The following is a 144,179-nucleotide window of genomic DNA, read 5'->3' on the forward strand; positions in this document are numbered from 1 at the left end:
AGGTGGTGATTGTTGGAAGGTTATTAGAAATTTGTTGGTAGATGTTGAGTCAAAGCATGTTTAAAAAAGTCTAAAGTACTCGAAAAACATACAGTGTTGTAAACCAATGTTATTTTTTAAAATTTTATTATTATTATGTTTTTAATGGATATGACCTGGGCTAGAGCGATAGCACAGCAGGTAGGGTGTTTGCCTTGCACGTGGCCGACCCAGGTTCAATTCCTCCATCCCTCTAGGAAGCCCGGCAAGCTACCGAGAGAATCCCGCCCGCACTGCAGAGCCTGGCAAGCTACCCGTGGCACATTGATATGCCAAAAACAGTAACAACAAGTTTCGCAATGGAGACTTTACTGGTGCCTGCTCCAGCAAATCGATGAGCAACGGGATGATAGTGACAGTGACAACGAGTATGACCGCTGATTTTCAAGAAGCTTATTGTCAATAAAATTTGCCAACTTTTCAAATGAACATAGGTTTTGGTACACTGAGAGCATAGAACACTGATAGGTCAGTCAAACACAAGATTCTTGAAGCTTCTCTGGAAATATGTTGCTGGAGAAGCACAATTTATCAAGTATGAATTTAACTCACACAAATGTTGGAGATCAAACAGAAGAGAAAAAGTGTCACATGAACTATATTAGATCATTTAATTTATTAAAAAATCTATAGCATTTGAAAATAAAGTTGAAGGGGCCAGACCCATAGTGCAATGAGTAAGGGTTTGCCTTGCACGTGACCAGGGTTCGATCCCCAGCACCCCATATGGTACCCTGAGTGCCTCCAAGAGTGACCCATCAGTGCAGAGCCAGGAGCAAGCTTTGAGCACTGCTATGTGTGCCCCCTGCCCTCAAGACAAACAAACAAACAAAAAACTTAGTGGTGGGAAATGTGCACTGGTGAAGGGATGGATGTTGGAACAGTATATAACTGAAATCCAGTCATGAACAACTTTGTAAGTGTGTATCTCACTGTGGTTCAATTAAAAATAAATAAATAAAACTATCTTTATGTTTTCCAGCTTGAAATAAAAATATATATGTATATATATATATGTATATATACATATGTGTGTGTGAGTGTATACCTAATTGGGCTGGATCAATAGCATAGCGGGTAGGGTGCTTGCCTTGCACGCAGCCGACCCAGCTTTGATTCCTCTGCTCCTCTCAGAGAGGCCGGCAAGCTACCAAGAGTATCCTGCCTGCGAGGTAGAGCCTGGCAAGCTCCCCGTGGCATATTCGATATGCCAAAAACAGTAACAACAAGTCTCACAATGGAGACGTTACTGGTGCCCGCTTGAGCAAATTGATGAGCAATGGGATGACAGTGACAGTGACAGTACTTAATCAACCCTTGGGTCTTTTAAAATTCAAATGTCAGCTTTTCAGGAATATAGAAAGCCAAGAGGGAAAGTCCCGGGTCTCCCAGAGCTGAAGGCGAAGCAGAGCTGGGAAGGCCGAGAGAGCGGAGTTGACAGGGGCCACAGCACAGATAGCAAGATGGCAGGTCACACAGCACCCACTTTGCAGTTTTTAACTATTGGAAAATGGTTGTCGTTTTGTTTTTGAAAATTTGGGGGCACATCCGGCTGTGTTTGGGCTTACTCCTGGCTCTGTACTTGGGCATCCCTTGGCTCACGCGACTATATGGCACTGGGAATTGAATCCAGGTCTGCCATAGGCAGGGCAAGCACCGTATCCACTGTACTACAATTTTCTCCACCCACACCCCCAGGTCCCTATTCTCTACACTTGACAAAGAACCACAATAGAACGTAATTTCAGGCTGCCCCAACAAGAAGCATCATACAAATCTCATCATAAAAGTGTTCGTTGCGATTCAGTGTGGAAATAATGGCCATCTTTCATGAAAGTCTGGAAAAGAAAAGAATGTATAATAGTAGGGGACTAGTCTATTTTTCTTCTCAAAATACTTCATTTCTTGTTTAGAAAATTAAGATAAAACACATTTACAAAATAGGAGAAAAAAACTAAATGAGAAAATCCTGAGACTTTAAAAAGATGTTTATTAAAGAGCCATGGTTTGCAAAGTCACTGATTGTTGCATTTCAGGCATGTAATAATTCATCAGTGTCAACTTCCCTCCACCCATGTTCCCAGTTTCTCGCCCCCAGTCCCCACTGCACCTCTCCTCCCCCGCTGTTCAACTTGACATTCACATTACAAAGTTCCAGTGATTGTCACTTAGATCTCATGTTTTCAGTTCTGCTGAGTCTGTACTTTTGGTATATGGTCTTACCTTCACCCATATCACTGGCACAGCTGAAGTTCTGATGCCTATTTACCTGTTACTTCTCATTCTCTTCTTCGCCCCTTGATTTCTTCCCTCCTCTCTCCTTCTATTTTCTGAACACTGGAGCCAAGGGTCATCTAAGCATCCCCTTTTACTACAACACATTTAAGAGAAACTCGCAGGGCCAGAGAGATATTACAATGAGTGAGAAACTTGCCTTGCAACCAAGGCCTGTCCTGGTACTGCATATGGTCCCCGGATGCCCACCAAGTTGTTCCTGAGCACAGCCAGGAGTGGTCCAATCCCTTCACACCTCAAAGAGTAACTGGAAAAGTTTCACACATTCTGTGGTTTCAGAATGTGTCAAGTGATACTGGGAGAATGGTTAGAAATGTAATTATTATAAATTTTGAGAATCCTCAGTGCCAGCTTGTAATTGTTAAGAAAGACATGCCCACTTATTTTTACCAATAACATGTTTGTTCCTACAAATGCCATCAAAATATCAATTTTATGAAATAATAATTGGATATTTAGTTTGAAGATCAAAAAAGCACAAAATGAAAAATATAAAAAGAAAAATTTAGAATCTCTGTCTTTATTCTAGCACCTCATTAAATGACATCTGTGGCAAAAACAATGTTATATATTTATAATACTCTGTTTTCTTCCCACCTGGGCACACAGATCTCTCTTTCGACCTTCCTCCTCCTCATAAGTAGGTCCTTATAAGTGTGTTTTTCCCATACAATCTAAAAAATTAGATTATATGTATTATATTTATATATAAATTATATGTCTTGTATGTACATATACACTGATTCTATATAACATACTTTAGAAACGGCCATGTGATTCTCTGTTCTCCTCTACTTCTGCTTTCCTGGTATTACATATCTTCAAACCCTCAGGAATAGTAGACTCAAAATATTTGTAGATCATAGCATTCAGAATTGTCATTTTCTGAATGATTTCTTGGAGCAGAAAGCTCATTGCCTTCCTGCGTCAACTGAGAAATACATAAGAAATACAAATTTTACCTTAATAAACCCTGAAGTTTGACACTTGTTTCTCACTGAAGTTCATCTTGGTATGCATCTGAAGCCATATCTTCTCACTTTAGTCTGACTATTATATGCCTGATATGACATCATTTCCAATAGATTAGTCTGATGAGACTAGCAGTGCTCTAGCCAGTCGAGAATTTCTAGTGTAAAAAAAAAAAACTAATCAAAAGTTAGTTTAAATTTAAAAAAAAACTACAATTCCTGGCTTAGGCCTTATTATATTTCTAGCTCCTCAAATCTTACCTAAATAAAAATTTTACAGTCCACTTATAAATTGGTTATTATCTTAATTTTATGGATGATCATTATAAGGCATAGAGACATTATATAACTTAACCAGTCTGTCACATATTGATTCGATCATCCTAGAATTTAAATATCATTTACACAATATCATTTACTCCAAAGCACTTCAAAATGGATTGTAAAGGGAACAGTGATCTCTTAATATTTCTTTAGACCCCACGTCCTGAACCTCAGTTTCATGGCCTGCTTTATCCTGCTTCTAGGATTATACTTTGATCTTCTTCAAATGAGAAGGTATTTGGCTCTATGGAAAAGTGTGTAAGTAGCTCCCACTGATGTTTGAGATAGCTGACTTTACAGAAATGCTCAAGAGTTGCTATTTTCATGAGAAAAGAACTGACAGCCTTGAAAAGGGTATAAAGTCTCATAACCTAAAAATACTGTCACACACAAAGATCAAAAACTCAACTAGGGGGGCTGGAGAGATAGCACAGCGGGTAGGGCGTTTGCCTTGCACGCGGCCGACCCGGGTTCAAATCCCAGCATCCCATATGGTCCCCTGAGAACGGCCAGGGGTAATTCCTGAGTGCAGAGCTAGGAGTAACCCCTGTGCATCGCCAGGTGTGACCCAAAAAGCAAAAAAAAAAAAAAAAAAAAAAACCTCAACTAGGTGAATACTATATCTTGTCCCTTTATTTCTTGGAGTTGAAAATGAAACTATTCTCTTTACTCTTCATGATTGTACTAGAAAATGTAAATAAACCAAAAAAAATAAAGGTTTTGGTCAAGAAAATATGTGAAATGACATTTTGTTTGTTTGGGCCACACCTGCTGGTGCTCAGGGCACGATCCTGGATCAATACTCAGGAGTCACGCCTGGTGACACTCAGAGACCAGGTGACCTTCCAGTATTGAATCTGGATTGGCCATATGAAAGGCAAGTACGTCACCCGCTGTACTATCACTCTAACACCACAGAAAATATGTGAAATGTAAGGAACTAGGCAGACTGGTTTAAATGGAAATACAAAACTCATCTGAGTCACAAAGATTCAGAACTGTTGTGACTTCACTTTTTAAGTTTCTTTTTTGTTTTTTTAAATAGGATTTTTCTCTTTTTGTTTCTAGATGAAAACTAAAAAAAGATAGCATATATTAAACAAGCTTTAAAAAAACACAAACTATCATCCAATATCATTGATGAACATTGTTGCAAAATACTCAACAAAATCTTGCAAATAAAATGTAGTGACACTTCAAGAGAATGATTCATGATATCAAAATAGGATTCGTCCTACGGACATAAGGATGGTTTCCCATACTCAAATATACAAATCAGCCAATACAACACAAACACAAAAGAATGATATAAAAGATCAACAAGAAAGATAAAAATCACTTGATCATGTTAATAAATGCTAAAAAGGCTTTTAACACAATTCAGTACCCATTCATGATTTTAAAAGCCATTCAACATCAAGAAAAAATGGACCCGTATCGTCACAGTAAGTGCCATATATTACAGTGTTCACATTCACTGCTTAGTGAATAGTTTTCAGAACTCTGGGCAGAGTAATTGGGCAAGAAGGCAAATTTGAAAACCAAAAACAATTCAATAGGAGAATGTGAAACCATCATTCTTTGCATATAACAAGATGGTGCAGTATACAAACTATAAGACTCACCCCCAAACTTCCAGATATATTTAATGAGTATAATGATAGCACAGCGGTTGGGCTTTCGCCTTCCATGCAGCCGACCCGAGTTTGATTCCTCCGTCCCTCTCGGAGAGCCTGGCAAGCTACCTGTGCATATTGGATATGCCAAAAACAGTAACAATAAGTCTCTCAATGAGAGACATTACTGGTGCCCGCTCGAACAAACAGCGTATCAGGTTGCAAAAACAGAACCTCTCCAAATTTTGTATTTCTATGCACAGTGAGTCAGAAGAGAAATTAAGGTTATAATTCTAATAACAATAATAAAAGCAATTCTGGGGCCAAAGAGATAGCACAGCAGGCTGATGAGCAAGATATTTGCAAGCAAGAAACTCCTGTTCAACCTCCACAACACAAGGTACTCCACGAGTCCCGCCAGGAATGAACCAGAGTTGACTTGACAGCAAAAGGAAAAAAAAATTATAAAAATAAACAAGTCTAGACAAGAACTGTTTGGAACCTAATATATCCAATAGAAAGGGTCTTGGGAAACAGTCTATCCACAAATTCACCACAAAGAGTAAACGGAGTCTGGTAAATGCAGTGTGATTAGATACAACTGAGATGCTTACTCAGGGGAAAAAAATCAATCTCAGAGAAACATAATAGAACCCAGAGTTTCAATAGTATGCAATCCACAATCCAGTAGAATACATAAAATACACAAAAGTAGAACAGATGTTTAATTCTAGAATCTACAGAATATTGAATAGAGCTGTCTTCTAAATAAATTTCCCAAAAGGGGCGTATTAAAGTCTAAGTGGGCATCTAACCTGAAGCACACAAAGTTAATACTTAAAACTGAACACAGCCTCAGTGAGGGGCTGGGTTGATAGTTTAAGGGTAAGGTACTTGCCTTGCTGCTGTGGAACCGAGGCACAGAGCAGTGACAAGTCCAGAGCCCAGACAGGTCCGATTTCCTGTCCTCAAACAACAGCCGCAAACTCTCAGTGATGTGATACATTTATTATTCAACCAAGTACAATCCAGAATGAGATGATTGTTATGGGCATAAAATTACTTTCAGAGTTATGAACAAAATATTTCCAAGGTTTTGACTTAGAATAAATTCAAGTAATATAGCAAATTCAATTTAGGATAAATGTCCAGAGAAACATACCTAGTCAGGATACTCAAAAGCCACAGGACTTAAAACCAAAAGTAACCTCTTAAAAGGGGCATAAGCGTAGACTGCAAATAAAACGAAGTTGAAAACAAATTAACGGCTGGTATCACAGAGAAACACGGAGGCCCAAAAGACAGATGAATGACATCTTAAAAGGACCCAAGGGAAAATGACTCTCCTCCCAGAATTCTAAGTAGTCTTCAAAAAGGTGACATTTTCCAACAACTGAAGCTGAGAAAAAACATTAACATTATTTAAAACAACAACAACAACAACAACAACAACAACAACAAAATGTTAATTCTGCAGCTTGATGTGCTTTGGTATCTTGGAAGTGTAGAAACTAACAGTAAGCGTCAAATATAGTAGATATAGGAAATGATTGTCCTAATTTATTTTAAAAATAAACCAATTAACAAAATGGTGCTGTTTTGATGAGGGTGGTGCTCCCAAGCAGTGCCCAGAGACATCCTGGTACTACTCTCATGAAACCAGGTTCAATATTGGCTGGTGATGCTGGGGACCAGTAGGCCTCACTTGTTGGCACTGAATACATGTGGCACAAGGAGTCTAGCTTGGGTTCCTATGCATGCAGGACTTGTGTCCCCAACTACTAAGCTGTGCACCTATCCCTACAGAAAGTACACTCACCTGGCAGTGCTCAGGGGCTACGGAGGGCTCTATGCTCAGGGGATGCTGTCAGCAGTGCTCGGGTGGCCGTGAGGGGTGAGGTCTGGTGGGAATTGAAGTAGCAACAGCTCTTTTAGCCCTGTACTATCTCTTTGTCCAGTAATTACATTTTCAGTTAAAATTGCATCATGTCTTTATTTTTACAATGTCTTTAAAAGAAAAGTATGCACTGTAATGCTGTAGCACTGTCATCTCATTGTTCATTGATTTGCTCAAATGGGCACCAGTAACGTGTCCATTGTGATACTTGTTACTGGTTTTGGCATATCGAATACACCACAGGTAGCTTGCCAGGCTCTGCCGTGTGAGAAGAAAAGTATATGACAATAAAATATAAAAGATGGGTGGGGCGGATAATAGATAATGGATTCACACAGTTATCAGGTTATGTTTGTGATCTATCGATGGAAATAATTGCATGTGGTAACTGAAACCCTGTGAATTCCAACTCTGAAAAGCTGTGGTTGGGGAAAAAATGAAGATAGAGTGATATGGGTGCAGAAGAGGATGTCTCTTAAACAATAATACGTGACATTTTGTAAAGATTGGGAATATTTTGTTGTTTGTTTTGGGGCCACACTCAGGATTAATCCTAGCCCTGTGCACAAGAATCACTCCTGGTGGGACTCAGAGGACCCACCAAATGGAGTGCAGAAAATTGAACCCAAGTCAGGAGTCTGAAAGGCAAGTGACCTACCCGCTGTATCCCACTGGTCTCACTATTGAGATTTTTGACAATTTAAAGACACATACTACTAATTTAGAATAAGCACTAATAAAACAATTCAAATATATATGTATATACGAACTGGAGCAAAAGCACAGCGGGTAGGACATTTGCCTTGCATGCAGTTGACCTGGGTTTGATTCCTCTGTCCCTCTTAGAGAGCCTGGCAAGCTACCGATAGTATCCGGCCCGCATGGCAGAGCCTCGCAAGCTACCCATAGTGTATTCAATACGCCAAAAACAGTAACAAGTCTCACAATGGAGACATTACTGGTGCCTGCTAGAGCAAATCGATGAACAATGGACGACAGTTCTACAGTGCTACATATGTGTAGCACTACTATATATGTAGCACTAATATATATATATATATATATATATAAATATATAACCAGGCATTAGAAGAATAAAATTGGTTGGCTTCACATTTTTGATCTAATGAAATGAAAATGGGTAGGTGAAATATAAAAAAATATAGGGAGTAAAAGATAAGTGCATAGGAAAATGTTAGACATAAACATGCACATCAATATAACTACAATAAATGTAAATGGAGTAAACATTCCAATAAGAAACGAAAGCATTCCGTACTGGCTGAAAGGCAAACTCAACCGTATTGCCTATAAGAGACAGAATAAAATATAATGACACAGATAGCTTAAAAGCAAGAGTGTGGTAATCGATCTAGTAGAAAAATAAACATAAGAAAACTTTCAGCCAAAATAGAATTCAAAACAGAGTACCAGTAACAGAGGTAGAAAAAAGCATTTCATAATGATAAGAGTGGATTCATCAGGAAGTCATAGCAATTTTAGATTCTAAATTCTAAAAGCCTAATAATAGAGCTTCAAAATACATGTAGGGAGAATTAACATAACTAAAGGGAAAAATAAACACTGCATAAGCATAATTGGAGATTTAACACCTGTCTTTCAGCAAGTGATAGAATATGTTAAACACATTAGTAAGGATATAGAGGATAATTGACATTTATAGAACACTACCTGAAAAAATTGCATAATACACATTCTTTTCAAATACGTTGGGAATAGTCATTGAGATAAGCCATATGCTGAGTTATAAAATAAGTCTTAATTTTTTGAAAAGTTTGAAATCTTATATAGTATATACTCTAACAATTGCATTAAAAGTCAATAACAATATGCTGCTTAAAATTCTGATTCTTGGAAACTAAATAGTCAATTTAAAAAATGATTAAATAAGGACTCAGAAAAGTAAAAAAAAAATTCTAGCACTAATTGAAAGATACATAAAAAAATTTATGAGATCTCAGTAAAATAGTCCTTAGAGAAAATTTTCTAGCTTTAAGTGCTTTTATTGCCAATAATACAAGTTTAAATCAATTATCTTGGTTTCTAACTTGAGGACATTTTTAAAAAGCAAAAAATCTAGTAAACAGAAAAATCAAAGAAACAAAAAAGAAGAGTGAAGTCAAAGATATAGAAAACCATTAAGAAAATATTGACAGAGCCAACAGCTGATTTTCTAAAGAGATTGGTGTTTGAGTCTCATAAAAACTTTTATTTTGAGGGAGAAATACAATTCCTTGAGGAAATTAATCTGGTACTATATTTTCACTTAGTAACTGCACACAGTTTACAAATCTGTTATTCTACTCTTAAATTACAAACTGGAGAAGCAATTGCAAATCTGCATCAAAAAAACTCACAGAAGACTGTTGACCACCCATTTGTTGTAAAACAAACCTAGAAATTGTTGAAAAGTCCTATAGAATAGGATAGATTGGTGTAGATGAAACAATTTGCTTTGCATTTCTGAGATCCCAGGTTTCATCATCCACCAAGTCACACCTTCCAGCTCCCCACAGCACCCTAAGGGTAGATGTAAAGGTGGTGACACAGGTGCCATGCTTGACTATTGTGAGGACAGCTTTGGTGGAATCACACAGATTCCTTAGATTGATATTCAAATCATTTAAAGTCACTCTTCTAAAGTGTTTTAAACAAAACTAATCCCAATTAACTGATCTAGAACAAATCCACAAAAACTGTGAGTGATGTGTCTTTGATCTATTAAGTAACCAATTCCAGTGTGAGAACTACTTTGTATAAATCAACTTTTAAAAAATTAAGACAAAGGATCGAATGCATATGAAATATTTGTTATTTTTTAAATATATTCAATGGATCACTGTATCACTAGTCATCCCACTCATCATCGATTTGCTCAAGCGGGCTCCAGTAACGTCTCCATTCGTCCCTGTCATGTGCTAGTGTAGCCCAATGGCACCTGCTTGCTCTAGAAACCATTCATTCGGGGTATTGACAAAGTCTGACCATCTCATAGGTGGGTGGCCACGAGTTCTTTTGACTTTTCGTGGAATCCATTCGGCAACAGCTGTAGTCCAGCAGTCATCCCAAATTGCATTATGTGTCCAGTCCATCTGATTTTTGATGCCTCAGCAAATGAGACAGCATCCCAATTTTGGGCATTATGGTTTGCAATCGATGGAGGTTGGAACTTCAGATTCATTTTCTCACTTGAGGGAAACGTGATATTCCAAACATAGCTCTTTCGATTCCTCTTTGGGAGACCCGAATAGCATTCTTATCCTGTTTTTGTAGGGCTCAGGTCTCTGAGGTGTATGATAGTGCAATTTGTGAGGTTAGTGCACTTTGTTAGTACTCAATGAATAAGTACTCATCATTCAATGTATATCAAACATTTTTGACTATCATAATTTCGAGAAATGATCCAAGTCTGTTCATCCAAGTTTTTAGTTTATGGATGCTTGTTTAGAAGTAGGATGTTAACATGTAGAATTATTAGATTTTCATTTGAATAGCATTTATAAAAATGTTAACTGAATGTCAAGATTGCCATGGCAAAGAAATAAGCATATTCATCACATACATTTGGCTCTTTTAATTTTACATTAAGCCACTGACCTCTCTTCAATGTTACTGAGAGATTTTATTTGATGCCTTACTAGTTTGTCTTCATAATTTCTTTTAATATACATTTATGCCTATGGGGAAATTTCAAATTATATATGTTCAAGTACTGAGCATGAATTAAAAAATAAATAATTGTGGCTTGATAAATATGACATTTTCCTGCTCTAAAACTAGAAATATTAAGTGGTAAGCGTACTACAGGGGTTTTAATTATTTTGAAAGATTACTTTGCAATGGTGATATGCATATAGAATAAGTTGATTACTGTGCACTTTGTAGATTAATAAACTGCTTGTAATTTGTTGGTCAAGCAATCCTATAAGGATATGTTCATAAAATTCACTGGCAGCGATTCACTCATGTCCTTTTCTAATTTTATATTCTCACTCTAGATAGAACTCTGTTATTTATTCCTGGGATCCTGGAGATGATCCCATAGCAAAAGTGACTGCCTTGCAAATTTGAGACCATGAGTTTAATCATTTTTTTCTTTTAAGAAGTTTTATTGGATCCTTGATGCAAAATTCTACTTCACAGAGTGGGAAGAAAGGTCTGCAAAATTTAAGTCTAAGAAGGCAATTCTCAGAATGACCACCAACTGGGAGCTCTTTGGCACTACTGCAGAAACGTGGGAAGATGCCGTCCTGACAACATTGATGACGACGAGGAATACGGTCAACTGGTTCAGCACCTCCATGTCCGTGCGAAGAATGCCGAGAGTGGGAAAGCCACAAACAGACGCCTGTCTTTGGAAACTCTCGAGCTCATTCGTCAATGTGGTTTGGCGAGAGCCTTAGGCAACCACAAGCTAACGCCCGAGCTCGCAAAGCTGTGCAGAGATGCAATAAAGGAAGACCTCAAAGAGAGAAGAGCAGCAGTGTTGGCCAGTACAGCAGAAGCCGGGAAAAGTATTTGCAACGCTTGCCTGTCCTTCACCAACTACAAGACCAAGATGACTGCCCTCCGACGGCCAGATGGATCTATCACAACCTCCAGAAAGGCAATAGAGAGGATTATTCACGACTTCTACTCGTATCTCTTTGACAGCCACGTCCACCTGCCCACATACCAAATTCTGCAGGATGGATATGTCGTTCCCAACGTTCTTCCTTCTGAAATCCGACACCCATTTCGCTGGTAAAGACGTGAACAGCACCTGGTCCGGACAAGGTCAGACCCGAACACCTGAAGAATCTGCTGCCAATATTCATCAATACACTGGCCCAACTCTTCACACGCTACCTGTCTGAATGCAAGGTTCCGCCCCAGTGGAAAACCAGTAGGACCGTTCTTTTGTACCAGAAGGGAGACATCCATGACATCGGCAACTATCGCCCAATCTGCCTGCTGTCTGTCATCTACAAGCTGTTCACTTGAGTCATCCTGAATAGAATAGGAGGAACACTAGACGAAGGACAACCATGCGAGCAAGCTGGGTTCCGAAGGGGATTCAGCACGATAGACCATATCCACACAGTGACCAAACTCATTGAAGTTTCGTGAGAGTTCAAGATGCTGCTCTGTCTAACGTTCATCGACTTAAAGAAGGCCTTCGATTCTGTTGAGACTGAGGCGGTCATCGAAGCCCTGGCAAAAGAGGGCGTTCAAACTCAGTATATCAAAATCCTTTGCTAGCTGTATTGTGGATTCACCACCAGGAACTCACCATTCTACAAGGAAGTGATCATTGATGTAAAGAGTTCGGCATTGTTCGGCAGGGTGATATCATTTCACCAAAAATCTTCAGTGTCACCCTTGAGAATGTCATGCGACGACTGAAATGGGAAGGAATGGGAGAGAAGATTGACACTTGGCAACTACACCTCTGTTTCGCTGATAACATTGTTCTCATAACGTCAAACATTAGCCAAGCGGCACAAATGTGACACAGGGACAAATGGTGATGTTACTGGCGTCCACTCGAACAAATCGAGTATCAACAGGATGACAAGCGATACAAGTGATATTGGATCACTGTGAGATAGTTACAAACTTGCATGGTTATGTTTCAGTCACACAATGCTCGAGCACCATCCCTCCACCAGTGCTCATTTTCCACCACCATTGTTCCCAGTGTCCCACCTGCTTCCCACACCCCACCCCACTCCCTGCCTCTGTGGCAGGTTATCATCCTTCTGACTCTCTAATTTTGGGCATTATGGTTTGCAATACAGATACTACCGTGTTTGGTCCTTTATCTACTTTCAGCACACATCTCCTATCCCGGGCGTCCCCTCCAATCATCATTTACTTCGTGGTTCCTTCTCCATCCCAACTGCCTTCTCCCCCAGGACATGTGGTCGGCCTCCTACATGAGCTTAATCCTTGATGCTGCCTAGATGCACTGAGCATGGCCCAGCAGGTCACCTCCGATGCCCACACTAGTGGGCAATCTCCAGTGCAATGTAGCCAGGTGTGTATGCGTGAGCACTGTGACTAAAAAGGTACGTGCATCACAATCGGGACTGTCATCCCTTGCTTTGCTTGTGAGAGCAACAGCAATCCCCAGTGAGCATTACAACCAGAATGTGTGGAAGCACCTCAAGGAAGAAGGATTTGACCCTGCAGTGAGATTCAAGGCATGAGAACACCACAGCTGGATGTACTGTCTATGGCGAGAACCACAACCAATAGTGTACGATCCCCGTGATCACAACAACTTTGACGATAAAATAAATATGAAGTATAGTCCTAAGAATGTGTAGCACAGTATTTGCTATTAAATGTTTAACCAGATACTAAGGTGTGAGTTCCAAAAATTTGAATGTATGCTTCAAACATCTGGAGATATCCATATGGTAGATATACAGCTGTGTTTATTTCAATGATTACTTATTTACATGCATATAATACATTTATTTAAATGTATCCTCTTATATATGTGAGAATATTGAAACAAATGCATTTTTACTTACTTGAAGCCATCGAAAATAATTCAAATAAATAACTCACCACTTTTATTTTAATATTAGTTATGTAATGTAATTATTAATATACTTTTAAATTCTAAAACCAAATATTTTTAAAAGATAAAAGAGAGATAATGGCAGATATGAGTCATACAATGAAGAAATTTTTGTATAATTTTGAGAATTGGAAAATTCTTAGGTTTGTGGCAATAAAATCATTTGCAATAGGTGTTTCTTTTAGATTAAAAATTTTATCACGCTGTAGTTGACATTTTAACTATCAAAACATCCTATCCCTCCCTTATTTCTTCCCTCCTTTTTTTCTTGCCTTCATTTCTTCCCTTGTATCTGACAAGATAAACATTTTTGTGCATTGTCTAATATAAAAGAAAGAAAACTTAAAATTAGGCACAAAAATCTGGTTAGGAATTTTTAGATAATCTCATTCACTTTGCCTTTATTTCTGGAAGAGGAACTAAAAATCAGCAAATGGTTTAGAGACCAGAATATAAGACTATATTTTGTAATCAATTCCTGGCCCTGGAAATCATAAGAGACTTCAGAGAAACTTCTAGGTAATCTATAAATTTGTCTTAGTTATTATGAGTTATAATTATTTTTCTAAAGACTTGAAAAATGGTTTGGTCTTCAGCAAACTGACTCGTACTTGAGGAGGAAAAAACTTAAAATTGGAAGTTGTGCACTTTTAAAAAGAATTTTAATTTTCACTCACTCCATGAAAATAATGCCTGAAAGCACCTTTTACTAGTTTAATGATGAATAAATGTAACCTCAGAATCTCAGTTTTATTTGCCATAGGTCGGGTAGTAACATCTTATGGACGTTGTAAGACTTGCAGAAGGTATAAATTACTTAACTGTCAAATGTTCGCTAAATAACAGCCAATAAATTCGTTTCATTCCCATTTAATAGCTGACACTGGACATACCTTCGAGTCATACTTGTTGATCACATTTCAGAATTGACCTTTCTGAAACGGATTCATTTCTCGTTAAAACCTTCAGACAGACAGACAGAATACCGCTTAAACTCCATTGTTCTCATTGACATCTAGGGATGCTACCAGAAGACAATGTATGTATCAATAGTGGGCGTCTTGAATGTTAAAGATAACAATATTAAGATAATATTAGATATGTTAAGGATAGTGATATTACAGATACAGATAATGATATTACAGATACAGAATATTACAGATAATGCGTTTTATTGATTAAAAAAAAAGAGCAGCGGTCCTTATTTGTAACTCCCACCGGACAGGCTGCGTTTTGGGACAGGTATCAGCGGCCAGTCGCAGCGTCCAAGGATGCGAGGCACCTGGGTCCGCGCGTGTGCCGCGGAGAGGGGGAGAGACCGACCAATGGCAGTGCAGCGCGCGGCCAGGCCCCGCCCCGTTCCCGCGAGGCCCCGCCCCTCCCCGGGCCGCCCACTGGTAGCCGCGGGAGTGCCGCTGCCTCGTCCCGCCCCTGCCTTTGAGTGACAGCACCGTGGACAGCACCGTTCCCAGCAGGACAAGAAGTTGGCGGGCCCTTTTCTTGGCTGCGCTGAGGTGTGTGTGTGTGAGTCCGGCAGGGGCGAGGGGACTGGACATGGGGGCCCGGGTGTGATCGTCGCGGGCCAAGCGTTTTCGGGGACGCTCAGTTCCGCCCCCTGGCCGCGCCGAGGGACGCTTGGCCCGGGAGCCCGGGCATCCCAGTCGGCCCCTCGAGGCTTCCAGGACCAATCCCCGTGCCGAGGCAGCTCGCCGGGCCGCGGGTGCGAGCCCCGAGGGGGTGTGCCCGCCCGCGTCCCGCACGGTGCCTGGCTTCCCGCCCTGCCTGCGTGTCCGGCGCGGGCCGCGGGCCCTTAGCAACCGTAGCCCCGCCTACCGACCCCCCGGCTGCCGATAGGCCCCATGCGCTGTCAGTCAAGTCGCGGCCTTGCCTTTTCCCCCCAGTGCAACGCTCCAGGCTTCCTAGTGGGTGCCCCTCCCACCCCGCGCCCCACACTTTGCGTCCCCTACTTTGCGTCCCCTCTCCGGGGTGTGGGGAGGAGAGCAGATGCCTGCGCACGTTTCCCCGGTGGGGGTGGGGGGTGCGGGGATGGAGGGGCGGGGTGTCCCTTCCGGGCTGCCCAAACCCCGGAGATGCTGGTCCAGAGGGACGTGGCAGGAAGGGGCAGGGGATGCGGACTGCAGGCTGCCCAGTGCCCTCTCTCCTGGAGTTCGCTGGGCTTCCTCGGCCTTCAAGGCGGTTCTCTCAAGGCCTTCCTTCCTTCCCAGCTCATGTGAAAGGGGGGCCGTCCCAGGGTGCCCCCAAAGCCAGCGCACGCCCCTGGCCTGCATCGTGCCCTTGCCCAGTGGCTAATTGCACAGGGCGACTCCGGGTCAGCCGTCCCCAGCGTCCTCCTTGCCCCGAGCCCTTGAGCCCCAGTGATGCAGCAGGGCAAAACCTTCCAAGCGAAGCCCCAAGGAGCTTCACTTTGACTTCCTGAGGTCGGCCCCATCCCGGAGAGGGAAACTCGTCCTGCTGGTTAACTGTGGGAGAACCTTGCCCTGGAAGCCAGGGAGATGGGCAGGGTTCTGTTTGCCCGCCTGGGTCAATAATCCTCAGAACTGGTTCTGCCTCTGTAAAGTGAGGCCACTGATCTGCAAAATGTAAGGAGGGCTCACTGAAGCTGAAGGTATTCAAGCAGTGAGCTTCCTGGGTGTCAGGTGTGACTGATACACTTGAGTCTTTGTCTGTAGGATCTGAGTTTGGACGCACAATTAAGAGCAGAGAGCTTTTAGAGTTTTCCTTTTTTTTTTGGTGACAGTTCCTCCCGGTAGCTAGGTCTGTCACACCATCCTGCCTCCGTTTATCCAGACGCCTTCCACCACGACCAGTCATCTCTGAATGTCGGCATCCAGCCCAGCATTTTCCACTGGTTTCTGCCATTCTGTTTCAGAGCCTGAATTTGCGTTGGTTTTGTTTGTTTACTTGCTTTGTTTCTTTATGTTCCACAAATGACTAAAATCATATGGTATTTGTTGTTTTCCTCAAACTTATTTCCTTCGGTGCAATTCCCTTAAGGTATATCCATGTTGTCTGTCCAGATGGCCGGATTTCACCCTTTTTTCTAGCTGAGTATAATTCCACTGTGTATATATCCTACGTCTTTATCCAGTTTTTAAATTTATTTATTTTTTTCTTGGACACCGGGCTGTTTCTCTTTGCTGTTGTGAATAGTGCCGCTATATATTGGGGTGCGTATCTTTTTGAGTTAATGTTTTCATGTTCTAATAAATACTCAGAAATAAAATTGAATCGTTTTTGACAGTTTTTTTTTTAATTATTTTTAAAACAGTTTGGTTTTATTAAAAAAGCGACTTTGTTTTCCTTCTATTGGGTCTGTGCCCGTTACATTCTCACAGCAGTGCGCCAGGGTCAGACTGTGAAGGGGCAGATCTGGGTGGGCGGTGTGCAGGACCTGCCTGGTCTCCAGCCCTGCATTTGGGTCTTTCATTTATTGATTTTTAAAAAGTCTTTCATTTATGATGTATTTGTGCATCTTGAGCTATGTTTTTATTACACCTGGAATGAATCCCACTTAATTGTGATATATAATTTTTTGATAGATTGTTGAATTTTGTTTGGAAAAATTTGTTGGGAATTTTTGCAATGTTGTTGTCAAAGATATGACCTTTTGACCTGTAATTTCCTTCCTTTCTACTTCCTTCCTTCCTTCCTTCCTTCCTTCCTTCCTTCCTTCCTTCCTTCCTTCCTTCCTTCCTTCCTTCCTTCCCTCCCTCCCTCCCTCCCTCCCTCCTTCCTTCCTTCCTTCCTTCCTTCCTTCCTTCCTTCCTTCCTTCCTTCCTTCCTTCCTTCCTTCCTTCCTTCCTTCCATCCTTCCTTCCTTTCCTCCTTTTCTTCCTCCCTCCCTTCCTTTTCTTCTTCCTTCCTCTCTCCCTTCCTCCCTCCCTCCCTCACTCCCTCCCTCTTAATACTGAGCTCATAATCTGAATTAGGAAACTTTTCTCCATTTTGATTTTATAAAAACATTTGAGAAAGATGCCCGTAGATCTTTGGATGTATGTTCGAATTCACCAGAGGAAATATCTGGTCCTCAACTTGGTTTCTTGGAGGTTTTCGATAGACCTTTTATTTTCTTGTGAATTGGTTCTTGCGGTGAGTGGGTCTGAGTTCTCAGTCTGGGCCTTTTTCTGAGCTTTCCTGTGCCCACTTCCTTCTGGCCCTCAAAGCAGGAGTTCCAGAGGCCTCTGCTCTGCTGGATTAGAGGTTTTCGGTGCAGTGCTGGCTATCAGACACACCTCTTCCCCAGCTCCCCAGAGGAAAATTCTGCATGTTAGATCTCAGTTCTAGATTGAGCCTCATTGCCCCTAGGTTGGCGCCTCTCCTTTGGTGAGACTATATCTTGTTTTTCTCTCTATTGGGTTGGTAGTTTTAAATTTTTTGTTGTAGAGATTGTATTATTCAGGATGTATTTCTGGACAGATTAATTATTAATTCATATTTAGTTACAGATTTGTTGTAATCATGGGAGGAGGTAAACACAAGTTCTCTCTAGTCTATCATCTTCTTCATGTATCGTCTACCTTGTAATTTCTTCTTTTGTCCTTGGGACATTAATAAATGAGGAAAACTCTACTCATTTATCTGTTATTCATTATTTGTTGATTTTGATTAGGTAGCCCTCGAGTATCTTGGGTGGCATTTTTTCCCCCCCTGATATGACTGTTTTTATGTCCCCCACCCCGAGTATGCACCTGCCTGAAAGGATGGGGAGTGTTGATTTCCTAAATTAGTGGTGAATCCGTGTTGCAGCACTCTGAGAAACCAGCCATGCCAGGGACTCCTTAGGAAGAGACGCAGTCTGAAGTGTATGTGGACCTTAGCTAAAGAATACTTGTTTTCAGTGTTTCTTGGGAGATCAGAAAAGTATTCTTTCCTGTCTCAGCCAATAAAGTGCCCGAATAACATATCCGGAGCTTTATAGCTAGGAGCAAAGTTTGATTCTCTTTCTTCCTTCCTGTGCCTTTATCATAGTTTAACTTGGTTCACAGTCTTCGGACACTATCTCTTAGCATCTAACAAACTACCAGTATTCAATAAATGCCTCCTGTCTTTCAGAGCCACGAAAGCTGTATTTTATTCCAAATGCATTTTTTAATCATTCTTTTAGGGCATATTTGTATATTTAAAAAAGTGAAAAGAGCAATTATTGCCAAACATAGAAGAATGTTCGCTTGTATTTTTGAGGTAAAACTTAAACTCTCTCTCCTGTCAGAGTACATTTTAGAAAAACAAAAGCTGATTACATTTTAGTACATGCTAAAGACTCTTAGAATTTTTCTTCACCTAAGTGAATGATCATTTATAACTTTCTAATTTCTGTGGCTGAAACATATTGTGGTTAATTCTGCAGTTGCTCTTTTTCCTATTTCCACATTCAGAAAGAAGACTGTAATAGAGTTATTACCTTTGCTCAGATTCCTTTATCAAAGAAAGCAGATGACGTTATTCGCTGTGATCTCTAGATAAGTAAAAAATCTGCAGACAAAATAGGTTGCCTGATAATAAATGTAAAAGTGTATAGGGGCACCTGACTTTTCTTTATATAATTTTCTTCCAGATGTCATTTATTTGACTTTACTTTTCTTATTCACAGCACTTTATTTCTGGTGGAGGAATTGAAATAAAGACAAATGAGTAGAAGAAAGCTTTCCAGTGAAATTAGAGTTTTTAGGGGATCAATACATAATAGCTAAGGCCTTCTCTTAAATTTATAAGCAGGCATATAGTGTATGCTTTGTTATTATCCTTTCGTACTGCTTTCGTAACAAATACTGCCTTGTTATTAAAGAACTGATTTAGGATAGTACTTCAAGTGGGAATCCAAAAAATAAAAGCTAGTTCTTGCTTTCTGTTTCTTGCTCTGTTCACTTTATCAGAGTCTGGACTGTAGTCCAGGTGAGTGAAAATTTCAGTTTGCAGAAAAGATACATTTTCTCAGAATTACTGTTCTTCATGGTTCACAGAACAGAGGGAAATATAAGAGAGCAAACCTTGAGTTTTTACAGATTTATAATAGATTAGTAGTACTACTGGTGTAATAGAGAACAATAGGTTTCAGCCAGGAATCAGATAGATCTGTTGAGAAACAGGGAGTATAGAGTGGATCTGAGATCTGCTCTGTTGTTGTATTGCTGTTGCTTTCATGTGGGTGATACTTTTGGGCAGTGTGTGTGTGTCTGTGTGTGTGTGCGCACGTGTGTGTGTTTGTCTTTCTGTCTTAAAATTCACTTGTCTTAAAAGAAGGTGAAAGTGACATTTGAGAGCCTAAAGTTTTAGGGCTGGTAAATACTGTGTCGCATAGAGAGTTACCATCTTTTTTTGCTCAGTTGCTTAGTGCCTCATTGAGAACAATGGTGCCAATGTGAGTTGGTCCATTCAGACTTGAGGGTGCCCCGATATCTCTCAAGGATTCATTTATACGTAGCAGTGTTTGGGTGCTTTGCAGATCAAGCTCTAAGTGTGACGGTCTGAGTAAATCCATTCTTAGTATAGGCTTTTATAGGATGGAAATTTTGTTTCCCAAATAACTAAGATAATTTGATGCAACTTTTATTGCATGATTGTCTCTGATATCCTCATCACACCTATCACCGAACCGGTCACAATCCTAGAGCTATATCTTTTTACACCTATCACAGATGATTAATTCTTCCTTTTCTTTTTTGTTTTTGGATCAATCTTGGCGGTGCTCAGTGGTCGCTCCTAGGGCTGTTGGGGTACCACGCAATGCCAGGGATACAACCTGGGGCTCCTTCATGTAAAGCATTTGATTCAGCTATTTGAACCATCTCTCTGCCCCCCCAAGTTCTTTCATGGTAGAAATATAAGTATTTTTATAAATATGAGTTATCTTTTAAATGGTAGGTATATAGACAGGTGTTTTCATGAACATAAAAGATTATTTCTTGTTTCACCTTTTTTTGGAGGGAGTTTTAGCCACACCTGGTGTTGCTCAGGGCTTACTCCTGGCTCTGTGCTCAGAGATCACTTCTGGTAGTGCTCAGGGGACCATCTGCTTGCCTGAGAACGAAGCAGTGTCGATTGTGTGCAAGGCAAGCACAGTTCAACTCTGCTACTTTCCTCTGGCTGTTAGTTCACCTCTAGAGTTTTCAATGCTCTGGCTGTTAGTTCACCTCTAGAGTTTTCAATGTTAAATGATAATAAAACAAATATATATGCTCCAGGATAAATACTCTGTATTTGAATATCACTTGGCAACCTATAATATTAAATTAATAAAAACTAGCTGGTACATTTAGGATGAAGAATGAAGTTTATTATGTGAATATTTAATTTCTGAGGAAAAGACTTCTTTCTTGGATCATCAGATAGAAACATCACATAAATTCGTGACTCTTCTCTGTTTTGTAGTAACATAAAAGTTACTGAAATAGGAGAACCGCAGCAGGAATAAAGTAGCTTAGTTCTTTATTATATTATGAAAATAGTTGCAAAAATAGTAGACCAAATAGATTAACGACTTAACAAAATGCATAGGAAAGTTTGTATATTCAACTGTTTCTGGATCTATAATAATAAATTATATGCGTATCTGAGACAAAGTCCTAATTATGCATTACAGTTTTACTTCAGCAATAGATATATTAGTTGTACGTTTTATAACATTTCCAGAAATCAAGTTTCTTATCAGTGATAGAAAGGGTTGTAAAGGTACAATTTCCTATCATTTTTCTGGTTAATATGCTCGAGTATCATAACATTTTTCTTATCACAGTGATTCAGAGCAGTGATTCTCTGGGTAGAAGCATATCGGGTTTTTAATATGGGAAGGTGTACATTTAAAGGGATGTTCCTGTTTCTGATTACAATTATAATTATTTTTTCCTTGTGATGGTGGTGAGGAACAGTTCGGGTTACACCCTGCAGTGCTCGGGGTTTAATCCTGACTCTGCACAGGGACCTCTGTGCCATATCTCAGGAGCTTGAAGATGTACCAGTGACTATGTAGAAAGAATTTTAAGTCTAAGAAGAACTTTTTGGAAATCCTCTGACATGTAACAGATATAAAAGTACATGACCTCCATGGTTAGGAGAATTTCATTAAAAATATCATTTAGTAGCAGCAGGAAATCATTAAGGTAGAACAGTGACAAAAGATGACTGAAAGCATGTGAACTACTTTTATTTAATATTTTTGTGGTAATGTGATACTTTAGAGTTAATGTTTTAAAACAATACAAATCCCGTATCTTAGATTTTTGTAATTCAGAATTCTGACATTTTTCCTTGTGCTAAACTACATTCCTTTAGGGAGGTTCTGGCAGATAATTCCTAGTCTTTACTAGCTTCTAAAGATCTCCACATTGCATGGCTTTCTTCATCCAACTTCACACTGAAACATTGCATCTCTGACTCTTCTGAAATCACGTTTCTCTCAACCATAGTTAGGAAAAGTTACCGATTTTTAAAATCCACCTGAATTATCCAGGATAATTTTCTCATTTCCAGATTATTTATTTAATACATTAACAAAGTTCATTTGCCATGTAAGGTAACATTTACAGATTCTAGGAATTAGAATGTCGATCTTTGTAGGGCCTTGCAATTCTGCACACAATCACATTAAAACCAATTCTGGGCAGTAAAGAGAAAAATTGCTGGGGAAGATAAATCAATGTGAAGAATAGATCTCAAAAATTTGTCCAGCTAGGGGCTGGAGCAATAGCACAGTGGGTAGGGCGTTTGCCTGGCATGTGGCCAACCCGGGTTCGATTCCCAGCATCCCGTATGGTCTCCTGAGCACCGCCAGGGGTAATTCCTGAGTGCAGAGCTAGGAGTAACCCCTGTGCATCGCCGAATATCACTGTATCACTATTGTCCCATTGTTCATTGATTTACTCGAGCGGGCACCAGTAACTTCTATTGTGAGATTTGTTACTGTTTTTGCCATATCGAATATGCCACAGGGAGCTTGCCAGGCTCTGCCTTGTGGGATGCCATGTTTCGCCGGGTGTGACCCAAAAAGAAAAAAAAGTTTGTCCTAATATAATAATATTAGTTATTATTGACTAATAAAATGATTGTACATTTAGAGTGAAGAAGGAAGTCCTCTAAATGACTATGTGGAGTTTCTGAAAAAGAAGTTAAAATATAGGTTGTTTCTAAAGAAAAGGCTGTAGTCTGTGGGGAAAAAAATAAAATAAGGAGGGCCTGGAGCGATAGCACAGCGGGTAGGGCGTTTGCTTTGCACTCGGCCGACCCGGGTTCAATTCCCAGCATCCCATATGGTCCCCTGAGCACCGCCAGGAGTCATTCCTGAGTGCATGAGCCAGGAGTGACCCCTGTGACCCAAAAATTAAATAAAAAAATAAACTATTTAAAAAAAATAAAAAAATAAAATAAGGAGCTGGAAGTCAATATTTAGATCTGAAGAAAATCCACGAATATAAACATGACTTTTACTTCATGTAAGACACAACAAGCATGATACCAAAGAAACATTCACATTATAATGAGAAAGAAGGAAATATAGAGAGTCAGTCCTGGGGTGGGGATGAGAGATACAGAGGAAAATGGGAAAGGAAAGAATTACATTACTGTCACTGTAGCACTGTAGTCCCCTTGCTCATCGATTTGCTTTAGACCAGTAACGTCTCCATTGTGAGACTCATTGTTACTGTTTTTGGCATTTTGAATATGCCAGGGGAGCTTGCCAGGCTCTGCCATGCAGTGGAGATACTCTCAGTAGCTTGCCAGGCTCTTCGAGAGGGACAGAGGAATTGAACCTGGGTCAGCCGTGTGCAAGGCAAATGCCCAACTTTCTGTGCCATCGCTCCAGCCCTATGTAGGAGAGAAAAATTGATCTTTCCAAATGCTGTCTTTGGCACACAGAGTTTGCCCTCTCACAGAGTAGGTGCAGAGGGCAGGATGGAGGCTGCCCTGGGTGGAGATGCTTACCTGTCCGTCTCTCCCACGTTGCTCTAGCTCTGTGTCGTGAATGCCCAGTCTCCTTATCAGAACTTCCATACTCTTACTCCGCTCTGCTTTTCTTTTCTCTTATCCCTCTCCCGCCTTCCCCTTTTAGCAGTTACCCTCTGCTCCAGGTGGGCTTACCTAAAGATGGACTCCTGGAAGTTACTTGGATTTAGTTTTTAATTTTTGTTTTGGGGCCATACCCAGGTGATTCTCCTGGCTTACTCTCGGCTTGTGCTCAGGCGTCAGTCTCCGTCATGCTCAGGGGGTCCTGTGTGGTGCCAGGGCAAGGGAGGGGCTAGGGGCAGTGTGCATGGTAGGTGCTTTACTGTTTTTCTGATCCAGTTACTCACTTTTTATGAGTCTTTCCCATGTACACGGCGGCACTGCAAGAGGTACCTGCAGATGTGTGTGGTTAATGCATTTGTTCTCACTGTGAGATGCTTATTTGATCATCTGCCAAGCCTCCAAAGAACCTAAAGGATGCTTTTCTTCTTGTACTCTGTCTTGATTATCAAGAAACAAATTCTAGACTGGCTTCAGACATTTTTATGTTAGAAGAAACAGCACTATTTTAAAATTAAAACATTTTCCTGTTGTGCAGTTTGTATTTCTTGTGCGATGGCAGCACGTAATGGCTCCTGAGGGACTCTCAGCTATTTTCGGTGTGCCTTTTGGGGAAACAGACCGACAAACAAACAAAACCTCAGAATCAAGACATAGAACAGTTCACTATAAAAGCTACACCGTGACTACCAAAGCCATCGTATAGAAGACAAACCCAGGGTATTGAAATGGGCCGCTGTCCCCAAATTAGGAGTTGAATTCGGTGTCAGAGACCAGAAAAGCTGTTGTGGTTATGTGAGAAGGTCCCTCACATCTTTCCCTGAGTGAAGGGACCAGAACCCTAGTCAGAAATCTTTCTTTGTTGTCACATTGGAAGTGTGTGTGCCTCCTAGGGTCCAGCCCGAGTGAATTTTTATTTTGTTTTATTAAAGCACCGTGTTGTGCAGAGTTCTTCAAGGGAGTTGTGGACATGCAATGTTCCAGAAGCAATCCCACCACCAGTGTCAAAGTCCCTTCACCAGTGTCCCCAGGCGCCACCTCTCCTGCCTCTCCCACCCCCAGACTGCCATCTTCACAGGAATCTTTTCATCTTTGCTTTTAAAGAGTTTGGTTTCAAAGGGTTTTAAACCCCTTTTTCAGTTTGGGTCTCATGACTTCAGTGTTGATGGTTTGGATATTTAACTCTCTCCTTCCTTGATGCTGACCGTGTACCTGAATCCCTTTGATCCCTGTCTTCCCTCCCCCCTCCTTAGCCTCCTCCCCCCAAGCCCTATAATCTGTTTGTCTCTTCTCCCCCTCCCATTTGCTTTCTTTCCTTCTTTTTCCTATGCTGCAGGGCCAAGGGTGAACTGGGCATTCCCCCTTTAAATCATTGCACTCCTTCATTCTTCATCATCCTGTTATTCTGAGTGCTACATGTCAGTGATACCCCAGTCAGTGATACAAGATATCCTTGTTCTGGCTTACTTCATTTAACATGATATCTTCCAGTGCATTGCATGATTTTATCCTTCCTGACAGCTGAGTAATATTCCATTGTGCATCTGTATGTCTTCGAGACCCACTCACCTGTTATTAGATATCTAGGTCGACTCCAAATCTTAGCTGTTGCACTGAGTGCTGCAAGGAATAAGGGTGTGCATATGTCCCTTTGAATGAATCTTTTACATTTTTTGATTCCCCTGGTACTTACCAGTCTGTAACCCACCCTTCCTAAAATGTGCTCCCTGGTTCTCCTTATAGAAAACCTTTCTTGAGACCATGTAGACGAGATGGCTTTGAGGACTTGAATCCATCTTCTAATCTTGTCTGTCCCTGCCCCCAAGCTCTTTCTCTCCACCTGTCACTTTGTCTCATTTCACTGTCCTCCTATGTTGGTGGAGCTGAACCTTCACAATTACAATACAACCTAAATGTAACACAGATTCCTTGAATAAAGGAATAGCCTTAAATAATTTTTTAAAAATATCTTTGATATTCATGGCCAGTGTTAAAGTACTGCTTATATGAAATATGCAATGTAAAAATTAATTTGCTAACAGCAATCTAAATTTAAATAAGATTTCATTATCTTCTCATTTTTTAAAAAATGCCAACAATGAAGACTCGTGATTCAAAAGTTGAAGCAGATTTTAAAAATATGCCTAAGTCATTGATATACAAACTCTTACCCATTGCCAAAATTATAATTTTATTATTTATAAGTAAAATTTCAATGTAATGAGATCCATGTTTTTTAGATGTATTTATTTCTTCTTGGCATTATAGTGATATACAATACTGCTATTGATAGGGTTACATATCAGTTAATCAGCAAATATTATTTTGGCATATATTGATGGCTGAATTTTACAAAGGAAGTGACACTCAAAGCAAGTTTTCTCTATTCAGGGTAGATAAGACTGGGATTAAGGTGACATCAAGGCAAGGTGAATATGTTTTTGAAGCCACTAAGGATGCTATTAGGATCATATATATGGGAAATAAAAGAAGTTTAGAAGTTTAAGAAAATAGTGGACCTGAATTGAGGCGATAAAGACCTGCTTGATTAGACTGAAAGGCTTTTCTGTGCCAGGCAAGTCAGTTTTTAGTTTGCAATCAATGAAGATCCATTTTAGATTGTTGAGGACAATAGTAACCTGATCAGATTAGTATTTTAGAAAATGATTCTTAAACTTTTTAAATGCAACACAGTCTAATAGACATTTTTTTTTTGCCTCTTTGCTGAACTTTACTGGGAAAAAATCCCTAGGGTAGTTATATTTAAATTAGCTTTGAGAGTTAAAGCCCTCAAATCAAGTATTTGCATTTGTAGTAAAAACAGATTTTTGCCTTAATTCCGCATTTATTCCTTTGTACCCCAAACATATAAAAACTCTGACAGAGCAAATGGCAGAAATAGGAAGGAGATGGGTCCTTCCACCTCTCCAGATATATTTCATTTTTTATTTTCATAAAAATGAAAAAAATATATTTTAATTGTTGTGAAAGTAATACCTAATAATTTAAAATATATTAAATTCAGAAACTTCCCTAATAGTCTTTAATTCCATAATACTATCTTCAGAAATGAAAAATTGCCTTAAGTTATACCTATTTATGTTGTATTTGTAGCATCAAATATTTTTCCTTGAGGAAAAAATATATAAAGAAATCACTGCTAACCTTAGAAAGTAATGTGAACAGACTATGAAATAAGAAAATCATTATGCATTTTCAGATGATTAAAAAGTTACCTCTAGGGTAAAAAGATAATACATCTGGCCTCTCTTGAATATGTAAAAGTGCTTTAAAATCAAATGCAGTGTATATGTTTGCATACTGCCACCACTCTTTTATATAGCTTGTAAAACATTATGAGAATTTGAGGTGAACATGTTTTATTTAAATATTTTTAAAAGTATTTAAATTAATGCTTGTAATTTCTAAAAAATTAACACATTTATTTTGAAAATCTGTGTAGAATTTAAAATCACCTCTCATTTTAAGCCTTTAGATATATAATAGTGTTCAAGGTAGTATTGTATGTCTTACAATAACAAATACAGGCATATTATAATACTATGATTATGTTATTTATAATATTTATATTTACAATAATTATAACACAGGAGTGCTAATTCCTGGCTCTGTGCCCAGTCATGTCTTTTCACATTTTTGGCCGTGTCCTTTGGAGCACAAAAGTTGTTTTTTTTTTTTTTAAATGCTTTGATAAATTTTGATCTACTTTAAAAAAATTGTTGATGCTTTTGGTATCATAATCTATGAAATCCAAGGTTATAAAGCTTTTGGTAAATTTTCAGGTTTTGGGCCACACTTGGCTGTGCTTAGTGCTTATTTCTGGTGCTGCACTCAGAATCATTCAGGCCTTGGGTGGGGGGTGCCGTATGGAGTGTTGGGGATCACATCTGGGTCAGTGCGTGCCAGGCGCTGCCCTGCCCTCTCTACAGTCCCTCTAGCCCCAAGGTTGTAGCTTAAATCCTGTATATTCTTGTAAGCATTTGGTAAATGCAGCCTATAGTGCTGTCATTTGCAGTCATTTTTGTATGGGATAGAAACTTGACTCTTTCGTAGTAACCTTTTTCCTCAGCACTGTTCTAACAGTCACGGTTTCATATTGTAACTTGACCTGAATCCTGATCATTGCTTTCCAGGGGTGGGCGTGGGGGAGTTTCCCAAGGGCTACTCGAGGCGCTGCTTCGCCCAGCTGTTGGACCAGATGGTTGGATGCTCGAGCCTGGAGATTCAGTGCTGCTTGGAGCCAGCGGTTGGGGGCCCCCGAGCCATCGCAGAGTGCTCAGGGGGGCCCCAGGACTACACTCAGTGGTGCCTGAAAGCCCCTGTGGCACTAGGGATTAGAGATGAGTTCTTGTGCATCTTACACATATTTTATGGACTTTGGAAGCTGCGCTTAATGATAATGATTAGAATTAGTAAAATTTGTATTTTTTAATACTTGGTGATAAATTTTGGGCTGGCATTAGTATTAGAAATTAGCGTGGGATGATTTAATTTGACATTCTTTTTTATGTGAGAACAATCACAGTGAAAATCTAAATATAACTGGAGTGCCTCATACTAACAGGAAAGTAGATACTCAGTAACTACTCACTAGACAGAAACAAATACATAATTCATAATGTGATTTTTAAAAATTGTTATTTTCATTGTTGTTTTATTGGACATGTAGAAAGTAAAATGTACTGAAAAGTTGGTGGTTGGATAAACAACAATTATTTTTACTATTATACAAGTTTTGTAAAAAAAGGAAATTCTAGTCACTTACTTTATGTTCCTATTTGAATTGCAAATACTGTGGAATATTCTCTCACTATATTTAAAATTATCACCGTAATGAACTATAATGAAATTGTGATCTGCAAAATAAAAAAATTACCACTTAATACAGTGGAAAAGGGGTCTGTCTGAACTTAAATTCGGAATACATTCAATCAAGTAAACTTAACAGGCTTCTCTATTGTAAGGCTTATTTTAGAATTTTCTAAGAAAATTGGCCTTGTGAAAACGGGGCAAGTATGCAGTGTTTTACAAGTTTGTTTTATCATACAAGCTTAATTGGATGGAACTTACAGCAGATTTAGTAAAGGGAGAAACACTCTTTGGGATGTACTTCCTCGGGGATTTTATTTAGTGGACAATTAGGGACCTGGAGCTCATCCATTTAATAGTTCTATATATCCTGTTTTGAATTTCAGTAAGAAAAAAGAGCAACCAAGAACATTATATTGGTATCTGGAACTGCAGGTTGCCAAGAATGCGAGCACCGCTTCCTCCGTGAAGCTCTTGCCTTGGAAGCGTCTTCCCCTTGGCAGGCCTCCGGAGTTCAGACTTGGCAGCAGCCAGGACACGGCACAAGGTGCGTTTGTTTGAGTAACATTTGGCAAAAGGTGTTTTGACTTGTGGTTTGTTTCAATCACTTTCTTTCTTGTTTTGGTTTGTTTGCGTCTGGCAGTGAACTGAGTTTGAGTCTAGTTCTTTCTTATGTTAGGCGGTATTGCAACGGGGAAACAGCTATGCGGGTGTTTATTTTGTGATACTTGAGCAAATCATAGTAAAGGAAACATGGGACAGAGAGCCACAGGGCTCTAAGGACATGTCATTCGTTTCTTATCTCATTCTTAAGCATTGTTTAAGAGTTGCAGCCTTAGATACTCCATTTCTCTTGGTGTTCGAAATATTAATACATTGGTATTTTACTGTATTTTAGCTCTTCTTCTTCATCATCATCTTCTTTCTCCTCCTCTTCCTCATTCCTCCTACTTTTTTTGTTGTTGTTCTTCTTCATCATCTTCTTCTTCTTCTTCTTCTTCTTCTTCTTCTTCTTCTTCTTCTTCTTCTTCTTCTTCTTCTTCTTCTTCTTCTTCTTCTTCTTCTTCTTCTCCTCCTCCTTCCTCTTCCTCCTCCTCCTCCTTCTCCCCATCCTCCTCCTCCTCCTCTTCCTCTTCCTCCTCCTCCTCCTCTTAATTCTTTCTTCTTTGTTCTTTTCTTTTTCTATTTTTTTGCCACCATTGACAATACTCAGGGCTTGCGCCTAGCTCTGTGCTTTCACTCCTAGCAGGGCTCAGTACTCCTGCTGTGCTCTCTTTCCAGTCCGTGTTTTGGTAATCATATATATTGGATATACTCAGTGCCCCTGTAATAAAAGATTTAGTACTCATAAATATTAGGTATAAAACATTAGTTTAATTTTTTTTGATTAGCTTATTCTTCTGCTTCACAGATATTGTGGGGAGAGAAAAATATGTCATAAAAATGCTGACTATGGCACTAGATTCTGTCTTTGAATGACTGTTTTCTACTAAGAATTCTTTAATAGCTCCCCATTTCACTGTGATTAAAGTTAAGCTGTTTAACCTGGCCTGTATGTGTCTGTGAGCCCCGGCCCACTGCTAGCTCTCCAAACACACCCTAGTTCCGTATTTGCTCAGCCGTGCTAGCTTCGGCATCCATTTTCAAACTTTACCTTCTGAGAGTTTTCACATTGTTCCCTCTGTTGGATTGTTCTTCTTTTAGGTCTTTAATATATACAAGGACACTTTTGCTGGAATTGTTTGTTAAAAAGTCGTTTAGGTCACTGTGATACTGATCCTCATTGAAGTACCCTTGCTATGTATTTTCTACTTAGCATTTGTCACTACCTTATAACACAGAATCTAAAACTGTATTCAACTGTCATATAGTTACCCTTTATGAGAACATTAGTCCTTGTAAGGGCAGGTTTTTGTTTGCTTTATCCTTAGCAACTAGAGTAGTTCCTGGCCCAGGTTGAATGAATAATGGAATTGTCAGGACTTGCCGTCAGCTAGGCCCTGTTGGGGATAAACAGGGATGAAATCCATCCTGACCTCAGAGGTAGAGTGGGAAGTGGGAAGGACGATCACGGCTCCCCTCTTTTACACAGTTGTGTTAGGATTAGAGTATACGAGAATCCTCATCACTTAGAGAAGCACTATTTGACTCAGACTGTGTTGGCTTCATGAACGTTTCAAAAGAAACCTCTTTATAAAAAGTCACAATCACCCCCGTCTATGCTGTGGGAACCAATAATCCCAAGCCAGTGTGCTAACCGCAGTGTCTGCCTCTCGTGCAGTCTGCCCTTCTCGGGTGGTTTGGTCTGAACTGCAGGGGGGAGCTCAGACATGGAGGGCTGTACTTGTGACCCCTGCAATAGTGGGGAAAGAGTCGCAGTGACATTTAGACATTCATTGCACAAAGCCAATTGTTTAATTTAATTTCATTATTTAAATGTTACCTTTACTGGGCAGAGTTTTAGGTCACATGATGCAGTGCTCGGGTGGTAGTTGTGGGGGACCATGTACAGAGCTGGGGTACCTGCAGGCAAGGCAAAGGCCTTAACTCCGGTGCTATCTGCCTTGCTGGCCCAAATTGATTTTCACTCTTATAATTTTTTGTTTTTACTTTTCGTTTTTTGGGTTTCAGGGCCACACTCAGTAGTGCTCAGGACTTACTCCTAACTCAAGAATTACTCCTGTGCCAGCTTTCCAACCCGGGTCACCTTCCCCGTGGAACTCTCTCTCTCTGGCTCCAACCTGCTGAATTTAAATGTAGGACCACAAAGTATAATGCTGCCTGCTATTCACATGGAAAGAAAAATTGAAAAATATATGAATAATCTTCACTGCATCACTGTCATCCCGTTGCTTATCAATTTGCTCGAGCGGGCACCAGTAACATCTCCATTATGAGACTTGTTGTTACTGTTTTTGGCATGCCGAATACGCCATGGGTAGCTTGCCAGGCTCTGCCGTGCGGGCGGGATACTCTCTGTAGCTTGCCGGGCTCTCCAAAAGGGACGGAGGAATCAAACCCGGGTCGGCCGCATGCAAGGCGAATGCCCTACCCACTGTGCTATCGCTCAGCCTGTGAATAGAGACTGTCTTAGAGACAGTCATTTATTTCTGCCTTAAAGGTGTATCACATAGGGACTGGGGAGATAATACATTGGGCAGATTGATTTGCATACAGTTGACCTGGGTTCAATTCCTGGCATCTCTATGGTTCTTTGAACCCTGCCAAGAGTTACCCCTGAACTCAGAGCTAGGAGACAGCCTCAACTGAGCACAGATGGGTGGTGCTCCAAAACAAACAAAAAAAAAGAAAGGAAAAGAAGGAATAAAGAATAGAAGATATTTTCAGTGAAATGAAGACCATGGTCAAAAGCATCTGTTATGTTAATTTTAAAGTACTGTATAATTTAAAGCCATCGGAGTGTGTGTGTATGTGTGAGTGTGTGTCTGTGTGTGTGTGTAAAGATTGGTTTAGAGATTAGAGGAAAAATAGGGGTTAGATGGTACTATAAACTTTGAAATTAGAGTTCTATCTTAAAGAGATATTGGGAAACCTTGAATGATCTGTTTCAGAATTTCTTGGTCGGACTTAATTTGTGAGCGTGTTTTGGAAACAGTGTTGGAAGGCAGAATGGAGTAGAGGAAGACCTGAGACACCAGAGCCAATAATAATGCTAAGGACAGACGTGATGGTGATACCCTGGATGAAAGAAGTGAGAGAGATGGGAGTGAACAGGGTGAAAAAGGTGAGGAAGGAATGTCACGGCTTGAAGGCCTGGAAGAAATCTGGGCAAGAAACATTCCGTTCGTCACACTGATATTTAAATACTGATACGTGCGTTATCTGTGCCTGAGCAAATTGGTAGAGATGTTGAAGTTATGTATGCATTAGTGCGTGTGCCTAAGAGAATGAAAAGAAGCTTCTGATATGAATGATCTAAGTTTTCTCTGTGACTTGGGAAAACAGAGTCACGTGCCAAGAGGAAAATGGTGTGGAGAAAGGCCTTGGGTGAGCTCTGCACGCTGGCTGGCGGCGAAGGAAGAGCCTGCTGGTTCGGGCAGGACAGATGTCGGGCAACTGCAATACCACTGAGAAAAATTAGAGCCATAGTACAGATTGTAGCAGCCTTGAGAAGTGTAGTATTTTTCAAAACTTGTTTAGAATCCAGTGGTAATTTCTAAATATAGACATTTTAAATGAATTTTGCATGTGCTTTTTCCATTAGAAAAGTTCATAGAACATAATCTGTCCTCTCTATCTTTTAGTGAATGTGATAATAAAGTACTACCCCTTATATTTTTAAAAAAGGAATAGTCTATGAAAGTAGTTTTTCAGTGCCTTTAGGAATTACCAAGTTCTTGAAATTATAGACTTCTAAATACAGTAAGTATGCTGTTATAGTAAACTTTAATTTTTAAAAAGGAAATATAGAAAATATTAGAATGGTTACATTTTTTTATGATTTTCTTAAAAATTTTGCAAGTGATTTTGTGGGTTGCTAATTAAAAAAAATCCCAACTATTCTAAAATGGTGTTTCTTGTTGGTCATTATATCTTAAGCCCAAAGTTATTTAAATATTGGGATGTTAAATTAATTATTGCAAATTAAACACTGAGGTTAGATTACAGAACCAGTTTTATAAAACTTTAGACTTTTGCTCTCTAGAAGGAATCAGATTGACCTACTTTATTTATATATGGAAGAAATAAGAAAAGTCAGGTGGGCAGTGTGTAAGTAGGAATTTCAAAATCCCATCAAGATTACAGCTCCTGAGTACAGAGAATGTATAGGTTGAACTGCTGACCTGAAAAAAATACTTTTCTTACACTTAAAAAAATTTGTGACTTCAGAAAAAGAAAAGTAACTTGTGCTTCAATTTTATTGTTGCTACCCAGAAGCCTCCTAGTGGAACAGGGATATCCGTCTGTATCTCTGTCGATTGTGTTGTTTTCGGGGAGAGGGCTGCCTGGCAATACTCAGGGCTTTCTCCTCAGTCTGTCCTGGGGGGCCACATGCAGGGGTGTGTGTGTGGGGGGGGTAATTAAATGGGGTTGGGCCACATGCAAGGCAACTAACTTAACACTGCCCTGTACTATTTCTCTGGCTCAAGGAAATATTTTTACTGCTGATCGTAAGCACATACCATGACCATATAATAACTCTATTAAGCGTTTCCTTGCCAAGGACTAGCCCCAGGTGGATAGGCCTGAAGCAGGATTAAGGAGAGCTGAGAGGATTAAGAAAAGAGAAATAAGAGGGAAAAAGCTTGGGTCAGGTCCTCCAAGCTTAGAATTTACTGTTTAGAACCTGGAACAGAAAGAGGAGAATGTTCTTTGCTCAAATGCCGCCTCTCTTCGATGTTCACATATCTCAGAGTCTTAAGTAATGGTGGTCATCCTTTTTCTAAAAGAGCTTTCCAACAGGGTGTTTTCTAAGGAGGGAGGGGGACAGGTAGGGGCAGCTTCTGTGCTTCTGTATCTCCCGACCCCAGCATCCCTTCCTTTGTTGTTGTTGTTGTCTAGGCCCCAACATTTTCCAGTGCTATTTACACTTTCAAAGTTATCCAGTGACTTTTTTTTTTTTTTTTGGCCACACTTGGTGGTACTCAGGGCTCCTCCTGACTCTGTGCTCAGGAGTCACTTCCGATGGTGCTCCGGGGACCATATGGGGTGCTGGGGATTGGGCTCAGGTCTGTGGCATGCAGAGCACATGCCCTAGCCGACTGTGCTAATGCTCTGGGCCCCGTTATCTAGGTGCTTTTGATGAAGACATTGGAACTTACGCTAGAAGAGCAAATAATAGAAAACATCACTTGTATCACTTGTCTTCCCATTGATCTTTGATTTGCTCGAGCGGGCGCCAGTAACGTCTCCATTTGTCCCTGTTGCGTGCTAGTGTAGCCCAATGATATCTGCTCACTTCAGGAACAGGAAGTGCCTCAAATTGTTCATTCAGGGTTTTGACGAAGAAATCTGACCATCTCATTGGTGGGCGGCCACGCGGTCTTTTGATGTCCCATGGAATTCAGTCAGTAACAGCTCTAGTCCAGTGGTCATCCGCATAGAAAACATATATTATTATAATTAGGCTATTGCAGATTTAGTATGGTCTGGGATCACTCTTATCCTCCAAAACCTTAAATATAAGGAAGCTCATTGAGTTTTTAATTGAATATGCATTGTTACCTGCTTTTGTCGAAGATAGTATTTGAACGATGTGGCATTGCACCACATAAGTAACTTATTAAACAACCTTGGTTTTATAAAATTAATGATAATTATCCACGACAGAGCCCGGCAAGCTACCTGTGATATTCGATATGCCAGAAATAGTAACAACAAGTCTCATAATGGAGAGGTTACAGGTGCCCGCTCGAGCAAACTGATGAACAGCGGGATGACAATGACAGTGACAGTGATTGATAATTATTGAGAATGGCAACGTGGGCAATACTGTGTTCCATACTTTCTATTGCTATAGGCCACAAGGTCCGGAAGTGCTCCCATGGCAACGGAATTCCTTTGGAAGTAAAAAATCACCTAGCCCTAAGGCCATGAGACCCCACCTAGTGGATACAGGACCTAAGATCTGTTAAGATCTTTCCCTGGAGTTAGCCAGGACCAGAGGAGGATGGACCCACCCTCCAAGAGAAGCTCCGGTAGGAAAAATAGTCAAGAAAATGAGTTTCAAAGAAGACCATCGCATCCAGTTAGCTAAGAGTCCGTCTTTAGGGTGGTTGCCAAGAAGGGGTAGAGTTGGGATTATTTGATGGCACTATACACTTGTGGAGAGAAATCAGACAATAGTAGACTAAATTTCATTTTGAAAAGTCTTGAATTTTTAAATAATAGTAAGTATCTAAATTAAAATAATTTTTGGTGCAACATGAATGAGCTAATTGCTTGTAATGCTTACATCAAATCATGAAATGAATAAAATATTGATTGTTGTGACACGTTTGTTTGAAATAATAAATTCCAGATTTGATATCATTGGTTGTTACTTTGAAGATATCTCCTCTTTTTTTATATACTAAAGGCAAAGCATTTCAAGTAAGCAATCATATGTCATTAGTCCTTCATAAAAACTTTAACTTTTTAAAAGTTTTAAAAGAGTCTCTTGCCCGAATGCCTGGCTGTCTTTCCCGGGGCCCCTCGGAGGGGATGGGCTCCAGCTTCCCTCCCCACCCCAAGCAGAGCTCCCGGCGGCCAAAGACCACCGGAACCTAGCTACAGCCATGCTGGAGGCCCCTCTTCACACGTTCAGACAGGCCTCATGCATGAAGGTACCGGCAGAGGAACCAGGTGTGTGTAATCCCATCAACGGCCAACATCCAGAGAGACTTAAAAGCAAGCTCTCAGAAGCGATATCTTGTAGCGTACTTCTCCCTCTGGGAGAAACTGGCAATCTTCTGAGAGTTTCCTGCCCACATGGGACAGCCTCCTAAGCTTCCCATGGTGTATTCATATGCAAAATCCAGCAACAAGCTGGATCTCATTCCCCTGACCCTGAAGAGCCCCCAGTGCAACATCCTTAGGAGGACCCAGTTGAGATGGACTTCTAAGATCTCAGGGAAAGGACGAAATGAGATGTTACTGAGCCTGCCCAAGAAATCGGTGATTAACGGGATTTCGTGATTCGTGATTTTTTGTTAATACTGATTTAGGTGGTGCATGACTGAAATAGAATGAAAATGAATAAAAATATTTTAAGATAGATTTTCATATAAAAGATTTATTTAGCTACATTCCTAGGTTCTAGCACTTATAGAAATCAGTGCTCATAATTAAAGATTTAACTTTATTCTTGGTTTTCAATACATAGGTTGTTTTTTAATGTATGTGTGAGTAAAAGAGGAGAGAATAGATATAAGGATGCCTTTTCCCCAGTAGTTTTACTGAGTACTAGCTTTGGAGCTCATGGAATTGACTAAACACACACACACACATACACACACACACACACACACACACGTACGTATGAAATATTTTCACTAGATTTACGTTAGCTGTGTCTGTTGGCACAATATGTGTATGTCTTCTGCTTTTTCTCAACTGGCCTCAGTGTTACTATAATGGATATTCCCTGATGTTAGAGTGTCTTGGATGCCCTCGGAAGTATTGTTTGGTAGACCATCTTGCATTAATTCTTTCTTCTAAATGCTTTAAGGAGTTAAATAATGAATGTGGTTTATGGACTTGATTATTAAAGTAGTAATGATGTGGTACAGTGAAAAATTAAAATGTTCCATCACAAGGTCATTAACAAAGAATGAAAAAATAATTAAGGGCAAAGAAGAAGGAAGGTTTTAAGATAAAATTCAAACTCCAGCATAGGGAGACTACTGTATTCGAAGAGGCATAGGAAAGATTGTTGCAGAGGATAGGATCTTTATTAAAAGAAAAATCCAGTTCTGTTACTAACTAGAGTTTTGTACTGAAAGAGATAACATTCAAGTCTCTTGAATTGGCTCTAAAAAGTTTTGGAAGAAGTAGAGGTAACAGAAGTGACAAATGTAGTTTAAAAATAGATCATAGGAGAATATGGTGCATTAAGTACAGTGTAGTCCAATCAAAGATTCTGATAATGGCCAGAAATGTGAAAAAAAGTTAAAAACTACTTTAAAAAAATCAGGTAGTTTATTCATCTACCAAGAATATTTACTTTTGTAAAATGTTTTCTGATCTGAGCTAAACAGGACAAGTTAAAAAGCAGAGGCTCGGAGAAATTCATAGCTTTTTTACTACGTTTCATTTTAAATGCCTTGTATGAAAGAGATTGTCCTGGTTTATGATTTTCATATTTTTTCTTTTAGAAAGAGGCAGATGGCATGAAAACTGGACTCCCTTATTTAAAGGGAATGTTGATATTTATAACCAAGCTTATCTCCAGCAAGATTTTTTTTTTTTGCAGCTGTTCCAGGTTGGAAAAAAAATATTATATTAAAACCCTGGCTTGTTTTTCCTTCCATATTTGGGGGGGATGTATTCAGAATGTGAAAAAGTGATGTTTGATTTTAAACATGAATGCGATGTAAACTGTGATTTTTTGCTTCTATATGTGAATTTTCTGTTTGTATGCTGTGATGATATTACTCTTTTTGTTTCACTGATCTATTTCCTAGATATATCACACTTGGGAAATAATTTACTCATCATTTCATATCATCAAAGTATTCTAGGAAATGTAGTAGATTTTTCATTGAGAGTTAGCCAATGCTGTTAAACCACTGATTTTTTTTTGTTCTAATAATTTTGTCTTTTTTTTCCTATGATATATTTTTCTTTTGCCAGGAATTTTATTTTTGGTATTTCTCATAGCTATTTCTATAAGTTTTTCTTCTATTTTTTCTATTATTTATTTCTATATTTAATTATGAATGCTACTATTTTTCTGTAGGCATATATTAGAAACTTCCTTTAATAATTCAATTGAAAATTATACTTTATATCCTAAACTTTATGCGTGGACCTATCTCTTTGGGCACATGTTAACTCTAGAATGCATATCTATGTCTGTGTACTCGTATAATCATTATACACATATGTTTTGTGTACATATCTTTATGTACACAGGAATTTTATGTAGGAAATTTTTTGCAATTTTATGTATAGGAAATTTTATGCATATAATATTTTGTAGTGTATTGATCTATTGAGAATGAGTGATAATTGATTTGTGTGGTGGTTTCTTACATAGCTTGCTTGTAATTTATTACAGCAAGCCCCACTAAGCCATAGAGATTGGCTTCTGAATATAACATACTATGCAAATTATAATGACCTGAATATATTATTTTTTAATGATTAAAACCAAAGTTTTATTTAGACATTTTTATTGCCTCCCCTAACCCCCCACCTCCCAGAATTAACAGTTTTACTACTTTCATGTAAAGGACCCTAGCTTATTGCTTATGTCTTTGCAGATGATTTCATTATCTCTGAGAGATTTCTGATTGTTTTCTGACTAACCCTTTAAACTGCAATATTCATTTCACAAAATAAAGTATCAGTTTCTCTCTTTAATCATGAAGAACATGAATACCTTTTAGTATATTTTATCAGTTCAGTTTGTTACCCATGTTTTACTCTTCCTGTACTTCCTGTATAATTTATAATGATTTTTCACAGTTAAAAGTGTCAAGTGAGAATATGGAAACTCATTTTTGGTGCATTACATTTGTCTATATTCTTGTAAAAAGGACTTTTCACTTCACTCTAGTTCATTGCACAAATGCCATTATTTCCTTGCATGCATGCTAGCCTGATATGGGTTTAGTATGAATGTAAATGGGATTCTGAAAATTAAAAAACAAATTGGCATGGAACAGTCAAAACGGTCAGTATTCTGTTAGTTTGTAGGCTCACCATGTACAAAGCAACTGGCATGAAAACGTGTAAATAAAAATCTTATACCTTGAGCCAGGGAGAGATCCTTTAGTCACCTGAATGCATTCCTTGCCTCTGGTATTTTTGGGTTCAGTCCCAGAACCACATGGTCCCTGAGCACTGTTGAACAGAGCTCCATGTGCCTTTCTATTCCTGTGGGTTGCTACCACCGCCTGTTTCCAGGGAAAAGCAGTATTACTGAGCATTAAGAACTATGTTGTGTGGGGCTTGTCTAGATTGATTTCTGCTTCTGCAGATGGGAGGCTCAAAGTATGTGTTTCTCAAATGTTGAGAGAAGAATAAAGATGGAATGGCGTTTCTCCATTCGGTACCTTACATTCCTGAATGGTAAATTCAGAAATGAAGAGCTTGGAGAGAGAGGAATAAAATATATTCACAGACATGATGTGAATGAAGGAGGTGCTGTTTAGTCGTATTATGAAACTAACAGTATACTGAAAAAAATTAACTAAGATATATTTAGAAACTGGATTGAAATAGTTGAATTTTTTTAGAAAGAATTTATGTATTTCTTATGGTTGTAGACTTTCATGATGAGTATCAATGATCATTATTCTATTACCTCATACAGAAAAGCAGCAAACTGGGGCTGGAGCAGTAGCACAGTGGGGAAGGTGTTTGCCTTGCACGCGACCGAACCGGGTTCGATTCCCAGCGTCCCATATGGTCCCCTGAGCACCGCCAGGGGTAATTCCTGAATGAAGAGCCAGGAGTAACCCCTGTGCATCGCCGGGTGTGACCCAAAACAAAACAAAACAAAAAGCAGCAAACTAATGATAATCATTCTCAGAAATAGACTTCAGATTCAACAGATCAAATGTTTGGTTGCCCGAAAGAGAACTTGATTAGCACTATTCTAAATTGATCAGAAAGAAAGGCAAAAAACTGAAACAGTTTTGAATTTAGTAATGCCACTAAACAGTAGGAAAAAATGAACTCTGCTGGCTAGTGAGACCCCAGCCTTGCCTTACATGAGGGTGACCTAACTTTGATACCTGTCACCCCAGATGGTCCCAGAGTACTGCCAGGAGTGATCTCTGAACAGAGAGGCAGGAGTAATCCCTGGCATGATATATGGTCCCCTGAGCACTGTTAGGAGTGATGCTTGAGCACAGAGCCATGAGTATGCCCTAAACCCTGTGGGTGGAGGCTAATGCCTGTCTTCCCCAAAGAGTCGAGTTTTAAAATCTGAATTTCTTTAATAATTATTTTTGAGTCCAGTTTTATTCTACATCTGTGTTTCTGAGCTGATTTTTGCAAGTCTGTTTTGTAAGAAATGTATATTTGATCTTTATTTTCAAATATTTTGAGAGGTAGTTTTCAGTGTCTGATCTTGCTGTACATACAGTAATATGTGCTGAATATTTAGTCATGTTCTTTTATTTCCAAATGCTCTTTGTACTTGATTTTGCCTAGTTCTATTATGAGTTTGCTCCCACATTCTTATTTTTCAGCCATATTTCATCTGTGTTTATAATCTTACCATTTTATGTCTCTGTTTTAAATTTCATTTTTTATTGCTTTTAACTTATCACTCCTTGCGATTTGATAGGCTTTATATAAGGAAGTGTAAATTGAATTTTCTAGAATTCTCTTTTCTTGTTATATATTTTCATTCGTCTACTCCAATATTTGATAGCTATTAGTAGAGCTTAATTCTATATTTTTCTAACATTTCTTTAAAATATAATTTACATGTAGCAATATGTGCATAGTGTAGCAGTGTAGATAACTATGAATTTTCACCAAATGAACACTTATGTAACCAGAACCCCAATAATTTCTGTATATTTTTTAGTTGGAGTATTTTAATCTCCATATTGCGTGACATTGATGGAATTTCAAGACCTTAATTTCTGTTCCCTAGTCATTTCACATGTATTTTTTCAAATTTTCATTTAATAGCGTTCTTTTATTGTTGATATTGTGAAACTAAGTGTTCTTAAAGAGGTCAACTATTAAATAGCATTTGACACATTTTAAAAATGGAATGCCTTATTAAAGATTTTTTGCACTTAATACAATCTATATTGGGATATAATGGGATGAGATGTAAAACCTGTACAAAATAATATTTATGTTTTCTCATTTATATTTTGATTATTATCTAAAATATTTATGTATCAATTATTATAGATATATTTAAATACTCACTTTAGTATCATCCCCCCATTTTGTTTCTATATTTGTTCCCATATAGTAAGTAGAGTTATATCAATAACCACTGGCTTCTTCCCATTGTGTTACTACATTGTTTTCTCAATTTTAAAGCTCAATACTCTTTATTGTTTCTTTAGTAGTAGAATTGAATGGTTTTGTAAATCTGTAATTTCCTTTATTATCAATATAATTTTAATACTACAATCAGTTAGAGAACTACAAGTCTGAGAAATTCTTAGTTCTACTTTCTGCAGGCCTGGTGATATACAATACTGTTAATGATAGAGTTTCAGTCATGTTCTTCTGCCCATGTCTCCAGCTTCGCTCTGCACCTCACCACATTGGCAAACTCATTTAAAAAAAAAAACTTGAATTGCTATAGTTTGGGTCACATGTTTACAAAAATACGATGGCTATGGTTTTGCTGTACACAGTTACTTCTTCGCCTCTGAATTCCCTAACAGTCCTTACAATCTCATTATGTCACACCCAGTCTAGCTCATCATATCTCCATCCACCACCCTGCTTCCATAGAATTTTCAGTTCCATAACCCAGGCCAAAGATTAATTACCACTTGATACATTTCTCCTATGTCTTAGAGGAATTCTTATGTTAGTAAAGTGGTAACAACATAATCTCTTTGGACTTCATATAATAATTGAATGCAAATTCTAAAAGCTTGTATGCATACTACTTTTTAAAAATTTCAGTTAAGTTTTGTTTTTGCTTCTTTATTAAAAATTTAGAGGAGTTGGAGCCATAGTGCAGCAGGTGGGTTTTTGCCTTGCACGCAGCTGACCTGGGCTTGATCCCCTGCATCCCATATAGTCCCATACGGTCACCCTGCTGAGCACCGCCAGGAGTGATTCCTGAGTGCAGAGCCAGGAATAACCCCTGAGCGTCGTTCAGTTGTTCATTGATTTGCTCGAGCAGGCACCAGTAAGATCTCCATTGTGAGACTTGTTACTGTTTTTGGCATATCAAATATGCCATGGGTAGCTTGCCAGGCTCTGCCGTGTGGGCGGGATACTTTCGGTAGCTGGAATCCAACCCGGGTCAGCCACGTGTAAGGCAAATGCTCTACCGCTGTGCTACCGAGGCTTGTCTGAAAGTAGTGAGTGGTCGCAAGGTCAACCTAAAGTCAGCCTGCAGTAAACTATAAACTAAACTCCTGGACCCAAAACAAACAAACAAACAAAAATTCAATAAAAAATATTTTATTTAAAAATTTTTGCTCTCATATAAAAAAATTTTATCTAAAATTTTGATTTAGATGTATAATATTGGTGAAGTCAGGGTTTTAGGCATAAAACATAAAACATCACCACACAGCACACTCTCCACGAGAGTGTCAGCTTCTTTCCACCATTGCCCCATTGCAGTGCACCCCACCCGGACTGTCTCCCCTACACACACACACACACACACACACACACACACACACACACACACACACACACACACACACACACAATGATGCACTTAATACTAAATGCAGTTCTCAGTGTCTGTTGCCTTGGGTGTTTGTTGTCTCTTTGCGATGTTTCTTTATCTCACATGTGAGGGAGATCACTCTGTGCCTGTGCTCCTCCTCACTAACTTCACTCAGTCCATATCTCCAGATCCATCCACATGCAGGCCAGTTGCATGATTTCATCTTTGCTTATAGCTAAGTCGTGTTCCATTGTGTATATGTGCCATACATCATAATCTCATTGGACTCTATATAATACATTGACTTAGTGCAGTTCCTAAGAAGTTGTATGGTAACTTGTTTTTAAACTAAGCTGTCTTTATAGAATTTTTTGTTTTGGTTTGGATTTTTTAATTAAGCAATGTGTCGATTGCTTATTTCTTGCTATGTGCTCAGGGATCATTGCTGGCGGGGCTTGGGACATCTTACTGGGTGCTGGGGACTGAACCCAGCTTGGTTGTGTGAAGGCAAATGACCCACCCCCTGTACTTTTCTCTCCAACCCAAAGTTAGCTTTATGAATGACTATGTATGACTATACAGAATTATGTAAGTACTAGGAACAAAACCATAAAGAGCAATCTTATAGTGGCCTCTGGCATGTTTTCCCTTATATGCTTAAGTTATATTTACTTAAGTATCCTTAATGGGTTTTAAGAGATCTGCTTAAAAATTATGTAGCACTAATATTAGTCGCTATTCAGGTATCCCAAAGAGGAATCGAAAGAGCCATGCTTGGAACATCACTTTTCACTTGTGAGAGAAAGGATTCAGAGTTCCGATTTACATCAACAATCAAGAATCAGGGACGCTGTCTCCTTTGCCAAGATGTCAAAAATCAGATGGGCCAGACACGTAATGCGATTCAGAGACGACCATTGGACTAGAGCTGTTACTGACTGGATTCCATGGGACGTTAAAAGAGAATGTGGCCGCCCACTTGTCAAAACCCTGAATGAACAGTTTGAGACTCTTTGTGTTCCTAGAATGAGCAGATGCCATTGGGCTACACTGGCATGCGACAGGGACGAATGGAGATGTTACTGGCGCCTGTTCGAGCAAATTGAAGGTCAATGGGATGACAAGTGATATAAGTGATTCAATATTAGACCTATCCTAATATACAAAAATGTATTTCCGTGCCTGAAAGTTATCTTAGCCTAGGACATTTGTTTGTGTTTGCTAGGTTTATAAGTGTGAAATACATTTAGGAATTATAGGAGAGAAATGTTATGACTTTGTCAGGCTTATCTAGTCATACTGAGAGGCTTTGGGGAAACTTTCTTTTGTACTCTGGTCTGGAATGCTCCCTACTTTGCATACTTTTTGCATAGGAGTATTTGATACTCCAGAGATGGCTCAAAGTGTGGTCTTGCTTTGCACGTGAAACCCCAGACTTTGTCCCATAACAATGGAGGGACTCTAAGCTTGGAACCAGGAGTGGTCTCCAGAATGTGGCCTAAAGCAATGAAAAAGAAGGCAGGGAATGTTCTTTGAAAAGTCTTGATTTGCTAAAGTAGAACTTTCCTTTTCACTTTATGGTTCCCAAAGCAGGGGGGAGGAAAGGAAGGGGAGGGAAACAGAGAGAGAGAGAGAGAGAGAGAGAGAGAGAGAGAGAGAGAGAGAGAGAGAGAGAGAGAGGGAGAGAGGGAGGGAGAGGGGGAGAAAGAGAGACAGAGAGAGGGAGGAAGGGAGAGAGATTATTTGTTGTTTGCTCTAAATGTACTTTAGCAACTTTTCTTGGATGCTTTTGATTTACTTGGAAGCCTTATATAGTACATACATACTACACCCTTAAGTAATTAATAATTAGCATTAGTTATGCTTGGCATTAAAGTATGTCAGAGAAATTCAGTGAATTACCTTTATACTTTGCAGTTGGAAAATTAGTGAGAATCACTGTTTTTAAAGTGGTGAATTGATATGCATATGCATAATTTCACAATATAGTTCATAAGTGTTGGAAAATTGGTGTATGACATTTATTTCATAACTGAACCACAATTTAAGAATCTTAAGTATTAACTTTTTCTTCCTAAATATTTTAGAAAAATTGAACATAGTAAATTTACATTGCTAGAGCAGCATTTTGCAAACAAAAATGTAGAAAGGATAAAACTGTAGTAAATTGGATGGGAAATTGATCAGATTTCATTCACACCAATACATATTCCCTAATTCCATCCACTGAGAAAATAGGCACATAGAATTATTCCAGTGTAATCAGTGTATCTTGTTCCCAAATTTTGGTTTCAAGATAATAGAACTCACTGAAAGGGAATTGGACTTCTTGCAGAAATGTCACTGTCATTTCAAGGACAAGAACAGGGAACGTTTAAGGTGATGGTCTGCTAGTAGTAAATAAACTTCTTGAAAGATCTAGCACATAGAAAAATAGGACAATTTGAGCATCAAAATAAAGAAATTATTTGAGTGAATCTAATTTGTTGAGTAAAATGGTAATTTATGAAAGCTAAAAATCACAGAAATGAATGAATATAGGACACTTTTTCAAATGGTGGAATTAAAGCTTGTAAATGTAGCAGCAATAATGAAATGAGAAAATACTGCTCAGCATCTAGAGAGATAGCATAGTGGTAGGTCACTGGTCTGGCCCTGGGTTCAATCCCAGACACCCATGTGGTACTCTAAACCCTCTGTGTAGTTGTAGGAGTAAGCCCTGTGGCACCAAAACACAACAACAAAATTACTATTTGGCTACTCTTTTTTTTTTTAAATTTATTTAATTTTATTGAATCACCATGTGGAAAGTTACAAAGCTTTCAGGCTGAAGTCTCAGTTACACAATGCTCGAACACCCATCCCTTCACCAGTGCACATATTCCACCACCAAGAACCCCAGTAAACCTCCCCCCCACCCCTACCCCACCCCCCTCTTTGAGCATAATTAATTTCACCAAGAAAGATCAAGAAATGTGAAACTAGGGCTGGAGAAATAGCACAGTGGGTAGGGCATTTGCCTTGCACGCAGCCGACCCGGGTTCGATTCCCAGCATCCCATATGTTGCCAGGAGTAACCCCTGTGCATCGCCGGGTGTGACCCAAAAAGCAAAAAAAAAAAAAAAAAGTGAAACTAGAAGCTGCACATTTGATGAAGGACGGGGCTGTTTTTGTAGTTCAGAATCCCTCCATACCACATACTTATTTAATTGCAAACAACAAAGGCTAAATGCACAGTGGGAAAATCAGGTAGGCATCACTTTAATTATGTTCCTCACTTGTGAAAAGCAATTCAGTAAGAAAAGCAGGACATTGCTCAGTATCTCTAGTGTTCCTCTCAGTGTAGTTTTAAAACAAATGAGGTAGAAAAGAGGAAAACTAAGCCAGTTATAGAGCGAAATAAGAAATGTGACTTTGTCACGGTTGCTTAGAGTGATTCTAATGTATGATTGAATAAATTGGGGCTAGAGCTATAGATTCTTTTTATATATTCTATGTCTATCTGACAAAACATTTTTTAATGTGACAAAACTGGCTTTCATTGCTAAGTGGAAGCGGAATATCCTTATTTAGTATGATTTGGTGTTATTTGGGGGGTCTGGGAATGCTCCTAAGTATTTTCATGTTCTAAATTAGTGGTAATGGCGCTCCTAGATCCAAAAATAATTAAATAAGAGTGTTTTACTTTTACAAGCAGGGAAAACATGTAGCAATTAGTGAAAATGTTTGTGTGTGCATCAATAAAACAGTTTGCAGGATTGAAATGCTCAAAAGCATGGAATGAGGCTCGGATATTGTTAAAAAGCAGCTTATATAGTGAGAAAGCTGTGGTTGCTCTTTATAATAGCTTTATGCAATAATGATTTATTCCCCCTTAAATGACAAAGAATTGGTCAATAGTTCCCTCATTCCAACTTGTAGAAGCAGTTTAAATCTTGGTCATTATTTCCAGAGTCCTATGCAAGAAATCACCCTGCTCAATTTAGCCTTGCAAATTAACAATTTTTGCATGACTAAAGAGGTTTGATCTGATTAGGGAACTTTCCAGGCTCCTTTTCCTTTTTTTTTTTTTTCTTAATTGAACATATATATCTCCAAGAGAACACAGAACCCTATGAAAGCACATATGGATGAAGTGTGGGGGAAAGCAGTTTTCACAGCAGAGGGAGAAAAGTGCTGGAGAAAGACAAGAAGGAATGCAGATAGAGAGTCTGGCGCATGCTCACTGGGAAACCTGTGGCTTCGTGACCAGTGGACTCAGAAGCGTCCCATGTTAACAGATTTCATAAAAAAAGAATGGCTTGTTCTGTAGCAAATAGTTTGTTCCATGGCGAATAGTCTGCTCCTGCTCTTAGGATGTTCTTGGAGGCCGATGTCAAAATACTCGTTTCTCTCCTGGAATGAAGGTAATCTAAGAGAAGACTTGCCATTCTTTCTTTGACCTGCAACACTAGGAATGAGTACATATTTTTTCTTCAAATTTTTAAATTTATTTTTAAGAAGTAAAAGATTTCTTTCCAGTACTATATAAAGTTAACTTTTGCACCTGATATTTAAATCACTAACAGCAATCTCATGATGGTACAGAAATGAAACAGATAAAGACACTATCATTAACTTTATCCTGCTTTTCCAGCTTAGCAGAACTAAAAAGAAGTTAACAGCAATACTCATTATTTGCAGAAGAAAAAGCCAAGACAAATGGTCTCGAGTTTAATCACACAATGAATAAAGTCCTTGTTATTGTGTTTATATTTGCTAAAGCACTGATCTCTACAAATAGGAATTGATGGCAGATTTTAGATTTACTTCTAAAGGCATCGTAATTTAGGTCAAATAGAAACTCTGCTATTAGAGCAGAGTTGAGGACTATGTTATGTAGCTCAAACCAGAGAGAAAGTAGAAAAAAAGACTACTTATCACAAAAGTCCTTTTATTACTTATAGACTCTAGAGTTTCAAGTCAGAGTGCTGGTATTCTTAAATTCAATATTAGTATTAATATTTAAATGTAACAATTGAATTTGCAATATGCTTGATGTCTGGAGAAGATTCAGTGAATGAAAAGTATTTTCAAAGGTGGCCATTTACTATAAACATCCTGTCTACTTCTCACCTTCCAATGCGGATTATCTTTTAGGAATGACTAAACTTTTGGAGCTCCAGGGAGTTGTTGGTTATCTCTGTGGCCTTTCTAGTTGGGGGTGGAGTATATCCCAGTTGGTAAGGACAGCCCTTGGCTTATATATTGGCCTGCAGGCACGGGGCAGCCTTTCTCAACAGTGCCCTGGTTTGGATGGAAAAGAAAATCACCTTATCCTAGGTTTCTGTTGACAGAATGTTCTTTTATTCTGAAGCTAAAATATGTCTTTTAGCCAATTGGTCATCTTTTGTCCTACTGCCAAATGCTTACTCCTTTCAGTTACTATCCTTTTAAATCGGTTTTCCAGGAATCTGGGCTTCTAATTCACCAAACTTGACGTAAAACAAAGGCTTCATGAAATGCCATGTGCAAAATCCGAAAAGTTAGACAAGTAACACTGGAAACACGTAGGTCAGAGTTCTGTCTTACAGAACGAGTGAGGACATTCACTCCCCAAATTTCAAATGTCAGGGCTGGAGCGATAGCATAGCGGGTAGGGCATTTGTCTTGCACGTGGTCGACCCGTGTTCAATTCCTCTGATACTGAGAGTATCTCACCTGCACAGCAGAGCCTGGCAAGCTACCCGTGGCATATTCGATATGCCAAAAACAATAACAACAAGCCTCACAATGGAGATGATACTGGTGCCTGCTCGAGCAAATCAGTGAGCAACGGGATGACAGTGATACAGTGATACAGTCAAAAGCTACCATGTTTGGGGAGCTACAATCACATGAACTAAATCAGGGCAGGGGAGCTAGTGCGATCAGTAGAACACACCCCTAGTTTTTGTGAGGCCCCAGCCTACCGCCCAGGCGTGCCGGCTTCCCATGTACCTGAGTGTGAACCTAGCATCCCCAGGTACCGTGGCCTTGTCACTGCACCTACCAGGCCTGTTTACTGGAACAGCAGCCCTGCACCTTGTCTCCTACTCAAGAATAAAAGCAAGAAAAATCTATATTTGATCTGTATCGAACATATGGGCTGGAGTGATAGCATAGTGGGTAGGACATTTGCCTTGCATGCAGCCGACCCAGGTTTGATTCCTCCACCCCTCTCGGAGAGCCTGGCAAGCTACTGAGAGTATTTCACCCATACGGCAGAGCCTGGCAAGCTACTGAGAGTATTTCACCCATACGGCAGAGCCTGGCAAGCTACCTGTGGCATATTCGATATGCCAAAAACAGTAACAAATCTCACAACGGAGTCATTACTGGTGCCCGCTCGAGCAAATCAATGAGCAATGGGATAACAGTGACAGTGATTGAACATATGTATTAGACATTTCCAGCCAAATGCATTTTTAACATGCGGGCTAAATGTAAAAAAAAACAAACCCACAATTTTTTTTTAATTTTTAATAAAATTTTATTAATTTGCCATTACTTTATAAATGTTTTTTTATTAGTTTATTTTTAATTAGAGAGTCATCGTGAGGGTACAGTTACAGATCCATACATCTTTGTGCTCATGTTTCCCCCATACAAAGTTCGATAACCCATCCCTTCACCAGTGCCCATTCTCCACCACAAGTAAACCCAACATCCCTCCCCCCTCCCCAGTCCCGTCTCCCCCCACCCCACCCTGCCACTGTGGCAGGGAATTCTCTTTTGTTCTTTCTTTCTGATTAGGTCAAACCCACAATTTTGATAGTCAACCTTTGATCTCAGTGACATGGAAATTTTAATTCTAAAAATATTAGCGTATATATCTGTAGAGTAAGAGAAATTCATACTTAAAACTTGTGACAGAATAGATGAAATCTGATTGTCTAAGAATCGCCGAGAGAAGAATAGATGTTTTCTGAAATATTTGCATCTAGAGCTGGTTGTTTTCCTTCATCCTCTAACCACCAGTTTTGGGTACCATCTGGACAAAACAAAGGGTTTTTCAGGATACAATAATTAGTACAATCTTTGTTTTCATAAAACTCCATTTATGTAACTCAGCTTACAGGGATTTAAGCATCGAGAAAGCAAGGTTCGTGCCGTTTGTATCTGTAAGCGTGTTTCCTTCGCTCTGTCTCATCAGGAGAAACATTCTGTCCATGTGGGCAGGGTGGACGCAAAACTTCTCTTTCTCTCAGATTCCCTGAAGCCAAACTTACCCTTGCTGTTTCCGATGTTCCATTATTCAGTGAACTCTAATGCAAGTGTACCGCTGGCTTTTCTCCTGGGCTTATGCCAGACTCGATGTCTTTGCTCTTCTACATGATTCCTTCTTAAATTATTATTGTGCAATAGCAAGAACTTAGACTTCTCTTGCGGTTGCTTGACACTCTATTATTGTCATTTTTATTTTGTTTTTTGTTTTTTTTCTTCAATTTTTTGAGGGGGTGGGGCCTGCTTCCAGCCGTGCTCGGGTGCTGCTCCTGACAGTGTTTAGGGGTTTTCTCCGGTGGCATTCAGGGACAAAGCAAGCGGTGCTGAGGACCAAACCCAGGCTCCTGCATCCAAAATGCTCAGCTTCCTCAATGGTCCCTCTGGCACCAAAGAGTATTGGAATCATTCAAAATAAATAAATAAATAAAAGTACACTTTCCGTAAGCTAACCTTTTTGTGAAAGAGTCTATTTTGTATCATTAAGAACTTTACAAAAGACTGCTCTGTCATGGGTCGATCCTGGCCGACCTCCTTTTGCAAATATGGTAATGTAACAAAGCACGTTTCCATTTTGCTGAATTTAAACCCTTCTGAACGGGTGTACTGATCATTTTTCTGCTAAGGAAGATGGTTATTCCATAAAAATTCTCTCCTTCCCAGAATCAAAGGGCCTCTCTTTTTGATATTTGTGCAAAGTTGTGAATTTTTTTTTTTTAAAAAAGTAATTTAAAAACAATGGGCTCTCGCTAATGTGGCACCCTCCCCCGTGATGAGGGTTGTTGATGGTACATGAAAGGCAGCTTTTTGTCTATTCTGGGCAGTATAAATTTAATGTGTTGTTTTCAAGTATGTCATGTGTCCAGATGCCTCAACAATCTGTGCATTAAAAAGGCATTAAAATAAAAGTAAGTAAAATATTTGTGGGTATTTTTTCGTGGGGGCCAGTGAATTATGACAATTATATTTGGATTGACTACTTCTAATAAGTTTTATGGAAAACAAGTTCATCATTTTCTTATAGCAATTATAAACATTTTATCGTGTCAGTTTATAATAGTGTTACCTATTTCTGATACCATCTGTCAGATCCAGTATTTTGCCAAGAATGGTTCACAAACCACCTGAGTTTGAAAGCCCTGGCAGGAAGTCAGTTCTTAAAGTACAGCTTCCGTGGCCCTTCCTGGCTTGGAAGAAAAGACTAAATCCAATCCTGGGGCTCTGTCTTTCGGTTATCTCTAGGGTTTAAAGCAGCAGCATTCTTGGACTGGTGCGGGTCTTTGGTACAGAAGTTTGAAAACCACTGGTCGGCCACCTTGGTTACTCTTGCCATTGTGTGGACCTGCATCATTGTTATGTCATAGATTGCCTTTGAAACACGCGTGCGCACGCACACACACACACAAAGAGTGTAATATGTAGTATATAAAAATTAGTAAATAAAGTAACTGAGAAACATATATGTATATATGAATATACATATATTTGTACATATATCTGTAAAGGTACATATTTACATATGTATATGTGTTATTTTTAAACTACCAAAACCTTCTAATCTTGTGTCTCATTTTATTATTTCATTACAGAGTATCCTTTTATGGTTTCCTGTTGGATCCAGAAAATAGAATTTTGATGACTCATTGAAAAGCTCCCATGTTTGTGGGCCTGAGTGATAGTGCAGTGGGTAGGGCATTGGCCTAGCATGCAGCCCACCCGGGTTCCGCCCTCAGCACCTCTGTAGGGTCTGCCAAGCTCGCCAGGTGTGATCCCTGAGCACAGAGCCAGGAGTAAACCCTGAGCATCTCCTGGTGTGGCCTCCAAACAAAAAAAACAATCAAAAAGGCTTCCACCTCTGGAGCCTTCCCTCACTTAGGCATCTTCCAACTGTCGATTCAGAGGATCTTACAGTTCTGCTCCAGCCCCCTCTCTGTGACCAGCAGTATTTCTCAGAATGCTCTACACAGGACAGTGAGGAGTTACTTAAAGAGAAAAGCAGTGCTCCCAGATGCTAAAGATCGTAGCAGTCATCCAGGAAGGCTGAAACCAAGAACACGGGGCTCTGCTCCTTCAGATTCTGATGGGCTGGGTCCAAGAGGGGGGTCAGGAACCTGACAGACGCTGACTCCAAGGGTCTCGTAACTCTCTGAGTCATTGTGTCTCATTTCACCACTGAGATCTGAAATTTTCCCAGGAAAACCTCAGATCCTGCCCACTGACCTTGCCTAGACTGGACTTGCTCATGTGAGGTTCTTGGTGCAGCTGTGAGATGGGCGAGCTCCAGATGCGACACAGCCTTGTTGCCTTTATTCGGTGCTCATTTGATGGGTTGCTAAACACTTAAGTCAATTTTTCTGTTGTGGTTGGTTCATTATTTTCCACGGACCAGATTCCCTTTCCTATTTATTTTTTTTCTCTCTCCTTGAATCCCATCTGTTCCCCAGCACTTCATTGATGATGGCTTTCCCTCTTGACATTCATTGAAAACCAGTTCTTGTCATAAACATCATTTGCCCGAACCCTTGTTCAGTGGAGACTGTCCTTTCTTTTTAATTCTCTCCGTGCCCAAAAATCAGAAGCTACTTTCTGATCATTTACTTTTCATGCGTATAAAGACAGATCAGACAAGATATCCCAGCTCTGTTATGGTTCTTTTTATTTGACTAGGGTCTGGGAGACCTCTCCCAAAGGAGACTGTCTGCGGACACCTAACTCATCCCTTAGTCTTCCTGACTCACAGGTGGCTCTTTCTGCTCTCCTGACGCCTTCACTCTTCACTTGTATGCTTCATGTTCTATACTCATGTTTCATTCCCTGGCTTATTTGCCACATTATTTCCTGTCATTCAGTCACCTTGGATCATATAACCTGTGCAATATTAACGTTAACAGTAATTTCCAGACTTTGTTAGAGCTTCTAGTTCTGTTTCCCTCGACGTTTTTGTTTCTACCTTATCCAAATGTTTAAAATAAATAAATGAATAAAGCCCATCTTTCTGCCTAAGTCTAAACCTTTGTTGTCTTTCCTTCTGTTTATAGCATTAGACTCCAAGGCACACAGCCACATTTTTATAGTGTCTTAAACTTCTTTGCCCCTTTCCTTTCTGTGATGGTTGTCTGGGAAAGCCAAGTCGTTACATAATTTGAATATTTACTCTTTCCTTATGCCAGCACCAAACAATTGAGCCATCGTAAAAATGCATAATATTTTATATTTTAAGTCATGTGGTTGAATGCTACATGAATTTATGATAATCAAATTTATTTGAGCTCAGTGGTTCTTACTCATTTTTCCCCTGGGCAAGTTATTTTTTTTCTCCCACAGAATAAATTTAGTGTCTGAACTTAAATCTCCAAATTTTGTACCTCCCATTTCACTCTCAGAATGTGATTCTTGCCTCCTATGTCACAATGATAGTTGAATAACCAGCTGGAACTCTGTTTTGGGCCAACAAAAATAAGATTTTAGATGTACTTATACCCTAATTTTACCTTCATGCTGTTAAAATAAAAAGGGAGTCTGCTGTAATTGTGTTTTCAAGTTACACTTAATTTATCCATTCCTGTGCATTTATAAATCCCAATAATTCTTAATTTCCTTTCTTATTCTTCCCTGTTCACTATATATCTTCCATATAACCAACTAAAGTTCTATCTTTGTTATCAAGTCTGTAAATAAAATGAAAGAAAGCAACAATAACTATCTCTCAATCTTAGTTTTTCTCTACTTACTCTTCATTATTTCTTTTTGCTTAATGTGTAATAAATTTACCTGTAATTTTTTTTATCTCTCTTTCCCCTCAGCTATTATTATTCAGTTGTGTTTAGGAGGTGAGTGTTTAAGTGTGAGTACCAGGGAAAGTGTATATAGATCATGGAAATAAAATTATTCACTACTAGTATTACTGCATAATAAACATTTGAATATTTGTGACAAGTACCATTTGCCATGTTATGTTTCAAATTGTAGTAGTAGTAGATATTACTATTAAGGGAGTGCCTCCTGCATTTCAGGTGCTTTGTGTTACTTTAATCCTCAAACTACCAACTACAGCAATATATTAACCCTAATGTATTATAATATAGCACTGCAGATAGGGTGTTTGCCTTGCATGCGGCTGACCCGGGTTCGATTCCTCCGTCCCTCTTGGAGAGCCTGGCAAGCTACCCAGAGTATCCCGCTCACACAGCAGAGTCTGGCAAGCTACCTGTGGTGTATAATATATGCCAAGAACAGTAATAAGAAGTCTCACAATGGAGACATTACTGGTGCCTGCTCAATCAAATCGATGAACAATGGGATGACAGTGCTACAGTGCTCCGAGGGAAAGTGCTCCCAGGGAAAGAACAATGGATCATGTAACATGATGTTACAAAGATGCGTGCACTGATGAAAGCACATTTGATTGAGGGCCAGAGGGTGTGTAATTTCTTTTGCTCTGCACATGAATATTTATAAACAAAAATTATAAATATAAAAATATAAAATTGTAATATTCATATACTTTTAGTGTATTTCAGGTTTTTAAAAAATTTTGTGGTACTTTTATACCCTTTAACGTTTCTTCTCTTGCTAAGTTTTGAGTTAGTAAAGCAGGTACAAACGTCTCTGAACAGGGTTGTTTTTTGTGCGTGACTCTCTGCCTTTGTCTCTGTTAGGTAGATACCTAGGGGTGGCACTGGCCGGTAAGCAGGTGCCGGGCTTCTGAGTGCTTGTGTGATTTTTACAGGACCGCCAGCGATGCTTGAGAATTTCTCTTCACAACCTGCCAGTGCTTTAGAAAGGAAACCTTCCTTAGATTTCTCATATCTCAGTTCTAATGGTATTTTGTGTTCTGATGATGATTATTAGCATTGTGAACTTTGTCATGTATTTGTACATAATATATAGATGTGAAATTTCTTTTCAAAGGTATTTGATTCACACTTTTGTTTTGTTAATTGTTATTTCTCTTTACGTTCTGAATCTGTTTTCTTTCCTTGGGTGCAGGTATTCTGACTTCCTGCCTCACCCCCTCCCAGTCCTCCTTTCTTCCCCTCCCCTCTCCTCCCTTCCTTTCTTCCTCCTGTCCTTTCCCTCTCCTCTGCTCCTCTCCCCCCTGAGCCCTCCTTGCCCTTTTTTCCTCCTCTTCTCCTTTCTACACACCCTCTCTCTGTTCCTCTTCCCTATAAATCCACTCAGATTCTCCCTAAGGTCAGTCCCCTTTCCTGGTGATCTCACCATCTTCTCACTCTCTCTCTTACCCAGAAATTCTTCTCTATGCTAAAACACAAAGCCCAGATCCACGTGGAGATGGGCACTGACTTCCTTTCCCACCCAGAGGCCTCGTCTCAGGCTGCAGTGAAGATTCCGGGGGTAGCGACCAGCAGTCTGAGTGAGGGTCTAAGGTGCCCGAGCTCAGGAGAGCTGGTGGGTCTGTTCACGCAGCCAAACCCTGACCTCCACAAGCACCAGTGCCACCAGCCACAGCGTCACACGGGCAAAATGACCCCCTGCATATCTTTCTCCTCTCACTCTCCCGCCCCCGTTATCTTCTGGTAGCCCCATTTCTAAGAGTTATTTTTTGTTCTTTTTTGCCACTTCACTTGCTTTGTGTATATGCCCCTATGAGTGAAGCCATCTGGTAATTGTCTTTCTCTTCTGACCATTTTGCATAGAATGATGCCCATAAGCTCTCTCCTTGTTGTCTTGGAAGGTGCGGCAACCTTCTTCAGTAGTTAATCGTGTTTCACTCACTCTGTATGGTGCTGGAATGTGAAAGTAGTTGCTCTGTACAGTGATGTCAGCTCTGTTATGCCTGCCTTTGGCTCTGTTCCTGCCTTTAAGTACCTTACTCTAGACAGCCACAAAGAATCTGTAGCACTGTAACACTGTAGCTCTGTCGTCCCATTGTTCATCAATTTACTCCAATGGGCACCAGTAATGTCTCCATTGTGAGACTTATTGTTACTGGTTTTGGCATATCGAATACGCCACAGGGAGCTTGCCAGGCTCTGCCATGCGGGCGGGATACTCTCGGTAGCTTGCTGGGCTCTCCGAGAGGGATGGAGGAATCAAACCCGGGTCGTCCACGTGTAAGGCAAACGCCCTATCTGCAGTGCTATTGCTTTAGTCTGAAAGAATCTTTATTTGCCTTAATATATTACATGAGTTTCTTTTATGCATAAATACAGATGGATCCTGGGTTTTTAAACTATTATTATTTCTATCCATACAGCCTCCCTATCTTTTGATTGGTGTGGGTTTCTATGATTTAAATTTAGGGTGATTTTTGATAACGTAGAGATTGATTACTTAGTGTCATAGTATCTTATTTTCTGATTGTTTTGTATTTCTGCTGTTTCTTTTTTTCACCCCAAGTTTCTAGCTGCCATATTCTTTGATTGTTTTCCCCGGTGATGCTCTTAATTTCTTCACTTTTTCTTCTAAGCGTTCTGGTGCAAATTTTTGTTCTGTGTTGGTCATGAGGTTTGACTCTAGAAAATCTATGTGTCTAAGGGAATTATTTTATTTGTTATTGGATCTCTGTGAGATACACAGTTACAGAGTTATTCATGATTGGATTTCAGTGAAACCATGTTCCAACACCCGTCCCCTCACCGGTATACATTTCCCATCCCAGTTTCCCTCCCTCCACCCCCCAAATTCCCCCATCACTATCTGCCTCTATGGAAGGCATTTTTTCTTCCTCCCTTCCTCCCTCCCTCCCTCCCTCCCTTCCTTCCTTCCTTCCTTCCTTCCTTCCTTCCTTCCTTCCTTCCTTCCTTCCTTCTCTTTCTTTCTTTCTTTCTTTCTTTCTTTCTTTCTTTCTTTCTTTCTTTCTTTCTTTCTTTCTTTCTTTCTTTCTTTCTCCTCCTCCTCCTCCTCCTCCTCCTCTCCTCCTCCTCCTCCTCCTCTCCTCCTCCTCCTCTCCTCCTCCTCCTCCTCCTCCTCTCTCTTTCAGATAATTATTTTTTGTGTGTTATTATCAGCTTCTCTTTAAACTAAACAGAGTTCATCCCATTCTTCCTCCCATTTGAAGTTTTTTGTCTCATTTTAATCTTATCTGTTTCTAATTTTTCATTACTCTTTATAACCAAACTCAAGATTTTATGTTCTTTTTGTTTGTTTGCTGCAAAGGAACTTTCAACATTTCTTACATTGTAGTCTGATGCTGATAAACTCCATTAACTTTATTAGTAAGAGGAAGCTTCTATTTTTCTATCATAATGATAATTACAGTGTAGAGTATTCTTGGCTGGAAGTTTTTATCTTTTAGAATTATGTACATGTTATTTTGTTTTCTTGTTGTAGACTTCCAACTGAGAAATTTGTTAATAGCTTGCTTTTTTATGTTACATACCATTTTCTTTTTAGCAGCCAGTATTTTTCTTTTGAAAGTTAAATAATGGTGTCTTATTTTTATCTTTTAAATTTAAAATTTTTTCATTGACTTTTGATTAATTACAATGTTATGGAATTTTAGGGATTTAACTTCATATTTCTCTCTACAGGTGTTACTAAAGTTCCATTACCATATTCCACTAAAAAGACCACATTTGCAATTTCAAATTTGGGTGATACAAATTTGACTTTTGGATCAGGAAGTCCTCAGTATTTCTCTCTCTCTCTCTCTCTCTCTCTCTCTCTCTCTCTCTCTGTTTCTTTTTTACTAGACTCTTTGCTGCCTTCTTCACTTTCTGTTTTACCTGTAATATTTTTCTCATACTGAATTCTGATAGGTATCTGAGTCTTTACTGAATTTTATCTTCACTTTCACTTATTCTGCAAGATTGAGCCTGTTATGCTTTTCATGAAGGCTTAAATTTTGTCCTTTATGCTTTTTCATATACATCTTTTGATTTTTTTTCTTTTTAATGTTTGGGCCACTCCTGGTGGTACTCAGGATACTTTTGGCTCTCTGCTCTGGGAACATTCAGGGGACCAAACTTGGTGCCAGGGATCAAGCTCACTCTATCACTCAAGCCTCCGTCTTTTTATTATCTTTTTCTAGCTTCAGTCTCTTTGGTAAGAACTCCTTCCAGTCCTATAATTCGTTTCTTATTTGATTATTGTTTCATTTTATGTTAGTGTACTGTTGATCTCTCTCCCGCTCCCTCCCTCCGCCCCCTCTCTGAAGGAGACTTGGCAGTTGCAGTGACCCCTGGGGTACTCAGTGCTGGGAGTCAGACTGGGGTCAGCAGTATGCAAGGCAGTTTGCCTTACTTCCTGTACTATCTCTCCAACCCCAGCTTTTATTTTCTTTATAATTGTTATTTAAAATTCATTGACTCAGATTTCATGTCGCTCTCTGAGTTATTTTCTCATTGTGTCATAATAACCTTCCTCACTTTGCATTGGCTTTGCTTTTCCGGTGCGCACCATGGGACTCGAGGCTTGGACTCTACTTTGTTTCTTACGACATTTGGGTATAAGGTGGATGTGGGCTGGTCTGTCTGCGGGTTCTTTAGTCTCTCCGTGGATGGATAATGAGAAATCCTCCTTTGCTCTTTCCTTGTGCCAACCCTTTTCTCTCTCTGAGCTCAGTAGGCATTCTGTGGTTGTCACTTCCGCTGGAGTGCTCTAGTGGTAGACCAAACTGGATTTCTGATACAGGTGTGAGGGGGTCTCAGTCTTGGAAAAGCTTCCAGGTATGCTTCTGCAGGGCCTGAGCTCTTGGGTGTGTTTCTGCTGCTAAGGTGCTGGCGTGGGTGCTTCTGAGTCCCAGGTGAGGAAGGAGTGGAGGAGGCTTTGCCTGTATCAGGTCTGGTGCAGTCCCCGGGACCCTTGTCTGTCTGTAACCCTTACCTTGGCAGTCTGCCCTCCTCTGTGAAGTAGTCTTCCAGTGCCCTAGAAACTTCTGTGCTCTAAAAACCCAGGCCATGCTCCCTGCTGGCCAGACTCAGAACAATACGGCCACGGCGAGGCCCCTGCTAGGCTGGGGAGTGAGAGAATTTGAGCATTTCAAAATATTGCTGATGCCCAAGGGAAAGAGATAAAGTTGTTTAGCCTCAGCATTTTCTTTGGGAAACTTTAAAAGCATATGGGGAGGTATTGGGCTGGAGCGATAGCAGAGCAGGTAGGGAGGGCATTTGCCTTGCATGAGGCCGACCCACGTTTGATTCCTCTGTCCCTCTCGGAGAGCCTGGCAAGCTACTGGGAATATCCCACCCACATGGCAGAGCCTGGCAAGCTACCCACGGTGTATTCAGTGTGCCAAAAACAGTAACAAGTCTCACAATGGAGACGTTACTGGTGCCCGCTCGAGCAAATCGATGAGCAACAGGATGACAGTGACAGTGACAGGGGAGTTATTGGCTAAAGAAGACTGGATCCAGGTACTCACTGCCTGCACCTGTGGCCAACATTCGAGTCACGGGCAGCACCCAGGCGCGGACGGCAAACATGTCCTCCTGTCTCTGGGCCGGGAGCCCCCACAGCCTGCCCCGCGGTGCTGTGCCCGGTTCTCAGCGGCCCAGTCTACATCGATAAGGCGAGGCTGCAGCACCGGCTTCCCTGCCGCCCTCCTGAGCATCAGAGGGCCTTGGCCGCTTATTTTCCAAAACAAGGGTGTTTGGTTGGTCAGACATTCGCTCTTATAAACTGCCATGAGCACAGGTAGTATTTGGTTGATTTCTGTTAATTTTGGAAGGGAGTTCCCTCCTTCCCCGCCCCCCCCCCCAAAAAAAAGACCTATTTCTCCAAGATCTGTGGACTTGGATAATTTTTTTTTTAATTATGGATCTTTTATTCTAGAAAATTAGCCATCACTTGAATGCTTTAGGTATACCAATTCCATGAATAAATTTGAGTTTTTAGAATGTTGCTCTGAAAATTATGAATTCACCTTAAAAACATAGACATATATCTTCTATATTTACTGCTTTATAGATGTCGCATGATATTATGTTTTCATAATTGGCTTTTTGATCCAGTTGTAATCAAGTATCTTTCCTGCCTTTATACCAGTTCATGTTTAAGTAAGGATATTTCTTTCTTTTTATTTTCTTTCTTTCCTTTTTTTGGGGCCACACCTAGCTGTGCTTGGGTCTTACTCCTCGCTTTGTGCTCAGGGTTGAACTGGTGGGCTTGGGGCCATTTGGGCTGCTGGGGACCGAATCCAGGTCAGCCAGGTCCAAAGCAAGCACCCTAGTTTCACTCCAGTCCAGGGTCTTTATTTTAAGCCTTAAGAACCAAGATAAATTCTTCCCCTGTGGTCATGGGTTGAATTTTTTAATAACCTGTGTTTTGATCTATATTTAAATGTCACAGTCTGCATTGGATGCTTTTTCTGGAAGCAGAGACATATGCGAAGACTTCACGTTTCTTATTTCTTTACTTGTTCTTTCTGGATTTCATAAAAAAAAGATCTAAATGAGCAGTAAAAAACTCATTTGGAATGTGATTACATTTATTAAAAAAAAATCTGCCTTTGTTTGTTTTTAAAGGTCATGTATTATGCTTAAAAGATGTGTGTGGCAGGATTGCCGCGCAGATCTTAAGTTTGGAAAGAAGTCTAAAAACAAAAACATTATCTTTAATCTTAAAGTTGTAAATAATGTAAAGTCTTAATTAAAATGTTTTTGAATAATTTTAATATGCAATTTAAGTATTGAAAAATTAGCATTTTCTTCCTTAAATATGGATCACGTTTCAAGCATGTTAAAACTTCTGTGATGATTTAATTTGAAATTATTCCTACAGCAAAATTCATAAATAATAAATATTAACTTATTAATCCATATTTTAGAGTTTAGCTGATCTCAGAGCAAGTTAGTTCCTCAGGGAATGCGGCGTTCTTTATAAAAGAAGGTGATGAGATGTAATCTCCAAGGAATTAAATTGTGAAAACAATCTTGATATTGTACATACTAATATAAATCTGTTATTCCCTTTCCACATCTATCACAACACATTTTAAATTGTGGCTGATCTCGTATGCAAATAGCTGTCTTATTAGAAATTGCGACTGTACTTGCTTCTGTCTCTCTGGGTTTCTTGGGAGTTTGCTAGCTAACCATGAAAGCAGTTGAAATGAATGATGATCACGGCAAGGCTTTGAAGAACAAAGAAAAGTCAGAACGTTTTAGAGGTTCTAGACATGAGACTCTGACAGTTTGCACCTACCACATTAATGGGTCACTGTACATCATTCAAAATGACCTCAGTGTGTTTATTAAGAAAGTGAAATATTTACCACCATCTCACGCTTGTTGAAGTTAATAAACATTAATAAAATTGAGTCATTTGTGTATGTATGTGTATTATAGGCTTTTTTTCTTCTTTCCTGTCTCAACTTTTGGTAAAATGTTATTTTCCTCACAGAGTAAACTAATTTCAAAGGTAATAAATTTTATACTTTTAAATTTTAATTAAGGATTAGGATTATTACTCACTAAAATAATTGGCGGAAAGTTTTTAAACTATACTCTTTAATGCATCTCCCATGTTGAATCTCTTTTTCAGTTCCTGAATTTCTGAATATATACCTGTATACGTATGTGTAATGCATGTCCGTATAAACCGTCTCATTTTATATAGGGATGTCCTACCACTTGGGCTATCGCTCCTACTATACCAAATATGATATATATATATATATATATATATATATAAATTTAGATTTAGCATTTTTGGTATAGTAGGAGCGATAGCACAGGGGGTAGGACATTTGCCTTGCACCCAGCCTACTGGGTTTGATCCCTCCATCCCTCTCAAACAGCCTGACAAGCTACCGAGAGTATCCCGCCCACATGGCAGAGCCTGGCAGGCTACCCATGGCATATTCAATATGCCAAAAACAGTAACAACAAGTCTCACAATAGAGATGTTATTGGTACCCGCTCAAGCAAATCGATGAGATGAACAACAGGACAACAGTGCTATTAGTTAAATTAAATTATATTATTTTACTTTGTTTGCTTTTGGTTTGGGGGCTACACCCAGTAGGATTCAGAGCTTATTCCTGGCTGGTACTCAGGGATCACTCTTGGTAGTTCCATATGTAGTGCTCAGATTTGAATGGGGTTGACTGTGGACAAGACAAGTGTCTTAATCCCTATACTATTTCTGACATCCCTAAGTTATACTTTAGAAAAAGTAAATCCAGTTTACTTTGTGGAAAAGATAGTCTCAATGAAGTCTTACTTTAAATTTGCTATAGGTAGCAAATTATTTAAATACAAGTCTCCAAAGTACTGTCTTTGTTTGTATGATGGTTTTGATGAGCAAGAAGGAATTTGTGGAAGTGTTGTGAATGGACATTTTGGTAACATGCATTAATAATTTAATTTATAAGAATTAGGCCTATCCTTGAAGGCATAGGACAAAACTAAGTTGTGAAGGAAATGACATTTATCCATTTAGACTGAGTTCTCTTCTGAAATGAAGTGATGCCTTTCCTCGACCTGCACAATCAAGATTAAAATCTCTTAAATCTTCAATTAGTAAATGTAAAGCATTATGCAAATTGACAGCTATGCAGATTATGCTGTTGTAATAGCAATTATTCTGAACTGTAGCAGGTAAGATTTAGGATTAGGTAATATTTTGATTTCTCTCTGATATTTCAAGGATGTTAGACCGACCAGGTAAAGACTTGAACTTTTTGACATTTGCCTTTCTGTATTTTTAAATAATAAAGTATTGTATTTGGCAATTATTTTATTCCTGGTGCCAAGAATAGAATTGGGGTCCACCACCTGCAAGGCAAGTACCTTAACCGCTCTATCTCTTGAGCCCCTTAGCATAGTCCTGTTGTGTGATCAAATATATGGAGAGGAAATACAATTTTATCTGAAAACATTTTAAAGGAATTGACATTTTAGAACTTTAGGGCATTCTTAAGGAAAATTTTAGACTAGCCATACACTCTGTAGCCTGTCCTGCTGTTGTGGTTGGGGGGTCATGCCCCAAAGTGCTCAGGACTTCCTCCTGGGGGTACCTGGGAACCGTGGGGTGGGTGCCGGGGATGAACCCCAGGTCAGTCACGTGCAAGGCATACTCCTTACCTGCTCTGTGACCTCTCCAGGCCCCTAAACTCTGTCATCTTTATTGTATTCATTCTCCTGCCACTCTGGAGTCATTTCTATTTTAGCCAGCTGAATGAACACATAAACAGGTTTTTTTTATGGATTAATGTAGAAGTTATAATAATTTCCTTACTCAGATTCCATGAGTGGGTGTTGAGTCACGTGCCCTTACCTTGTATACTAATAAATGAGAAAGTAGCCAAGTTTGACAGGGGGTGGGTGTGATGGGAAAGGGTAGGGAAATATGAATTTTAGTGCACAGCAAAGATTGTTTTTTCCTGATTTGCCTTTTTTTTTTTCTTTCTGGGTCACACAAGGCATTGCACAGGGGATATTCCTGTCTCATGCATTCAGGAATCACTCCTGGCAGTGCTCGGGAGGACCATATGGGATGCTGGCAATCGAACCCGGGTCGGCTGTGTGCAAGGCAAATGCCTTACTTGTGCTATAAACATTCGCACCCCTTTCCACTCTGCTCCCCTAAATGGGAGAGTCTAAAACATTTCTCTGTGAGGATCCGGCATCTAACAACTTCACTTCTGCATGCACCCCTCAAGGGGAAGTCTGTGAAGTGACCTCTTCTTCCCCACTTTCCCCAAACTGCTGATGAATAAGGCGGGGCCGGGGCCCAGAGGTAGTACAGGGGTTAAGGGGCTCACCTTCCAGGTCCCCTGAGCACTGCCAGGAGTGATCCTGGAGTGCGGAGCCGGCAGTCAGGCCAGAGCAAGGCCAGGTGTGGCCCCCAAACAAAACGAAACAAAAAATAAACAAATGCTGGTGAGGTAGAGCATCCGTGGTTGCTGTCTGCAGTGAACGTCCCCCCTCAGATGGGGAGCGTCCGGATAGCAGCCCCCCTGGTAGGCAGGGGAAACTCCCGCACAGGCCCGTCCTACTGACAGTGGTGACTATTTTTTGCTCAGGTACTTACTGTGGTCTTGGAAAGAAGTCCCCTTGTCCATTGCTCTCCACGGCTCTTTCTGGCGAGTCCTTCCTGGCCACGCCTGCAGTGGGCATCTTACATCTACAGCCTTTCTTTGCTGGCGCCTCTCTGCTGGTTTCACTCGAGAGGCATAAGGATTGGGTTTTCTTCCCAGACATTTTTAGACCAAGTGTCTGGTTTTCTTGTTAATCCATTTTCCTCCAATTTTAGTAATCTTACCATTTCTAGCTAGATCCCCGTGCCAGTAAGCTCAGTGCACTTTCTTAGACATAGTTTCAAAAATTTTTTTCTTTCTCTCTTTCCCTCTTTGTTTCTTTCTTCTCTTTCTCTTCCTCCTTTTCTCCCTCTAATTCTCTCCCTCTCTCCCTCTCTTTCTTTCTTTCTTTCTTTCTTTCTTTCTCTTTCTTTCTTTCTTTCTTTCTTTCTTTCTTTCTTTCTTTCTTTCTTTCTTTCTTTCTTTCTCTCTCTCTCTTTCTTCCTTCCTTCCTTCCTTCCTTCCTTCCTTCCTTCCTTCTTTCTTTCTTTCTTTCTTTCTTTCTTTCTTTCTTTCTTTCTTTCTTTCTTTCTTTCTTTCTTTCTTTCTTTCTTTCTTTCTTTCTCTCTTTCTTTCTCTCTTTCTTTCTCTCTTTCTTTCTTTCTTTCTTTCTCTTTCTTCTCTCTTTCCATCCTTCTTTCTTTTCTCCCTCCCTTCCTTCCTTCCTTCCTTCCTTCCTTCCTTCCTTCCTTCCTTCCTTCCTTCCTTCCTTCCTTCCTTCCTTCCTTCCTTCCTTCTTTCCTTCCTTCCTCTTTCTCTCTTTGTTTTTTGTTCTCCCTCTCCCTCCCCCCTTCCTTGCCTCTCTCCCCCCATCCCTCCATCCCTCCTCCCTCCTTCCCTTCCTTCCTGTACCTCTCTCTCTACCTAATAGTGACTGTTCCCATTTATCAGAAATCACTGGCTACCTACAGTTGGGACAGAATATCCACAGTTGCTACAATGCAAATTGGACTGGAGGTCATCATGTCAAGTTATAAATAAGAAGGAGAACAAATATAGAATGGTCTCGGTTATCTATGGGACAGAGAGAGTCAAAACAAAGGAGAAAACAGCATTGAAAAATGACAGACTGGGCCTTGGGTTCCATTACTTATTCATGAACTCTGGGGGAGTGGGTAGGGTAGTGGTGTGGGGCTGAAGGTCAGGTCAGAGGTGACATAAAGGCCATGGGGGATGGTGGCTCTGTGCAGTGACTTTGCACCTCAGTGTTGTGAAGCTGCTTCCATAACCATGTTAACTAAACTAATGAAAACTTGAAAAAAGAAAAACAAAAGGACCTTCCTTAGCCCTCTTGGTTTCTTTAATCCTCTAGAGCTTTGGATGGGCTTTGTACTGCATAGCCTTTTTAGCTTCTGTTCACTCTTTCCCTTTGCTGTGTTTTTGTTTCGTTTTGTTCCATTTTTGAACTCTTGGAAGCAAGCATTTCCAGTCGTGCTAGCCCCCAAGGTATGGGCTCCGTTCCCTTCTATTTTTGCTTGTGAAGTAGCCAACTCTTCGTTGAGTTATCTTTATCTTGTCACTTTTCACTTTTCACTAACGCATCTTTATCTTGTCACTTTTCACTTGAAGCCATGAAAAAGGACAATGTCCAGGCACCACTCTGGTTACCATAAATAGATCCACCATTATTCAGAGGCCCAGTCACAGTAAAATGTGTTTCTTCACTGGAATACTCTGGCTGTAACCAATGTAGAGTCCATCCCTCTTTCGAAGGCTTACCCACTAGCGACCCTTTGTTTTGTCTGGGATTCCTTTGAACCGTAGTTTATAGGAAAGGCAAAGGAAGTTCAGGATTCTCCTTGGAAATATTTCTTGCTCAGGTCTAAAGGTGACACATGTCATTTCCATTAATATGATATTGGCAAGATCTCAACTCATGTTGAACTAAGGCTAGGAAATAGAGTCCAACTCTGTGTCAGGAAGAAGCATATGGTAGTTATAGTTTATGCCAGAGTACTTCCTATCAATGGAAATAATAGGTATTGCCATTGATTTGTAAGATATGTGATTAAAATAATATGCATATAGTGAGATACAAATAAGTTGATATATGCATATAATGTATGCAGGATATTAGTAAATGGTATACATGTATAATATAGTATATAGGAGACTATTAGTAAATCATGTATTGTATGCCTGAGATGTACTCTGCATATAATGCATGCATGAAAGTATCAGGAAATGTTAGAGGAAAGACAAATTAGGGCCCAAATTCATTTAATTTTTTTATGTCATGCTTTTTTAAAACAAAATTTGAACTACTTGATTGTTGCATGACCATTTGTTCAGTCGGAGGCACTGAGAAATTATTATATTTCATGGGCCACTGGACTCCCTCAGCTCCTGTGTCAAAAGGCAGAGCATCCTAAGGTCTCCTTTTGTTGATCATGGTACCTGGAAAGGGCGCAATACAGTGTCCTCATCAGAAGAAGTTACAGAAAGAACATTGAGGCAGCAAAAAACATGTACTGTTTACTTGTATCTGTAGGCCAGTTGATTTTGGCCTGGAAAAAGATACAAAACCAAAACTGAAACCTTTTTTGGGCTACACCTATTTGGATTTGCATCCCAAAGACTAGTCTAGGCTAGAGCCTGAAATCTACATCCCATAGGCTGTTGCACTGTTGCACTGTTATCCAGTTCATCGAGTTGCTCGAGCAGGCACCAGTAACATCTCCATTCCTCCCTGTCACGTGCTAGTGTAGCCCAATGGTATCTACTAGCTCTAGGAATATGAAGAGCCTCAAATCATTTGTTCAGGGTTTCAATCTTTAGCTTTTCTTTTTTCTGTAGCATTGTGGGTAATTAAAAATAACATACTGCCTAGGGGCCAGAGAGGTAGTCCAGTGGGTAGTCCACTTACCTTGCATGCAGTCGATCCAGGTTCGATCCCTGTTACCCTGTATGTTCTCGAGCTCCTCGAGAGTGATCCCTGAGCACAGGGCTAGGAGTCAGGCTGAACACTTTTAGGTGCATCTCAACCAAAGAGCCTCCTCTCGCCAAAACAAAGCACACTCCCCAGAGCATGATTACAGCCCATTTAAATAAGTAGAACAATTTTTTATTTTTTAAGTGTTTTTAATAGCACATTTTAAAAACTGTCTGTAATGGTTGGTATTTTCTCACTCACAGATAATGCTTTCCTAACAGCGTGGTTGGATCAAGTCTTGATAGTACTTGATAAGCTGAATGTTACCAAGAACAAATGATTGGGAAATTTAATTACTTATAATTGTATCCTTGATATTTTATTTGAGGGAATTTTGCATTCTTTATTGATATCTAATGGGAATAATTCAAAGACATTTTTACCCATTGATTTAAAAAATCTGAATTTTATGGGATAAATTATTCCTGAAGTTTGCAGATTGCCCTTTTGATTTTGAAAGACTTCACAGTAATTATTTTCTTTCTTTTCAGCAGGCATTTTGGAGATCAAAGATGGGTAGAAAAGATGCCTCTACTGTAAAGCTTCCTGTCGATCAGTACAGAAAGCAAATTGGTAAGCAATGGATTCCCTTTGACATATTGCTGTGAATTAAGATTAAGAAAAAGCAGTTACGTGTAAAATTGAGAAAATAACTTTTTCTAGCATGTATGCTTTACAAACTTTGAATAATAATCATTTTCAAGAGGAAAGAGATAAGTGTGTCCTCATGTACCAGTTAAGAAATGCATTTTATGGGCTTGAGATTTTTTTCCAAAGTTCTTATGATTTTTATTAGTATTTAAAAATATATAATGTTATTCTTCTTTAGCGTGGATGTTTTTATTTTGTAAGTATTTTTTATTATGAGCCTTTGTTTTTGTTTCTGCCCTTTTTTAAAATTTTATTTTTATAAAGTTGTTCACAGTAATTTATTACATTCAATATTCCAACACCAATCCCATCACCATTACACCTTCCTCCTGCCACTATTTCGAATTTTTCCAAGCACCACCCAAGCCTGCCCCAATAGCAGCCCCTAAATAATTTATTTTGTATTGCTTGTTATGAATAATTCTCTAAAAATGATCAGAAAGGTTTCCTTCGAAGACAGTGTGTGAAGATTGTTGTATCTCACCCGGAGCCACTGAACCCTTGTATAAGAGATTACTAACGTGTTGTTACAGGTTGATCCTTGTGTGCTAATTTTTTTTTAATCGAGGTTGGTTGCCTCCTACATTATATCCTATCCAGTGTTACATCTGTGGTCTAGAATTTGAGATACTGTGCAGCTGCATGCTCCAGGAATTCTAAAGTTTTATACGACTACAGTCCTCCGCTCTACCAGCTGAGCTATCGAAGGGAGCGTGAATTCTAAAGTTTTAAATAAGGTGATATGGGGCTGGAGCGATAGCACAGCGGGTAGGGCGTTTGCCTTGCATGCAGCCGACCCGGATTCGATTCCCAGCATCCCTTATGTCCCCCGAGCACTGCCAGGAGTGATTCCTGAGTGCATGAGCCAGGAGTGATCCCTGTGCATTGCCGGGTGTGACCCAAAAAGCAAAAATAAATAAATAAATAAATAAATAAATAAATATAAATAAATAAATAAATAAATAAATAAATAAATAAATAAATAAATAAGGTAATATTGCTGGAGTTACATTTTTAACTGGAAGATGTCTTTGGGGTTCAGAAGCATCTCAGCAGCGTGTTGCTCTCTTCTGAGATGTATGTGTGAGTCTCTGGGACTTGGCTGTTAGTGAGCTTGGATGGCACCAGAGGCAGTTCAGGGGTGTGACTGCCAGGCCCCCAGACAGGGGGGTGAGGTCGTCACCCGTCCCCGACCCCGCGAGAGTCTGCAGATTCGGGTCACAAGTCCCGCATAGCCGGGATTTTCAGCAGATTCATTCTCATGGATGAGACTCGTCTGAGCCTGTGGAGATTGAGTTCTGGAGGGTCCGGCTGTGTCTGGCCGGGTGGGGGACTCACCCGCCCCCTCCAGGCTGCCCAGGGTATGAGGTGCCGCCTGGCGTGGGGGTCTGGAGGCACCTCAGCAGCTTGTGGACCTCTACTGGGGTTTACTTGTGAGTCTCCACTATGGGCCTTTGTTGAATAAAGTCTTTTCATTTGAGACTTTTACGTTGCACCTCCTGTGTTTTGTTTGGGGACCGTGCCTGGTGGCACGTTGACAACTGCTCCCCGGCTCTGTGCAGCCAGCCGGTCACTCCAGCGCCATAGCACAGTGGGGGAAGCACACACACAACACACTTGGCTTGCATGTCTCTGGCCCCGGTCTGGTGCCGGAACCCTGCGAGGAATGACGGCACGGTGGCTCCCATCGGCGCAGAGCCAGGAGTAAGCCCAGGGCACAGGCAGGCAGGCAGGTGTAGCCCCGAGGCCAAGACAAGGAAATCCATGGAGTAGAACAAAATGTTTATTGACAATCATTTGAAAACTCCAGAGTTCTTTTTATTTATTTATTTATTTTTTATTCTTCTAAGTAGATGAGGCTGGAGCGATCGCACAGCGGGTAGGGCGTTTGCCTTGTACGCAGCCAACCCAGGTTCGATTCCCAGCATCCCTTATGTCCCCTGAGCACTGCCAGGAGTGATTCCTGAGTGCAGAGCCAGGAGTCAACCCTGAGCATTTCCAGGTGTGACCCCAAAAAGAAAAAAAAAAGAGCATATTTTTCTAAGTGGCACTAAGAGGGTCCCCGAGGCCACTGTGATGCTGGAGGTCCAAAGCGGTGGCCGAGTGCCGAGGGCGAGGTTTCTTGGCGTCACAGTGCCTGGGACCGCCAGGGCCACATCTGCAGTGCTCAGGGTTGTCCGGGCTGCGCCCCTTGGTGTGGATTCAGGAAAGCGGCAGCTGAGTTGGCCCCTGGGGCCCTGTGGCTTGGCCGCTTGGCCCCGGCTCTCCCTCCCCGCCTGCTAGCACATCCACGCTCCTTATTCAAGCTCTGTCTTAGTAGACTTGTGGAACAGGTCAAGGTCCATTCACGGGGATAGAAAGATAACAGCAAGAATGTCTGTTTCAGATGATGCTGCAGGTGCAGGCTTCTCTGTATTTGTTCTTTGCAAGGAGACAAGGCGGACGGAATAAAAACTACCCACATTCTGAGTCTCGAAGCAGTGGGAAAGAATGAATGTTCTAAAACCACGCTTCAAATAAAGCATAGCAAATCAGGAATTAGAAGCCAAAGGATAATTTTCCCTTCCCTTCCCCCAGCACATTGCTTTCTCATTCCTTTTTTATTCTTGCTCCTTCAGAAATAAAAATAGAAACAACAACAACAACAAAACTCACCTCTGCTAACTGAGCGATCGACAGAAAAGTTACAATAGAATTTAGATAAAAAGCAGAAATAATTGGTACAAATATATCCCTATTTTGCAATGTAATATTTACAGTAGACTCAAGAAAACTACTTGTACAGTATAAAAGACATGTAAACAAAGATCAAGATATTAAAATGCATATAAGTAGTTAAAAACTTACAGACAGGGAGGTCCATTGTCGCTGTAAACAAACTCAGCACTCTGGACTCCTCAAATTAAAGTGCACGCATACCTGAGGGGACAGGTCACAGAGGGAGACTGAAGTAGGAAACCAGAAGCAAAATTACCATTACAACACAAATTGGAATCAAAGAGCCGAAGGATAGCTCATTCCATGTCTGAGTGAAGGACTCTAGCTGGGTTAGTTTCCTAAGGAAGGGTTGATGTCCTTGGGTTTGGTGCTTAGCAGGGGCTCCCAGCCGTTCCTGAGACACCCAGATGTGTCTTCTGTCATGCTTGGTTGCCCCTCTCTCATTTCCTGGACATTTGGTACCCAAACCCTGCACTGCTGTGCCATGCTGCTCCGCCAGGATTGCTTGGAGCCACCGGGGTTCCTCAGCGGCGCTCAGGAGCCTGCAGGAGATCCCCCAACAGTCCCCGTCCATGGGGGGCAGTTCAGGGCACTTGCCTTGCATGCAGCAGCTTCCTTTTAGTTAAGCCCCAGCATCCCATATAGTCCCCAAGCACCACCAGGAGTAATTTCTGAGGGCAGAGCCAGGCGTAAGCCCCGAGCATCATAGGTATGGGCCCCAAACAAGCAAACACATTGTAAGTATATTCTCCCTTGTAAGCACATGCCAATCAAAGTGCATTTCCTTTTCTCCAAGAAAGGTCCTAGGCTCTCCTCTCTGCTTCCACCAATATATACAAATAAAATTATTTAAGTGTCATCTCGGCAGAGCCTGGCAAGCTAGCTGTGGTATATTCGATATGCCAAAAATAGTAACAAGTCTCACAATGGAGACATTACTGGTGCCCGCTCGAGCAAATCGATGGGCAACGGGATGATAGTGATACAGTGACAGTGATTTAGTTTAGTCTAAATAGGTTAGTCTCTATCCACCAATATATACCATTAGTATTCTTATTTCTATCACAATCATTTTTCTACAAGATAAAAGCAAAGTTTTTCTGGATCAAATTTGAATTTTATCTTTCCATTATGGAGCATAGAGATATTAAAATACAAAGTTTAAAGAATTACAAGAATTAGTTGAGATATAATGAATTTAAGGAGTTTTTAATCAGAGTTGGAATATACCAGGAGCCTAGGTTCATATTAGCGATATGTCTTTCGTAATTTGCACTGTTTTGTTTAAATGGGGTGTTGCCCAGGTTTGATTCAAAATGAGGCCAGAGAAATTGTATAGCAGGCAGGGCACTTGCCTTGAATGCAGCTGGCCCAGATTCTATTCCCAGCACCTCATATGTTCCCCTGAGTCTCACAAAGAGTGATCCTTCATGCTCAGCCAGGAGCAAGCCTGGAGCACCTCTGGGAGTGGCCCAAAAGCAAACCAAGAGAGAGAGAGAGAGAGAGAGAGAGAGAGAGAGAGAGAGAGAGAGAGAGAGAGAGAGAGAGAGAGAGAGAGAGAGAGAGAGAGAGAGAGAGAGAAGGAGGATGGTATAAAACATGTACAATAATATTAAGGAGATAATTCAGTATTGGTTTTAGAAAAGAGGAATTCAAGTAACAAATAATGGTTATCATTGTTTCTTTAAACCCCTATATTCTTTCGATTTATTCCTTTTGCAAATTTATTGCCACCTTTTTTTCCCCTGTTATTACTTTTTTGCCACAAGACCTACAGCTTCTCTCCTAAACCCTCTCACTTATCAGTAGATAAGTTTTTTCTTGACCAAGACCAGTTCAGGTAGTGATCTGTGAAAAGACTGAAGGAAATCTATTGAGTCATTCTTTTTTTTCCGCAGTGCATTGTTTGAGTGCTTTATAAAATACCAATACTAATCCCGTTACATTATTTCATTGTATAACTTACCTTTGTTGTGGAAACACATTACTTACTTAACTACCTAATTGTGCAAAAGTTCTATACAAGTAGAAAGCAGTTTTTAAAACTTGTTTTTTAAAAATTTGCCTCAGTCACTCTTGGTCCCATCTTCTTATTTGAATCTTAAGATTCGATTTTAGCTTCATGCTTGCTATGAAAGCCAATTAGTAGTCAGAGTGGAATTCCACTGACTTTTGAGATTACCTGGATAGGCGTTCTTACCAGTTTTGTCTCTTGAAATGATCGTATGATGTGGTTTGATACTCAGTTAAGTTCTCTTATTTTCATAAATGTATTTTTTAATTTTAATTTTAAATAATTTTAATTATTTTAGTTAAATGGAAGTGATGCATAGTATATCTTTGTTATTTTGAAGAGTCTTAGAAAATTATTTTATGATTCATTTTTGCTGGCATTGGAGGGATAGTGCAGCGGTAAGGAGCTTGCCTGGCAAGCATCCCATATGGTCCCTGAGCCTATCAGAAGTGATTCCTGAGGGCAGAGCCAGAAATAACTTCTCGATGTGCCCCTCCACTCCCCACCCCGAAACAAAAAAAAAAGCAAACCTTTAACATTTTAAAAACTAATGATTTTTGTTGCTTCATAATTTGGCTATTAATAATTTAATTATCAACCTTACTATACTGTAGTATTTCTGATAAGTCTTCCATTGTATATCATTTCATTTGAATCTATTTTCTTTGCTATTTTCATTTTTTAAAAAAATATTTGTTTTAAACCCTGTCCATCTCAAATTTAATGCAAAATTTCAAAAAATTAGTAAGATAAACAAGAGATCATGATACATGCCTCATTCTAAGAAATGTGGTCTATCTTAAGTTTTAAAAGACTTTGATCTTGAAGTTTTCTATTTTTAGTAGTGATTCTCCCTCTTCTCTTTGGTCTCCTAGAATCCTTACTATAATAGAGTATTCACATTACATCAGTATTTCTTGGAATCACTTTATTTCTTTATGTTTTTATCCTACCTTAGTTCTTTTTACTTCTCAGATGTATTTTCCTTTGATTAGTGTTCTCTCTCCATCTCGCTCTCCTTTGTCTTTCTTACACACACAAGCACACGCATGCATGTGCACACGTACACACTCATCATGGTGACTATCTTGCAACTGTGGATACATAATTTCAATGAACAATTGTGGTTACATATAAAGATTTATATGTTTATAAAATAACTCCAGCAGAATCTCGCATGGCAAAGCCTGGCAAGCTACCTGTGGTGCATTCATATGCCAAAAACAGTAATAATAATGGGCCTCATTCCCCTGACCCTGAATGCGACAGGGACAAATGGAGACGTTACTGGTGCTCGCTTAAGCAAATCAATGAGCAATGGGATGACAGTGATACAGTGATAAAATAACCACGGCAGGCTGTTTTCACTCAGGGCGCCCCCGAGGTGGGCAGGTGAGAGCCCGCCCCGCCCCAAGGGACCCAGCCCCGGCAGCTGACCTCCACTACCCAACCGCTGCCAAGCTGCAGGCCACTTTCCACATGCTCCGGCCGAGCTTCACATATGAGTGAACATATTCCTAAACCGCACAGCCACTTTTGCGGCTGCGCGACTCATCATAAGACACTCCCTACTCATTTTCCATAATTGCCACACCATATTTGATTGGAGGCAAGAGGGCGCTGATGCCACCTGAACCCCTTGCGCTCTCCGGAACCCAGCTCACCATCTCGCCTTGGACAACGTGCAGCTCAGCACGCCAGGCATGGAACTCTACGCCTGATCCCTCCTGGAACTCTACGCGATTGCTGATGGACTTCGCCGGCTGTTTTCCAAGATTCGGACAGAATGGTGTCGGCAGGGCATTGGAGAAACTGCCGCGGTGGCAACTGCCATGTCACCGCCTGCCCCTAAGTTGCAGCACCATTGGACATAGTCATAGAGCTGTGGCAGCAGTGTGCGCAGTGGCTCATCACTGTGGGGTGCTGTCAGCCAACCACCATGTGACTCGGGACTTGGTGCAGGTGTTCGACATAGCACAGACCCTCTGCCATAAGGTCCTGCTCTGCCAGCTGCTCAACAACTTCCAGGCGCACTTCTTCAACCTTATGGAGATCAACCTGATGCCGCAGATGTCCCAGGTGCTGCCCAGAGACGCAGCAGGTGTGTGTTTGTCAGTGTGAAGATCGTTACAACATGCCAGTCGACCAAAAGCTTACATTCGGTAGACTGGGAATACCTGTAAAAGCGATTAGAAGCCGCCCCAAAAGCCTTCGTTCCTCTTGGAGAGTCCGGCAAGCTGCCGAGAGTTTCCTGCCCACACAGCAGAGCCTGGCAAGCTGCTCATGGCTATAATCGATATGGCAAAAACAGTAACAACGATGGTCCTCATTTCCCTGATCCTGAAAGAGCCCCCAGCACGCCATCAGGCTACACTAGCATGCGACTGGGACGGATGGAAATGTTACTGGGGCCTGCTCGAGCAAATCAGTGAACAACAGGATGACACATGACAGTGACATAAAATAACTCTGCTGTTCATTCAATTCTTTCATGTTTTTCTCTTTATAACAATAGTATTAATTCTTGCAGACTCTTCCTTCTTCTAGTACCAACTTTCCCTTTTTTTGGTGCTGGAATCCTATTTCATGCTATTTATTCCTATGTTTCAATTCCTTCATACTTCATATTACTGTGTGATTGTGTGTATGTGTTCAACTTACATATAGGTTATAGTTTTTTCTGTTTTCTTCTCTTTTGAGAGTCCCAGAAGACAGAATTGTGAAATACTCTCCCAGAGCCGTGTTCTGTTTTCTTACTGACAGTAGTGATTGTATGGATTTTGAGCCATCCTTCTGGGTTTATTTCTTTGTAAAAGATTCCTGTAGATTAATTTGTACCTCACATTATGTTTCGTATCTAACAGGCTTAAGATTCACATTTCTCAGTGTCTTTCTTCCATACCCAGACCTTAAGAGGAAACTGAAATGTTCCTTGAAGTTTCTCAAACAAGATGCAGATTACTTTTCTCTTCTCTTCCTATGGGTCAGTGGAGGACTTACCCGTTATTCACATAGCCCAGTATCAGCTCTTTTCTTACAGTGGTACCATGCGTCTCTAGGTCTTACGAGTCAGTAGCAATCCTCTTGGCATCTAGAACCAGGTCTTAATGTCCTTTGACGTCCTGCCTTCTCCCTCGACAGGCCAGGGTACCCAGAGAGCTGCTGAAACTAGCTGCCTTGCTCTGAGTTCTTGCTCTGTGTTCCAGATAAACATTTTTATTCCCTTTTATAATCATAGATATATATATGTGTGTATCTGGTGTATTATACATGTGTACATATGCATTATAATTAATACAAATTTATAGAATGTTTCATTCCCACGATTTTTATGTGCTTATATCAAAGTTTTCACCTCAGCTTAGTCTACCTAATTCTCTGAAGTGGAAGCCCTATGAAAATTTTAATTCTCTGATTTCACGTACCAATTAAAAACCATCAATCTGTTTTGATGTATATATGTGTAGCTACTGGGATTTAAACTTTCTCATGGGTAGAAGCACTATATAATTTTTATTTTTTATTCCTTCATGTTTCTCACAAAAGGCACTAATATGTTAACTGTCATTTCGTTGCTCATTGGTTTGCTTGAGCAGGCACCAGTAACGTCTCCATTGTGAGACTTGTTGTTACTGTTTTGGGCATATCGAATACACCACGGGTAGCTTGTCAGGCTCTGCCATGCGGGTGGGATACTCTGGATAGCTTGCTGGGCTCTCTGAGAGGGACAGAAGAATCAAACCTGGGTCGGCCATTAATAAAGAAATCTTCCTAATTCTCTGGTAATTAAAATCCGATATACTCTTTGTTAACTTACTCTATTTATATTTATAAGTGTTCTCTTGAAAAAATAAAAGTGTCTAACTTACTTGAATGTCTACTTAATGCTGTGAATTTCATTTACTTACTTTCTGTCTTCTGTATGATAAATTTTAGTGTTTTCCTTTTAATTTGTATGTCTCCCCAGTACATTGCAAAAGGACCCTTTAAAATGTATTTTTGCTAAATGCAAGCTAAAAATTAATATTTTTATGATATCTTATTTTGATGTTCTTGTATATTGTTGCTTTATAGCATTTGTAATAATAAAAATTTAGATTATATTATAAATAACTTGTTGGCTTACTTTTGTTGTAATTATATTTCTATAAAAATCATAAAACTTATTTTCTATTATGAATAACTTGTTGGTTTATTTGTAGTAATTATATTACTACAAAAGTAGTATTAGAAATATAAAATTTCTGTTATTAAAGATTTAGTTTCTATTATGAACCACGGGTTATTTTTGTAGCAACTCAAAATTACAATACTTGTTTATGAGTATGTAATGTATTATTGCATGATGGTACAACCTTTGTAATATATGACTGAATTCAAGCTATTCTTTCCCAGTATTAGAAAATTGTCAGAGGTTTGTGTTACCGCTATAGCATGATAAAATTTTGCATGATTTAAAAATTTTGAAGTATTAATTTTTCAACTTCTAAGACCAGGTATTCCTGAATAATTTTAGGAATGCAATAAAAATATTGAAAAACCCTTTTCCGCGCACAAGTTGCTTTTAGACAAGCTGCTTTTTGCTCTTTGTTAAGGAAATATATGGCATGATTTTATACTATATGAGTGGCTAATTATAAAGGTGTACCATCTTAGAGGAGTCCACTAGATTTCGTTCTTGGTTTTGTTTTGGGGCCACCCCCAGAGGTGCTCAGGGCTTACTCATGGCTGTGTGCGCTGGGATAACTTTTGGCAGTGCTCGGAGACATTATGGGTTGCTGGGGATTGAACCCAGGTAAGCCACATGCAAGGCAAGTGCCTTACCCACTACACCAACTCTCTGGCCTCTAGATTTTTATTCATGATCATTCTGACCTTGTAATACTTTTCTTTTGATCAACTTGATTAATATATTTTTGGGGGTGCAGTGGCGGTCATACTGTTGTTGAGTAGGAGCTACTCCTAGCTTGGTGCTCGTGGCCTAGTCTTGGTGATGCTCCAAGGACCAGACGATGCTGGGGATCAAAACAAGACTTCCCAAACATGTGCTCAACCCTTTGAACCATATCACTGGCCCTTATTAATATTTTAATTATGAGTTGCCTTTGATCATGCCGTTTGTGAATTTATTCATCTTACAGCTACGAAAATGCTGTTTACTGGTGTAGCTACTAGAGTTTGCTACAGGATTCAATTAGACTATTAACTCATTTTTGTAATGAGTTTTCTACAATTATCTATGCTTTGTAATATCCGGGGAAGGCTGTCCTCTTCGACCGAGCACGCTGCTTCAGGATGGGTGCACATGGAGCGGTGAGGGAGGAAGGGGACACCGCCTAGTTTGTAATATAATAACTAAAATTTATGTTTGTATGACAGTCGGAAAATAACCTTACCTGCATGCCACATTATATTGTTCTGTATCACTGTATCACTGTCATCGCATTGTTCGATTTACTCAAGCGAGCACTAGTGATGTCTCTATTCCTCCCAGCCCTGAGATTTTAGCAGCCTTTCCTTACTAGTCTTTCCCAACGATTGGAAATGTTTACACACCCCTCCCCCACTGCTTTAAATATGCCTCCAAAAGTACCTAGATTTTATATATATGTGTGTGTGTATATATATATATATGTACAAGCCTGTTCGGATTGGGACTGGGCCTCTACCACCCAGATCCCCCATTTTCCAGTAGCTAGGTCACACCCAGAAACTGCCCCTTCCCATGTGCTCTGTAATCCCATCAATAGCCAACATCCACCAGAGTCTATAAAACCAAGCACCCAGAAATGATCTTATAGCCTAGTTCTCCCTCTCGGAGAACCTGGCAAGCTACCAGGAAAGTGAGAGTTTTCCTGCCCGTATGGGAGAGCCTGGAAAACTTCCTGTGGCGTATCATATGCCAAAACCAGTAACAATGCTGGGTCTCATTCCCCTGACCCTGAAAGAGCCTCCAATGCGACACCTTTGGGAAGCACGCTAGGACGAATGGAGACGTTACTGTGACCACTCAAGGAAATGGACGATCAACTGGATGACGACGATGATGATGATGATGATGATGATGATGATGATGATGATTATGATAGGTGAAGCATTTGCTTCTTGTATGCTTGACCTGGTTTCAATCCCCAGCACCACATGGGTCAAGCACTGCCAGGGATGATGAACCAAGTTTTTGGTCCTGGATTATATTGTTCTATTATATGTAATTTTGATAACGTGAGCAAAGTAAGATTCCAAATAGTGTTTTGCTTAAGAGGAAGGGAGGAGGGATTTGAAGTTGTTGATGAGAAATTATTCTAAAATTGTTGAAGGAAATATCAGTCTCTTCTGTTGATTAGCAAATTTTATTATTTGTATTTTTGGCATGTTGTAAATAACTCATCTTCCAATAATTCATTTGTGTAATTAAATTTAGATTGCAAATTTTTCTTTTCAAATATTTTGACTCTTATCTCTTTGCTTTTCTATTGTATCTTAATTGGTGTGGTCTATATAAATGGACAATAAATTATATATCTTTGTTACAGAGATCAGACAGTGAATAGAACTTGGTATTCATCCCAGACAGAATTATGATTGAATGTATTTGCAAGATTAAAGCACTGAATTTACTTTTTTTCTAATTAAAGGCAATTAAAGATTTCCAGACACAAATAAAAGACAATGAATTGAGGAATAAGTGTAGGAGCAAGTCCATTTGCAGGTGAAAAGATGTGTCTTTGAAGCAGAACCAGCTGTATTTTCATTGAAAGAATAACAGTTTAGGAAGCTTTTCTGCATGTGCTTGCTTGATAGCATAATGTACTCATAAGCAGCTTATGCAGTATTCAGAAAATAACAGTGCATTAATTTTTAAAGCAGCAAAAGCAGAGGAGGAGCAGTGCTGCCACATGATGATAATGAGTGTGGCTAGTGTGAGGGCGACTGCTGAGAGAGGGAGAGCAGCAAGATTCTGAAAAATGAACATTTATAAAACAATAACCAGATATTCACATGATAATGAGCTTAGGCAGTAATATCAACAAAGGGCAAAGATGCAGTCTTGTTTCCGGATAAAGCCAAAGGAATGAAAAGCAAAAAGCCAAAAGCTGTTAAGTAATCTATTCGTTCATTAAAGAAATCCTCAGTAAAACCATGGCATCATTAAAATTGACTATTGTTTTCTATAAGAAATAATTTAACATAAATCTAGGTCATATGTTAATTAAATAGAACAGATTGCCCTCACCTTTCCTAAATTACTCTGTCAGTTCTTAAGTTAATGTAACATGAGAAATGGGTAAATGATCATTTTAGGTATCAAAGTATCGTAATATTTATTAAGTATGTGATTTTGTCTACTTTGGGTTACTTTTAGAAATGGTGTCCATGCTAAAGATTCCGTATGTTTTAATTTTTCTGAGTAGTAAGGAACTTTAACAGAGATACCTTTTACAGGTTAAAAACTCTGACAAAATGGATTTTTAAAATATTGTTTACTTTTTAAAAATTTTTAAAGTATTGCTTAAAAAGCAGAAACAACAGATTTGGAATGTATGTATAAACAAACATTAGGAATGTGTAGTATATTTGTTATCAAGATACAGGTATGGATAAAATTTTTTTAGTGTTGTTTACTTCTAGGTATGATTTTGCTTTTAGTTGATACTGTTTTTTTTTAGGACCAAAGGCTGTAATTGTTGATGTTATGAGTTTTCAAGTATCTATTTTCAATCATGTTATTAGTTATAGCTTCACTTTTTCTAACTGAAACTTGATTTGTAATCATTTTGACCACAAATGTGATTAAAATGGTCCTAAGGAAAAGTGTGTATCTAAATAAGAATGTGAGAGCAGTAAAAAGCCGTAATTCAGACTGAGACAGGGCAAGAGAAAGTCCTATGTGAATTACAACACCAGAACTCACATTAATCCCAGAGAAATTGATATTCTTTCCATTTCTTCTGGAATCACTGTTCAATCATTATATACTTTATTAACTTTTCCCCTCACATTTTCATATTTTCAAACCTAAATTTCTGTCATTTGTAATGAAAATAATTTTGGCCATGATATAAGATTCCTGCCATCCTTTGTAACTATCCAGATATCTCTTATCAATTCTGGAATTGTTATCTTCTAAATCTAGGATCCAGAATGCTACTAGTTTTCTTCTTTTTCTTTTGTGATCGATTCTAAAGAAAGGGAAAAATATTTTTAAATTAATTCTTTAATTGAACCACTGTGAAGTATTTACAAAGCTGTTCATGATTGGGTTTCAGCCATACAATATTCTAACACCTGACCCGGCTTCGATTCCTCTGCCCCTCTCGGAAGGCCCGGCAAGCTACCGAGAGTATCCCACCTGCACGACAGAGCCTGGCAAGCTACCCCTGGCGTATTCGATATGCCAAAAACAGTAACAACAAGTCTCACAATGGAGACGTTACTGGTGCCCGCTTGAGCAAATTGTTGAGCAATGGAATGCCAGTGACAGTACCTTCATAGTGGATGTTTCCCACCTTCAGTGTCCCTAGTTTCCCTCTCGTCCATCCACCCCAGCCTGCCCTGAGCATGACGGCAATTGGGTTCTGGAGGTTTTCCGGCCTCCGGAGCTCTGTTGGGGTGAGTGGGGGACTCACGCGCCCCCCCTCCAGTTGCCCCGTAAAGGACAGCCTGGCGCGGGGTCCAGGGGCATCTCTGTGGCATGTTGTCTCTTTCTTTTCTTTTTTTTTTTTACTTTGAAACACCATGGTTTACAAAGTTGTCTAGACTGCAGTTGTTTCAGGGGTGCGATGTTCCAACCCCAGTCCCACACCGGTGTGCCCTTCCCTCCACCACTGTCCCCAGTTTCTAGCCACCGTTCAAGCTCGGGGGCACAAAATAATTCATTTTATATTGCTTACCAGAACCAAATGGCAAATGGAATTATCCCCCCAAATAGTGTAAAGGGCTTTTATATTCTGCTACAGTAAGAAAATTCTGTAAGTTTAAGTTATGTATGTAGTACTCAGTTTGTTTCTAAGACCTACTACCCCCTCTAGAAAACCCATGGCGGTCTGAAACTAATCCGTGGCCACTGAAACATCTCTGGGAATGGCTTTCTCTTTGGTTTCCCGTTTCAGAAAGAAGGGGAGATACTGGTGCATCAGTCCTGACTTTCACAATAGCCATCGCCTCCCATGGCAGGGAACCAAGCTAAAGATCGCGTCTGATTCCCAAATCCACTGTTTAAACCCATAGGCTCAGAAATTGACAAGGAAGCAGTGCCAGTCCTAGATTACCAGGACCCGCATCAGGAAATTGAATATTTTTATCACTTCTTAAAATTGCTTTTTGACTTCAGAGTCTTTCATGACTTTTTGGCAGTTGGGTAGTATTTTTATGAGTCTTTACGTTTTGCAACTGTAAGTATTTGGAATTGCATCTAGTAGGTATATTCGTGTTTTCTAAGTTTAATCAACTGTTGGGTTAAGTGACATTAGGGAGATTTTTTCTGACCCGAATCAATCTCTAAAATAATATAATATAGCTCCATCCGTTACTTTCTGCCTTTTACCAACATATTTTTCCTTTTAAGCACTTTTCATCAACTGGAAAATTAAACAAGTTTTATATATTATTTACTTTTTTTGCAGCTCTCAAAATAACAAGACTACTATTCATACTACTGTTTGCTCAGGATTTTGAATACTTAAAAAAATAGTGCTTAATAGTTTTAACTAATGAAATTTTTGAAGAAAATACTGTTTAAGATTCTTTCTCCCTCAAAGAAATGATTTTCATTGTATAGGGACAAAGTTAACTATAAAAAAATCAAAATCATTGATATATTCTAATTTTAAATTATTATGCTAGCAACACTCTGAGCCAATCATAAAGAATTATGGATTATGTAATTTAGACCTCATTTACAGATGGTAACAGAAAGCTGCATGTATAATAGTTCATATGTAATATATTTTTTATATTTTTATAAATACATATATGTGTATATTTACTTGTAATATAGAACTATTACCGTATTTGGGAAAGTTTTTTTCTTTTTCTTTCTCAAGAGTTATCTTATATTTTGCATGTTTTTTTTCTTTTTCTTTCTCAAGAGTTATCTTAAATTTTGCATGTAGAGGGGACAGGATATGAAAGATAATTCACACTGACAGAAACACACTTATTAAGATTTCAACTTTATTTGAAGGAACTTTAACTCTCAATGTCATGGTTTTCAGAGAAATTTTCCATTTGAATTGCAATCCGAGTCATGTACATCTATTTTTATTTTAAGAATAATGGATAATATAATCTGCATATGAGGGCTGGAGAGATAGTACAGCACAAAGGCACTTGTCTTGCACATAGCTGATCCAAGCTTCATCCCTGATGTCCTATATGTTCCTCCAAGCCCAGCCAGAAGTGACCCATGAGCACAGAACCAGAATAATCCCTGAGCACCACCAGGAATGGCCGCAAACAAAACTGAACAGTATTCTTATTATATTATTAAAGCTATTTCTCAAATAATTTTCTATTGAAATATTAATTTTAAAATGATTTTAAGCATATGAAGTGGAATTTTATTATTGTAAATACCTGTCACTATAAATTCTAGCAGCTAGTTTTATTTTTTGTTTTATTGTGTTTTTGGTCACACTTGGTGGTGCTGAGGGCTAACTCCTGGCTATACTCAGAGGAACATAGCTACTGGGGCTTTAGTCTGGGTCTGCCGCGTGCGAGACAAACCTGCGGTAGTATCTCTCTTTCCCTATATGTAGTTATTTTACAGGAAATCAAAGAGCATGTTCTGACTACAGAAGTACTTAAAATTAGGGATGAAGAATATATGTCATCATTAATCAACTTGATCATTGCAATTATTTCTGTACTTTATTTTTATTTCACAGAATTAAAATTCTATCAATTAAAAATAATTCATTGAGTTTTTTTTAATACAGAAGTAGCAATTCAGAATAATTTGTTATTAAACTGATCACAATACTGAGGAGAAGAGTAGTAGACAGGAACTAGATCACAAATATTAGTAACTAAAGACAACTTTAAGTGTTTGTCATGAATATGAAATGGGAATGTCAAATTATATAATCCTTATTACTGTGCATACATCATTTTTTAATATTACAGCCTACTAAATAAGAATATGAACATGCATCAGAGATAGTGTCTCTCCTGGCTTTTGTTTGTTTTTAAAGCAAAACATATCTCTGCTATAATAGTTTGCTTACTTGTGTAATTGTTTGAATACTTAAAGAGCTGAATTTCTGCAAGCTCATTATTGCCATTGTATGGGAATTGAAATGGCTTGTGTATATTAATTTTTAATAATTTAGAATTATATTTTAACGTAAAATTGAATAAAATATTGATTTGTATTGACTGAAAGTTAAGTGTATCTTGGCGCTTATAGGAAATCATTAGAGTTTTATATATGTGTGTGTGTCAGAATCATGATATATACTCTAAATGAAGAACAAAATTTTGTTATGAAGTAATAAAAGAAAAATGAAATAGTAACAAAATCAAGGGGAACAAAGAGATTGCAGTAATAAATTGGCAAGCCTAATTAAAATAGATTAAGATTTCATTAAGTGTGAGTGATCTAATCATACCAAGGAACTGGCAGAGGACTTTGATATATCACTTACTCTGTATTGTATCTACAGATAAGAAATGCACTCATATACAGGAATACTAGGTATAAAAGGACAGAGAACAGGCAATTCTTGAGTTGAAAGGATTTCTGGAAATTAGTTTCTTCATAAAAGCAATAGGAGCAATGACAAAGAATGTCAGAATCAACTTTTTCCGAAATATAGAAATTAACAAAATTATTCAATGGCCTGTGTTTATTCAAACAAAATAACTGAATCTAAATAGGAACATAAGACTTGCACTTTAAATTACATTAATTCCATCTCCTCTTCTGATACTTGTAGCTGTAGTAATTGTGGGAGAAAAAAAAAAACAGCAACATTAAGCCATTGGAGGAAAATAGAAAGGGTTCTGAGACCCTAAATTTTACCTCTGAGAATTCCCTCTGCTTACCCTGTCTGGCAACTTTCTCGAGCATCCCTCTCTCAGAATTTGTCTTTATTTGGAGCCAGCGAGATAAAGCAGTAGGGTATTTCCTTTGCATGTGACTGACCCAGGTTTGGTTTTCAGCACTCCCTGTGGTCCGCCAGGCCTGCCAGGAGTCTCCCTGAGCACAGATTCAGGGTTAAGCCCTGAGCACTGCTGACGTGGCCCCCAAGCAAAACAAAACAAAAATTTGTTTTGATTCGATCTGACTCTTCACTCCCTTCCTATGAAGAGCTCATTTCCCAGTGATATTTTTTCAGAAACAATCAGTGGCACATGGCAGCATTATGCTAGTTGAGTCTAACGCAATGCTGTTGTAAAATCCGGAGTCAGGACCGTGAGATGTCCATAATGTCTTTTCAAAGCTCTGACAGGTTCCTGGGGGTACAGCAGGTCATGCTATGAACTGTGTCTCAGGCTGGAGATACAGTACAGCAGGTAAGACACTTGCTTTGCACAGGGCTGACCCAGGATGGATCCCTGGCACCCCACATGATTCACCAAATCCCACCAGGAGTAAGCCCTGAGTACTGCATAGTGTGACCCCCTTAACAAAACAGAACCAAAAAGTATGAATTGTATCATGTACATTAAAGAATTCTTACTGAGCTTGAGGAAGCCAGCTGGAAGTGAAGACTATAATAGAAGTATAATCTCCTGTCATAGCAGGAATGTATATCAACGCACACACACGCACGCACACACACACACACACACACACACACACAGCCCCTTAGAAAATCTGGAAGACTTACTTTTTCAAGGCATTTAAGAAAATGATTTTTGGTCATTAAATGAGTTTTAAACTCCATGACTGCATATGGCAAGTAATAGACTACAGAATTAGAAAGTTAACAACAACAACAAAAATAAAACACTAATGTCACCAAAACAAACAGAAATAATGCATCGTAGAGGAGATCTGATTTGTACAATTGCCACATTGTACCACATATATCTACTTTCCCACAAAAATCATGGATCCTGGAGCACCCCGGGCTTCCCTCCCCTCCGGACTGCCGGCCGAGTGGCCGGCACGCCGACCCCAAGCGCCGCCGCCGTCCTGTCTTCCGGCAAAGGTCTGTGACGCTCCCTCGACCCGCCCTTCCGGACCCAGCCTGCTCCGCGGCCCTGAGCACCCCGGGCTTCCCTCCCCTCCGGACTGCCGGCCGAGTGGCCGGCACGCCGACCCCAAGCGCCGCCGCCGTCCTGTCTTCCGGCAAAGGTCTGTGACGCTCCCTCGACCCGCCCTTCCGGACCCAGCCTGCTCCGCGGCCCTGAGCACCCCGGGCTTCCCTCCCCTCCGGACTGCCGGCCGAGTGGCCGGCACGCCGACCCCAAGCGCCGCCGCCGTCCTGTCTTCCGGCAAAGGTCTGTGACGCTCCCTCGACCCGCCCTTCCGGACCCAGCCTGCTCCGCGGCCCTGAGCACCCCGGGCTTCCCTCCCCTCCGGACTGCCGGCCGAGTGGCCGGCACGCCGACCCCAAGCGCCGCCGCCGTCCTGTCTTCCGGCAAAGGTCTGTGACGCTCCCTCGACCCGCCCTTCCGGACCCAGCCTGCTCCGCGGCCCTGAGCACCCCGGGCTTCCCTCCCCTCCGGACTGCCGGCCGAGTGGCCGGCACGCCGACCCCAAGCGCCGCCGCCGTCCTGTCTTCCGGCAAAGGTCTGTGACGCTCCCTCGACCCGCCCTTCCGGACCCAGCCTGCTCCGCGGCCCTGAGCACCCCGGGCTTCCCTCCCCTCCGGACTGCCGGCCGAGTGGCCGGCACGCCGACCCCAAGCGCCGCCGCCGTCCTGTCTTCCGGCAAAGGTCTGTGACGCTCCCTCGACCCGCCCTTCCGGACCCAGCCTGCTCCGCGGCCCTGAGCACCCCGGGCTTCCCTCCCCTCCGGACTGCCGGCCGAGTGGCCGGCACGCCGACCCCAAGCGCCGCCGCCGTCCTGTCTTCCGGCAAAGGTCTGTGACGCTCCCTCGACCCGCCCTTCCGGACCCAGCCTGCTCCGCGGCCCTGAGCACCCCGGGCTTCCCTCCCCTCCGGACTGCCGGCCGAGTGGCCGGCACGCCGACCCCAAGCGCCGCCGCCGTCCTGTCTTCCGGCAAAGGTCTGTGACGCTCCCTCGACCCGCCCTTCCGGACCCAGCCTGCTCCGCGGCCCTGAGCACCCCGGGCTTCCCTCCCCTCCGGACTGCCGGCCGAGTGGCCGGCACGCCGACCCCAAGCGCCGCCGCCGTCCTGTCTTCCGGCAAAGGTCTGTGACGCTCCCTCGACCCGCCCTTCCGGACCCAGCCTGCTCCGCGGCCCTGAGCACCCCGGGCTTCCCTCCCCTCCGGACTGCCGGCCGAGTGGCCGGCACGCCGACCCCAAGCGCCGCCGCCGTCCTGTCTTCCGGCAAAGGTCTGTGACGCTCCCTCGACCCGCCCTTCCGGACCCAGCCTGCTCCGCGGCCCTGAGCACCCCGGGCTTCCCTCCCCTCCGGACTGCCGGCCGAGTGGCCGGCACGCCACCCCCAGCACGTTGACCACTGTCGGGTTGTGGGAAAGGGGCGTGGCCTAACCACCAGGGGGCGTGGCCTAAGAAAAGTGGGCGTGGCCTCGCCTACCAGCGGCCGCCGCTAACGCGGCGGCAAGTAATTTCCTCAACATCCTATACAAGACTAACATCCTAGCTATTCGCAAGCAGTAGGACAATAAAACACAAGACTTCACATAAGAACCGAAGGAAACATCTCAGTAAGAGACCAGGTTCTACAAACGGCAAGTAAAAAGCCAACCACTATTAACTGAGCCTATCCACAATCCTTTTTCGCAACAAAAGGAAACAGGGACACTCATCATCAAGGGCCCTCTTTCATATCACCACAAACAACATGAAGAAACAGCGAAAATCACCATTGCAACCAGAGGACGATCAAAGGAGTCTGGAAACCTCAATGGGCGCTTCCTACAAACTTGACCTCTCTGAGAAAGAATTCAGACTTGAAATCCTCAACATGTTCAATCAACTCAATGCAAAGATGGACAACATCAAGGAAGACCTGGCGGAAACAATACAACAGACAGCCGACAAAATACGGGAAGAAATGAGAGCAGAAATAAAAAACCTTCAAAAAGAGATGAAGGATTCCGTACATGAAATCAAAAACTCTCTGACTGCCCTCAACAATAGGATGACTGCAGCCGAAGACAGAATCAGTATGCTTGAAGATGAGCTGCAAGAGGCCTACAGGCAACATCAAACCATGGCAAGAGACCTCAAAATAGCTCTAGCCAGAATCAGAGTCCTAGGGGATGATTTCAAGAGGAACAACATTAGAATCATTGGACTACCAGAACCACAGGGAACCAACCCCAACGAAAAAGACACAGTCAAACAAATCATTGCGGAAAACTTCCCACAGCTGGACAATGCGGGCATCCAGATTCAAGGCGCCCGAAGAGTGCCAGCTAAAAGAGATCCTAACAGAAAAACACCAAGACATATCATAGTTACAATGATGGACATCTTCCAGAGAGACACAATACTCCAAGCAGCAAGGTCCAAGAAGGAAATCGCATACAAAGGAGCACCCCTTAGGCTCACAGCAGATCTATCAGAGGAAACCCTCCAAGCTCGAAGGCAATGGTGGGATATAGTGAAAAAACTCAATGAAATCAACGCTTCACCAAGAATACTTTATCCGGCTAAACTCTCATTCAAACTAGAAGGAATCATACACTACTTTGGAGATAAACAACAGCTCAGGAACTTCATAGACTCAAAACCAAACCTAAAAGAAGCACTAAAGGGGCTATTGTAAGACAAGAACAACCTCTACAAGCACAACAAACCCTTGCACAAAGATGGCACAAAATCCCATAACAATAATCTCCCTTAATGTCAATGGTCTGAATTCACCAATTAAGAGACACAGACTGGCAAAATGGATTCAGAGACTCAACCCAACCTTCTGTTGCCTGCAAGAAACACATCTGAATAGCCAGAACAAACACAGACTCAAAGTCAAAGGATGGAAAACAATCCTGCAAGCAAACAACTCCCTCAAGAAAGCCGGAGTGGCTTTACTAGTATCGGACAACATAGACTTCAGGTTGAAAAAGATTAGAAGGGATAGTGAAGGCCACTTTTTATTAATCAAGGGATGTGTACATCAGGAAGAAATCACACTCCTAAATGTCTACGCACCCAATGAGGGACCAGCTAAATACCTACAACAGCTGCTAAGAGACCTCGAGAAGGACATCTCGAGCAACACAATAGTAGTTGGAGACTTCAACACCGCACTGTCTCCTCTGGACAGATCTAGAAGATTAAAACTCACCAATGAAATACTGGCTTTGAAGGAAGAAATAGAAGAGAGAGGGCTAATAGATCTATACAGGGCTTTATATCCCCAAAAAAAGGAATACACATTCTTTTCCAGTGCACATGGAACATTTTCCAGAATAGACCATGCGCTGGGCCACACAACATACCTCAACAGAATCAACAAGATAGACATTGTACCAGCTATCTTTTCAGACCATGATGCACTGAAGATAAAACTTAACTGTGGACAGATGCAGAAAACCAAATCAAACACCTGGAAATTAAATAGCTCGATATTGAACAATGAGTGGGTCAGGAAGGAAATCAAGGAAGAAATCAAAAGGTACCTAGAAACAAATGAGAATGAAGACACGAGCTACCAGAACCTGTGGGACGCAGCTAAAGCCGTTTTAAGGGGAAAATTTATAGCTCTGCAAGCATATCTCAGGAAGGAAGAAAGGGCCCACATAAATAACTTGACTTCACAGCTCAAGACCTTAGAAAAGGACCAACAAAAGGAGCCAAAACCAGGCAGAAGGAAAGAGATAATAAAACTTAGAGCAGAAATTAATGACATGGAAACCCAAAAGACAATCCGGAAGATCAATGAAACCAAGAGCTGGTTCTTCGAGAAAATAAACAAGATTGATAAACCACTAGCAAGACTCACAAAGAAAGAGAGAGAGAGAACCCTTATAAGCCGAATCAGAAATGAAAAGGGGGACATCACAACAGAAACCAATGAAATTCAAAAGATCATCAGAGACTACTTTGAAAATCTCTATGCCATGAAACAAGAGAATATAGAAGAAATGGATAAATTCCTCGACTCCTATAATCTCCCAAGGCTGAACCAAGAAGACCTGGAGTACCTGAATAGTCCAATTAACATCAAGGAAATTGAAATGGTAATCAAAAGTCTCCCCAAAAACAAAAGCCCAGGTCCAGACGGATTCACTAGTGAGTTCTTCCAAACATTTAAAGAGGACCTTTTGCCAGTCCTTCTCAAGCTCTTCCAGGAAATTGAAGAAACAGAAACCCTCCCTAACAGTTTCTATGAGGCTCATATCTCCCTAATACCAAAAGCAAACAAAGACACCACAAAAAAGGAAAACTACAGGCCAATATCCCTGATGAACACAGATGCAAAAATTCTCAACAAAATATTAGCAAATAGAATTCAACAACTCATCAAAAAGATCATACACCACGACCAAGTGGGATTCATCCCGGGGATGCAAGGATGGTTTAACATCCGGAAATCAATCAACATAATCCACCATATCAACAAAAGAAAAGATAAAAATCATATAATCATATCAATAGATGCAGAGAAAGCATTTGACAAGATCCAGCATCCGTTTATGATGAAAACACTAGCCAAAATAGGTATAGAAGGGACCTTCCTCAATATAGTCAAAGCCATTTATCACAAGCCTATGGCAAGCATTGTCCTCAATGGGGAAAAACTAAGAGCCTTCCCTCTGAGAACAGGGACGAGACAAGGATGCCCACTCTCTCCACTTCTGTTCAATATAGTACTGGAAGTACTTGCAATAGCGATTAGGCAAGAAAAAGACATTAAGGGCATTCAGGTAGGAAAGGAAGAAATCAAGCTCTCACTATTCGCAGATGATATGATACTATACTTAGAGAACCCTAAAACCTCTACCAAGAAACTCCTAGAAACAATAGACTCGTACAGTAAAGTTGCAGGCTATAGAATCAATACCCAAAAGTCCATGGCTTTCCTATATGCAAATAATGAGAGAGAAGAAAGTGACCTGAGAAAAGCAATCCCATTCACAATTGTGCCTCAAAAAATCAAATACCTCGGAATCAGCTTAACAAAGGAGGTAAAGGACTTGTATAATGAAAACTATAAAACACTACTTCAGGAAATAAAAGAGGACACGAGGAAATGGAAAGACATCCCATGCTCATGGATTGGAAGAATTAATATTGTCAAAATGGCAATTCTCCCCAAAGCCTTGTACAAATTCAATGCGATCCCTATAGGGATACCCTTGACATTCTTCAAAGAAATGGAGCAAGCGCTCCTGAAATTCATATGGAACAATAAGCCCCCACGAATAGCTAAAGCAATCCTTGGGAAAAAGAAAATGGGAGGAATCAACCTCCCCAACTTCCAACTCTACTACAAAGCGGTAGTCATTAAAACAGCATGGTACTGGAACAAAGGCAGAACGGCAGACCAATGGAACAGGGTTGAATACTCTGATATACACCCCCAAATATATGATCATCTAATCTTTGATAAGGGAGCAAGAAATGTGAAGTGGAGCAAGGAAAGCATGTTTAACAAATTGTGCTGGCAAAACTGGACGGCTACATGCAAAAAAATGGGCTTAGACCTCCATCTATCACCATGTACAAAAATCAGATCAAACTGGATTAAAGACCTCAACATCAGACCAGAATCCCTAAGGTACATTGAAGATAAGGTCGGCAAAACCCTCCACGACATTGAAGCCAAAGGTATCTTCAAAGCTGACACACCACTGGCTAAGCTAGTGAAAACAAAGATAAATAAATGGGACTATCTCAAACTAAGAAGCTTCTGCAACTCAAAAGAAACAGTGACCAAAATACAAAGACAGTCTACAGAATGGGAAAGGATATTTATGCAGTACCCATCCGATAAAGGGTTGATAACAAGGATATACAATGCACTGGTTGAACTCCACAAGAAGAAAACTGCCAACCCGATCAAAAAATGGGCTGATGAAATGAACAGAAACTTTTCCAAAGAAGAAATCCGAATGGCTAAGAGGCACATGAGAAAATGTTCAACATCTCTAATCATCAGGGAAATGCAAATCAAAACAACAATGAGATATCATCTCACACCACAGAGACTGGCCCACATCCCCAAAAACAAAAGCAACCGGTGTTGGCGTGGATGTGGGGAGAAAGGGACTCTCCTTCACTGCTGGTGGGAATGTCGACTGGTTCAGCCCTTTTGGAAAACAATATGGACGATTCTCAAAAAGTTAGAAATTGAGCTCCCATTTGACCCAGCAATACCGCTCCTGGGAATATATCCCGGAGAGGCAAAAAGGTATAGTAGAGATGACATCTGCATTTCCATGTTCATTGCCGCTCTGTTCACAATAGCCACAATATGGAAAAAACCAGAGTGCCCGAAAACAGATGATTGGCTAAAGAAACTCTGGTATATTTACACAATGGAATACTATGTAGCTGTCAGGAAACATGAAGTCATGAAATTTGCATACAAGTGGATCAACATGGAAAGTATCATGTTGAGTGAAATGAGTCAGAAAGAAAGAGACAGACATAGAAAGATTGCACTCATATGTGGAATATAATGTAACTGTGAAGTACAAGTTGGCAACGATGAAACTTCTGGCAGATATCTCTCTGGACTCAGTTACTAAAATACTAAATTACAGAAACCCAAAACTGAGAGGCCGCTAAGTGTGGTCACTCGACCTCATACTTCTTCATCCTCAGCAATGGAAAACAAATTATCTAATGCTTCCTTTTCAGCAGGTCTGACTTTAGGGGAGAGACTCTCCAAACAATAATAGTGAGTTTTGTTGACATATTGTATGCAATCAAAGTGAAAGTAAAGTGAAATTTATTAGTTACACAGGCGGGGGGGGCTTAGGGTGGGGGGGCTAGGGGCGTGGGGGGGTTTGGGTGTGAGGGGGCGGGGTGGAGCTATACTGGGATTCTTGGTGGAATATGAGCACTGGTGAAGGAATGGGCATTCGAGCATTGTATAACTGAGATTTAAACCTGAAAACTTTGTAACTTTGTAACTTTCCACAATAAAAAATTTAAAAAAAAAAAAAAAAAAAAAAAAATCATGGATCCTGTAAAAAAAAAATCAGGCAAGCCTGGTTTATACACAAAACAAATCACAAGAGAAGTCTCAAAGAGAAGTTGACACAATCTAGTGTATGGACCAGAGAAAAGGGAATACAGAGAAAAATAAACAGATATGAAACCTAGAATACTTTCAAGGACATCAATGTCTTCTCAATAATAAATACTGAGATGAGAGGAGAAAGACAAGGAGTCAGAATGTTTTAAAGATTAATGTCCAAAAATTACCTAATTTGATAAAAAACAATTTGTATAACAAAGGATCTCAACAGTCTAAAAGGATAAATTTTAAAAATAATAAAAGGATAAATTCAGAGAGATCTATACTTGGCCATGTTCTAGTTAAGCTCTTGAAGCATAAGACTGTGTGAATCATAGAGAAAATGTGAGTGCAAAAGTTGCCATTTACCTATAGCAAGATTGTCAGCCAAAAATTGAATATTAAGCATAATTGTCTTTCACGAAGGGGTGAGCATAAGACATCATTAGATACACCAAACAAGACTGTTTTTCAATAGCAGATCTGCCATCCAAGAAAATGTAAGGAAAAAGCTATTGTAGGCTGAAATGAAAATACAAATGAAAATACAAAACAATGAATTGCCTGTACACCCTGACCCCCAAATTGGCACATATATAACTGCATAGGTAGATATGAAATAAGCCCACATAGCTACTTTAAAGTGTAACCTTTTTCTCTTTCTTCATTATTAAATAGATGCTGGAAAAGTAGTGTTTAGATGGTTATATATGGCAGCTGATGAAAAATATTAGTCAAGAAGAAGTATTCCAAATCAATCGCCTGACTTTCTACTTAAATAAAAATAAAGGAAGTAAAACTAAGTGCAAAGAAGAATGAAGGAAATAATTGTGTTATCAAGCTAGACAATTTTGATAAAATGCCAGATATTAGTGATGGTAAGAAACTTTTTATACCAGTGAGATTATAGTAAGTTTGATCCTCAGCACCCCATGTGGTCCCCTGAGCCCCATTAATTATTACATGATTAGTTTGCACCAAGAAAGAATAAATCATGCAATCAGAAGAGGTGATATAAAGAAAATAGGCTGTTTTTACCTTAGTTTCTTAGAAAATAAAAAAAGTGATGATGGTGCACTGTAATAAGCTAGATGATAGAAATTTGGTTTGATAGATTTGAATAATTCAGATTTTCTCATGTATAACATGTAATCAATAAATGCTAAATAGCTACTCTGGTTTTTGTGTTCAAATCCAGCTGTATTCAAGCAATCCTCTCTGTATAAAATGTACAATATCTGTATGTGTCTTTTCTAGACGTAAGCATTCAAATGGGCTTTTGTAGATTTTTTTATGGTCACGTGAACATGCGTATCTTTCTTGAAACTTTAAGAAATTCAAGTGTTGAAGGGGAAAGAAAGAAAGTATAAAGATTAAAGTACTTCCCAAGCATGTGGTGGTGACCACAAGTGATCCTGGTTCGAATCCCAGCACCGAATATGGCCTCGGAGGAACTGCAAGCATGACCCCAAGCACACGCCCAGGAATGACCCCTAGTCACTGACCGGTGTTCCACGCAGAGGCATTCAGTTACTGTCAAGTAGTTGGGTTCGTTGGAAAGATCTAGTAATAAAGAAATTATTGGATGCCCTTGTGAACATTTTCACTTGAAACCTGAAAGAATATAGTTATATTATATAACTATACATTATAGTTGTTATAATGTAGTCATATTATAACAACTATAATATATAGTTGTTAGCAAGGAGAATTCTAAGTGCATGATGAATAAATTGTTTGGAGAGGTATCAGGTGTACAGTAATTTTTAACACCTATTTGTTATAAATACAGTTTGAAACATTCACATCAACTTAGAAGTATGTGATAAGAGATTATGAAAATTAAGCCTAAAAAGAACATATTTAACCCAAAGGTTACTAAACTTCTTTGGTCCACCACCCCCTTTTCAGAAAAAAAAAAAATCACTTTGCACCACATTGGAAATATGTTCTTTAACAAAAAAAAAGGTTGCCCCCATTCGCCCCTGACGCTTCCTCTGACCCCATGAATCATCCCAGTGCCCTGTTCCTTGTGGGATCACCCACTCTGGGAAACACCAATTTAACCAATGGTTCTCTTGCAAGTGAATAAACAGAGTGATTAATCCTCATTTTAGCATCAATTCTTGAAGTATGTGTATTTGAATCGATCATGAAAAAGCATCATCTAACATTCTGTACTTATTTATAAAGAAAATATGGGTTAATGTAATAATTGCCTATTTTTCTCTATTAATTGAAGGTTATTTCAAGACATATTTCAAAGAAAAAATAACTACTACATTTGGGCCTCAAATCTATAATCTTTAAATTTCAGTTTAGATTCTCATTGAAAAGTCACTTTATAACACTGAGTGGAGGCATTTGATGTGTCACCCTTTTCATTGTTCTGAGCTGTTTATATCTCAGCAGGAGTAATGACATGAATAGTTTGGCTGTTGAGATGTGAAATCAGAGTGAATACTTGTCAAGATATTTTTTCAGTAAAATTAAACATTGCTAATTTAAAATGGGTCAGAGTATTATTTTTCTGCATTTTGTTCATTCCATCCTTTAAATTTAGATAACTTACTATAAATTTTTACAACTGGCTCATTTCTGGATCATTAAATCCCATCATCAGGGGCCGGAGCGATAGCACAGCGGGTAGAGCGTTCGCCTTGCACGCGGCCGACCCGGGTTCGATCCCCGGCATCCCATATGGTCCCCCAAGCACCGCCAGCAGTAATTCCTGAGTGCAAAGCCAGGAGTAACCCCTGAGCATCACTGGGTGTGACCCAAAAAGCAAAAAAAAAAAAAAATCCCATCATCAGATAATATTAGAGCTCTACATCATAGACTTAAAACAGTTTCAATACAATAGCAGTTCAGGAAGTAGCATCTACTCCTTTAAAAAAATTTTCTTCAACCAAAGAAACACTTTTATATTTGTTTGTATGAAGCAGAAATATAACATTTCTTCATTGCTTCCATCTGTTTGCTACACTTCTCCATCCGATTTCTAATCCTAAAATATTATATGGGATTTTAAAGGTACACTCAAATTATCGGCAGATACATGCACGTTAGAATTTTATGATACTCTTTAGATTAACTGCTTTGAGATTTATGTCAGTGTAAGTAAGACGTAGAAGTTGAACTTGCACTTTATATTATTTAGATTTTAAAAACATAAGGGTACATTAAAGAAAGAAACTTAGCACTGAATATAAAGGGAATCAGGATGGAAAAAGAAAGCAAAGGAAAAAAAGGGAAAAAAGGAGAATATAAAATAGACAGGGAGATTATTTACTGGTATGTTAACTCCTAGTCAGAAAATCATGTTACATTTGAGATTCCTCTGACCCACTTCTCAAGAGTTTATTATTCTAGTCAATATTTTTGTTGTTATTATTGTTAAGTCTATTTTCTTCACAGGCTGTGTAATAGCTCTTTTGTTACTCATTAGTGGGGTCACCAGATGGTACACACAAAAGGAAATTTGGTGACACTTATTCAGTTTTGTTCATTTTGGGCTGTGGAATGTGGTGAAGAATATCGAAAGTATTATCTAAATATAGTCGCTCTGCAGCATTTATTACCTGTCTGTATTTATGCTATTCTCGTTAACAACTGAAAGTTCCAGATAAATTCAGTGATTAAAAGTTAATTATGTATTTTTAAAATAAATTCCATGTAATAATTCTTTGGTCTCTGACTATAAAGAAACCTTTGAGGATATTTCCCAATTTATTATATACTTACATAGCTATAATAATATCTGTGCATATCTACAGTCTATTCTTCTATGACCAAGAGAGTTAACTTTACTAATTATATCTTACATATGCTTTTTTTATGCTTGTTTCTAAATGCTTCCAAAAGGTTAACTCTCTTTAAACATTTTAGTTCTAGAATAAATTTGTCATTTTTCATATTTACTGCACAGCAAACCAAAGATGTCTGCCAAAACTTCAGAAAGAAATTAGGAAAAGTTGACGTTAGGGGTGCAAGAGTATGGTCTCCATAACGGGAGCGTCTTTGCAACGCTGTGTCTAAGCTTCCCATGAAGCATTTTTTGTCATTTCATATGGCTGTTAAATCTGAATTAAACATGTCAATATAGCTCACTGAATCATTTTCTTCTAGGTAAACAGGATTACAAGAAAACCAAACCTATTTTACGAGCAACCAAATTAAAAGCAGAAGCAAAGAAAACAGCAATTGGCATAAAGGTACCTGTAGTCAATAACCTTCATTTTGATATGCACATGCCATTTCATTTTCTAAAGCTCATTGCATAAATGTTGAATTCTGAATGTTTGATGACATTTCAATATCCAACTCAATGCTACAGTTGAAGGCTTTTAATTTTTAAAAGATTTTTTTTAATTAAAAAAAGGTAAGAATGCAAGCATTCTTATTATCCAGAGATTTTAGGAGGTGTTAAGACACAGTTTATGCAAACCATTTTTTTTTTGTAGCACTGTAGCACTGTCATCCTGTTGTTCATCGATTTGCTCGAGCAGGCACCAGTAACGTCTCCAATGTGAGACTTGTTACTGTTTTTGGCATATCGAATACGCCACGGGTAGCTTTGCCAGGCTCTGCCATGCAGGCAGGATACTTTCGGTAGCTTTCCGGGCTCTCCGAGAGTAATGGGAGAAATTGAATCCGGGTTGGCCTTGTGCAAGGCAAATGCCTTACCAGCTGTGCTATTGCTCCAGCCCTTTTGTAATTTTGATTTTTTTTAAATTTTATAAGGTAGTTCACAGTATTTAATGTTCAAACACCATTTAATATTCAAACACCAGTCCCACCACCATGACACCTTCCCACCACCATATTTCGGGTGTTTCCATCCCGAACACCAATCCCTGCCCAGAAGAACTGAAATAATATAATATTTCCCTCTAAGGTTGGTGGTCTCTCAACAAACCAGTTATGACAAAGGTTGTCATTTTGTTTTCTTCTGGCCACTATATATATTGTTACAACATGTCAGTGCTTTCTGTTGCCTGACTAAAAACTTCAGTAATTTGCAGTACATTTTAGATGTGGAGAACTTCTCCATTTTCCATGCACAGTCATTGTGGGGGCCTGATGGATTAGAACTTAGACCCCAGGGTTCAGACAAATGCTGGAGAGTAGGGGAGGTGACGTGGGGACCAAACTCTGGGCCCACCATGCTACTAGGCTGTTCTCTGCCACTCGAGCTATATTTCTCGACTGTAGTTCAGGACATTTTATTTTAAGGTTCTTAGTTTAGTCATGCCTATATATACTTATACATTGGTATATTTACCTTTATATTGCATATTATCCTTGTCATCAGCACTCTGTGTGCTGAAATTCTGAATGACAGTCCCAAAATTCTTCTTTCAGCAGGAAGTATTTAAAATGCTTAGCAGGGATAAATACAACTCACAGCGATGTTAACAGATATTAATCCAATGTGCTCGCACAATAAAGTCCAACGAAATTACATTGACCATATTACCCATGTCAATCTGTTGCCAGGTATTTAGAGTTTGAATTAAACTATAAATAGGAAAATTAATTTGGCAATTCTCTTGTCAGTTGTGTAGCGATAAAGTGACTAGTACATATATTTTATTTATATATTAAAATGTTAAAAGAAGATTTTGGTTTTGATCTGGCAGATGAAAAATCAATTTCTCTAAGTTATAGCTTATAGCAAATGCCAAGGTATTACTACCAAGCTGTAACAGCTGTTGAACTGCCAGATGACATACTTGGTTGTCGTCCAGAATTCGCTATTATGATCAGTAGACACTGCCCTCCTTTTGCTCCTTTGCTGATTCTGACCGAGCTTTGCTGTGTGCTGAGTGTGTTGTCACAGCACAGTCTCCTCTGTTTGCGCTGCGCATCGGTGTTTGTTGAAGCAAAACAAGCCCCCAACATAAGATCTAACAAACCCTGACGCCCTTTCTGTTTAAAAGAGAGGCGAGTATAGGACTGAGGACCTAGCACCGGGCCGACAGTATTTGCCTTGATGTGACCCACCCAGGTTGGATCCCAGATGCCACATGGTCCCTCCAGCATCACTGGATGCAGCCCTCAAGCCTCCCCACATTGCAGAGGTCCTCCCTGATCCCTCAGAGCAGGTACCACGCCGTCTCCTGCCCTGTTGGAACCGCAGGCCCAGCTCGCAGAAAGCCACAGGGAAGCCCCCCTTCCACCCCAGCATCACCCAGAAGACCACCCTAGAGATATAGAGATACAGGTAGATAGAGACATGGATAGATCAATCATCTTATGTTTCCCTTTATTTTTTTTTAATTTTATTGAATCACCGTGAGATAGTTACAAGCTTTCATGTTTGGGTTACAGTCACACACTGATCAAACACCCATCCCTCCACCATTGCACTTTCCCCACCACCAATATCCCTGGTAAAAAATTTTATATGAAATTTTATTCATTGCAAAATTATTTTCCTCACCCCATATATCTAAAAGCAGTGGTCCCTTTTCTCAAATTTTATAATTGTTACTTTCTGCAGTCTCATAGTGAAAGCATCGTCATGCCCTATCAAGACAAAAATATAGCTTTTAATCTTTCAAGCAGTTTTTGAGAAATGCAACCATCTATTTACTTATGTGTTTTACACTGTTCTTTGTATGTATAACTTTTGCTATTGTTTTAATTTGAGCAAATAATATTCTCAGATGCTAAGTTTACCTTAATTACTGTGTATAATAACTATTAAATATCTTTAATAGTGTTATACAATGTTTTTTAAACAATGTCGCATTTATCTTTCTTATGAGCAAATTTTTTCAGATTTCATTTATGACTTGTGTTTCTAAAAGACAATAGAACATAGCTTCTTTTGAAATGGCCTAGTGTATATACCTGTGGAAACTATTTAAAGAGAAACCTTAACTTTAAACATTGTTTAATTTCCTTGAAAATTTATGTTAGGCACCCATTAAAATGATAGGAAACTTTTTAGAATCAAAACCAGGGAGGTGTTTTACATTTCAAATCTGGCATTCTAATTAGTTTGCCCTGTCAAACTTTGATTGCCTTGTCATTTTAGCATAGGATTTTAAATAACAAAGTTTCTTTCAGCAATTGCCACTTAATGCTGTTTAATTTCCCCAGTGAGTGATTTTATCCATATTGATAATGTCAGAGAAGCAACTAAGGACTAATGAACATCAAACATATTTGACTCTTATCTAGTTGACACAGGATGACCATAATATTCTAATATTTTACTGCTTTACTACTTACTCTTTAGAATGAAAAATCTTATGCTCTAAAAATAATTTAAACAGACAGAAAAATATGAACAGCTGCATGGAGTAGGAAAATAATAAAATGACAGCACTACTGAACACAAAGTAAGGAGACTTAGGAAAACATCCTTCTTACCTCTTACTGCCCAGATCTGTCTGACTGTAAGCTGGCATCTTTGTGAAACAGAGATTGTGCCATTTACTTCATAATTTTGTTAAACTACACAACTAAAATATTTAAACCAACACAGTTTTCTTAAGTTGATAATATATTAAGAAATTATTTTTAATTAGTCATCACATTCTTAATTAGTCATATGTTAATTAGTGTACACATAAACAGTAAATTTATATTATAAATTGTATAAGTAAAATTCTCCTTATATTTGTCATTTGCGTAAAGTTTCCCAACTTCAAGTAAATCCACATTTTTTTGTATTATTTATTACAAAATATTTATTGTGGAGATAGTCAAGAGGATATTGCTGTAAAGGCCTCAAAGCATTACATAATTTTTATATACATCTGTAAAAAATTCTCAATCTTATACAACCCTTCATTATTTATTTGAAAATTATTGTAAGTACTAAAGTGTTATAGAACTTGAAAGAAGATAAGTCACAATCACCTTGAAGGAATTTAGTTCCGAAATTACTTTCAAATATAATGACTGTATCAAGTCAGTAATGGTGACTGAAAAATCATACACTGCGTATGTAAAAAGTAATATATAGGGGCTGGAGTGATAGCACAGCGGGTAGGGCGTTTGCCTTGCACGCAGCCGACCTGGGTTCAAATCCCAGCATCCCATATGGTACCCTGAACACCGCCAGGGGTGATTCCTGAGTGCATGAGCCAGGAGTGAACCCTGTGCATTGCTGGGTGTGACCCAAAAAGCAAAAAAATAAAAAATAAAATAAATAAAAAGTAATATATAACAAGGTCTTTTACTCACAAAGATTTACAGTGCTTCTTAGTAAATGTGTATGTAGTAATAGAGAATGAGGGAACAGTTAATGATCAGAGTAAAATATGAATTTGTCAAACTGTAATTTCCATTGAGAACCTATTTTTATTTTTGATGCCTTAAAATGGGTAATTTCCCCAGCATCTCTGACTATGGTTCCGGGAGGCCCCGGGTACCCCCGTGGCCCAGGATTGGTGAAGCCCACACAGAACCATCGCTCCAGCCCCCGAGCGTCGTGGGGGGCGGGGCTCTGCCTCCAAAGTGTTGCCGCTTACACCCAGGGATAAGGTAGAGGTCACGTGAAGCATCTGCTTAGCATCTTTGTTTGATAGTTCCTTTGTTTTTTTTTTACTTTTTCCCCAATTATTTTGTAAGAATTGTATCACTAAATCACTAAATGAATTTCATTGTTTTATTTGGTTTTTGTTTGGGTTGTGGGCTCACACCACACCCAGCTGCACTAAGGGCATCTTCCCAGTGGTACTTGGGGACCGTTGGCATTGCCGAGGACCCAACCGGGGTTGGCCACATGCAAGGCGAGCATCGTAATCCCTGCACGGCACTCTCTCTCTCTCTCTGACCCTAAACTCAGTTTAGAATAAAAATCTCCACCCTAGGATTTAGGAGAGGGAAGGTCGTTCTGTATGTATGCTGATTGGTCCTTGTGTTGGCGCTTTGGAGAGGACTCCGAGAAGTCTGCGCTCTGCCCGTGGGCTGGGCACGGGCTCGGGTGCAAGAGCCTGACTCAGGCCCCAGCACAGCCCGGTCCTCCGAGCAGCCTGGGAGCACCCGACCACAGAGCCGAAAAGAGCTTCAAGTGCTGCTGCTGTGGCTCCGCCCCAGTAAATAAGTAAAAACTTACTTTTAAATTTTTTGGGGGGTGGGGCCATCCCCCCACAGTGCTCAGAGGCATTGCCAGGTGGTGCGGGGGATAGAAGTCGGCCCGCCTGCATGCAGAGAATACACACTCGTCCTTTGAACTGTCTTCCCTGGCACAAGCGGTTTAGTTGAAAATAAAAAGAAAGCACGCGATGCTCTGCTACATAAATGAACTGTGTAAGGGTCAGACAACGCCTCGTGTTACATCTCAGTCTGGCTGAAATGTTTTTATTCCGTCCTCATTGGTGATTGAAAGCTTCAGATAGCCAAGAGGTGGGTGCGGGGAGTCATTCGTGCTCCCTGGTCTCCAGTTTAGCGATAGCACAGTCTCCTGAAAGCAGGGTTTTCAGATTTTAACTTTTTTTTTTGGTTTGTTTTCCAAATGTTCAGCCTTCAAAATACTCACACACAACAGAAGTAGGGGCATTGGCGGGAGGAGGGGTGTCGGGGTGCAGTGCTGTACTCCACTCACGACTTTTTCAAACACTGACTCCCAGATGATATGAATAGACAATAGGCTGCATTAATTAACGGGTCTTTTGAAACTTGGTACCGTGAATGATCCCCGCACCCACCTTTAAAACTTCTTTTTATGCCTCTGGATATTCTGGAAGTCTACGATAGCTGTAATCTAGGTGATCAAGAGCCGTTTGAAAGGACAAGACGTTGAAAAGCAGCGTTTACACATAATTATCAATGGGATGAGGAGGCCAGGGATGGCTATTTTCAATCGAGAGTGCCAACTTTGTTCTCGCACTAAGCTCGTGTGAACGGGTGTTGCTGCTGTCCGGTCTACAGAACAGATGGAGTTTGCAGTTGTGTGTCACTTGTTTATTACATCCTCTTAAAATTAGTAGCTGTGTAGCCAGATGGGTCTGGGAGCACAGCTGTGAATATAAGAAAATAAATGAAACCTGTCTGGTGCCGCCATGCCCTTTTGAGATGCCAAGTGCTCCAACTGCAACAAAGGAAAATTCACTTTCATTTGACATTATATTGATACATTAGGTTTTAAAAAATCAAATGTTACAAGAATAGTTGACACGGGCTCTTTCGAACCCATGATTTTCATTAACATTTATTTTTATGGTTTGGAGCTCTAAGTAAAGATGAAGGAAAAGCTATTCATTTGTAATTTCAGCATCGAGACAAAAATTCCATGTTGAGTTTAAACCATATTCATGTTGATGCTTTTTAGCTTTATTAGGTGCCATGTGTTGAATTACTGATTTTTATATTCTTGTTCATATAAAGGCAGATAAATTGCTTCTTCATAAAACAGTGCGAGTAAGGCGCAGATAACACAGGTAAAATTAGAAAGGAGTATTAGGCCTTTCAGGTGCTGAACTGACAGTTTTCTCTTCTATTTTCCCAAATATAAGCTAATATTGAAAACGCCACATATATAGATTTGAAGCTTATAGTTTTAGAAATAAGATCTTATAAATAAGTTCTCATTCTCTAAGTAGTACACTGGAGTGAAGTTACACAAGTATAACTTATTGAAAAGCACTGTCACACTCTCATGGCACTGTCATCCCATTGCTCATCGAGTTCCTCGAGCGGGCACCAGTAAAATAACATCTCCATTGTGAGACTTGTTGTTACTGTTTTTGGCATATCTAATACGCCATGGGTAGCTTGCCAGGCTCTGCCGTGCAGGTGGGATACTCTCAGTAGCTTGCAGGGCTCTCTGAGATGGACGGAAGAATCGAACCCGGGTGGGCTGCTTGCAGGGTAAATGCCCTACCTGCTGTGCTATCGCTCCAGTCATCCAGGATTATCTGTGCTAGTCAACTGTTTTATAGTTGTGATAAATTATATTGTATATTATCCTTCATGAGCTGAGTCTGTTCTGTTCCTCCAAATTGTAAATGATAGAATTTGAAATTTAGCATTTTAATAAAATAGTACTTAACGAAGTATTTACAGACTGTTAGAAGAATCTCTTCCCATTGGAAAATAAATGTTTATGTGTATTTTAAGATATGTATCTGAATGTGATAACTAATAAAAGTACTGATACAACAAATAAAGTTAAACATATGTGAGTAGAGTCTAGATTTGCACAAACTGTTTCTTACACCCCAAATTTTGATATCCAGATTATGGGTATATTTTGCAATGATACATTTTATTGCATTATAGGAAATAGAAATTAAATAGAAATTATAATAGAAATTGTTCAGCCACCTATTTTCTGAGATTTCAATGGGCATTGTTAAGTGTATTTTTTTAATGAGAAGTAAAAAACTTGAATCATGAGAAATTTGATTATTGTGTTCAGATTGTTTATTTATTCTCCTATAGAATTGTATGGTTACTTAATGTAATAAAACTGTTAATATTAACCAGTCGCTCACCTAAATCTCCTTCTTTTCCTTCCTCAGGAGGTTGGTCTTGTTCTTGCAGCTATCTTGGCTCTCCTTCTGGCTTTCTATGCTTTCTTCTACCTCAGACTCTCCGCACGTGTTGCCCCTGATCTGGGCCCAGCAGAAGATTGACAGCACGGCAACAAACATGAAAGGAAAATCCTTTTTTTTAAAATCACCTCTTGGGACCAGAACTTTCTGAAGTATTGAGACTGAAGCATCTTGAATTCTTTCTACGGCTCTTTGCAGTTTGCAAAAATATATTTTTAAATAGTTGTGCACCATATCAAGAAAGAATCTTACCTGGCAATGTGGGATTACATGTATTATCAGATACTTTGATAAGGTTTTTTTTTTTTTGGACTTTGAGTGGCATCCTATTTATAGCACATTTAAATAAAATAAAAAACACATCCTAAATTCTTCCCATGGGTTAGCCAATTCACTTGTGTAACTCCCTCACAGATTACTAAATCTAGTTTTGCTTCGTATACATGAGAAATAAAAGTATATGTTCTCATTTACAAAAACATACTCAAATCATATTCAGAACCGAAGAAGGAATGAAAAGTCATGAGAAATTTTTTTTCGTTTTTCAAAGAAAGCTTGTTTTCTTTCCAGACGTATTTTATGTCATTAGAGATACTATCTGCATATACATCTACAGTAATCTTTTTCCTTCTTGCCACCTGTTCAGTGCACATGTGCTCCATCAGAAATGGCACCTGGATGACAGAAGCTCAAAGAGTCACATATGTCTTGAAAATAGAGTTCCTTTCCTCTTGGGCTGTCTAAACTGGAGAAAACAGAAAGTTCAGTTGATCTTGATTTTAATTAACTTATTACTCTATTAATATAAACTTGGAATTCTGTTTTAATTATGTTGTTCAGGCTGCTTACAGTATCAGTTTGCTCCACTTGTTACGGAGTTGTGGGCAATCTGTCACTTCATTGTGCAAATTTTTTCATATCACAGTAATAGCCAGAGCCCTAACCTAAAAATCACTTATGGGTTGGGTTGTCACTTAAAATTGAACAATACAAAGTTGTTGAACAAAATTAAATTTTGTGTCTTGAGAGTTAATCAATTAGTGTTCTTTCATGGAAAACAATACAAGAAAATATATGCCTCATCTTATTCAAATGTGAAGTTTTCTATACAGTTTTTCAAGGCATTGAATTTGTCAGAGCATAATAATCAATTTGTTCATTTTTAACTTGGAATTGAATTTTAAGATATTTTTTAAAGCACAGGAACATAGAAAATGCGAAAATGTGCCCACAAATAGCAGTAGCAGAATTGTTAGCTAGGACTTTATATAAAGATGTATAAATAATAAGCACAGTGATTTTTAATATATACATATATTATCTATAGAAAGTAAATAAATGTTAACTTCATTTCTGTACTGCCCAAGGGAAGAAAGGTTTTTATATATGCCCTAGATATTCTGTGGTGTTTTTGCAAATAGTTGCATATGAATGTGTAGCATTATGTTCTGTAAGAATGTATTCAAGAAGCACAATTTTTTCTCCTCAGTGTGAAAACAACCGAAAGTTCCAATAGCCTCACAGATAATTATGCCAAACATCTTGAGCAAAATTTAACCAGTGTTATTTACTGGATTCTTCCCTTTTGAAGTCACAAACTCAAGAAGCGGAGCAAGACTTCTTATATACTCACCACAGTAGACCAATCCAAGTGGCATTTTTAGGAAAGGTTGCAGCATTTAATGCCATGTGGTATGTCTGTTCGAGAAGTGGAAGGCAAGGGAATATCCAAGCTGGCATTTTGGATATGATGGGCCTTTTACTTCCCTGAGTGACGTGCCACATGTCAAGAAATACTGCCTTCCCCATTCCTATCACATGGACGTGAACAATTTTTCACTTAGTTATTTCCCCTCCCATATGGTGTTAAAAATAGTCATCTTAAATAAAGATTATTTCTAATTTCAATGGTAATTTGAATGAGAGGATATCTAATCATTGTTTATCAGATACCTACCTAAATGAGATATAAAAATATATTCAGTATTTAAAATAGATAATTATACTGCTGGAAATATTTGAAAATTTGTTGCCATTATATTCTACTGTTTAGTTGTTATTTAGAGAATAAAATGTTTCTGATAGTAAGAAATATTACTCTCATATTTCAAAATAGGGTACAGTTCCAGGCAAGTCTAATTTCATAGTTTTATTAATATTGAGACTATGGCTAATCCCTTTTTTCTGACTGATTGGCTTGAGCGGCTCCGAGAGTCACAAGGACCACAGGCGACATTCTGATGTTGACAAACAGCAGGTAAAGTGACAATACATGTTTACACAATACTGTTTTCATAAAGCACAAACTTTCAAACTCAACATTAACTGGGAATCAGCCAATCTTTGCTTGGGAATCACAGATTGAAGCATGAGTTGAATTTCTGATGATAGAAAGGTATTTCATAAGCTACCATTTGAACGGTGAGTGATGTTGGCACAAAATCTGAGAGATGCACAACACATAAATTTTTAAGGATGGGTCTTTTTCCCTCTGAAAATTCACTGCTTAGAGTAGTTCAGAAGACAAAAACAGAAATTTAATCAAGATTTTCAGAATGTTAGAATCTAGTCAAAGTTAACAGAGATGGCAAAACAAGGTTTAATTATTGCTTGCAGCAGACTTAACATGCAGCCAACGGAATGCTGTGAAAACTTGAAGAGTTGATGGTTCTTGTTGCAACAAAATAAAAGAACATATATAAATTAATTGTAGAAGATTATTTTAAAATATAACTGCATCTAGGATTTTTTTAAACAATAAAGCTTTTCTTAGTGTCAGTTTATTATTTAAAGGTGAGAAAATATTTGAAGTTTATTTATGTTTTCATAAAAATAGTTAAAAATAGCACCAACCAATGAGTCTAACATTTTAAGAGTATTTCTTATTAATTCCTGTCATTTAAATTGCATCATTATCTGCACACACTTAATAATGTGTTAAAACTTAAGTTAATCTCTTTAGTCCTTTCAGAGTTTCCCATAGTTTATGTATGTCATGATGTCAAAAATTGTTTGCATTTAATAAATAAACTTTTAAAATCACGGTATTGATCACCTCTTAGCATTAAGTGTTAATGACCATTGGTTATCTGGGGACATACACATATTTCAGACTCATTCTCGTTAAGTCCATGATAGCTAACATTAAGCTTACTATAAAACAAAAACATTTGTTTTATATGAAATAAAACAGGCTATTTTATCACAATATTATTAAAAACTATGTTCTGTGTTTTGTTTAACAGTATATTCACTCACCACTAAAATAAAGCTGAATTTTCATATTTATATAATGAAGCACTATATCTTCCAGATTTTAAAATTATAATTCAGTACAGCAAATCATTTTTTATAAGCTTCAGAAATAAACTTCTAAAAGCTGAAGCTTAAAATTCAATGTATTTGATGTGTATCTAAGGTGGCTGAGCCAGAGATTATATTCAATAAGTCTCCTTACCAACAATTAGGTTTCTTTACACTTACCCGAGGCTTCTCAGGAGGGAAATTCCCATTACTTCTCCCTCAGCAGCACTTACTTCAAGCTTTTATTAGAATTGTTTCAAGGCAGCCTGGATAGAATGAGTTATATTTGCTAGATTTTGTTAGATTAATATATCTAGAACCAAAGCAACCCACAGTAAAACAAAGCAAAACAAAAAGACAGTGAAAAAACCTACCGCCGCTCAATTCAGTTCCTACAGAAACAGTCTTCCTGTTTTATTTTATACAGGTGTTAGTTACACAATTAAGCAGAGAAGAAACTGAGAGTCATTTAAAGAACTATACCAGTGTGGAAATAGCCATACTGGGTCAATAAATTCACTTCGAACAATTGAACTGCTGCAGTGTTCAGCACAGTACCTCCTTGTTAAACTTTTTTTTTTTTAAGTCCCTAGCAACAGACTTGAGATCCTTATTTCAAGAAAAATAAGATACTTTACATGCCAGAAGATTTTCTGATGACAGGACCCCCTCCTATTCTTCATTTTGAAAAACAACCACCAAATTGGTGGGGAGGCAGCCAAAATTGGAGGTACCAATGCCTCTCGAACAGATGTCGCACCATTATTTTTGAGCTCGTTTAGATGAATAAACATGTTAAACTGTGAAGTATTACATTTTAGATTTTTTTCATTAAAAAAAGAGACAATCTGTTTACTGTCCTAATTGAGACAACAATCCTTGTGGTTGCCAGTTTTGGCAGTCATAACAATGAACTATAAATATTTGGACCAACCAAATAAATGGGGACTAGGAGGGCTATAGCGGTGTAAAGTTGTGCTTTCACGGGCAGTCATCGCACTGTGGCACCCCCCAACCCCCACTTCCACAATTGTTTGTGTAAATAGGCTTCCTGGTGCGCCTGAAAGAAGTGTATTTCAATCTCTAATTTCTCTCTAGTTTATCATCGTTTTTGGTTTTCAACTATCCATCTGCTTTTAACAAACTGTTTCTGCAGTTGCTCTATTGAATATGGCAAGACCAATCTTCATTAGCCTGCCTTCACTGTACATCTTAGATAATACATAAAAACAATTCAGAAGGGTTTTTCATGTTTATGAAGCGGAATGAAAGAGATTGTAAAATCTCTTAAAGTGCCACACTAGGCTTTGTTAAAGTCAAAAATAAACAATATGTGCACATAATTCCTTGTCATCTCAAATAAGGTCTTAAAATCTTTGCCTTTAGTAGGGTGCTATATATAAAACAGTGTACAGAATGTTGCTAGACCAAAGGAAGTTCAAAGATAAAAAAATTGTTAATAATACATGCTCAGGCCAAGCCTCACACATGAGTAAACATATTCCTGGACCACGACACATCATCAAAAAGGTAAATTATATATATACCTCTTGGAGAGCTCGGCAAGCTACTGAGAGTATCCCATCCTTACGGAAGAGCCTAGCAAGCTCCTCAGGGCGTATTCGATATGTCAAATATAGTAACAATAACATGTCTCATTCCCCTGACCCTGAAAGAGCCTCCAATATGGCACCTTGGGAAGGACGAGTAAGGAGAAGCTGCTAAAATGTCAGGGCTGAGACGAATAGAGATGTTACTGCCACCCGCTCGAGTAAATCGATAAACAACACGATGACAGTGATATAGACAGTGAATAATTTCCAGACAGCAAGTGCCTTTCTTATTTGAGCATTCCCATTCCTTTCTTCTGCCCCTCACCTTCTCCTCTCTGCCTCCATTATAAATTTCAGACTATCTATAACATTACTCCTCAAAATTTATATGAACCTCACTTCTGCTTTGTCACATTTAGTGCTATACTTACTGTTTTAACTGCTTCTATTCTTTTACTTAGAATTTTCCTTGAGTTTCACCGGGTTCACCACTATCTCCCACATGTTTCTCTTTCTTCTTTTCTTTTTTTCCCTTTCTCTGATTGGCTGTGCCCTTTAGTTCTCTGTTGGGAAAAGGATGTGAGTCCCAGTGCTGCACTCAACAAGTAGGATATCTAACTTTGGTCGTAGGAACTGTGAACATGTGGGGTATTTTATTTTTTCATTTGATTCTAGGTAACTTGGTATAGTAGTATTAAAGTATATGTTACATGTACCATAATTGTAATATACACTGTAACTGCGTCCCACGATCACCAAAATACCTATGACGCGCCACCATTGTCCCTATATCACCCCAGTCCAATCTTCATCACCTCACCCCCCAGCCATTTCCCGGCTGCTTGGTACTAAGTTTTGTAATCCAAGGTCAAGAGTTTGTTATTGTTTGATGCTGTTTATTCACTTGTTTTGTCTCCTGTTTCAACCACATGTATTTGTATACACACACACATCACAAAGAGAATAGTCTAATAAACCTCAGCCTGCTTATCAGCAAGTTTTAAAACTTACAACATATTTCGAACCAAAATATTTTGCCATTCTCCCTACTGTTTGTAACCTGAAGTACATTTAACTGAGCCTCAGATATGCTGGCATTTTACTTGTAAATATCGTAGTACATATCTGTGACAGAGCTTTGATTATGTTTGTTGATGCCGCTGTTATTTGCATTACCAAAGACATTATTACAGCTGATAGAATCTTCTGTTTCTTCATAGCATTTAAACCCAAGACCATATTCAGATGTCCCTATTGGTCTCCAGGATAGCTATTTATAATTGGCTTTTTAAATCACGAGCTACACTGCATTTCATTACGTGATTCCTAAATTCATTTTCCTATAATCTCTTTGTTTTCATACCATTGATTTGCTGGAAAATAATTGTTCTTTGTCCGGTAGTCTAGATTTGAACTTTTTGTCACTTTGTTTGTTTTATTGCCTTTTTTTCCTCCCTCTTTTCTGCAGAGTAGCACTTAGATCTTAGGCTCAATTAGATCCAGACAGTCTTGGTTATTTGCTTTTCAGGCCAGAGTATTTCCTAATACTTAATGAGACAGATAAGCTCTAGTTGTCTCACTGATGCTGGGTTCATGTGCTAGTATTCTTATTCCCTCCAAAATAAGGTTGTACATCAATAATTTACCTAAATCTTTTAGCACGTATTCATGATTATTTTCTTTCTAAGTTATCTCATTATGCATTGCAAAATAGTGATCTTCTATTTATATATGGCCATGATTTACAATAGTGAATGATAATGTTTTAGGAATACAATGGGTCAGTCAGCAGAGTGCCAGCATTCCCCCACACACAATGTTTCCAGATCCCCTTTTATATCCTGCCTACCCCCCCCCCATTTAGCAGACTTAGTTCTATAATATACAGATTCTAGAGGGTCTATTGTCATTGGTCATACAATCAGTTTGAAAACAAATTAGGAGGGGCAGAACTATAGTAGTACAGCCAATAAGGTGTTTGCCTTGCATGCAGCTGACTGGGGTTGGCCATATTGTATATGTTCCCAAGTCCTACAGCCATAATTCCTGGGTACAGAGTCAGGAGCAAACCCTGAAAGAGCTGAGTGTGCCCCCAAATCCAGATTTTAAAAAATGGAATAAGTGATAAATGAGAAAAAATAAATATGTACATACTTTCTGATAGAGAAATTAGGTTGTACTGAGATTTTTGTAACTTGCTCCATTAGAAAATAACTGAAAATCAATAGTTTTGTCAATCTAAAAGATACATAAATAAGTAAAAGGAAAATATCTTACAGCTGCAATATTTATGAGCTATCTGACAAATCAAATAATATGAAGTCTCCACTGGAAAAAGTAACATTATGGAGTAACATAATATGACTTTTATCTTGAAAAAGTCCATCTCTAGATGAAAGATTCAATATTGTACACTACGCTTTCCTCTAATCTAGAAAAATAAAGCAGAACATAAATCTTCCAGATACTAAGGAACATTATAACATTATAATAAATTAATATCACAGTTAAAGTTGGTCAAAGTAGAAAATAAAATTCAGTGTCTTGAAAATGATTCAAATATATTTAGTAAATATGTAATTTTACAAAACAAAAAGAACAAGCTATTGATTCAATTTCAAATATATCATAACTAACTATTATTTTTCATGGAATTTCTGATTTATAAATGAAACATCAAACTAAAGCTTAGAAAAAATTAGACATTTCAGAATACTATAGAAATTATTTATAAATATTCTTTAATGAATTATAATTCATAAGAGAAATATTGTTAGACTACAATTAACTAAATTAAAATTTACACATTTTCAATACCGTGTAAATTATGGATGTGACGACCCAGCCTCTCTCAGATCCTGCTTGTGGGAATGGTATTCTCACTTTCTTCAACGCACTTTAGGAGTGTACTTTAAAAGTCCTAAATTTCATGTCTACTTTAGAAATTTCTATCAAGATAGCAGTGCCAGCAGTGTGCAAAAATATACAAAGTATGTCAATTACAGAATTGTTCGTAACATATAAAAGCCTAAAAGAAATTTAACTGTCCAACATACAAGTTTTTAAATGGATTGTGTTACATATATAAAATAAGATGTGATGGAATAATTAAAATAATGCACACTTATTTATATTTAATGGCATAAACAAGATGAAAAAATCTGTATTGTTTGCATATATATGTCTGTGGGTATGTGTTCACTGAGTATATTGGAAGAATAGCACAGAATAAAGATCATTTTTGGGACTTGGGCTACAAATGACTTTTACTTCTTTATATTGAATGACTTTCAGTAGTCATTAAACTGGAAAAAAACTGAAAAGGAATGTTTTACTGAAATATTTCAGTAGTCTAAAGATCTAGAGATTCTTTTTCTTTCTCATAATGTTCTATTTTTTATTAAAATGTTTTATTTTAAACATTTACTGTACCTCATTCCCCAGAAAGGTTTCTCATTGTTTATATTATTAACATTTTGAGCTACATGGTTCTTTGCTTTGATGACTTGTCCTATTCATTCTAGGCTTGAACATACAGAGAGTAGGGATGGAACTAGATTCCAGTAGTGCTCATTTTCCCAATTATGACCACCAAAAATATCTTAAGACATCCCCAAGTGTCCCTGAGACCAGGTCCGTCCCTTATTTATACAGTTGATGGCTGTCCTTGAACATTGAACCATCACCATTCTGAGAAGTATGATGTAGAAACCAGTTTGGGTGGGATTAAATATATGTGTATAATTCTTCAGAGTCTTTTACTAGAAGCATTTCATTTTTCAGAATGCTGTCTGGATTTGGAGAGCGATTGCATTGAATCTCTGATGGTCATTTTGACAATGTTGATACTTCCAATCCATAAGCATGAAATTTTTCCATTTCCTATCATCTTCAATTTCCTATCATCTTCAATTTCAATGTTTTGAAGTTTTAATGGTCTCTTACCACTTTTGGTAAGTTGATTCCTAGGTACTTGATATTTGGGGGCACTATTTTAAATGGGATAGGCTCTTTGGATCTCTTTCTCCTCTGATTCATTATTTGTGTATAGGAATGCAACCAATTTTTGTGTATTGACTTTGTAGCCAATATACTTTCCAGTATCGGTTTATTGTTTCTAGGAGCTTTTGTGTGGACCTGTTAGGGTTTCCAGTGCATATCATTAAGTCATCGGCAAGTAGAAGTAATTTGGCTTCCTCTTTTCAATTGTTTCTCTTGGATTTCCTTTTCTTGCCTGATTGCTTTTGTCAAGACTTCCAATACAATGTTGAATGAGAGTGGGACAATAGACTTGTGCCTGATCTCAGTGGGAATGCTTTCAGTTTTTCACCTTTAAGAATAATATTGGCTATGTGCTTTTTATAGATTGCTGTTACTAACTTCAAGAAGGTTCCTTTTACCTCTATTTTATTGAGGGTTTTTTTTTTAAATCATGAATGGGTGTTATATCTAGTCAAAAGCTTTTTCTGAATCAATTGCTATGAGCATAGGATTTTTGTCTTTTCTTTTACTGATGTGGTGTACAAATGACTTTTTTAAAATTTATATTATGTACATATGTACATATATGTTAAAATGGCACTTAAGAGAATATCTTATAACTAGTTCTCACTTTATTAATACTGATATTGTTTAATTATTTTAATATTTCCATTTTTAAGTATACAAATGATTTAATTTTTAATTGTCCTAAGTGACTTTATTTCTTTACCTATTTTTACTTGTAGATTTCAAGTATAGTATATGTAGTCATCTGTAACTAGAGATAACTTAGATTTTTTTTCCAATTGCTATTGTTTGTATTTTCCAAATAATTCTGTTCTTTAATAGGATATAAAAGTATAAAAGACTAATTTAAATTTTTAATTTTAAGTTGAATTTTTTTCTCTTTGGAATCAACTTGTTTGCAACAGTTTTGCTTCACAGAACTTTTTGATATTTATTTGCCTTAGTAGACAATAAGTTTCTAAATGATTAATGTACACTTAAAAAGATGCTATATTCTATTCTAAGGTGTCATTGATACAAAAATCGACATTATTCTATGTAGACCTTCCATGTTCTTACTTATTTTTAAAATTTTACTTGCCTTGTACTGAGACTGGCATGTTAAAGATTCATGAAAAGTGCTCACCATCACTGATTATCACTGCAATTAAATGGCAGTACAATAGCACTTCATACTAGTGAGAATGGGTTATATCACTGTATCACTGTCATCCCGCTAATCACTGATTTGCTCGAGCAGGCCCATTAACATCTCCACTCATCCTAGCCCTGAGATTTTAGCAGCCTCTCTTTACTCGTCCTTCCCAATGGTGCCGCATTAGAGGCTCTTTCAGGGTCAGGGGAATGAGACCATCATTGTTACCGTATTTGGCATATAAATACGACACGGGGAGCATGCCAGGCTATCCCCCATGAGGGCAGTAAACTCTTGGTAGTTTGCCAGGTTCTCCAAGAGGGAGAACTAGGCTATCATATAATGCAGCAGCCCACTTCCGGGAACTTGGTTTTATAGTCCCTGGATGTTGGCCATTGGCAACTACCAGGACTCTGCTTGGGGTGGGAAGAGAAACCCAACCTGCTCCCTCTGAGGGACCCTGGTGGTAGAAACAGCCAGGCGTGGGGCAAGAGAATCTGCGCCACTCTCTTCTGGGAGCTTGGTTTTATAGTCTTTGGATGTTGGCCATTCAAGGGATTACACAGCACCACGGGCAGTTTGTGGGTGTGACAGCCTAGCTACTGGAAAATGGGGAATCTGGGTAGAAGAGGCCCAGTCCCGGTCCGAGCAGCCTTGAAGATCTCAGCCCCAGGTCCCGCACACCTGGGTTTCTCTGCGAGGCTCATTCGAACATGTGGAAAGTGGCTTTAAGCATCATGGGTTATATTAAAAAAAAAAAAAATTACCACAAGCAAGTGCTGGTGGGAATGTGGAGAGTATGGAGCCCTCATTCACAGTTGGCGAGATTGTAAATTGATTCAGTCTATCTATACGGAAACCAGTATGGAGATTTTTCACAAAATTAGAAATAGTCATTACCCATAAAATGGCCTCAATGCCTTAAAACAAATAATCTTGCAGAGGATCTCTTCCTTCCTTCCTTCCTTCCTTCCTTCCTTCCTTCCTTCCTTCCTTCCTTCCTTCCTTCCTTCCTTCCTTCCTTCCTTCCTTCCTTCCTCCCTCCCTCCCTCCCTCCCTCCCTCCCTTCCTTCCTTCCTTCCTTCCTTCCTTCCTTCCTTCCTTCCTTCCTTCCTTCCTTCCTTCCTTCCTTCCTTCCTTCCTTCCTTCCTCCCTCCCTCCCTCCCTCTCTTTCTTCCTTCTTTCCTTTCTCTCTCAGGTTTCAAAGCATTCAAACCCAGGTGGCCTCTCACATTAAGGCAAATGTTCTGCAAATGACATACATCTTGAGCCCTAATAATGCCTCAAGCATTCCCTTTCCTTCTCTAGTCTCCCAAGGGTTATAAAAGTCTGGGAATGTCTGTTGGAATGTAGTATTTATATCTCTACTTGCAGATAAAAACATTTTGCAGTATTCTAATAAGGTTAAAAGACTTGAATCATTTGTGATTTTATTTGTAGTATTTCTAATAGTACTTTTTTGAGAAGGACTAAGGAGAGATTCTAGTACTGAAGTCCAAGATCTGTAGTAACAGAATTTTCTTGTAATTGGCCATCTTCTAGGTTACTGGGTAGATAAATTCATCTTGATTGTGTTTTCTTTGGCTTTATTATAGTTTGCATTTAGAACTGATTTTGTGTCTTTAAATCCTATGTCCCTAGATCGACTGGTTACTTTGAGAAGAGGAATCTTGGAGTTTTGCATATCACCATAGTACCAGATACAATAACTCACACATAATATTGGTTCAACAAATATGGATTATTTAGTTAATAAGATTATTATTTATTGATAAAGGCAAACCTTTATATATATATAGGCAAGCATACTCAAAAATTTGGATTATATATATATATATACATATATAACATATATATATATTTTTTTTTGACCAAATCATGCCTAGCAGTACTCAGGGATTTTTCCTAGCTCTGTGCTTAGGGATCATTACTAGTGGGGATTGGGGATGACACGCGGTGCCAGGTAGGGAAACGCGGTGGTCTGTAAGTGATGCAATTGCATTACTTTCTTACTGTCTCTCTGGCACCCATTTACATATTTTAAAGTATTTTCTTGCATAGGCAAATGCCGAAAACTATTTTGTGAAGCCACTATGGTGCAACTTATTTTTCCCTCCCCCAAAGACTTGCTTTAAGGGAAACGCCCATCACAAGTCAGGACTCATGAAAAAAATAAAATTCTAATAAAGTAATCGCTCCAATTCATAATTTCTTGAGAGCATTCTCTCTATGACGCAAATGACAACCCATACATTTTCTTTATTGTCGCATGTATAAAAACTAAAGTTGCAACAATAAGAAAATGTAACACACAGTTATAATCTGCTATTTATTAATTCATTTAATTTAAATGCAAATTATATGTTTTAATAATCATAAATTGCTTGGCATCAGGTTGTTCCTGGTAATGAGCAGTTTGAGAGATGACACTTTTTGAAATTCTAATAAAGCATTCCATGGAGCTCTCTTTCTTTGTGAACGCGGTTACCCCTTGAAATCTCTGAAATACAGAGCCAAAATGATTTAAAAATCTCAGAAGGTTTTTAAGTTTGGGAACGGAAGCCACTCCTGGCTTCATTGCTAGATCAGAACATTGTAGTTAAGACACAATATCAAATCAATCTATAGAAAGAATTTACCTCTGATCATGAGCAAACAGAACCTCTCTCCAGCAGGTGCCAGGCGTCATGCGATGGACACTAATGATGTCGGCTGCCTTTTATCATCTGTCAGGAACAAGTCACATTGATTTCCACACAGACAGTGAGAACATTTAATGAAACAAAACAGTATTATTGAACTCCAGGCTTCCCGGTCCTTTTTGGTACTAGAAATGAGGCTCCATGTTCATTAAATTGTTGCTTGTGGAGGTATAGCACAATTATAGCATGCAGGACCAAGAATTATAATAAGATCCTAAAGCAAATCTTTAATATACACTCACCTCTTTTTCTGTTTTTCAAAGGTAGAAATCAATTCCTCACGTATCAAAGGTTTACATTAAATACACATTTATGCATGCATTTTATGTATGTGTATCTGTACACAAACATGATTTTAATATATGATTATATATTCATTTAATACAGTGACAAGTCCAGATCATATCGACTAGAAATCTTCATTGTGTATATATATATAATTTTGCTTTATTCCTGACATCCTGACATTATAATACATTCATCTTTTTATAAAATGTGCAACTTATTTGTTCCCAGGCTTCAATCGCCTTTGACTACAGTACCACGTTTGTTCTAACTTTAATCTCAGGATCACAATTGTGGCAGATGTGGGCCTACTAAATTGCTGTACACTTCCACATTTATTAATTCAGTCAACAATTAAGAGTTATGTATTGCATTTCTACTATATCCAAGACACCTTTTAAGTGAGTGTAATTGCATTTGTGAGCTAAAACTATTGAGAATTTTTGTCTAAAAGCAAAGGTCATATTCTGGAAGAGTAGATAAGCAGAGGTAGGAAATAAACTAATGAAAAATACATATAACTATATACCATTCCAGATGATGAAAAGGACCGGGGCTGGGAGGGGGGAAAAAACAAGCTGGGGAATCAGTATTCCGTTTGTCTCATGTTCTCATTCATGATTCAACTATTTCACCAATATATTTCTATCTGCACTCACCTCTATTTTATAGGACTCACCTCTTCCTAATGTTCAAATGTTACTTTGTCAATGGAATCTATCTTAATTAAAATTTCAACTTGAATGTAATCAAGTATTGTGAACTACCTTATAAAATAAAAAAATAAAATAAAATTGCAACTTGCTATGTGTTATTTACTTCAGGGCTCACTTTTCCATCCTGGGGAAACAGCACCATCTCTCCACTTAGGATGTGTGCTTGCTTTTTTCCACTGTGAAAAGCCTGTGCCTTCTCTTGAGCATCTCTCTGTCTCTGTCTCTCTGTCCCTCTGTCTCTCTGTGCCTCTGTCTCTCTGTCTCTGTCTCTTTGTCCCTCTGTCTCTCTGTCTCTGTCTCTCTGTCCCTCTGTCTCTCTCTATCACTCTGTCTCTGTCTCTCTGTCACTCTGTCTCTCTCTCTCCCCCTCCCTCCCCTTATTTGCAAACAAACCTATTTTACTTCAACTTCAATATGATGAAATTGCAACTTGAGGCCACTGTGCGGCCGCTGCACACCAGGTCACTAGCCATGTCTTATCTCTTCACTACTTTATACTTATCGCTTTTAGAGATCCCTTATATTGAGTTACACGAATATTATCTATGGGTAGTATCCTCTACCTGGACATCAGCATCATAGGGGCAATGACTTTCACCTGGTCACTAGTATAGTCCATGTTCTAAAGGTAGTGTGGGGTATGTAATGGTGTTTAAAAATATCTGGGCCAGGTCCCATGGCTGTTCTCCCGAAAAGGAGCAAAACATGAGGCCCCATAACCATGCCACTGGACTCTGTGCCAGGCTGTTTCACATGGAGCATCCCAGAGGGGGCAGGTGAGAGCCCTCCCCGCCCCAAGGGACCCAGACCCGGCAGCCAAGAACATCCAGAACCCAACCGCCACCATGCTTCCCACACGATCAGGCCAACCCTCTCATGAATGAAGTCCCACGGAACCCAGGTAATGCAGAACTTTGTGATCTTAGACTCTGGGCTCAACGGGACCGGGAGTGGAGGTCCGCTGCCTGTTTCCCCCAGTCTCCGGCAACCCAGGGGTCACATCCATAAGCCACTGCCTGCCAGCACCAGATAATCTCATCATCGGCCACTGCCAGATCCCATGGCTGCTTCTCCCAGAAGGGAGCATAACATGAGGCCCCCCATAACCATGCCACCGGACTCTGCGCCAGGCTGTTTCACACAGGGCACCCCAGAGGAGGGGTGGGTGAGAGCCCTCCCCACCCCAAGGGACCCAGCTCCAGCAGCTAAAAGAAATCCAGAACCCAACCGCCGCCACACTCAAGGCCACTTCTCACATGCACAGGCCGAGCCTCACATATGAGGGAACATATTCCTGGACACATCATAAGACACTCCTTACCCATTCTCCATAATTACCACACCACATTTGATGGGGTTCAGGCAGTAGGCTACAAATCATAGAGGGAAATATACATGTATATGCATATATACATATTTTCAGATATATATATACACCAAAGCTCACATCACCCAAACTTTAACATGTTAGTGATATCCTAGAGAATGTCTTAATGGCTCCTACCAAAATAGAACAATCTTCACACTGTCTCCTATGTGAACACTTTTTTGTAAGCATGTTCAGCAGGTCTTCATAATAGACTATATGAAATATGTTATTTCATATAGTTGTGTTTTGGGACAGGGCTTGGGGCTTGGGATGGAAACATCCCGAACTTGGTGGTGGGAAGGTGTGATGGTGGTGGGATGGGTATTTGAATATTAAATGTAATCAAATATTGTGAACTAACACATAAAATTTAAAAAATAAAAAAAAAAATCTGTTCTGAGTCCCTGCATTCCACCTGTAGAATGTGACAAAATATTGACAAAATTGGAGATATTAAATAGACAACTGAATACCTAGGACTCAAATTTTTAGGTGAAAGTTTAGGGTAGAGATAAATTTAGAAGTGATAGAGTTTGGCGTTTGAAGATAAAGTTGAAACTTATCTCTTAAGGAATGAATAAAACTAGAGAAGGGGAAAAGTTCTCTGAAAAATAAATCCTTAGGCATGTCAATCGAAATAAATCAGCATGATGAAAAAAGTTCAAGGAAGAAAGTTAGGAGAAGCCAGTAGGAAAAAGGAAACATGGTAGTGTGTGGCCTTCTGTGATGCAGACAGAGTGTCTCAGTGAAGAGGAGGTCAGCTAATGCAGAAATGTCTTTTTGAGTAAAAGATAACCAAAAGCATCTGGTTTTGCCATTCTTTTTTTTTTAATCCTTAAATATTAAAAAAATACAAATGTATAGGGACACATAGGGGGTGGCAGGAGCAGGAGGTGTGGGTTGGGATGGGGAGAGGGGAGTGATGTAGATGGCAGAAATTCTGCTTTGTTACGATTCAGACTCCTAGAGGCTAGTTGCACAGTTGTGAGTTGTATTTAACACTAGTGACCCGTGAACTTAAAAATGTTAAGACTTGGTTTTGCCATTCTTATTTTTATCTTATAATAATGCAGAATAAGTTCTGGAATTCAGAGTGGTACAAAACATTTTAATTTCAACTTTAATCTCACTACAAAGTATTATGCACTGTAGCACTGTTGTCCCATTGTTCATCGATTTGCTCAAGCGGGCACCAGTAATGTCTTCATTGTGAGACTTGTTGTTACTGCTTTTGGCATATCAAATACGCCACAGGTAGCTTGCCAGGCTCTGCCGTTCGGGTGAGATACTTTCAGTAGCTTGCCTGGCTCTCCGAGAGGGAAGGAGGAATTGAACCTGGGTCGGCCGCATACAAGGCAAACACCCTACCTGCTGTGCTATCGCTCCAGTCCACAAAGTATTATAACACTCTAAATTTTATAAACTTCTGTATAAACAATACATGAATATAAGTTGCATAAATTGTCCAAGTAAATGAACAGCAAACATCTTAAATGCTTTAAGATGCATGAACTACAATTTAGAAATCACTGATGTATAAAAAAACACTCATAGTGAACTCAGATTGAAAACTAAAAAAAAAAATAAATCATCGCCTGCTTTCTCAAATCTTTTTTTCTTTTAATGTTTTCTTCTACCATTTTCTAAAATCCTTCCTGTCATATATGACAGAAGTTTCCTTTCACAGTACCGTTTGTGATGGCTTCTTTGCTGATCACTTCTGTGATCTCTCTTGCTCACACTTATCCTTTCTGCAGCTAACGTGAGCATCATAAGGTCTTAACACCACCATTTTTCTGTATCACATAAGCCCACCCTCTTAAAGTTCATCTACAGCAACCAGTTCTTCATTTCAACCGTATTTTTATTCATCGTCTTAAAAGTTTTATTTTATTAAAGCACTGTGACTTATAATTTTATACATACAATGTTCCAGCACCTGGTGATACACAAATCAGTTCATTTTATTCCTTACTGCTACTTCCAGTAACTACTTCCAAAGTAGATGACTTCTTCACAAATCCTTTTTGAGAATCAACCAATGATAAGTCATAATATTTCTGTTACTTTTACTGTACTGATGTAAAATAACTCTTATTCAATGAAATACTTTGGAAAATAGAGATGTATGGGGAAGAAAACATTAGTGGCACATGAATGTAGTAGATATAGCTAATAAAACTCTGATGCTTTCCCAAATGTATCACTGTATCACTGTCATCCCTTTGATCATCAATTTGCTCGAGGAGGCCCAGTAACATCTCCATTCATCCTAGCCCTGAGATTTTAGCAGCCTCTCTTTACTCGTCCTTCCAAACGGTGCTGCATTAGAGGCTCTTCAGGGTCAGGGGAATGAGACTATCATTGTTACTGTATCTGGCATATGAATACATCACTGGGAGCTTGCCAGGCTCTCACCCATCTGGGCAGTAAACTCTCGGTAGCTTTCTAGGTTCTCCAAGAGGGAGAACTAGGCTATCAGATGATGCGCCAGCACCAATCCCACCACCAGTGTCAACTTCCCTCCACCAATATCCCCAGGTTCTCTCCTACATCCCCTTAGCACCCCCAGTGGCCCCCATCCCCCCCCACTGCCTGCCACTCCGACAAACTATGTTTTTAAATTTGACTATGTAGTTTGGATCTTACGTTAGTTTTGTTGAGTTTGTGGTTTGGATATCTAACGCTCCGCCACCACCGATGCACCTTGCCCTTCACCTCTTACACACTGACTCAATGTCCTCACATCTCAAATATATCTGCTCTAGCTGACAATACGAATCATTCTCCAGCAATCCACACCAAGGGCCACCTTTTATTATACCTCTGTCTGCAGGTGGCACCTGACACTTGGAAAATAACTTCTACTAGATACCTTTTCTTCTCATGGCTCCTGTCATACCATGTCATCCTACCTTTTCACTTCTGGTTCCTCGTGATCTCTGTATCTTGAATTTTCTCTTTCCTCTCTCAGGCTCTAAACTCATTTTCCTCAGTTCCATTTGCAGTCCTCTTGGCATGCCTGTCTGCAAGCAACATAATCTCATGTGTTAACCTAATTAATATAACTAGTTCATTACCCAACGCATACACATTTCCTTCTCCACTCTCCATTCCTAGATCCCTTCTCCGCTTTAGCATCCATCCACTCACAGGTCTATAGTCCTGGTGCTTCAAACTTCACCTAAAATTTTATGTCCCCTTTCACTGTAGAGTAACTGAGGCATACCTTTATTCCGTTCCTCACTGCTGCTCATGAAACATTAGAATTATTTATGTAGCTTGTTATCTCCCTGTAGACTGTCTTCATGTATAATTTATCTTTTCCTACATTGATTGACCTTGAATAGTTGAAGCTCAATAAATGGACTAAATCAAGAATAAATAAATAGGAACAACCTAATACTAAAATGACAGAGTACAATCAATAGGAAAAGATTATTTAGTTAGCAACTTCCAGAATTGCCGATCACACTGGCATTAAGAACTGAGCAAACTAATTCCCATCCTGTGGAATACTCTATATCTGACAGGACATCTTAGTAAGTGACAAGTATGGCATAGACTGACTGACAAGTAGATTACTTTACACAATTATGAGTAACTGGGCACTAAAATATAGAAACACATTTACACATACGCAAATCATGATTATCTTTCCTGACTTTCAATGCACCATTTATATCTATATCAATACTGTTATTTCACATGTTTTTATAATGTTTTAGACATTTATTATGTATGACTTCACAGTTCTCAGAGTACCTTGGCAGAGCTCACTCTGTAATAAAATTAACATTAATGATTATTAAAAGCATTTTAATGAAGCATTATATTAACATGTGAGATTAGGGCTTATTATGCTTATTACTAATATTCCTCATATGATAATTTTACCAGTTTTAAAATTTATTATGCCTTTATATTAGTCCCTTTGCCGTGAACATTGCTTGGGCTAATAGCTACCAAAATCACTGTATTTAGTGAGTAGGAATGTTAATAGCAACAAAGGTTATCATTCATTCTCTATGTTTCATTTTCTTTGATTCTCATGGAGCCCTAGGAGGTATATAATTATGTTATACCTATTTTATATTAAAACTGAGGTTTATTAAATTTTTTTAGATCTTAGAATTGAGAAGTATTGACTATAGATTTCAAAAGTTTAAATGTCTAATTCAAGAGTGATTCTGTAATGTTGCTGATTTACCTTCAGTAAGAAATACTTGCATAGGTAATTCCACTTTCCTTTAACTTGGAAATATTCATATTTAACAACTATAAGATGATATTTCACTTTACTCTAGAAAGAACCAAATGTTTCCAGATAAGGATTTTATTAAACATGTTATGATAGTGTGTTTATTTAATTGTTATAATCCTTAATTTGAGAAACTATCAAAATGAAAATTAAAACTCAGAAATTTTATCTTCTTTCTAATGTTGGTTTCCTTTTTGTACTCATGATACATATATTTGGGGGGACGAGGGTCACACCCAGTGGTACTTGGAACTTCTGCTCAAGGATCATCCTGTTGGAGCTCAGGAACCATATGGGGGCCTGGAGATTTAACCCAGGTTGGCTGCATGCAAAGCAAGTGCCCACCTCCTAGAGCATCAGCCTCGCTCTCATGAGACAGATTTTAAGCAATCAATTCAGATTATTGTTCTCACCAGTTTGTTTTTTCTTCTTTTGAACACTGGGGGAAAAAAGAATTTCAGGTCTTCCTCCTTTCTTAAAGCTACCCAAGCTACACTGATAAACTGATAGACTTTATTGAAGTTCTAGATAATATTTGAACACTTAGATAAATGAAATTAAAACAGGTGATGAATATAGTCTTGTAGACTTCATGGCTTAATTTTATCTTATAAATATATTTCCTATTTTCCAATCCAAGGTCATATTTTTTTTTTGATGATCAGTGCTGACCAATCATCAGCCTTAGCAGATCTTTTCTGTTTGTCCAGGTTTGGCCACCTCTGAAAATAGCGTCTCAGAAAACATTTCATCAGTCAAAATGGTATAAAGAGAAGAAAAATCCCCACTGGTTTACAGGAGGGAAACATACTTTTAGTGCTTCTCCATAAATTACTTCCCAATTCAATGTTAAAGTCTAAATTAGTGCTGACATATAGTATAATCGTTTTTTCATTATTCTACACAACCTGTAAAATGAATGTAGTGCCTAGAAAAGCAGTTGGCTTGTGCCAGTCTAGATACTTGAAGTGTAAACAGTCTCTGATAGCTGCCTTTTCAACCACACAATAGAAGTGAAAATACCGCTTAGGTACCTTTCCTTTTGAGAAATCGGGTACTTCTGTAAAAATGAAGTGTTTTAACTCACAGACTTGAAGATTGGGAGATACCTGAATTATACAATCAATTCTTAACAAAGGTAAATCTAGATTTCACTAAAAAATATGAAAAATCCTTATATTTTTTAGAATATAAGTGAAAACAATTTTATATGTCCTTCTTAACATTCACTCACCTCAATTTATTTAGGGCCTTAGATTTCCTAAGAGTATTCTCTAGAAGATGTTACATTCTGAGTTGCTTTTCTTCTTTAAGACATGTTTTTGCATTCAGAGCTACTGGAATTTTTTCATTGGAATACTTGTAAGTTCTAAATTAATGGTTCTAGACATAGAACTGGAATCTGATGAAAACTCTGGGCATCTCTTCCCCAAAGAATGCACCTATATATTATAATTTTTAAAAAATGTTCAAGAAGTTTATAACAAATGGCTTTCATTCTTGAGCCTTTGTGAACAAAATCTTAAGTCAGAGAAATAAATTACTCAGTGGAAGGACCAGGGCAATAATAAAGTAGACAGTAAACATCTAGCAACAACAAATACAAGAACAACCAAAGAAAATTAACATAACAGAGAATTATGGGATGAACTCGAGAAGAATAATATAAGAATCATCAGAGTTTCCAAGTAGCAGAAAGGTGAATTTAATTCAGAAATACTGGTTTAAAAAACCATCACTAAGCATTTCCCAGAGTAAGGAGCACATAAACCTGGCATCAAGAAGCTCAAAGGAAACGCAAAAACAATCCCAAGACATATTGTGATCAAACTGAAAAAAAAAAGAAGTAATTCCTGAGTGCAGAGCCAGGAATACCTCTTGAAAATTTCGGGGTATGGACCCAAAACCGAATATAAAATAGAAAAAAAACTAGAGACGAATACTGAAAAGTACCAAAATCAAAAAATGGGATTTACACAGAAATTCTCTCTTCTCTCTCTCTCTCTCTCTCTCTCTCTCTCTCTCTCTCTCTCTCTCTCTCTCTCTCTCCTTGCTCTCTCTCCACTCTTTCTCCTCTCTCTCCTCTCTCTCTTCTCTATCCCTCTCCCCCCCACTCACTCGCTCGCTCACTTCCTCCCCCTACTCTAAATATTGCTTATGATTCTGGAGCCAAAGAGATAGTTCAGTAGGTAGGACATTTATCCATCCAACCTGGGTTTGATTTTCAGCACTACATATGGTATCCCAAACCTCGAAGAAAGTGGTCCATGCACACAGAACTAGGAGTAAGCTCTAAGCACTGGTGGGTGTGGGCCTCAAAACCAAATAAAAAAAAACTTTTACTTGGGTCTCAAAACCAAATAAAAAAAAATTGTATTTGGGCCTCAAAACCAAATAAAAAAAATTCTTACCCTTTAGGGAGAGGAGACTACTAGATGCTGATTCAGAAGTCATTTCACTGTTATTTCTTTATAAGAGAACCCACGTTATGTTCAGACATCTGGCCTCTTTGACACATCATCTATTGCTTAAGGGAGGTTAGCCCCACATCCAAGGAATGGGTCTCAATTAATTCATATGGTCTCATTCTTTTTGCTATTTTCTTTGTAATTTATTTACCTAGAAGAAATCATAGTTAGATTCTGTGTTGGCCAGTAAAATGTGCAAGGCATTTTGTGAAATTTACATGAATCAACAGTGCTACAGATGTAATTCCAAATGGTAATTCAAATAGGAGAGCATGGAAGAATACAAAAGATCAAGAGTGAAGCAATGAACATATAAAAGACGAAGGAAATAAGAGGTGAATGAGAATGAGACATTATAAAGAAGAGAGACAGATACAGAGCAGTAAATCCCAGTGCCTCAACAGAATTTGGATAATAAACAAACAGCATGAGCGTATTGGGGAAAGAGAGTTACTGCAAATGGTGCACAAGCAGGTATTCCAGCTGCATCCCTGATCTATTTTTTTTTTAAAATCATTTGAATTTTTTTAAAAAAGAAAATAGTGTACATAAAAATCAGTTACCTGAAAAGCCATAACTGCACTACTATTTTCCAAGAGGATGAACAAATAATACAAATATATTTTCTCCTATTGAATTGGCAGCAGGAAGCTTCCTACAGAGGCAATACATTCAAACTAGATGTTTTACCTTGTATCTTGTACTAAATGATTATATGGTAAAATTTTATTCAATTTCTTATGTTATCTTGGTGACTGTAAATGTGTTTGGAATGTCTTAAATATTCAGAATATTGGAGTTTTTACAGAGAAGTGTGTGTATGTGCGTGTGTGTGTGTGTGTGTGTGTGTGTGTGTGACTTCCAGCATCTATTTGCTTGATATCATTATACACTCTCTGTGAGGAATGCCAAGGACTGGCCACAGGTGTCTGGCACGTTTTTGACTATGGCCAGGAGACCCATATCATTAGGATAATGACCACAAGTCATCCTGCTTGGCGATGTGTTTGAAATCAAAACAAGAGGCAAAACCAACATAAGTGCAGTTAATTTAAGGCACTTTCTCTCTATTTATTAAAGCTAATTGCAAGTCTGGCTTACAACTAGCAATTGCCCGAAGGATTCAAATGCCCATGGCACTTGACAAAACAGTGTCCAAGGCATTGCCCCAGGACTGAGTATTTCCAGAAATGAATTTCATCGCCCGTGCAAGGAAAATCTTGCTTTAAACAACATGGAAACAATATCTCGGCCATGCCAAGGCAATTTATGACTTTATGACAGTCTATACGGCCTAATATTAAAGCCATACAGCTGGAGGCTAATTACCGGATGCAGGTAGGCTGTTCCACCCTGCTAGAGGTAGGTCGCCTGTTTTCCTCCCTGGCTGCTGGCTGCGGCTCTCATACTGATAGCATGTTGTTGCCACCTCATTAGAAAATTAGCTTTTAATTAACTTTGGAAGCTGTTGCATGGGTTTTGATAGGAGGCAGACATTTGTACACATCTTGTTGCAGAATTCCACCGCCCCTTCGTGCTTCTAATGGGCCTTCCCTGCCTTGCAGAAAAGCAGCGGGCTAGAGGCTGGCCGGCAGCTTCGCCGTGGGGAGCAGGGGCCACCCAGCTCCAGCCTGCTCCCAATTACAAAGAAATGTCCCTGAGTGCCCTCTGCAAGGACCCCTTACTCCCAGGCCACTGGAGCCGCTAAGTAGCCACAGAGAAAGGACCATCACCGGCCCAGATGCTCCGTTACCTGCTCAGCCCCCCCAGTCTGGCTTTTAACGGCAAGAATATGCCTTACCTCATTTTTCTATTTAAACATCTCGGCCCGAGCGCCCGTGACGATAAACCTGGAGACAAGATAAATAGCTCGATGATCACTCTTCTCCCCAGGGAGAAGCCAGGCTGTCAATTAGGCTAATGGGGGTGCCGGGTTCAGCTCCGGCGTGCCCCAACACTAGGAAAGGCTCTGGGCCCTGCATAGCTGCAATGTTCGCAAAGCGTTTGAGAAGCAGCCACTGCCCTAGGGTAGCCCGTCTGCCAAGGGGGGAGTCAAGAATCTGATGATTAATCATCTGCAGCGACAATGGAAGGGCAAGGAAGACGAGGCCCCCACGAGCAGATCTTTTGAGCTTTATTGTAATTAGACATGGCCTCTTTCAACCCGGCTGGGTGTCACCAGTGGGGACCTGGGTGCTTTCTGTTTAAGAAGGGAGGCTCCATCCTTGACTAAAAATAAGTGTTCCTTTGTCAGACTTTTTTTTCAAAGCACTTACCCTGACATCTCATTTGATCTTATTACCAGTCTCTGAGGGACTTAGGGCAGGTGGCATTTTTCTCATTTTGCAGATGATAGAGTTGTGCGACACAGCAGAGTTGAGTAATTTCTCTCCGATCACACAGACAGCTGGTGACGGTGCCAGGATCAGAATCCAAATCATCTAACTGCCCTAGAGCCTCATTCTCCACTGCCTCTCACCTCACCTCGCCACAACATGCATTAAACGGTGACCTGCTCCACAGAGCGCTTGTAATTTTATCCATTAAACAGTGGGTTGGAACCAAAAACCTGACACCCCTTGCAAAAAAGTTCTGCTAAACAATGATGTGTTTTTTAATCCAAAATTGAAAGCATAGATAAGTCCTGATTTGCTCTGTAACTGGAAAGATAAAGAAATAACATTTACACACCACCAAACAATATCAGGTTAGGCAGTCCTGGGATTTCCCATTTTCTAACAAAGATTGCTTAAATTTCCAGTATGGAGGCTGCATAATCAACAGAGTGAGCAAATTCTAGTTTTCAGTTGTTGTCTAGGTATTTCCATTTATTTTAGCAATTGTCCTAGACAAAATGCCTCAATTGGATAGTAAAATTTATAGCACCCAACTTGAAGTTGAATATTCATCTTCTAGTTATGGTTTCTCATTAAGGAGCCAAGACTTGCACATTTAATTTGCTGGGGTTTTTCAAGAGACATTTTATTAGGGGTAATACTACCAGTACTTTTCTCAGAGTAGATTGAGAGTAGAAGAAAGCGGTGATGCCATTGGTGACTATTTTCTGGACCCTGACTTTATCCTGTGCCCTGTTCTTTATCAGCGATATAATCTCTGATCATCCCCAAGCCCTCCGAAGTCGCTAGTTTTCTCTCCTGTACTTCAAATTCTAGTAAATCAGCCTATTAATAATTTGCCTTCTCAAGATCCAATGGCCCATAACCAGAAAAAGGCATACCTCGAGTTTATCTCCTTCAAAGTCCAGACTTTGAATGCCTTTGATTATGTGTGTGGACAATCTTGGTCCAGAACTTCACCAGTGTGTGACTTACAAATGCAGAGACACTATTTTCACAGTCTATAGGCAGGAAAATTAATACTGCTAAAACAAAATGCCTCTTATAGCTTATGTGTGTTATTGGTGGTGTAGGAATATAAACTTGTATTTTTAACACAATTCAAAGGCCTGCATGGGGTGGGGGGTGGGGAGAGCCTGGCAAGCTCCCAGTAGTGTATTCATATGCCAAATACAATAACAATGATGGGTCTCATTCCCCTGACCCTGAAGAGCCTCTAATGCGGCACCGTTGGGAAGGACGAGTAAAGAGAGGCTGCTAAAATCTCAGGGCTAGGATGAATGGAGATGTTACTGGGCCCACTCGAGCAAATTGATGATCAATGGGATGACAGTGATACAGTGATACATTTGAGAAAACATCAGAGTTTTATTAGCTGTCTCTACTACATTCACGTGCCACTAATGTTTTCTTCCCCATACATCACTATATTCCAAAGTATTTCACTGAACAAGAGGTATTTTACATCAGTACAGTGAAGGTAACAGAAATATTATGACTTATCATTGGTTGACTCTCAAGAAGGATTTGTGGAGAAGTCATCTACTTTGGAAGTAATCACTGGAAGTAGCAGTAAGGAATGAAATGAACTGATTTCTGTGTCACCAGGTGTTCATGAGGAGCTTATAGTCCTGCTGGAAGACTGCATAGAACACTACTCACTGTTGTCTCACTTACAATTCAGAAAACGGTGGTACGAATCCTCTCACTCCCATCCGTAATATTTTCCTGTATATTCCACTGACATTCCCTTTAAATTTCTCAATCCTGCAGGACCTGAGCAGCACTGCCTGGCCAGGCCCTAGCACTGAACAGTCTTGCGGTGTGCCAGAGTTCAAACCACCTAAGCACTGCGTGGTAGACTCAAGAAAGCTTATTTCATTCCATTAGGATGTGTTTAAAATGTGAATTAAATAAAAGGTCTTTTCTCAGTAGAAACAAATTAGGTAGGATTGAAATTGAGAGTTGGTTTCACAGAATTCATTGGGTGAGTAAGAAATTTGCTTTAAAGAAAATATATTCTGAACTAATTTTCTAAAACTTTAGGGATTTCAATGAGGCAACTATAAAAGTACAAGTTTGTCATACTTTCATAGGTTTTATAAAATTTAGGGACAGAATATACAGTTCTCTGTGAACACTGCAATCATGATTATTGCTGCAAACTTTTTAGGATAAAGACCTGGCTTAAAGGCTCCTATACCTTCCTCATGGAAGAGGAAAAAATGGTAATTTTACTTCAAATGCACCGTCATAGAAACAGTCGATGAATTTAATAGTCAATGGATTTGTGTACTTTCATGTGTATGTCTAGCAGACTGTGCTCACACATAATCACAAATACGTGCATATAAAAAGATTCAATTTATGTATATTATTTTATGAGGCAATAATGTCTATAAATATCCCAAGCACAGGCATTCTGCCATATTTATCTTGTAATAACAACTATGACTCCTAAGCAGGGTAGGACTTAAAACATATTTATAATATCAGCAAACATCTTTCCAAGTTGATATGCTAAGAAATATCAAAATACATTAACAGTAAAGAGTTATGATATTAAGTGATCTGAAACACATTGTACATGGAGACATGAAATGAACATACTCCAAAGATAAAATAAGCATTATATTGCAAATATTATATTATATCATATTATATGGCTATACTAGCACGTGACAGGGATGAATGGAGACATTACTGGCACCCGCTCAAGCAAATCAAAGATCAACAGGATGACAAGTGATTATATTGCATCAAACTTGAGATCACAGGGCAATCTATCGAAAATCATAAAAAATTACCTTGAAAACACTACGCATCAAACCACAAAATGAAACAAGAAAATTTTCATTCAAATGTGACAAAATAAGTATTTTAAATAACTAGACATAGTTTCCACCAAACCCTCAAAATCAAAACATTAACATTATATTACACAATTTAATAAACTATGAAACCAGAAATAAAGAAAATCCAATTGGTATAGGAAAAGGCAAAGAAGGAGAAAAATAAACACATGGTGAATATTAAAAATAAAATAACAAAATATGTGATGGATTTAATTTTTCTTTTTAAAGGCAAAAATCTCCTATTGCCAGGATGGTTAAGGATGTAAATGTGAATTATGAGGGAAATGCTAATGTGTAAAGTCTTAAAAGTTAAAAAAAAAGTGAACAGAAATATAAACTACTTATTTTCTAACTAAATGCTGTTGTCTGATTAAATACAGAATACTATTTAAAATTTAATTTAATACAATCATATTTCATTATAATAGGCATGTCCCAAATATTAGAAAAAACATGTTAAAAAATAAGTTATATTTTATCTGGAAGTCAAATTTAACTGAATCCTGTAATTTTATTTGCTAAATCTGGCAGAGATAAACCAAAGTAATGTTGACATTGGTATAATAATATAAAATAAGGTAATGGTTCAGAAAAAATATTTAAAAAAATGCATTAATTGCACCAGCTCCAAGTCATAAAATTGCATCAGCTCCAAAGTAAGTGATGGATTTATTATTCAGCAAGGACACTTAGAAGCTTTTGACCAAACAAGTCACTATAAAAAAGTTATAAAAGAGTCATATATGGGACTAGTTCTATTCATATAGTCTTCTTTGCAACTTGAATGTTAGAACCCTTGTTTTTTCCACAAAAGGAAGGAAGGAAGGAAGGAAGGAAGGAAGGAAGGAAGGAAGGAAGGAAGGAAGGAAGGAAGGAAGGAAGGAAGGAAGGAAAGGAGGTAAAGAGGGAAAAGGGAGGAAGGGAGGGAGGGAAATAACAAAATTTATCAACTACTCAAGCAATTCAAAATGGAAACTTAAATCTTTTATATTCCAAGATTGAAAGTTTCAGTAATCAGAAATATTAAGAGTAAATTGATTAGAGCTACTATTTTCTCACCTTATTACCCCAAATTGAAATGTTTGCAATCTAAGAATGAAATTAATAAAAATAAGATTATTTCATGCATAAAACAGTCAAATTTGGAGAGCAATTTAAAATTGTCTAACAAGAGTGCGTATGAGTAATAATTTTTGAACTGGATATTCTCCTCTGACATATCATCTAGAGTTGTGATGGCAGGGCACTTGCCTTTGATTCTTTGTAGTTATCAATTTTAAATTAAATTAAATTACATTTTCTGGGGGTGGGGCCAAAGCTATAGTCCAGCGAGGAGGGCATTTGCCTTGCACAGGGCAGACCTGGGTTTGATCCTTGGCATCCCATATAGTCCCCTGAGAAGCGCCAGGAGTAATTTCTGAGTGTAGAGCTAAGAGTAACCCCTAAGCATTGCTGGGTGTGACCCAAAAGTAAAAAAATCAAACAAATAATTTTTCTGGGGCTTAAAGTTATGGCCAATGTTAGAGCACATGCCTTGTCTGTGTGAAGTTCTCGTTTGAAAACCTCACGAACCTTCCGATCAACCCCACAGTGGTCTTCATTCACAGCAGTAAAACATCTCCGGCTCTTATTTGCAGTAGCTACATTCCAAATCCTAAATAAGCACATGTGTCTAGTGGCTGTTTTACTAGGCAGAGGTTTTTGGGGCTTGGGGGTTTCTTTTTGGTTTGGGGGGAACACCCAGCACTGCTCATGGGTTACTCTGGGTTCTGCACTCAGGAATTACTTCTGGCGGTACTTTGGGACTGTATGGAATGCCGGGGATTGAACCCAGGTCTGCCGTGTGCAAAGCAAGCACCCTACCTGCTGTACTACCTCTCCAAAGCTAAGGGAGAGATAATGTTAAATTTTTTCATCAAAAATTTCTGTGGGGCATTGAACTTAAGAATGAAACACATATTTCTACGATGAAATATTTCTTTGGGGGGAGGGGACTGGGGGCTGGGATTACACTTATTGGTGCTCATGGCTTACTCTTCACTCTGTGCTCAAGGATCATTATTGTGGGTTCGCAGACCATATGGGGTGCTGTGAATGAAACCTGGGTTGGCCACATGCAAGGTAAATGCCCTGTACAATGTGCTATCACTCCAGTCTAAAATATGTATTTCCTTTCTTATTATCTCACTATGCTCTAGAAGAAGTCTTTTCATAAATTAGCAACCACTGTTTCATGTGAAAGTTCCAAGACACTTTCTATAAATTTCTCTTAGACATTGTAAAGCACAGGAAAAATAATTTACTCAAGTCTGTAGATAAATGAATGAATGCAAAAATTGAATTGTAAAAAGGAAACTTGAAGTGATTTATCTAACTAAAGCAAGTTTACCAAACTGAAGACACGTTAGCTTGTATACATATTTTGTTTGGCCAGTAGTTTGATGTTTAATTAAATTGGTATACAACATTTAAAATTAAAATAGAGATGCACCTTCAAAAATAGGGCTTGACTTTCTCTCTCTCTCTCATTATTATTATTAAAGAACTGTGATTTACAAAGTTATTGATAGTTTCATTTTTGGCATATAATATTTCAACACCCATCCTACCACTAGTGTCACTTTCCCTCCACCAATGTTCCCATATTTCCTCTCCACCCCAGCCCCCATCCTATCCCTATCAACTTGATAGGCACATTACAGAGTTTCAGTGATTGCCCCTTAGATTTTGTTTTCAGTTCTGTTGAGTCTGTGCTTTGGGTAGATGGCGCTACTCCTCGCCCATATCACGGGCACACCTGAAGCCCCCATGCCTCTCTTCCCCATTACTCCCCATCCTCCTACTTCCCCTTTGATTTCTTTCCTTCTCTGTCCTCCTCCTCTCTGAACGCTGGCATCAAGGGTAATCTGGAAATCCCCTTTTACTGCAGTACATTTCCTCATGGGCTGGAGCGATAGCACAGTGGTAGGGCATTTGCCTTTGCACACTGCCGACCCAGGTTTGATTCCTCCGCCCCTCTCGGAGAGCCGGGCAAGCTACCGAGAGTATCCCGCCTGCACAGCAGAGCCTGGCAAGCTACCCATGGCGTATTTGATATGCCAAAAACCGTAACAACAAGTCTCACAATGGAGACGTTACTGGTGCCCGCTCAAGCAAATCCATGAGCAATGGGATGGCAGTGACAGTGACATTTCCTCATCCAGTATTCTGTATACAACAAATAAGTGAGATCATCCTGTGTTTGTCTTTCTTCTGGCTTTTATTCGAAAATAAAGTATCTAGGAGAGAGAAGACAGCCTTGGCCAGCAGCCCCTGGTGAGAGCCGTGGAGAGGGCAGTTTCCTTCAGTGGCCCTAGAACAGAGCAGTTCATCCTTGGCTCTCGCGTCTTTGGCCTGCTCATGGATGCTGTTGAATTTGTGCTTTTAGCTCCTCGTTTGGAAAAATGACAGCTTTTTTCTTTCTAGCACAACTAAACACGAAGGCTCTCAGCTACCTTGAAGGTAAGCTCACATGACCACATCAGAAAGCAGCAGGGTAAATCTCTCGCCATCACTTGAAGAGACTGAAACATCAATTGATTGAGTTGTGTGAAGTTATTTTAGTGTGAGCATATGATTCTCTGTGTATGTTTATTTCTGAAGTTTTATTTATATAGTCATGTCTGTATTTATGCCTCTGACAACTGTTATTTTGAGGAAATAACGTGGAGGTGAAGGTCCAGCCGTCCTCAGCTGTTAGAAGCTAATATTGTGTTAACAGATGCACTCCAAAAGACTAACACTTTATTACTTTGTTTACACCTAAATTCAGAGGGGTTAGGGGATGAAGACAATGTAAATAAACATAATGCCTAAAAGAATATAAATGTTAAAAGCAAGTTGTTTTGAGGGAAGAGTATCTGACTAACATCTGACCTAAATTCCTTCTCTTCATTAGGCAAGGAGAGCATTCGCGTAAATATCCAGATAGAAATGACATCGCCATACTTCAGGGGTATGGTAGGAAGGACTGCTGCTCTGCTAACTTGGGACTTGACCTCGTTTAATAATTTTGTTTCCTGACATATTTTTTATTTGCTGTTGGGTCACACCAGGCCATTCACAGGGTTTCCTCTTGGACCCATACTCAGGGATCACTCCAGGTGGGGATCAGTGGAACAACCGTATGTGGCGCCAGAGATTGAAACCTGGCGTGCAAGTCAGGGCAACTCCATGCAAGGCAAGCCCCCCCCCCCCGCCCACTCTGCCATTGCTCTGCTCCAAGTTCTTGACAAGTTACAAGACAAAGTTAACAGGTTTAAATAGTTTGGACGATTGGGAGAGGGTTTTAAAAAAGACAATCTTAAGACTCTCTCTGCCAAGGAATTGTATATTAGTTAGGAAAGATAGACCTCTCTTGTCATTAGACATTTTTAGTTGAAACTGAATATTGGGGTGTCCTTAAGACCTAATCATTTTAGACTAGACAGCCTTCAGCCTCCGGCTCAGGATGCTATGGTACCCATTGCTTTATACACTGAGAGTTCCACACTTATTAGGATGATGGAGGTCCAGTGTGAAAAACTAAAGCACACCGACGGGAGTGTGCACGCGCAGGCTCTCCGGGCGGCTCTGTCTCACTGCCCGCATTCAGTGCTCTGGAACCGCTGTGTGTGACTGTTGGTTAAGGGCAGGCAGTGGAAGGAAGAAGGCCAAACTGATTGCTCGATCAGTTTATTTCATTCTATCTCTCTGCTTCTCTCCCGGTTCTGGATGTCTCTCTGGATCTGGCCCCCCAACCCACTCTTCCAGCCTAGTTAAATCCCCCCAGCATGAGGGATTTGGGGTGTACACATAGGTGTGGTCATAATCAATAGGGTAAGGTTCCTTTCCCTCAGGGGATGCTTCTCCTAGGACTGATTCTCTTTCAGCAGGAGGATCCACCCAAGGCGGAGTTCCATGAGTGTGTTTCTCCTCTCCTCATCCAGCAAACATATAAGCATTCATAATATTAATCCTTTTGTATGGACACAATAAGAAATGCATTAAGCTTATAGAAGAGCTCTCCTGGGGCTATCTCGATCTCAGACTACAGTGCTCAGGCCAGATTAGTCTTTGCTATCCCTAGCAGGGTCCTAGTCTCATCATTACTTTTGGATCATGACAGCATTCGTCCATGATCAAGCTCTGAACTTATAGTTAAGAATTTGGCACTTTGGCCAGGCCCATCTCGATGCCAGGGTAGCACATAACTCACTGCTTGCCCTGAATCCGTCCCGTCCCTTGAAGGGACCCTGCTTTGGGGGTGCTAGGAACTGAGGGCAACTGAGGCTTAAATGGAGAAAGCAGATGCCCGGGAATAAATAATATTCAAAGCCAATTAAGTCCCAAGTTACAAAAGCATAATATTGTCTTCTTGTGCCTATACAAAAAGAACATTGCTTTAAAGTAAATTATTCAAAAGGCATAAGGAGAGGAGAAAGGCAATATTAACTTATAATATAAATTCAGTGTCCTAGAAAGGTCTGACTTTACAAATTAGCAGAGTCAAATTAGGGGAAAGCTGATTAACTGTTTTGGGGAAGAGAGCATAGAGAAGTGGTTACAGATAAACAAAGAAATGGGAGTGACTTGGGAGCACCTAAATGGGTGTTACCGGGATGAACCTAAGCTCCTTGTGGCAAGGGGGTAAAGGACAAAGCAATGTCATCCTACAGTCCAGAGCAAACATAAAATAGTGACATCACACAGCAGTAAAAAGATGTAGCTAGTGAAGATATTACTTCTAGTGGGGAACACTAATGCAAGTATCCCAGTTTCAGGAGGGCGAGGGAAGATATGCAATCTCCGTCTTCTCTCGGCTATTTCAGCACTTCACGCTTTCCCAGTCACTTCAAATTACAAATTCTTGATCTAGTTCTAGTCCTGATGTGCAGGTTCTGATAACCTACCTCTTTCAGAGGGTTGTGGCCAGGAAATGAGTAATTTAGGGGTCGTCACAGGTGACATTTTCAAAGTAAAGTCTTAAGTTCAGCAATGGCTCCAAATATAAACAGAAGAGAAATTTGTGTAACCCAAGGATAGAGGCAAAGAAGAACACTTTTGGGGAAGCCTGAGATAGATTAATTTCCCATAAAGATCCCTAATCAGGGAACAACACTTTTCTCTCTCTTGACTTTTATATTTTTAATTATATATTTTAATCTTTTTAATTGATTCACCATGAGATATAGTCACGAAGTTGTTCATTTTGGATTCCAGTCATACAATGTTCCAACACCCATCCCTTCACCAGTGTACATTTCCCACCACCAATATCTCCACTTTTCCTTCCTCTACCTCCCCACCAGCCTGTCTCTAGAGAAGGAATAATAATTTCTTCTTCCTTCTTCTTCTTCTTCTTCTTCTTCTTCTTCTTCTTCTTCTTCTTCTTCTTCTTCTTCTTCTTCTTCTTCTTCTTCTTCTTCTTCTTCTTCTTCTTCTTCTTCTTCTTCTTCTTCTTCTTCTTCTTCTTCTTCTTCTTCTTCTTCCTCCTCCTCCTCCTCCTCCTCCTCCTCCTCCTCCTCCTCCTCCTCTCTTTCTCTCTCTCTCTCCTCTTTCTCTTTCCTTCTGGGCACTATGGTTTGCGATACAGGTACTGAGAGGTTATCATATTCCTTTACCTCCTTTCAGCACTCAGTTCTTGCCCAGAGTGACCATTTCCAGCTATCACTGTGGTCGTGGTCCTCCAGATGCCTACACCTGAGCCCACCTGCTAAGCTGTCAATCTTCATCCTAAATAAGGGACAGCCTTATAGCTAGAGGTGCATCTACAGCAGAGGGAAGAGTGGCATCCTCTTCAGCAATGGTCTCCCCAGCTGGTGTTTGTGGTTACTGGTGTCTAGAACAAGGCCATGAAAATCTGCTCTCCAGGTTCAGTGCCCTGTTTTGTTCCAGAATATAATCTGCAGAACTGGGAATGTGCTTCAGGGGAAGAGCACTTGTCTTGTATGTGAACGGCCTTGAGTTTGATTCCCCGCACTGTCAAAATTAAAAAGCTAATAGTAAACTAATCAACATGAGGACGTGGTCCAAGTGCTTGCCTCTCTAGCTCACTCAGGTCCTGGTGACCAGGAGACACAGGGCATGATCTCATTGCAGCAGTTCCTATTCTCTCCGGTGCCTTTCACTGCCTCTCCCGTGAGGACACTTCTCCACTGTCTCCTTGGCCTTTCTCAGGATCTGTATTGAACTTTATTGATCGCAGAGTTGAAAATGCAAGAAAGAAAAAGGTCTAGCATGTCGTGTATCTGCCATCTTGTAGGAATCCTCTCTATTTTGAAGAATCTCCATATAAGCTGCACCAATTTGTATTCCTCTAAACAGACTCTGAAGGTTCCTTTTGTCACAGTCTTGCCAATATTTCTTGCAGGTGTTTTTTTTTTCTTTTCTTAACTTTTTTTTTTTTCATTTTTGTGGAGGGCAGCACATCCAGTGATACTCAGAGCTTACTCCTGGCTCATGCTCAGGGTCAATCCTGGTGGTCTTTAGAGGGACTACATGCGATACCAAGGATTGAACTGAGAACAGTATCAGAAACCACTCTACTATCTCTTCAGCACTTGGTCTTGGTCTTTTTTTTTTTTTTTTTGCTGTAAGCCAATCTTATTGGCATGCAGTGGTAACCCATTGTGGCTTTAATTGGCATTTCTCATACAATGAGTGATTGTGACCTTTTTTGGCTCCCTTTCATTTGAAAAACTTTATTTATTTAAAAAGAGAGGAAAATGCCACCTGGGAGAAGCTTCCTGTAGGGAGAAGTTTCTACTCAGATATTCTGTCCATCTTTAGATAGATCGGGGCTTCATTTTCATGTTTTTGTTTTTAAGTGTTATATAGGTTCTTTATGTACTTTAGATATTAGCCCCTTGTCAGATGATGTATGAATAATTTTGCCTCATTCAAATGAATGTCTATTATTCTAATTAATTTTTAGGGATTCCAGTGTGAAGAAGCATTTCATTTGAGTTAGTTTCATTTATTTTCCTTTTACTTTCTTCTTGCTGTTAGAGTCAAGTGTTCCAAGTATCACTGAGGCCAAAATAATGGAGTGTTTTGCTTAATTTTTCTCCTATGTATGCTATAGCTCCACGTATTACACGCAAGTCTAAACAATTTTGTATTAATTTCTATATATGTCAGGAGAGTGAGCCAATGTATTTTTTTGAACATGGCTATTTTTCTCAGCATGATTTGTTAAAGGAACTGTTCTTTTTTTTCATTGTGTTATTTTGCTCCATTTTCATAAATTAACTGTATATATGTATATGTGTGTGTGTCTTTTATTACATATTTAGGCTCTCTATTTTACATTGATTATTGTTACTGTTTTTATTCAAATCCCATACTGTTTAGGTTACTATGAGTTTGTCTTGTAATAATGACATTGAGGGATTTTAGTAATATTTGTTTTATGTCCCTAAAGAATGTCATTGGATTTGTAATAGGGATTGTGTTGAATCTGTATAATAGTTTGGATAATACCATTATTTTTATAGTGCTAATTCTTCCAAATAATAATTCTTCCAAATTTTATGATCATGTAATTATTTATATTCCTTTCTTCTTTTTTAAATTTAAATGCAGTTTTCTTTACTTAAACAATGTCTTGTAGTTTTCATTGCACAGTAATTTACCAACTTTGTTATTTCTAAATACTTCCTTTTGTATTGATTTCTTTTCTAGTTCATTTTTAATGTATAGAAATCAAAAAGACTTTTGCTCATTTGTTTTATAGCCTTTCACTTTACCATACCATCTTTTTGTTTGTATTAAATACTGTTTTAATGAAATAGTCAAGATTTTTTATGAATATTATTGTCATCTAATAATACTCATAGTTTCACATTTTTTCTAATTTGGATTTTTTAACTCCTTTTTCTTGCTTAATTTGTGTGGCTAATATTTCCAATAATAGGCTGAATAATAATGGTGACTGTGAACATTTTTTTCTTCCATTTAATTTAGAGAAAAGAATTTTAAGTTTCACCACTGAGTGTAATGTTAATTGTGCATTATCATATATATCACTGGATAACTAACATATCTTATCATAAATGGATTTTTAATCTTGCCAAAGGTTTTCTCAGTGTATCTTAATGTGATCATTTAGTTTTTATCCTTTGTTGATGTTGCAGTCTCTCATATAGAGTTGCTTTATATGTGTTGAACCAACATTGTCTTTGGGATAAATACCTCTTGGTCATAAGATATGATCCTTTAAATGAATCTTTGTGTTCAATTTGCTGAGATTTTGCTGAGAATTTTTTTATCTATATGTAACAGAGATACTGTTCTATATATTTTTGTTTTTATTTATTTCTCTGTGATGTTCTTATCTACTTTGTTGTCAAAATAATGTTTGTTCCGTAAATGGGTTTAGAAGCTTTTCTACGTCCTCTGTGATAATTTGGCAGGCCTCTCCAATTGCACTGAGGGCTGCCCACCAGTTCTGGAGCTGTGCACATCAGCTTTTCTTAGCAAAAGAAAGCCAAAACTCTCTGGGTCTCCAGTAAACAAACAATAGGTTTGCACACTTTCTTGAATTGCCATTCTCAAAGAAAAAATTATGTAGGAATACTAAATTATATGAATTGCTCAGTTCATCAATTCCATTAAATCATTCTAATCTCATTGTTATGGTAAAAATTCAGTATTTTTTTAAATAGAAAGGGGTTTTCTATTAGGAACAGGATAAGTTACACATTTTTTTCCTACAAGCTGAAGGAAAAGCTAATGGAGCTCACAAGAAGGAGTCTCAAAAGTTGCTCCAAATATAATGATCAAATAAAACTTTACCCATAAGCAAATTAAGTGAAGATATGTCATTTATTTGGTTTCTTATGCCTTTTCAAGGCAAACATGTAGCATAGTTATGGATAAGGGAATTGCTAGATTGGATATATTTTGTAGTTGTTTTCTTTAGTCAATTTGCTGGATTGAAAAAATGGAAGAATGGCTACCTTTTTGAATCACAGTTGTATTTATGATCATAAACCTGTGAATATCTTTGACTTACTGAAAATTAGTATATTTCCGTACTCTAGAAATAGTGCTAGCCAGTGGCAAGGAGTTAGGTTCTAAATAGCTTAGATTTTCTGTGAAGTTGAAACAGGGGAATTTTATTGTTTTTTTTAAAAAAAACTAAATACAAGTGTATTTTTTCTTTTTTTTTAATTAATTTATTTATTTTTAATTCGTGAATCACCATGAGGGCACATTTACAGATTTATACACTTTTGTGCTTATGCTTCCCTCATACAAAGTTCGGGAACCCATCCCTTCACCAGTGCCCATTCTCCATCACCAGTAAACCCAGCATTCCTCCCACCCTTCCCGATCCCATCTCCCCCCCACCCCGCCCTGCCACTGTGGCAGGGCATTCCCTTCTGTTCTCTCTCTCTAATTAGCTGTTGTGGTTTGCAATAAAGATATTGAGTGGCCACTGTGCTCAGTCTCTAGCCCTCATTCAGCCCGCAACTTCCTTCCCCCACATGGCCTTCGACTACATTATAGTTGGTGATCCCTTCTCTGAGTTGCCCTTTCCCCAGAATGTGAGGCCAGCCTCCAAGCCATGGAGTCAACCTCCTAGTACTTATTTCTACAATTCTTGGGTGTTAGTTTCCTACTCTGTTATTCTATATACCCTAGATGAGTGCAATCTTTCTATGTCTGTCTCTCTCTTTCTGACTCATTTCACTCAGCATGAAACTTTTCATGCCCATCCACTTAAATACAAAATTCATGACCTCCTTTTTTCTGACAGCTGCATAGTATTCCATTGTATAGATGTACCAAAGTTTCCTCAACCAGTCATCCATTCTAGGGCATTCGGTTTTTTTCCAGATTCTGGCTATTGTAAATAGTGCTGCGATGAACATACATGTGCAGATGCCATTTCGATTATACTTTTTTGCCTCTCTGGGATATATTCCCAGCAGTGGTATTGCTGGGTCAAATGGGAGCTCAACCTCTAATTTTTTGAGAGTCGTCCATTGTCTTCCAGAAGGGCTGAACCAGTCGGCATTCTCACCAGCAGTGTAGAAGGGTCCCTTTCTCCCCACATCCTCTCCAACAGCGGTTGCTTTTGTTCTTTTGGATGTGTGCTAGTCTCTGTGGTGTGAGGTGGTATCTCGTGGTTGTTTTGATCTGCATCTCTCTGATGATTAGTGATGTAGAGCACTTTTTCATGTGCCTTTTGGCCATTCGTATTTCTTCCTTGGTAAAGTTTCTGTTCATTTCTTTGCCCCATTTTTTGATGGGGTTGGATGTTTTCTTCTTGTAGAGTTCAACCAGTGCTTTATATACCATTGATATCAACCCCTTATCTGATGGGTATTGTGTAAATATCCTTTCCCATTCTGTGGATAGTCTTTGGATTCTGGTCACTGCATCTTTTGCGGTGCGGAAGCAGGGGACCCACGTCCCAGGAGCCCCTGCTAGGAAGAAACGGGGGCGTGGCCTGATGGGGGCGTGGTCTAAAAGGGGCGTGGCCTCCTGCCAGAGCGGCCGCAGATATTATTTCCTACCTTAGCACATTAGGTATAGTCTTCTTGCTTTGAAAATCGCTTTAACACATCTCATTCACTTATGCGAACTAGCCTATCAGCTCTAAGTTTAGAAAAATTATCAGTGAATAAGAGAAGCTTAGCAAAGCTTTTGTATTTTTTCTTTGATAATATAGGTTTCAAATTTCCTTGAGTCCCTGCTGCATGATCTACAAGTTATATACATCTGCCCAATATATTTAGCTGCTTTGAGTTTCATTTTCTGTAAAAAGCTTTGAGGGATCTCTAATACTCTTGACACATAGTAGGTAATCAACAATTTAAAAAAATTATTGCATCTGCTTCCAATTTAGCCTTCATTAAATTTAACTGATATAGTACCTAGGTAAACAAATGCTTGTAAATTTCTTTGAGAGAGTATAAGTTTATTATATAAATTCTTTTCTTCAGAAATCAAAGATAATATGCTTTTATTTTTATATTTCTGAGCGATAGCACAGCAGGTAGGGTGTTCGCCTTGCATGCAACTGGCCCAGTTTGATTCCTCCATCCCTCTTAGAGAGCCCTGCAAGCTACCAAGACTATCCCGCCTGCACAACAGAGCCTGGCAAGCTACCCATGGCATATTTGATATGCCAAATACAGTAACAAGTCTCACTTGGAGACATTACTGGTGCTCGCTCGAGCAAATTGATGAGCAACGGGATGACAGTGATACAGTGAGGTAAAAGTTATGATACATAGCCCAGGGAAACAAGAATATTGCTCATTAGACCATCATTATATTTTTCAAGAAATAGGTATATGAATTTCTCTAAGAAAGTTATATTTAAGTAGCCAATAGTCAAATCATAAAGTGAAGTTATAAAGTCAGAATCCATTTGTTCTCAATAAGTATTGGAAAGATAGGTTATTTGCTCTTTATTGCTTTAATAATGAATGTAATAACTAAGAAAGCAGAAAAAATCTTTGAAATGACTATCAGTTGGTAATAAAACAGATCTTTACAAGTCATTTATGATACAAAATAGATTATTTTATGTTACATTCACCCATGATACATCTTCTAGGCATTTCATATATACTAGCTACTAATGTCTTACAATACATAACTATTACAAAATTAAACTCTGCTTGATTTTTAATGGTAAAAATCCCTTTTCAAAATCTAAGTATTGTGATAAAAGTCTGTGGGTGTAGTAAGCCCCTTGGATATCTGAACTATCAACTGAATAAAAGACACACAGCCTATACTTTCCCATGGAGTGAATAGTGCCAAACATAAATATTGCAGCTTTGAACATAAAACACCCTATGCAAAAATATAGACCTTGTTTGTTTGAGTCCCCAAAGCTTTAAAAAGGCTTACCTCAAGGGTATTGTAAGTACTATATTTAAGAATCTAATTCAATTTAAGGGATTCTATGCTGCCTATAAATTTTTCTGTTGAATTACTACCTATTTTCAATTCAAGCCAGTGCATTGTTCTATGCCAACAAACCTTGCTAGGGACTAAATAATAGCAATAATATAAAAGGAATGACTATAATGGTGTTGAAAAATCATCCATTATTAGTAATTACTGGCAACATCTTCTCATTGAAATGTACACAATAAAGTTCAAGGACTATTATTATGTTTTAAACTTATTTTATGAAATATCTGCTATATGAATGGTCACTTTTAGGAACATTTCCTGTA

General features: G+C 39.2%; 1 protein-coding gene across 4 annotated transcripts; it reads left to right on the top strand.

Annotated features, from left to right (window-relative positions):
* Positions 1–15,117: 15,117 nt before the first annotated feature.
* On the top strand, positions 15,118–107,111 carry TRIQK (triple QxxK/R motif containing). Of its 4 annotated transcripts, none has more exons than XM_055127284.1 (5): positions 15,118–15,248; positions 28,968–29,128; positions 67,236–67,317; positions 96,554–96,639; positions 103,909–107,111. In XM_055127284.1, exons 3-5 carry the CDS (start codon positions 67,257–67,259, stop codon positions 104,020–104,022), a joined length of 261 nt encoding a protein of 86 aa, XP_054983259.1. In that variant the 5' UTR covers positions 15,118–15,248; positions 28,968–29,128; positions 67,236–67,256; the 3' UTR covers positions 104,023–107,111. The 4 variants fall into 4 exon arrangements, with proteins under 4 accessions (XP_054983259.1, XP_054983260.1, XP_004602597.1 ...); XM_055127285.1 differs by having other exon boundaries at positions 67,239–67,317; XM_004602540.2 differs by lacking the exon at positions 28,968–29,128 and having other exon boundaries at positions 15,139–15,248; positions 67,239–67,317.
* Positions 107,112–144,179: the final 37,068 nt, after the last annotated feature.

This window comes from Sorex araneus, chromosome 2 (assembly GCF_027595985.1).
Source record: "Sorex araneus isolate mSorAra2 chromosome 2, mSorAra2.pri, whole genome shotgun sequence".
NCBI lineage: Eukaryota > Metazoa > Chordata > Mammalia > Eulipotyphla > Soricidae > Sorex > Sorex araneus.

Bases quoted from the DNA above. Each gene is read 5' to 3' on its own strand.
- TRIQK (XM_055127284.1), top strand. From the start codon at position 67,257: ATGGGTAGAAAAGATGCCTCTACTGTAAAGCTTCCTGTCGATCAGTAC. The intron at 67,318-96,553 runs GTAAGCAATGGA...ATTTTCTTCTAG, and splicing joins TCAGTACAGAAAGCAAATTG to GTAAACAGGATTACAAGAAA. The intron at 96,640-103,908 runs GTACCTGTAGTC...TTCCTTCCTCAG, and splicing joins AAACAGCAATTGGCATAAAG to GAGGTTGGTCTTGTTCTTGC.